Source organism: Vipera berus (assembly GCF_964194415.1).
Source record: "Vipera berus genome assembly, chromosome: 3".
Lineage (NCBI taxonomy): Eukaryota > Metazoa > Chordata > Lepidosauria > Squamata > Viperidae > Vipera > Vipera berus.
The window spans coordinates 113,220,737-113,342,632 of NC_138204.1; the positions used below are offsets into that span (position 1 = coordinate 113,220,737).

Consider the following 121,896-nt stretch of genomic DNA (forward strand, 5'->3'; position numbering starts at 1 on the left):
GATGCATCTTCATTGGCTGTCATTGAACAATTACATGAAACGATAGGGGCAACTTTTTGCTGTTTCCTCCTGATTATTTTATTATCTTGTCCTAGTACACAAATATCTGAGTGGATCAAAATCCTGCTTGCAAATTTCTCAAAATTGTTTCCACAGATCCTTCATTGCTATAATCAGGAAGTGACAAACATGCTTCCTTCTCTTGTTGTCATTTCAACTTCGACGCCATACTGTGCTAAAGCTTTTCTTGCTACAGACTCAGCTATTCCTGCTCTGAAAACCCAGAGAATCTGCTTTGGAAAATCTCAGAATGTTTTCAGGGTCTTGTCTCAGAAACCTAGCCAGCAAGTGAGAAGATGGCCAGGAATGTGTCTGAAGATGGGATCAGAGAGTTCTACTCCAGCAACAGCTTTTTAAAATGGTAATATACAACTTTACTGAACAAGCAGTTCCCATAATCAGACAGCCAGCAAAATGGGAGGTCAGCAAAGGAACAGGTAAACAGGAAGTAGAAGCAGAAGAACCAAGAGACAGGATTTAAATGCAAAAATACTTGGTACAAATCTAACTCAACCATTTCTCATTTTGCAAAAGATGTCACAGAGAGACAATTTCTTGCATCTCCAGCCAGCCAGCCTTGTGTCCCAAATATCTCCTCCAGGAAAACTAGTGGGGTTGCTACTGAAGCCAACTCAAGAACAAACAATCCTAAACTGGATTAATAAGAGACAACTGGTATTTATGAAAAAAGGAGAGATACTAATATAAAACTGAGGCTGGGGCTCTTAGCAAAGGTTGCTCAAGAAAAGTCACCATCTCCCTACAAGTTCCTCTTGACAAGTCAGAAATCCATACATTTTAATGACACCTGCTTCCATAATTATCTTTCACCCACTTCTACATTTTCCCTTTCATTTGTTCCACATTATTTCCATCTCTTCAGGCCCTTTCCCCACATTTCTCTTTTACATATTCAGTCACATATTTCTCAAGGCATGTTAGGACAACATAATCCTGTACTAGTAACTCACTTCTCCCCTTTTTCTACCAACTGACTTGAGCATTCAGAATGAAAATAAATAGGCTATTCTCATTGCCCAACAGGGAAATCTATCTATCTATCTATCTATCTATCTATCTATCTATCTATCTATCTATCTATCTATCTATCTATCTATCTATCTACATCCCACCTTCATTATATTTACAAATAACCCAGCTCACTTTCATTGAACTCATTGTCTCTCACAGCATGGTGTGAAATGTTGGAAGAAAGGTGTTCTTTCAGGACCATAATCTTCTAATAGTTTTTGCCTTCATGGTGTTAAAGATAAAGAACAACAAGACCTTATGCTTTGGGACGGTAGCTTCTTTTTCCTTAATCCTTTCCTTTGGAAAGTTTGAGATCTCTGGCTAATTGCTAGGTACAGTACATCTCTCCATTTTTGTATAGTAGATATCTTTCTATTGTTAAATACATGGATTTTTGTTTTGTTTTTTTAAAAAGTCTGTCCTGGGGAAAATAGCTACTAGGACGATCAGGTGCTTGTAGGAACTGCTCTGTTCTAAACTGGAAAAGGCTTCTTTCCACATACTAAAATCTTCAAGCCCTATACCAGAGGTAGGCAACCTCAGCTCTTTTATGACTCGTGGACTTCAACTCCCAGAATTCCTGAACCAGCACAGCTGGCTTAGGAATTCTGGGAGTTGAAGTCCACGAGTCATAAAAGAGCCGAGGTTGCCTACCCCTGCCCTATACCATGAAAGGCCATTTTGGAAACTACAGATGCTTTCTTCTCTTACTGCTTCTTCCACCCCGTTTTTCCCTACCCATGTTACTGTTTTTCTATTGTTGCATCTATTAGTTCTGATGCCTCCTCCACCTGTTTTCAAAAATGGTAGCAATTACTTTTGCAGATGAAAGGAGGAATGAGAAATCTGGCCCATGACATAAGATTCAGCAGTTAGTTCATGCCTCAGATATGAATAATTTATGCTCACAATTTCAAGCAAGCCAAAAACCTCTCCTCCTGTACTGCTTAGCCTCTTTTTTAAAAAAAATGAAACACACAAAACCATGTGGTTTAAATTATTGTTACTGGTCCTGTACTCTTTATTGTACATTCAATTAGGAATGAGCTGAACTGAAAGATGAAAATGCTCCAAGCTTATTATTCCTCCTCGTTTTGATCTTACCCATTTCTACATTTAATGACTGGATATATTTAGGATGCCCATAAACCAAAGACAGCAGGATGCTGAACAGTTAATATTTTTGACAGAATTGGCTTGCCATCTTCTGCACATCTACTAAAGATGCAGGAAGTCATCTTTATTTGCACATGTGCTTGGGTTGCTTCAAGCCTTTCCAGTAATACAATGTTTGCTTATATTTAAAGTGATGGGACCACATGTATCAACCCAAGAACAATGGTTCCTGTCATCCTTCACCAGAACAGAGGTGGCAAACCTATGGCACGTGTGCCAGAGGCGGCACTCAGAGCCCTCTCTGTGGGCACACGCACCGTCGCCCCAGCCCCGCCTCTCCCTGCAGCCCCCCCAGAGGAGAGTCACTCCCGGGTGCGAACCACGCGGAGCAGTGCAGCCAAGGACATGGCAGCCGGGCAGCGGGGACAAGACTCCACCCTCATGACCCGTCACGTTCAGTTGATGCTACAGGGTGCAGGTGGAGGGCGTGGCTGCCACAGTGCTGTTGGGCCATCTGGGCAATTTGCTGCAGTGGGCCGTGGAGGCAGTGGGTGGCCCTGCAGGTGGGCAGGGCTGGTTTTTGGGCACTCGGTCTCTAAAAGGTTCGCCATCACTGATATAGACCATCAGGATCCAGCAGTAGTGTGACAAATGGCTGGTTCCAGAGACAGTAATATTACTGCCTGCAGATTACTGGGACTTTTCTAAGGCTTCTGGATTCTGTAGACTTAGCTTGATCCAGGAAAGTTCTTCTTTGCACAACCAGAATCTCACAAGAAATATTTGTTTTTAACTATTACTTTCCTCTCAGTTATAGATTCTTTTTTCACTTGACGTATTTAGAAATTTAGAAAAGTAAAAAAGAAAGGTAAAGTTAATTATATACATCTGCATGCAGCCATTCTGGAATACACTCTGTTAATGCCTAATATTAGTTACACTTTTCCATATTTTCATCAGAAAATGTTTATACTGTACATATACACATTATTTACAACTGATTATTTTGTTCTTGAATTGCCAAATTGAAATTGTATAAATGCTGCAATTCAATCAAAAGTGCTATTCGTGTGTGATTCCTCTTTAAAAGTTCTGCATTCTCCAGAACCTACAGCACCCAACTACCTTGGTGGATTTCATTATTAGAAAACAACAAAAAAGGTGAATTTATTTATTAATAAAGGGTCCCTCTCCAATATTTTTCCACCTTCTCCTCTCTCTGCTTCTCTCTCAACAACCTTTAATGCCATTCAAAAGAAGCCTTGAGATAGCAGATGAAGACCTGAAATTGTCTCTCCAGGAGAGCAATCTTTAGTTGTGGTTTAACTTAAGTTTCCTTTCATTCTGTTCTGAATTCTAGGTGCTATACAATCCATTAAAAGAATACATTTTTGTTTTGTTTTTTTTTAAAAAGCCTTGATTCTAACAATCTATGGAGATTCTTGACCATCCAAGTCATGATTGTCCCAAAAGTGATTTTTCAAAAGGCAACTGGACTTCCTTTGTTTTACCTTGAAGACATTTCGCTTCTTATCCAAGAAGCTTATTAAGTTAGGAAGAACTGAGGAAGCTTCTTGGATAAGAAGCTAAACATATTCAAGGAAAAACAAGGGACGTCCAGTTGCCTTTTGAAAAAGCACCGTTGGGACTTGATTCTAACAGACTAAATATCTGAATGTACGAAGTAATTTTACCAAGATTCTAAGGATATGCATTGCAGGACTGGGATGTCATTATGTTGACACAAATAGTAAATCTCAATTTTGAGGGACCTGGACAGATTGGTGAAAAGAATATCTCATTAGCTTTAGAACAAAAAAAAATCACAAAAAAACTAATGGTCCAAACTTTACCAGGTTTACTCTGTCTGACAAAGGAACATACTGTAATTGAAAACTTAAAATTTTCAATATTAGGTTTGGGCAGATTTTTATCCATCATTTTGCCCATTATTTTTTCATTCAGCATCTGCTAGAAATATTCTTGTTCAATTTTAATATCATTTAGATTTTCTTTATTTAAAATGCCTCTCTTCAGAAAAAAACAAAATACTATTGCACATGTGATCTGTTATGCAAAGGAATCCTCCTTTAGCATTCAGATCCCAAGTTGTGGGTGCAAATATGCATATACATCTGGATATATCAATCAAATTGCAAACAACAATTCTCTGTGCGAACTGAAATTCCCAAGTTTTATGCAAGGTCAGTGCTGTATATAAGGCACTGTAGTAGTCAGAAATATGGGCTGAAGAACTTTATGGAGGCTAAATATTTCCATGAAAAGTTTTCCACTTCAAACAAATTTGGCAATTTCAGAGTTGTGTAATATTTCCTATTCAGGTGAATATTCTAAAAATTGAGCATTTAAACCACTGTTGTTTAATAATTTTCTAGCATTCTGGTATTTTTTCTGTACATCAGGTATTATAGTTCTCGGTAAATCTGGAGACAATGTTCAAACCCCATATGATAGATTAGTTTTAAATGTTTGTTCTCATCAACGTAGCCCAAATGGTTTTGTAGATGAGGACACTGAGTTTAACGTGCTAATCTGAACCATAGTTATTAGCACAGGAAGATCTTCCAATTGAAACTTTTTCGGAAAGTAGATATCTACAGTAGTAGTATTGCCAGCATATGCTCAGAGCATATGAATCATCATGGCAGATTATCCTGTCCATAAGTGGTAAAACCTGGCAGCCTCTCTAAAGCTGTTGAAAAGTCATGAGAGACTTTACTTTTCCAAAAACCCCTTAAGGTGAATGTAACACCCTCTGAAACAGGAGAAATGCTGGCAAGCAAGCTATTCACATTTCATCCATCTTAAAAAGACCTGTTCTGTCCAATCCTTATTCAATCCAATACCCCAGCTAATTTCCATTTCAAAACGCAGTTTCCTCACCTTTCAGATGGCAAGAAAAAATAGAGCCACATGTCATCAGACTATTAATGGCACTTAACTTAAATCACCAAATACATTTCTCCTTGTCTCATTCATCAAGCGGCTATACTGCCTTCTCACTCTGGTAAGGCTGGACCTCATCCAGGGAATACAGCCAAAGGAGGCTATCCAGAAAGTGTTGGGGGAGCAGAAAAAATTAAAAGGCCAATTAGTATCTGGGCTGACATGACTACATACAGAGTTTCCAGAACAATTACTATATATACCCTTCCTTCCTTCCTTCCTTCCTTCCTTTCCTTCCTTCCTTCCTTCCTTCCTCCCTCCCTCCCTCCCTTCTTCCCTCCTTCCCCTAATCAAGAAATAGATATCCTGGCATACATATTGTATACATTTCTCATAATTTTACATATTTTATATATTTGCAAATATATGAATTTCCTGCAAGTAAATTTCCCTAATATAAAAATGCATGCTTTATTTTATTCCCAAAATTTCACCATAAAGTCATGAAATGCACAAAGGTCAATAGATAATTGCATCACAATTCAATCTGTAAAATGCAAATTATGTAAACTCCAGTCGAAGTTTCCCCCTTCCCTATTGTCTGATAGAGAATAGGGAAGGGGGAAACTGTGACTCTAGTTTATATAATTTGCATAATTTGCAGGGGGTCTACATAGCTCAGCACCCTTCCTACCACCAGAAAGGTGAATGGCAAATTTCTGTCCCAACCTTTTTCTCAGCATGCTAGCTTCTATTTCTAGGAATTATTTGCTTCTAAGAAACAGTTTTCCATTATGTAACCTTTTAGCTGCTGGCATGAATCATATGTATGCAATTTTTCCACACATAACCTAACTACTGAATCTTGAGATCTGAGGATTTTAAACACCTGAATTGTTCCCATTTCACCACAACATGTGCCATTCATTTGTCAGTGTTATCTCAAATCAGCAGGATTGTTGCCTTCAAATATTTTTTTATTCCTAACAACTGATGGCAGTTTATTTACCCTTTAGCCAATTGTGTGTGATCTTATAAATAAAACATAGTTACTTATGATCCACTGGACTAATAGGATATAATCATTAATATTTTAATTACTTAGTTTAAAATTTGGTGGTTCCTAGTTATCAATAAAACATATCGTAGATATGTACAAATTGACTAATAATATGTTCTTGAATTCTGCTCCATACCAACCCTATGCTGACTACTTTTTTGTTTTTTGCATTCATCTTTGTTCCTTAATTGAAAATGGGGATATTTTATCTGGTTCTATTTCTCTGGATTATAACTGATGTTCACATTGTAATTTCTTAAGTATTATACATAGAGGCTCTTTTAGAATTCTACAATTAACTCATCTGATCTTTAAAACAAGAGCTTTTTTTAAAATTCTCTACATCTATCTTGGCAAAAAATAACTTCTTGTATCATTTTAATATTCTTGTCCCAATTGAACATAACTGTTCTTGAAGTCAATCCGGATATTGAGTATTTCAATCTTCACTTCAACTCTAACAGAATATCAACCTCAGCAAATACAAATATAATTATTTGACTTGTCTCAGTACCTGCTGAGAGCCGTAATTCTTTCTGGGGCTGATACTTTCCTTAAACTAAACTGTTCTCTTGAGTTACATGTTATTCCTGATCATATCATTTTAAAATATCATCAGAGAACTTTTCATTTTTCATTCACATGTGAAAGTTTTTGAATTCTTCTCTTTTTCATAAATTCTAGCTATGGAATCTCAACCAACTTTTTAAATTCTCTGAAAATCCAACTTACACAACTAAATAGACTCAATTCTGATAACTTGCCATTATAAATACTAAGATGACAATGTCTCTATTCCTCAAGATTCTTTGTAATTCCACTTAATCAGTGTATTCACCTTTTAATCAAAATTCTCCTCCTTACAGCTTCAGAAAATTGAGGTTGTCAAGAAAGCAAAATGAAGCAAAAATTATAATGAATGCTGCAGTAGATGTCAGAATTATTGGAATCCTTCATTGCCAGCAAGATTTCTTTCTATTAAGGTTTTGTCACTTGTTTCAAAAAACTTTTATTGTGTCTTCCAGAAATACAGTGTTAATTTCATATTCCCAATCTTCTACCGGATTTCTATTTTCACTTTCATGATTTTCATGCATAATGCATGGCCTGGGTCCGGGGTATTTGAGGGAACACCTGCTGCCGGCATCAAATGCCCTTCGCCCAGTGCGCTCCCACAGGGAGGGTCTGCTCAGGGTCCCGCCGGTAAGAGATTGCCGGCGGGTGATACCCAGGGATAGGGCCTTCTCAGTGGGAGCGCCTGCCCTCTGGAACCAGCTGCCGGTGGAGCTGAGGACTGCCCCCGACCTCCGATCATTCCGCCGGGGCCTGAAGACCTGGCTCTTTGAGCTCTGGGGCCCAGGCTGAGGAGAAATTTATTTTAACTGGGGTTTTTAATAGTACAGGGTAATATGGTTTAATCTTTTTTAAATTGGTTTTTAACTTTTGTATGGTTGATTTTTAACTCCCTGTAAACCGCCCTGAGTCCTCAGGGAAAGGGCGGTATATAAATGCAATAAAATAAATAAATAAATAAATAAATAACATACAGTATTTGTGTGCATCACAGATATGCATAATCTGTAGCCAAGGAACCTATGTGACCTTCTGGGAGCAGTCCTCTTAACCGCTTCAAAAGCTGTTAAGTAATTGCACTGGTGTAATTAATTTCATGAAACTTAATATGATTTAAAGGTATTTAAATACTATTAAATTTAGCTTCTGACCATGTTCTACATACTGCTGTTTTGGAATATGCCTCTATAAGCACGTGACCCAAAGGCTTGATGTAGTCTTCAGTCTGAAAAAACAGCACATCATTTTATAATTTTAATAGCAGGAATTGATGTTTGCTATTTGTTTAATGGCCCCTGCTTTGTGGATTTCGTTATTAGAGAATTATACTCTGGGTCATATGTTGATTTAGCATTTTTAGCTGTTTGTGTGTCTTTTTTAGTTTTGGGCACTGCCCAAATCTACTGAAAGTGGATGGCCAGTAAAATTACATAAATCAATCAATAAAATTACAAGCCATATCACAGCAAATTTCAATAATCTTTATTCTCACTACACTAGGATTTCAACTTCTATTATTTGTCTCCTATATTCTATACAATAAATCTCATGAATGAAGCACATCCCGATTTTACTGCTACATTTATCTGCAAATGCTTGGGCTCTATTTCCATTGTTTTTGCTTATTTGTCTTTAATGTGGTGAGCCAAATAAATTAATACATATTTAGAAGCATCAAATAGTACAATCTACATGACGTATAGAGAGCCACTTTGGTGTAGTGATTAAATCGTCAGGCTAGAAACCAGGAGACAATGAGTTCTGCCTTAAGACTCAAAGCCAGCTGGGTAACTTGGACCAATCCCACTCTCTCAGTCCTAGGAAATAAGCAATACCAAACCACTTTAAAAAAAAAATCTTGCCAAGAAAACTGCAGGACTTGTCCAGGCAGTCCACCAGGAGCCAAAAACTGATTCAGAGGCACCAAAAAAGAAAAATACATATGCATAATGCATCAAACCCCAACTGGGGAACCTTATGAATTCAAAGCATCCCTGTTGTCCGTAATTTCTAGGAAAACTGTAACATTCACAGTTTATAATAAAGTAAACAAACACTTTGCAACCCAATTCATCTTGCTGGACAGTACTGCATTTTGCTTCAAATGACTAACTACTTCATTACCTAATGTAATCTAATGATAAAAATTAATAAATTTCTCTTTACTTTTGCTTTAACTCTTTTCTTTCTGTCTGGTCAGCTAGAGGCAAAAGGAAGTAACAGCAAGATAAATCACTGTTCCTTTATCCCATAATCTGATATCTAGAGCACGTAGCAGTTTGATTCAATTATTCCACCTTGCAATTGGGTCTAAAAGCAGAATTTTTTTTCATAATTCCTTCCTTCCCATATCTAGCTTTATGTATCATCCAGCTTGATGAAAAAATCTGGGGTACCATAATCTATTTATTTATTTTTTAAAAAGTTCCATGGTACCCTTCAAAACAGAATTCTGCCAGAATGGCTTACAACATACTGAAATTGCAATCTCACTTTTTAAATTAGAATGATTCTTTTACACTAGACTAAACGATACAAGCATAAAAAGGGCAGAAATGACTTTCAATTCTTTATACCAATTATTTAAAATGACATGGCATTATATTAAAAAAGTGCATAAGGACAACAATATCTTGACTGGTGCCAGAAAGATAATAAAATCAGGTCTGGCATGCCTCATTGCGAAAGCCAACACAAACCACCACTGACAAGACTTACTTGGGTGCAGTCACTCATCACACATTAGTGGGGGGGGGGAAGGGGATGTTAAAACAAACATTTCAGCAGGAACATACTGGAGGAGGCTTTCTGTAACATACTCCTAAGCAATTACATTTTCCTCATACTGTAGGTTCAAAAGCCAGTTCTTTGTTTTACACTGTTTTTAATCTGTTCCAATACAACAGGAGCAAAGAATCTTTTTTAGGCCACAAAGCTGCCTGCTGATCACTTAGGAGATTCACATGCACATGTACATACATCTTACTGACTCTTCCCATATTCCTGCTCCCACACACTTCATCTGTTCTATCGAAGTTGCTGACATAGTCGGAATGCTGCTACTGTACTTAAATAGAGGACCGTCCAGGAACTGAAACTCTATGACCACTCACAGCCTCACTCAGCAAGGACTCCACAATCAACTACTGAGTTGTTCTTTCAACAACTGTCACTACCTGTTAGCAGATGTGTGATCACAGCGGCAATTCAGGCAGGGTAATAAAGTACAGCAATGAAACGGAGGTGGTATCATGATCTTGGCAACAGTAGGAGGTGGTTTGTCACTGATATTTTTCCAGCTTCCAGTTTAGCCTAAATCCTTGGATGGGCAGCCCATTATTATACAAATCCAACAGAAGCCTCCTAGGTATTTCCCATCATAAACTGTTTTCACAATTCCAAAACAAAAATGAATTGACAGAGATATTTTTTTAAGAGAACCAGCTTTTACTGGGGCAAGGCAGTAATAATCTAGCAGCCTGTGTCTCTGTCTCTGTCTCTCTCTCTGAATTCACTGAGTTTCCTTCTGAATAATACATGCAAAGTAGCTTTAAATAGCAAAAGCTGTTGTTGCAGAGTATACAGGACAGTCTGTTACAAAATAAAGTATAGAAGGGAACAGATGGATTCCTGAATAGCCAGGTTTGTGTCTCTTAACATGTTAAATAGGTTTAACATAACTCTAAATAGAAAATGTATGTTATGTAACTGTATAATACAGAATATAACTGTTCAGCACATCAGCATTTATTACCTCAGTAGTGCAAATCAAGAAATGGGGAGAAGAGATAATTACTGGCGAAAATCAATCCAAATATCTATCATTATAGCTATTAGGCAAGGCGCTTGCTTGCTTTTTTTTTAAAATCGTGATTGTGACCAATCTATGGTGCTGACAAGCCAACTTGCAAGGGCACAGTGGGATTCTAGGCTGGAAATTAACTTCTCTGGCTCTCGGCTGCTTGCAGATGTCCCTTCTCCCTCTCACAGATACAATATTTGAAACTTCAAGCCCAGTAACGCAACGCCCAAAGGCAACGACCCGATTGAAAACCCTTTCGGGGCTATTCGATCCCACGGCAGGAGATTCGACCACGCGTCACGGGTCACGTGTACCTAGTTTGTGCCCAGTTCTGCCTTCAAGCTCCTTACGAACCTCCGTTCTCTTTCGGTCCTTATAAATTATGAACGGATGCCAAGATGGGCCCCACGTTCTCCCCCTCGGGCCTAGCCTAGCCAGACCTACTTCCACAACTTTACCTGCGACAATCGCCGGATTGCTCTGCCCGCCCTCGGGTTTCACCCAAGCCTCGATGGTGAATTCGGCCCGGGGCAGCTCGACGAGGGCTCCCGGCCGCAACCGCAGTTGCTCGTCTCTGCCGGAGAAGTAAAGCGCGGCCACGGAATCCGGCGCCCAACCCGCCGCTGGGGCAGAAGGGCCGGCTTTTGCGCTTTGGCGTAGCGGGAAAATGTTGCTCTCTTCCCACGTGTCTTCCACGCTGCTCCCGTCGGAACTGGGAGCGCGGCGGAGCCTCGAGGGCGCCGGTCTGCGCCCCGACGCCGAGGCTGCCGCTCCCACGACGGGACGCGGGTAGCTGGCATAAGGGTGCCGAGGGAGAGTCGCGGCTCTGGCTTTGCTAACCCAGCAGGGCTCCCCGTCCTGGGATGCCGCAGGCCGGCTTTCGCTCTGCTTTCCCCAGGAGAAGTGGGGGCCTTTCAAGGCCAGCAGGCACACGACCGCCGCCAGGAGCGACGAGGCAGGTGGACCGGCCATCCTCCGACCCGCAGCTTTCTTACGGCGCTCTCCTGCTCGAGGCCCTTTCCGAACCTGACTTGATGATCCCCTTCGCGGGATGGGTGCTTTGCTCCGGAGCGCGCTCCTGGGCTTAGGTTGTCTTTTGCCTCTGATCTCTCTGCTCGGCGCGCCGAGGAAAGATTGGGAGCATCATTTCGGCCAGCAACGCCCTTCCCAGAAGGCTCCGTGAGGACGAGTGGCCGCCCGCGGCATCGTTAGAGCATCCTCGGAGCCTCTTTGTTCGCCCCCTCCCCGATCCTTCGCGCTTTCTCTCGCGCTCTCTTTCTTTCCCTCTTTCGGGCTCTCAGGTGCGAGTCTTCCTGCTCTTCTCCAAAAAGCTGCGCTCCGGAGGTCAGAGGCAGGTTAGTGCCAACGATCTGCCGGTTCCGTGCTGTGGGTATCCCCCATTTCTTTTCAGGTGATGTGCAGCTAGAGATCCGGTTAGATTACTGAATAAGAGAAACAAAAGGTAGCCGGAAGATAGTTGGATCGCAGGAGCCTCCCTACCTCCTTGAAAAGATTGATGCTGCTGGCTGCTGTTGACCAGCCTCATAAATTCTGTCTTGTTACTCCACCTCTCTGCCCCTTCTATCCTGGCTCCCACCTTCCAGTCTATGGCTCCTCCCCACTGCTTTGGGAGTTGCTTGCAATTTCTTTGACAGCTTTGGTCCTCACTAAGGACTATATTGGTGGGGGAAGGTTGAAGCCCAAGTCGCTTCTATCTGCAGTGATCGACAGGGCTTGTTTCCAGGAGGGAGTACCTAAAGGGGCCACCACCGAGTGAAATTGGAACTTATTTCTGACTGTTAGGCTCAGTATTCTTATTTTTAAAGTACACAACAAGGCAGGCAGCCCTGCTTCCATCTCATATCAGTGACTCCAGCACTGCACAATTACTTATAGCCCAATGCACCTTTACTTCAGCACAAGGCTCCTTCAACTCAATGGTACTCAACTTCCAGTAAAACATGTGCTGGATACAACTGCACACAGAAAGATTGGTGTTTTAACTTACAGAGAATTATCTTCAGCCTCTAGATTTTAGGGTTACGTCGACTTAAGAATTGCTGGAGATCTTTGTCCTCAATACATTTGCACAGAAGCAAATCTTGCAAAAAGAAAAGGCAAAAACATGTTGATGGTACTTGATCTTCCAATAAAATCCAGACACTAAGTCTTTGGGTCGCCTGGGACAATTCAAACAGTCCAAAGTAATGCTCTGGACATGCTGCTTGATCCCTATGCTTGTTTACTCTGAAGTAAGTCCCATTGAGTTCAGTGGAATGTATTCATTTCAACACAATATTGAAGCTTTAACCAGAAGATACTTTTTAAGAAAAATGCACTTAGAACTAGGGCATTTTAGGATTCATTTTATGTAAGTCAGTAGTGCTAAGATCCAATTAACAGTTTAATTCAAAATTATTAAATTCAATCAAAGCCTTGTGATTGGCTCCAAAGAGATGCCAAAACTCCCTAAGCAGGCTAGGAAAAATCTCCAGTGCTTTGAATTACAGCTGATATGCTGAGGATCTTTTGGAATAAGAGAATTAGTTAATACCAAACATTTACTGGAGATGAGCAATCAGATTATTGCCTTCCAAAATATGGGGTGGAGTGATGAAGCTTCCATCTCCTCTAGACTGGTGCAGATGCCAGACGGTGAAAGCAGCCTAGTGAGGTCAGGTGGAGTTAGACAGCACATTGAATCTGGTGGTGGCAGAGAGAAAGACATGCACACAAAACGTGACTAGAAAGAAACGCACAGGCTGCTTTTGATGTGCAATACACACAACTCATTAGCACACCCACACAATTATGACAATATCAAAAAGAATTTGAGTGGCATCATCCTTTGGCCAGCCAGCTAGTTTATCTATTTGCATCTCCCCTCTATCTGCTAACCCGGGAAAAGATAATCCATCTGGCCAAAAAATAAAATCAGATGCAGATCTCCAAAACTGGGTATTCTTGCAGATTTTTGAACAGGCAATATGGTAAAGCCTTCATCAAACTCCAGGATTGTGTGTTTGTGAACTGTTTTGTGGGATTTGGAATTTCTGGATTGCTATTTGGAATTAGCTACATCACATTTATTTGCCTTTCTTTTTAGAGCAGAAGTAACATTTTTCCTGTGTAGGTGTAAGAGTTGCAGATGATCTGCAAATTAATGTTTATAGATGCACCTGTTTCTTCTTTATAGCAGATAATGTCCAAAGTACTATTGACCTCATGAATTGTCACATTAAAGATTTTGGTTCTTCTTAAATAATAGCAAAACTCAGGAATTTCAACTTAAGATATTGTGGCTGGAATTTTACTGTAAGAATAAAAAGAGCTACCACTGAAATGAAAAATACCAGTAGCAAAGTGTATAAAGGGACTAGAATATCTGGGCCACAGAAGACAGGAGTGAAAAGAAAAAAAGGACAAAGATCTATAAATCATAAAAGAACCTTCTACTCTCTCCCAGAAGTCTCTCATGTGCTCAGGACTTCAATATCAGCACAAGCTATGTTCTAAATAACAACACTAGTTCTTGTCATTTGTCCTCTCCATTTAAAAACCAAAAAAACCCAATCAGGTTTTATAAATAAGAGCTCACCTCTTGTAGAATTCATTCATACTGATTGTTCAAATAGCAGCTTCACTTAGAACTCCCTCCAATCATCGGTTGAAAACTGCTATAAACACTTAGTATTCTTTTTTTAAAAAAATCCCACCCTTCTCCGAAGACTCAGGGCGGCTTACAATCTAAAGCACAAATCAATGTGCTTCGCAATAGCCTTCATTCTATGTATATGCCTGCTTATTAGGGCTTTTACCCCCCCCCAAGCAGCAATTATTACAAAGTCAGCTTATTGCCCCCAACAATCTGGGTCCTCATTTTACCTACCTGGGAAGGATGGAAGGCTGAGTCAACCTTGAGCCTGGTGGGATGCGAACCTGCACTAATTGCAGGCAGCTGGTGTTACTTAAGGAGGCATTAGCCCACTGCTCCACCAAGGCTCTATGCCACATGCATGCTTTCTGCACTGCTCATTTCACCCAAACCAGACAGTTTTCCTGCCTTTTCCTCGTCTTCTTTCTCTCTTTGCTCAGGGGCCTAGGATTTCCTTCCTGCAACAACTGTGGTAACCTCACCTTCTTGGCTTTGTACCATCTGATATTCTCTGCCTTTAAATTCAGGAAGGAATGAAGGAAAGTCTGGAACCCAGACATGCTTTCTGGGCAATTCCACGATGTCAGATTTACAAAGCCAAAAAGGAAAATGTTCCTCTCTCTAGCTTCTCACCCCTAGTCTAAGGTTTGGGGGCAATCCTTCCCTCTGCCTTTTGAATTTAGTTTAAAGCAAAACTTCTGTTTGACATGTGGAAGAAAGTAACCTCTACGTGTTAGAACCTTCTGCCAAAGCTGGCCAAAGCAATATGAAAAAACAAACAAAGAAAAGGTAGGGGGGTCAAGAGTACTTAAAGCATACGCTGCCCCCTAGCTCTCCTATGCAGTACTTACCATGCAGCAGTCACTGCCCTCAGAGGAGACACACACACACATACTTCGTAAGTGTTTAAAACCCACCGGCAGTGCCATAGGAGGAGGAAAAAACCACTTGTGCCAAAAATAACTCATTTAAGGAAGGGGTGGGGGGAAACTTCAGAAAATTGTCTTTTTTTTAAAAAAAAAGTTCATGTCCTGATTTTACACAAGTAGGGGTCTTTAAAGGCTAGCCTGAACTGTTTTGAAATCTCATGGTTGAATTACCCCCCTCTCTCTCTCTCTCTCTCTCTCTCTCTCTCTCTCTCTCTTGCTTTTTCTTTTCCTGTATTCAGCTCTTTTTCTTCTCTGCAAAGCACTATCTGTGGCAATCAGGCAAAAGCAAGGTTGCCAGCAAAAAGCTGGGAGTGGGAGGCCCCTTCTAGGGTACAGGCTTTCAATTCTGGGGGAAGAAGGGAAAAGGAAGGAAGGAAGGAAGAAAGAAAGAGCGAAACAAAAACACTTGGATGGAATGGATTTAAGGAAGTTCGGCGAGAGCTGTCTCTTTTTGTCCCTTGAAAAAAATTGGGGGGGGGGTGACCTAAGACAGAGAAGAGGGGATGACAAAAATGGCTGGAAAACTTTAGTGGATGGAATTGAGAAGGCAGGAGTGGAATTTCATTTAGTGCAGGTATAAACTTATAAAGAAAGTGCACTGGAAGGAATGGCTGCGTGTAAACCGGGAGCAAGAGGGAAAATAACTGCTCTTCTCTCTGCTGCGGGGCAAACAAGGACAAAGAGGGCTTCAGAAAGGGAAGGATTTGAATCTGGGGCAGAGGAGGATCTGTCTACCAGCTAATGAGATGAAGGGTGAACACCCCAACAGATACACCTATTCCAGAATGATGTTGCCAAGATAAGAATGTGATTTCTCCCCCCCCTTAGAAACAGCTGTTCCTGTCCTCTTTCAAATCAAGAAATCTAAATCATACATATGTGTGCTTATTTAGAAATAATTTCTGCTAAAATAGATAAAACTTAAATACGAGAAAATTTGGCTGAATATAATTTTTTTTTTTAAAAAAAAAAGATGTTAGGTGGAGTACAGTTAAACAATCTAGTAGTTGATCAGCCATCCTTTGGAGTTGTGCTCACTTTGGTTGCAGGGTAGAATAGAATATTCTTTTATTTGTCACTGAATGTACACTAATCGGCATACATTAAAATGAAATTTCGTTGCATATAGCTCTTAAAGGGTCACCACCTCCAATATACACTACATAAATATGACAAAAAATTGCATTATACGCACATATTGACATATATTTACATATATAAAATAATATTCCTATGTATTTTCTATTTCTACAGATAATGTTTTAAAGGCAGAAGTAATTTCTTGAGAAATATCAACTGTTTTCATGAGTGGCACTAAAATAAGCACTTTTTCTGTTCTTATGAGAGGATTTCTATTGTGTAGTGGGTCCGACGCAAGGGAGAGACACCAGCCGGTGTGTGAGTTCAGTTCTTTATTGGAAGGGGGAAGTGAACTGGGGAATGAGGGCTACCTGGCCTCCTTATATACCTGGCCAGGTAAGCTAACAGCCAATGGGGTTGGCCCTAGGTTTCCCGCCGAAACTGTCCAGGCCAACACCCCCTGGTGGCTGTTGCTATGCAGGTGCCTGCATACATAACAATTTCCACATGTGAGGTTTAATTGACATTTTTTTTACTTATTGTCCACACAATATAAATTCATAGCCTAAATTGGCAGGCATGTCTTTTTTACTTAATGCAAGACAGAGAAGCCAATAGAATTCAAATACATGCTTTCAAATATTATATTGGTCAAACTTATTTGTTTTATGTTCTGCAAAGCCTCCACAACATTCAAAAGTCAGCCATTGTGGGCTTAAAGGCATTCTTATTATGATTTTTAAAAGCTGCTCCCACTTTCCAATTTTTCATAGGAAATAAAGGATTAGAAGAACTTGTTTCTAAGGGCTATTACTAAGGATCCCATGTGCTGGGGAAGGGGGGGCACTGTCCATAAATAATTTAAGAATCACAGTACATAATGAAACATTTCAGCCTTTATCTTTTGGCCTCTTCCTCCAGAATTACTAGTTTATTAACATAGTTGACCACTGCCTTCCAGCCAAGTGCATTTATTTTATGACAGAGTGAACCAGCAATAAAAAAGTATCTCCCTAACACTTCCAATCTTCTGTCGACTTTTCTTCCTACTCTTGCCTGCAACAGGCTGGTGACAGGATACTTTTTAATGGAATAATGCTGGCATATATTGTTAGAAAAAGTGTGTGTGTGGGGGGGGGGAAATCAGCATTTGGCAGAAACTCAAAATCTAGCAGACACTGAACCACCACCTGAAATTTTCTGAAAGAAGCAAATAAACATGGAGTTTTACAACATTTTTGTGAAGAATCTGCAATATCCAAATGCCAAAGGCCCTATCTATAAAGAAACAGAGGGAATTAATATTTGTCATCTATGGGGCCTAAGTTAGCAGCATAATTAGAATTCACGCTTAAGTGAGCAAGGCTAAGAATACCTTAATAGTGAGGCACCAGATGAAATTTGGACAAAAACCTTTAAAATAAAATAATACTGTACTGGCAAATTAATCCATTATTGTATTTTTATTAACAAATTTTCAAAACAATGTACACAATCTACTTCAGGTCTAGGAGTTGTAAAGCTCATTATTTTCTGCTATTTTCTACTCCCAAGGAGCAGTGTGTTTATTTTAAATTAACATTATTCAAGCTGTTTTGAAAAAATAGTAATCTTGTTGATGAAGGTGTTAAAAATAATTTGGAGATATCAAGAAAATGTTTTACTTACTGTAGCATTCAGAAAGAATCTGGTAGCGCCTTTCAAGACTAATGATTTATTGTAAGGCATAAACTTTCATGAGCTGCAACACTTCATCAGATGAATGGTTACCTTATTTGGTTATTATAGACTTAACACCTACAGTGTCATAAACTATAGCTCATAATCAAAATGAAACATTTTTCAGTTAGAATGTTATTAAGAACTAGACATCCATGCCCCTGTTGGGTCATTGTTTCAGAGATATATCCATAGCTAAACAGAAAACAGAATGACCACAGATGGACAAAAAGGCAGTGGGGGCAGAAGCAACTTCTGACTTCCTGCTGGCGTTCCCACTGAGTTTCCTTGTGAGAAGCTTGCAGGAAGCATTGGAAACCAACTTCCCACCTCCTTTCCTCCCTACCTCTCTTCTGTCCTTCCTTCCTCCCTCCCTCCCTTCCTTCCTCCCTTCCTTCCTTCCTTCCTTCCTTCCTTCCTTCCTTCCTTCCTTCCTTCCTTCCTTTCCTTCCTTCCTTCCTTCCTTCCTTCCTTCCTTCCTTCCTTCCTTCCTTCCTTTCCTTCCTTCCTTCCTTCCTTCCCTTCCTTCCTTCCTTCTTTCCTTCCTTCCTTCCTTCCTTTCCTTCCTTCCCTTCCCTTCCCTTCCTTCCTTCCTTCCTTCCTTCCTTCCTTCCTTCCTTCCTTCCTTCCTTCCTTCCTCCCTTTCTTTCCTTCCTCCCTTTCTCTCTTCCTTTCTTTCCTTCACTCTTTCCCTCCTTCCCTCCTTTCTTTTTCTCCATCCCTTCCACTCTTCCAGCCATCCTTCCTTTCTGTCCTCCCTCCCTCCTTCCCTTCATTGGTTTCCTTCCTCACTGTTTCTTCCTCCCTCCTTGCAATTCTGTCATTACCATCCTTCCCTCCCACCCATTCCTGCCGGCTTCCTCATTTACTTTGCTTATGGGAAGCTTGTAGGAAGAAAGTCAGTGAGGAACTTGCAAGTCCAAGGCTAGTCAGCAGGCAAGTGATTGCTGTCAAGTGGAAGAGGGAGCAAGGGGCTGTGTGGGGATGTGAGATGGGAATGGTATGTAGGGTATATGAGAGGTGCTGCATGGGGAGAGAAGGATGTAAGAGTTTATGCAAGAGATGTCACATGGATCAGGTAGGGCACTTGGGGGAGGCTTGGGACAAGAAGGGTGCATAGGGAGTCATGGGGATATGTGAAAGCTGCCATGTGGGTCAGGGAGAGTGCATGGGGAAGCAGCATTAATCAAGAAGAGGGAGTGGTGCTCACAAGGGAATGTGAGATCTGCCACACAGATTGGTGAGGGCCTGCAGGGAGTGGTGTGGGTTTGGGGTGCATTAATTAGCCCATTTAAGGCACGTTGGCTCAAAAACTGTTGCCCTATGATGCACTGTTAGGGGTTATAAGAAAGAAAGAGTTCTAATGGTATATAGATTTGCAAAGAACAAAATAGAATAGGCTCAAGAAGAGATGTAGATCTCTGGTGGATCACTACTTACGTATGAGTCAGCAATGAACTATAGTTGCCAAAAAAGCCAATGCAGTTCTAGCCTGCATGAACAGATCATCTGAAGTGATAGTTCCACTCTAGCCACATTTGGAATACTGCTCAGTGCTGGTCACCATGATACCAAAAATATAGTGAGTCCCTAGAAAGAATGGAAAGAAAAACAACAAAGATGATAAGGGTAGGAGGCTAAATCATATGATGCTCAATTATATGATGGAGGCTAAATCATATGATGAACAGCTAAGATTTTAGACCTACTCCAGTCTGAACCCCCTAGGGAAGAAAAACTCTAGGCTCCATTTGGGATGTTTTGCAATAAAGTCAGGCAGAATCTAAAGTTCCTGAGCAACAATACAGAAGTATTCCCTTGGTTCCTCAAATCTCCCCCCATGACTAGTCCATTTTTAGCCAATGCGACATTGCCGAGACATTTTGAGAAATGCTGAGGTGTTTAGGCTGGTGCAATTCCACACTCAGGGCAAACAGCCTTCAAGAGTTGGCATGAACTGGACTCCAAACTGCTCTGTTCTTCTTAAACTGTTGCCCCCTCCCTAATTCCCACCATAGAACCATCCAGATTTATTGCCCCTGTTTTTCCCCCTCCCTTCCCCAGTGCTTTGATGGCAGAATGCCAGCAAGGTGCCAAGCCGAAGAGGGTGGATCTGACAAGGTATGTTTAGTCCAATGAAGTGAAAACTCAGGGGAGACAAGAAGCGGTCTTCCAATACTTGAAGGGCTGCCACATGGAAGAGGTTATTTATTTTTTACATTCTCCATAGCATCTGAGGGCAGGACAAGAAGCAATGGGTGGATGTTCACTTCAACCTGGCAATAAGGAGGAATTTCCTGACAGTGAGGATGATTAGTCAATGGGACAGCTCGCCTTCAGGATTTGTAGGCGTTCCATCACTGGAGGTATTCAAGAAAAGAGTGGACAATCATTTGTCTGGGATGGTATAAGGTTTAGCTATTAAATATTCTCCTTTCCCCAGAGAAAAATATATGTGTGTTTGTTTGTTTATATTTCACTTTTATTATTTGTATAAATAACTTAAGGCAGTGAACACACACAATACTCCCTCCTCTTGTTTTCCCCACGACAACCTGGAAGGGGTTTTAGGCTGAGGAAGAGTGACTGGCCCAATATCACCCAACCAGCCTTCATGCCTAAGGCAGGACTAGATCCCACAATCTCCTGGCTTCTAGCCTGATGCCTTAACCACTAGAACAATTTTTATTCCATTCCACATCAGATTTGGCAGTCTACTGTATATGCTCACAAACTAGTAATAATTTAAAAGGTGACAACAAACAACTAAGTGCAATTAATCCATAAATCTATTGCATTTTAACAAGAACATATTAGTTAAACAAATAAATTATATGTCCAATTTAATTTTTCTGATTTCAGTGAGATCAGATATTAAACACAAGAAACGGAGCAAATTATTAAGACGCTGAACTTAAATAAAACTTCAGGTTTACATAGCATTAAAAAAAGGCATAACGTTGTGATCTGATATTGTCCCATGGTGTTCTTTCACAAAGCTGAGTATATAAAAGAATTTGTTTTAGACCACACAGTATTAGTTATTAATTCCAGGAAAATAAAAAGAACCCATAAACACTTATTGCAGATGGATGGTGCCTACAAACTCTCGATAGAATAAAAAAGTTGGAAGAGATCTTGGAGGTCTTCTAGTCCAACCCCTTGCTCAAGCATACCATTCCAGACAAGTGGCTGTCCAGACTCTAGTATGATAGACTACAGTGAAGAGGCATTTTCTCACGAAAGAGGGAGTACCGTTTCTAGGAATGGGGCTTGGCCAGGAACAACACAGTCTGGAGGTTGGAGACAGAGGAAGAGATGTAGGACAGCCACTCCTTAGAATCTTCCAGGGTATATTCATTAGAGAGAGAGTAGTAAAGGTTTACTCTGGCAAGATTCTACTTATTGGATATAAGCAAATAAAGAACTGAACTTTGACTGTCTTATGTCATTCTTGATTTGGGCCTAACACAAATTCTTGTAAATTAAAAAACATTTCAGATTTTTTCTTAACCCATACAGATCGTATAAAACAAATTATGTTTACATTACATCCAGTGTTAACTTAAATGAAAATGCAAGCATGTGGAAAGAGAGCTGATCTTGCACAGAAACACTGATTTTTCTCTGCAGTACAAAGCCATTAAGTGTGCTTTCATAAATCAATTTCAGGCATTTAGCTTCGTGCCTATACAGCAATGGTGTCAAACTGCTGGCCCGCAGGCCGTACACCTCATGAAGAAACCGTGCCCACCCCATTGCCGACAATGGCAAAAAAGCTCTGATACATCACGCAACGTCATGTGATGTCACGAGTTTGACATGTCTGCTATTACAGTATCTGAAGCTTCATTGGACATGCTTGAAACCTCTCACAGAGGATCAATATTGGCCATATGCAGTGATGGCAAACCTTTCAGACACTGTGCCCAAACTGCCACCCAAAAGCCACTTATTTATTGACAGATGATGGGTGGGCGTGGCCCACTGGCTGGGTGTGGCTGCAGTAGTCATGGCAAACTGGGTGGGCATGGCCACCGCAATGTGGCTTGTAGGAAGGGATGCCTGTGGTGGCCCGGCAGGGTTGGGGAGGATCCAGGGGGTTTCTGGAGGGTGGGGCAGTGGGCAGGAGGCTTGTCCTGGAGGGTGAGGTGAGGCAGGGGGCAGGGTGGGGGTGCCATTGCCACAGGGCAAGGCAAGGTGAGGCAGGAGCCACCTTGATACCATTGGCCCCTGCACATAGAGGCCAGCGAGCACATGGTGGCTGACGGAGTCCATCAGCAGCCACAGCCTGCTGGCCCCCTGACCGGCGCACTCTGGGGCTCCGCAGCCCAATGCAAATACTGGGCCAGCCCTCCAGCAACAGGTGGAGTAGGGGAGAGGGGAGACACGTAATGAAGAAAGGTCAGAAAAGAAATGGTTTGGGAAGCAAGGGCCTCTGGGCAGTGGTGGGTGGGGCAATCTCTCCAGCTGTGCAGTGGCAGAGGTGTTCCACCTGCCACTTCAGTGGCTGTGTGGGCAGAGCTGCAAAGAGGGCTCAGAAGTGGAGTAAAAGGGAGGAGGGTGGGTGGGTAGGTGAGGGGGGATCTGCCAAAGCAATCCTGAGGAGAAGACAAAAAGCAGCCCTGCCTCACCTGCCTCCAGCAGTTCAGAGAAGCTGCCTTTGACCTGGATGGCTGCCCGGCAGCTGAGGAGGTGATGCAGTGGGTCATGCCCAGGAAAAGGAGAGCATGCGAGGCCAGGAGTGATGGGACGGGGAGGAGGGAAACCAACCATGCCAGGAAGCATCCGGCCATGTGGGACCTTGGCAAGTTAGTGGGAGGCTGGTTGAAGAGAGGGACAGTTGTGGTTCTGCCTGCTTTATTACAGGGCAGGCTGGGCAGGAGGTGATGGCGGCGGTGATCTCTGCATCGCCAGTGTCACGACGTCCTCTGCCAGGAAACACAAGCACTCCAAAAGGAACGGGTGACCAGGTTTATTTCTTGCACAAATCAAACCGCGGTAAAGTCAGTGTTGAGGCACCTAGCCTCAACGCTCTTTTATCATGTTACCACACCCTAACCCCACCCCTTCAAAGCAAACCGGCATCCGCCCGCCTCCCCATAAATGCCCCACCCATCACCTTGCATAGCCACCACCCATCGTGTGCACTGCTGCGGTCCGCCAAGCCCCCTCTCAGGTAAGCCCCGGCCTTCCGCTCCCTCACGCGCCCCAGTCTGTGCCGGCGTTGCGGCTGTCAGCTCCCCCCCGAGTCCATCCAAGCGCCCAGTGAGAGAGGGTGGCAAAACGGGCACAGCCACACACCCCCCTACGGTTTGCTGGGGCGGGTCTGACTGTCCGTTCAGCCCCTCGTCGCCTCCGGTCCGTTCCAGCCCGGGCGCCGCCCGCAGCTCAGAGTCCTGCCGCCGAGGAGTTGAAAGGTCCTGGGCAGACGCCAGCGCCAGTCCGGTGGGCGCCCGGCGCCGTCCCTGCTGACGAGGTGAGCGTGCGTCCGCCGGCCGTGGGGAAGCGGGCGCGCCAATCAGCTGGGCACCGGCCAGCTGTGCGGCGGGGCTGCGGCGCGTTCCGCGGGGTCTGGGTGAAGCCACGCCCACCAACCGAGCGTCCGGGGCCCGATGGAGACATTGTCTGGGAGCGGGCGCGCCAATCAGCTGGGCGCCGGCCAGCTGTACGGCGGGGCTGCGGCGCGCTCCGCGGAGTCCGGACGAAGCCACGCCCACCATCCGAGCGTCCGGGGCTCGACGGAGGCGATGTCGAGGCCCGAGCGGGCGGCAGGCCGGCGGGGCTTGACAGCCAGGCGCTCTGGAAGCAAAGCTGTGGTGCCAATCCTCACACTGGTGGTGGCAGTGACAGGCTCTGGCAGCTCTGACATGTGCATACCCCTCACAGCTGCTGCTCCGCATCGTCCTGCATGTGCCCTCAGCCCCTTGCTGCCATCTCCATCTGTTGGGGTGAAGCTGGGGAAACAGGTGAGGTGGGGGATCTGCCCCTAACACAAGGCAAAAGGGGATCAGACCCATGCACCCACTTCCTGGTATCCTGCTGCAGCCTCTCACACCGCCCCACTGGTGCTGTGGCCGATTTCAGCAACACTACTGCATCATGGCTGCGGCAGGATACCAGGAAGCAGGGTGCATGGGTCCAATCCCCCTTCCCCCACTGGCTTCACCTCGTGGCAGTAGCATGGGCAGCTCTCTCCCCCCCCACCCAGGCCATTTCCCTGGCTCCATTAGCAACAGCAACTCCCTCAGCGAGCTCCGGCTCAGTCGCCTTCACCAAAATATGGAGGTCCCGTACAGCCGCCATCACCCCACATGCTCCGCTACCACCAAAGGAGGGCAAGACTGGAAACAGCAAAAGTGACTGGCTGTGTAGAGCGCCACTCGAGGGAGCAACAGCTTCCTCAATGAGTGCCCCACCAGTACGGCTAGTGGGGGCTCCAATCTGAAGAAACAGCTTGGCCTCTTCCACTTTCAAGGGGCTTTGGCTCAGTTGCCTTCACCAAAATACGGAGGCCCCATACAGCCGCCATCGTCCCACAGGCCTCACTACTGCTGAAAGAGGGTGAGACTGGAAACAGGAAAAATAAAGGCGGAAGCTACTCTGGCAAACTGTGCTGGGGTGACGGTGTGCATGCCCAGAGAGAGGGTTCTGCATGCCGCCTCTGGCACACGTGTCATAGGTTCGCCACCGATGTGCTAAAAAATGCCCTTGCATCCACTTCATGTTCTAGAGATTTAGTAGAAGATATTGAAAATTCATTGAAAAATATGTGCCAAGTTCCCAAAAAGCAGAAACACAAAAAAAAACACTATGGATCTGCTATTTTGTCTAAAGAGCTGTGTTCAACCTGTATTGTTTTAACTTCCTTGGGCATATAAAATTGCTATTGATTCCTTTGCCATCTCAGGTGTTCCCATACTTTTCTCCAGTTTTTTTCCTAATCAGCATTATCCATTATCATCACAAGATTTTAAGATATTCCAAGAGAAGCAATAAAATATCGAGATAAAGCTAAAAAGTAAAGGAGGTGTTACCTGGCCTTTGATATATGGTGGTCTCAGAAGCTGTAGGTGTGGGATGGTCAGTCTAGTATGTATAACAATGGTTAGGTTAGGAAACCTGTCTATTGTTGCAATGAAGACATCAGTTCAAAAACTGGGAAATCTTTATGTGAAGTTTTGCATTCTCCCATTGCTTCTAGGCAATAGAACCAACAATGAGAAAGGCTAGGAACTGTAAAACATCAGCATTTTGAAAATCCAGTATTGGGAGCCACATTCAGTCTTCCTTGATGCAGAGATGAAACTTCAGATTTGGTAAGAGTTAATTCTCTCCCCTTCCCTCAAATCTTGTTCTAAGGCATCAGGACCTTATCTTATTTCATTTTGGCTCTTTTATGGAAAAGAGAAAGTTTCCATGGCATGTCTGAAGAAATGTTGGAAAGCTTTATAGCCAGTTCCTTATTAGTGCATTAAGCACTTGGAACTCCTCCAGTCCCATTGGTAATATACAGGGCTTTTTTTCTCATAGAACGCTCAGAACGGAGTTCCAGCACCTTTTTTGGATGGAACCTTGTAGGGAGGGCAAGGTGGGTTATATGACATGTGTGAGTTCCGGCACCTTTTTATTTTACAAAAAAAGCACTGGTAATATATATATATATATATTTGGGGCAATGGGGAAAGGATAAAGAGGCAAACAAACGAAAAGTATGCAGAAAGATGGCACAGTTGGCAAGGGAGGATTGCCTAGGTCCTAGGAGAATGAGAGACAGAGGGGGGGGGAGAGAGAGAGGGGGAGGGAGGGAGGGAGGGAGGGAGGGAGAGAAGGGGCAAAGTGGTTGTCCTGAATGTCTTAGCTATTCTATGCATGGAAAGTGGACTACTTAGCCTGGAGTTATGCAACCTCATTGTGTGATGGATTAACATGTAAATAGATCCTTCTTCACAATGAAAATGTATCTTTTTCAATGGCCAGGGAAAGGGGGGGCAGTTTTTACAGAGGCAATGGCAGAAAAACTCAGAGCTATGTTACATGCTTCGAAAGGAACAATTCTTTCTCTAATCTTCAGAGTTCTACTGAAATAATTGTTTAGTTAGTAGCGGAAGGGGTACCTTCTGGGGCAGCTCAGAGGGTCTGTTCTAGCTGCTGTAATAGTATTCCCTTTCTTAAACTTCTTCTGAACCTCAGACTAAATTGTTTTGAATATCCTTGGTTCTCTATTAAATATAGATTTTCCACTTTCATTAATGCAGTGATTTACTTTGTTGCTGTATCTATATGCCTTTATCAAAGGCTTATTTTCTGGTTTTCTCCTTTATCTTCCTTTAGATATGCATATCTGAAAATTAATGGTTGCTTTATAATACATAATTTGTTACCATTGACATATAAAAGGGGCAGAATGTTGCATATTTTGACTGCTGCCTTGTCCTTTTTTACCATGCTTTATAGACATCTTTCGGAAACTTGCAGCTTTGGGTCTTCATGTGTGTTGCAATAATACTCAAACGTGGCAGTCCCCAACCTCAGACAATACCCCAGCCTCCTGCTTCCTCTCTACAGAGAAACTGTGTATCAGGCCATGCAGCATGAAACACAATCAGGTGGACAGTGAACAGAAGTATTTCTAGGACCCAGGAACTTCATACGAAAAAGTGCTATGATCATAAGAGTCTTCAGGATGCAGCACAATTAATCAAAGATATCTTAATACTGTATATTGTACAGAGCAGCATGTTATCCTGAGCATATTGGTGAGAGAGGATACTGCATTTCTTACTTTACAAATCAAGGAAATGCACATGAGCATGCTTCCAGACTAGTGACTCCTAGTCAGCTAGCAACTTTTTCAGTTAATCCAATAGTTTTCCCTTTCCTTGAAAAAAGGAAGTGAATGCACAGACATTGTGCAAATGGAAAATGTCATCGGCTGTTCCTCTTAATAACATTCTGTTCAGATTGCAAGTTAACAACAGGCACTAAAAGGATAACCCAGAAGTTATCCAGTGGTGTCAGGGGACAGCCCACAATGTCTTGTGCTGTGCTCACCACCCTCTGTAATGCCTTCCTGTCCGCGGCTGTCAGACCAGCATACCAAACCACAATACCATACGAGAGGACGCTCTCTATAGTAGACCGGTAAAAGAGGGTCATAAGCCGTTGTTCTTCTGCAAGACCCTGAGAAAGTGAAGCCTCTGTTGGGCCTTTCTGGCCACCTGGGTTGTATTAACTTTCCAGGTAAGATCTTCGCAGAGGTAGACTCCCAGAAATTTAAAGGAGGAAACTCTCTCTACACAGTCCTCCCCGATGTAAAGTGGGGCAGGTTCCTCCTTTTCCACCGGAAGTCTAGCACCATCACTTTCGTCTTGTCGATGTTCGGGTGCAAGTTGTTGTTACAACACCATATGGATAATTTTTGTACCTCCGTCCTGTATGCTGTCTCATTCCCACCTGTAAGAAGACCCACCACAGTCGTATCATCTGTGAACTTAATTATCACAGTAGATGGGTCAGATGATACACAGTCACATGTGTACAAAGAGTACAGGTAGGGGCTAAGCACACAGCCCAGTGGCGAGCCGGTGCAAAGCTTCAGGGGGGTGGACAAAGCAGACCTGACCTTCATTGTTTGTAACCGGTCCCTCAGAAAGTCTTGAATCCAATCACAGAGATTATGAGCTTGGCAGGTAGCGAGAAAGGTGGGACATGTCAGCTCACCATCGGGTCATTCCTTCGTTGTCGCTGTTGAAAGAGGGTAGAACGGGGGTGGGTCCAGTCTGAGTTCTGGCATCCTCCCGTGTGGGGGATGTGACCTGGGCAACAGGTTCCTGCATCATCCGGTTGGACTTCTCTCCTGTTAGCCGCTGTGCAGGTTTCTTTCTCACTACTGGTCCTGGTCTGTTCTGCTTTTGGGGGAAGGGGATGACCCTGCTGTCCACTTTGGAAACACTTAATTGCCAGGCCTACAGGTGGCCTGGGTCTTTCAGCCATCACAGTAGCTGGAGATTTCCGTGGGGGTGATTGCCATTCGGGTTGTTCTGACCTCGGCTCAGCTTCAGGTAGGAGAGGCTTCTTATAGCGGGCGAGCTGAACATCTAATTTCACCACTGCCTGGTACCATTCATGCAGCTGGTCAGGCACAGCTCGGTAGACACATGCCTGAGAAAGGTGGTTGTCTAACCCTTCTCTAAAAAGATGAATTATGGATTGCTCAGGCCATCTCTCTATCCGACCGGCCATCTTTTGAAACTCCCACACGTACTCCAGGGTAGGCTGGCCAGCTTGTTTGATCTTGTGTTTTTGTTCTTCCGCTTTGAGGGCAATGGATGGGTCCTCAAATGTTTCCCTCAGCCCTAGGAGGAAAAGGTGGGGGACCTCAAAGTCAGGGGCTTGCTCGTTATATGAATTGTTCAACCATTCAAATGCTTCTCCCTCTAGGCTGGACGCAATCATATCAACCATAGCAACTGGATCCGGGTAGAGATGGGCCCAGCGATTCAAGTGAGAGCATACTTGGTTGAGGAAGAATATTATTTTCTCTGGGTCCCCATCAAAGGTTGCTCTGAAGGGTGGGCTCATCATTGGTTGCTGGGGGCCCCATTGCTGCTGGCCCCACCCTGGTTGTTGGTTCAATGGTTGCTGGGGCCCCCACTTGTCCTGCTGTATGTTCAGGGGTTGCACGTTCAGGCCCTGCTGTTGCCACCCTTGGTGTTGTTATCCTCCCACCAGCTTCTGATCTCCAGGCTTCTGCACCATCACCGGCTATTGCAAGGCCTCTATTAGCTGTGGCAAGCTCAGAGGTTGTTGGCCTTTCACTTGTGGGGGTTCCCCAACCTCCCATTGCTGCAGAGGCCCTAGGCTGGGGTCCTCTGTCTCTGTGGGTCTGGAGGACCTGGCAGGGGACTCCTGGGGCTGGCAGGCTGTCTGGTCTACAGACAGGACTTTCCACTCACCCAAATTCTCAGTGGCAGATGGTCTGGCAGCTCTCCACCATTCTGCTTTTGGGGCCTCTGGCAGTGCAGTCTCAAGGCCTCTGTAGTCTCCACTGGAGTGGTTCCAGTCTGATGACCCGATAGGCTCAATTAGCTGCTGAGGATTGGAGATCTGCCCAAACTCATCTTCCCACAGCAAGCTGTCTATTACTCCCTCTTCAGAAATTTTGCCAGGCTTTCTCTTTCCATTGTCAGATTCTTCCCTGAATCTTTGTCAGCTTATCTCCCTGACTGGACACAGCAGCGGGGGCTCAGGACCCCACAGGATGTTTGAAAGAAAGTAGATTCTGGCATGATGTCATGGTTCTGATTAAAAAACACATCAAAGAGTACTGCATAATTATTTATTCTAAAAAGTCTATAATGAACAGAAATGGAGCATCAGCAGTCATGGATGGATGCCAGAATCTGAATTCTCCTTCCCTTGACACACCACCTCATACAGAATTACCCTCCCTTATTTACACGTCACGAGTCACATTTACCAATTAATTTAGCATACGAAGTTTCACTTCCCTTCTGAAGCAGCTATCCCTTATCTTGTCAAAACATCCTGTAGCATTTCACCGGGGCTTTTGTGATTCAAAACCAAACAGTTAAAGAAAAGGCTGCCTCTTATATTGTGAGTGCAAAAACATGTCAATGTTTGCAGCATTGACATGATGCTTTGTAACTGAATAGGTTACAGCATTTAGAACAGCATTTCTCAGCCTTGGCTGTTTTAAGATGTGTGAACTTCAACTCCCAGAGTTTGGGGAGTTGAAGTCTACACATCTTTAAATTGTCAAGGTTGAGAAACACTGCTCTGTTGCAACCAATTTATGATGGTGCAAGCTCTCTTAGGCCATCTTCTCCAGCAACAATTCTGCAGTATATCTCCAGCCCAAATTATTGGAAACCAAGAAACAAACAATGATTTACAAATACAGGTACTCTTTAAATTAAGGAACAGCATATTTCTGAGCACATGCCAAGTGCTGTTGAAGAATCTGTTTTTAGCACCAGAAATGATTCTTTTGTACACCAGAACCCAGAACCCAATGGATTTGTACATATCCCAGAGATTCATCAATAGATCTTAAGCTGTCTTTTCTCCATGATTCTGTAGAATTTAGCTTTACAGGTAAATATGAATAGTTTCAGTAAGAAAGCAAGAAATAAAACTGCTAAGTAGTTAAATTTCTCTGTTTTATGCTCCTTTGATCCTAAGTTTAAAAATGTTTGACTTCCAATTTCTTTAAAAGTACTCATGCAATTATCATTATTAACTATTTGTTAGGAGCTCTTAGACTTCTCCCTCTCATCCATCTAAGTGTGTAGTGAAACTATTAGATACAAACTTTTTTTTCTTCTTCAGTGGGCCTCCCACTGCTCTTTTCCCATGCCATGCTTTCCCATCCAACTCTGTCCAGAATTACCTTGATGGGCAAACAAAATAAATTTTAGAAATAATAATAACTAATTATCATCCTTGCATCACTGGTTCTGAGGTACATGAAGCCCAGCATATTGAAAGTAATCCAGGATCTCACCACCACCAAGTTTATAGGCTCTACTTGAAAGATGCATAGAAATGGAGTAACTTGGAAGATAGGGGAACTTGACAGACCACTTCAAAGATACACTAGCTGTTTAAAGCCACATGCAGAATTGATTTCCAGCTCTCTAGAGTAATGGCAGAAGGCTCATGGCACAATCCATGAAACAAAATATGGGAAGCAGAAATGGGAATCATTCAGTTGTTAAAGCTTATACAACCACAGAATTTGAATATTCTTGAAGGGCTTTGTTGGGCTATGCTGTCCTCTCCCCTTGGCATGAGACACGGAGGTCTGACTCCCATTACAAAGGCTGAATTCTGGAATTGCTACTAGAGCTATATTTTCTCTTGGATTAGTTGTATTACTTTTTTGCAATTTGGACTATATATTTTTACCAATAACTGTTTTACAAATTCCCGGGACGTTGTTCAGTTTTAGTGTAAATTTATATTTGAATAATGGTATTCTTCTTGGCATTGTGAGCTAGTTAGGGCATGAACTGGAAAACAGCAAAACTGAGCAAACAAAATGCATTATTTAAGGAACTTTTGACATTTTAGGTGGAGACTCATTTGTTTAAACAGACTTTCACACTTGGCATGAATGGAAGCTAGAGTAGAAGACCATTGATCATGACTAGAATAGTCTTGCTAGATAATCCTGGAAATGATGCAGTAACTTTCCTCCCATCCAAAATAGAAACTTCAATGTGTATTTAAAGTGCAATCACTATTACAGTATTCACATCTATTCATGCTAGTGGCAGAAGATTATAAGAGCCCTGCCCCTGTGGTTATGAATGGAAGACATCTGCTTTGGAAAGTGAAGTGGAAATTCTACTCCATCTTTCTTGAACGGGTGTGAAAAACTGAAATACTATCTTCTTGTGAACTTGTGAATAAGTTTCTAAAAAAGGGAAAAAAACATTTGCTTCTCTTTCTTAAGGGGAATGGATTGGGTTAGTTTTAGAAGAAAGACTATCTGAAATTTTGACTTCGCTGTTGAAATGTTTTAGAAAAGGCAGGAAAACACAGGTTTGTGATGAATGGATAGCAATAGCAATTAATCAGAACTTCTTGAATGTTGTGATTGCTATATATTATTGTGATAATTTAGGTCAAAAGAATAATAAATTCAATACTGAAAGCTATTTGATTTATCTATTACAGAGAATAGCAACAAATCTGCTTTCCAAAGAATAGTCACCTAATAAGAAACTGCAACTAATTTCTTGCTATGAGCTGACAGTGCTTGTAACTGGTACCAACCCAAAATTTATAATTGCATTATGAACTGCAAATTCTTTGCACTGCATTGATATTTTTAAAGACAGAAATGTAAAATTTTAAAATAAATACTTATCAATTTCTATGTTTCCCACCAAGTGCATTGTGCCATTCTCAATATATCACTCTAGCCCATTTGATGTATCTTCCCATACAATGCCTGTCATGGATTGCCCTGTTTGACTGTAGCCATAGATACAGTCAATTGCCCTGATTGACTGTAACCATATATTTCATAACCCCGTAAACCCTAAAATACTCTGGCACTTAGGTAAGCCTAGACACCACCTGATTCAATGAGATTCCAGAATTCCTCTTCAGGTATTAGCCATCCATCTTCTGCTGCATGACTAAATATCAGTATTTTAGTCTGAGCACCTGAAAATCACCAGTCTTTATACCACGATCTTTCCTTGTGAATCAACCACTTGTGTAGCTTAGCCTTGATGGGAAATTGTACATTTATTTTGAACTTAACTGAGCTGCTGCCAAGTGAGATTTCTCATAAGAACAGAGTATATTGTGTTGCAACAAAAATATGAGAGACTATTTCACCTTCAAGGTGAGTGTCTAAAATGTCTAAAGAGGGTCTGAGCTGTGCTGTGATCCAGGAATTAGCTAGGCATTGCTTTCCAGCTACTCACCAAGTTTTCTCTTCTGTCTAGCTGGATATCTAAGAGAAAGTCACCGCAGTTGCAAGCATAAAAAAGTATGAAGCAAGTATGAGAAGAGGACATGAGGGAAGGATGGCTCTGAAACCACCCTTTGACTTTTCGACCCATTGTCAAAAAGACTATTTTGTGAGAGAGGCCTGGGCTACGAAAGTACCTATTCCTTGACTAAGGGCTTTCTGGGAATCTTCAGCTGGTATTTTTCCTGAACAGCAAATGCATTTGAAATTAAAATGAGCTAAAATTAGCATCAATCTCCACCAAAACTCTGCCTTTGACTTAATCAGGACAGGCACCTATCTAAAATGTAAAGTATGGGGTGGGTCTAGTGGGTCTACTGATCAGATATATAATGACCCCATGGAGGATGCAGCTGCCGGAGATTTGAAGGGAACAAGCTTTCTGAGCCAAAAGGGTTCTTGGAGCAGGGAAGGAGCTTATATGAAATACTGAAATATTCATAGGGTACTAAAACAAGTAGAGTGGCTGGCTGGCTGGCTAGCTTCTCTCTTATAGGTATGTCAATATGACTGGAGACAGTCTTAATCCAATATTAAGCCTTGGTGGAGCAGTGGGCTAATGCCTCCTTAAGTAACACCAGCTGTCTGCAATTAGTGCAGGTTCGCATCCCACCAGGCTCAAGGTTGACTCAGCCTTCCATCCTTCCGAGGTAGGTAAAATGAGGACCCAGATTGTTGGGGGCAATTAAGCTGACTTTGTAATAATGCCGCTTGGGGTGTGTGTGAAAGCCCTAATAAGCAGGCATATACATAGAATGAAGGCTACTGCTAAGCTTGTAAGCCGCTCTGAGTCTTCGGAGAAGGGCGGGATATAAATGGAATTAAAATAAAAATAAAAAATAAAAATATTCAGAGAGCAGCACTCCCTGCTGTCACTTTAGGTTCAAGGTTCTTTATGAAATTCTGCATCTGTCCTTTCCCCCTCTCCCTCCATTAGCCAAAGCAGGTACCAAGAGTCTGTTGGGACTGGAGCTGAGGGAGAAAGAGGCAGAGGGGAGAAGAGTTGGAGGAGTTGGGGTGAATTGTATTCATGCTGCTGATGGCTGGAGTCCTGATAGTGGGGGAGATTTTTTTTTTTAACTTTAATCAAGTAGGCCAACTAATGAATTCTGTTCTCAAAATATTATGCCCATGATTTGGAAAGATTCTTTCCATTCTGCATTTTTATTCCTTGAAACATGGGATGTTTTTTTTGCATTTTGTATCTTGCTGTAAATCTTTTCTTTAATGGAAGTAAATCACTCCTCTCAAAATCTGTGTCTGTGGAGAAATGAAATAAGAATTTAGATCTGTTTATGTGTCTTTCTATAGTTTCATTTTGTACATACAGTCTTTTCACGTTATTGTATAACTCTATCATTTCGTGTATGCACATTTGTGTGGAATTTTACTGCGGCTTAACTGGCAGTGATTTCAGTGCTTATAAAATGTATGCCTTTAGCTATGTCATTGACTGAAGGAGATATGGTGTCCGGTTTGGTACAGCAACTAAACAGGACAGGTAAGGACTCCAACAGAGTCCTCTGCAGAAAAAATAATTGTAACCAGCCTGCCTTCCATTGAAGACCTGTATATTGTGTGAGTCAGAAAGAGGGCTATGAAAATATCTACAGACCCCTCACATCCTAGACATAAATTGTTTTAACTCCTCCCCTCAGGATGTCGCTATAGGGCAGACATGTCAAACTCGTGACATCACATGATGTCGTTTGATGTATCGGAGTTTTTCCCCATTGCCGGCAATGGGCTGGGTGCAGTTTCATCATGACGCATCCGGCCCATGGGCCTGCAGTTTGACACCCCTGCTATAGGGTATTGCATGCCAAAGCAGCTAGACACAGAAACAGTTTTTTCCCCTCATGCCATCACTCTGCTAAACACCTAATCCTCACAGTATCTACAGATACAGACTCACCATTTTATCCCCAGAGGTTGAGGAGTGTTAAGATTGTTAAAAAGGTATTATGCAATGCTTCCCATCTCTTGATGGGATGGGAGTATATTTGGGGTCTGATTGCTGGCTGTAGCATGAATTGAAACTGTATTCAGGAAGGAAATGGATAAAACAGCCTTATTGCTTTAGGAACAGAAATGGTCTAGAAATTAATACAATAACTTTCTCATCATAACTGTAGTTTAAGAACAGAGTTTTTCTCAGCAAACACAGGATACTATGGAAATTACAATGTTAGCTTGATAATGCATTAATGATCTGGATGTAAATAGGAATAAAGGATTGTTTTGGATGTATTTGATTTTCTTAGATTTTAATGGGACTAATATGTGGCGTTGATAACAATTGAAGATACTCCATGTATTAAAAAGAAGAAAAAAAAGAAACCCACCTATCTTTGGTACTAACAAACTACTCAATGTTGCTTGAATGGTATCCAGTTACTTGAATTACAGTATGGGGATATGTCAGGACCCACTTCAGCTAATCATCCAAGAAAGCAAAACTCTAAAACAGGCAATGTCTCAAAAGGAACTTTTATTAGGGATTAGTGATAGCACGGAATGTACGGCGAGATGTGAAGAAAAGCCTGTGTGAATGATATAATTAAAGCAACCAATATTCCCCCTCTCACCAAAGTCATAATGTCTGTTTGAACTCCAGCCAATCTAGCTTGATGACCAGCTGATTGGTACGGTAGGCGCACATCTCAAGGTCTTCTCCAGCTTCTCCAATAGAAGACAAAAGAGAATAGGTGAGGGGTTTTGGGGTCTGGCATCTGGCCCCCCTAAAAAATGGGAAATGCACCTGAAAGACAAAAGAGGGTTACTTTTGTATTAAAATTTTGTATTAAAATTTGTATTAAAATTTTGTATTAAAATTAAAATAATTAAAATTATTTACAGGATTACTTCTTTAGGAACTAAACTTTTAGAATCTAAAACAGCTAATTCAGAAAAGCCAACAGGAAAGAACCTCACATTTTTCATCTGCTTCTGTCTTTTGGAAGGTAAAATTAGATAACAAAATAATCTATTTCTTATGTTAACATATCTGCAATGAAATCAAATGCCCTGTGAAATCACATGCCCTGTGAACCGCCCTGAGTCCCTTTGGGAGAAGGGCGGTATAGAAATCTCAATAAATTAAATTAAATTAATTAAAGGTAAAAGGAAAGAAATGAGAAACATTTTTCTCAATGTAATATGTCTAATTTAGCTGATTCTAGAAAAAAAATAGTATCTTTTGTACACTCTTGAAAACTATTTTGAATCTAAACAATTCTTAAGAATGAAACATTCTTAATTTGGACTTTACTTTTACTGTTTGGACTGTTGTGTGTTTTGAAAAATAGATTATTTAGATAGAATCTAGTTATGTTGCACTTCAGTCTTTAAATAATTAACCTAGTATATACATAACAATATATGATGTTTTCCCTGGTGAGCTTAACATCAATAACAACATTTATTAAAAAGGCTAAAATAATTTCTGGGGGTATTATCTGTATAGTAAAATTTTGGACAAGCAGTGATCATGTTACATATATGCATAAGCGTAGTCAGTAGCATATGCCTTTTTAAAAATATCAAACATGCAAAGAAACAAAAATAAGTCCAAAATATCTGTATTACATCCAGAAATGCCAACTTTGCAACCATTATTTCTCATCCATAACTATGGCACCCTAAGGATACCTGCATACATGCAAATGTTTCTCTGGGATCAGTAATGCAACAGGGATTGCTTTTTCCTTCCAGTAATATATACCTAAAACCAGTTTATTACATTTGGCAATTGTACTAAAAAAATTGTCATTCATTTAATTTGAAATCAAGTGAAAAATTGATTTAAATAATTTTATTAAAACAAATTAATGGCAATTCTTTTATAAAAAGTTGCCTCAAACAAAATGAGTTTGACATGCCTGCTCTAGATAGTTGAATGCTCCAAAATAAATTCTAGACCAGGCCTGTACGTGCAGCCTACCAAGCACCCTTGGACAGAGCACAGACTTTTTTTTTTAAAGTAATAAAATCACCACCACTGCCCTGAAAGTCATGTTGCCTAGTGCCTCCATGGCTTACCATGACCACAAGCTCCAACACTGTAGATCAGACATGTCAAACACAAGGCCCGGGGGCCGGATCCGGCCCGCAAAGTGGTTCCATGCGGCCCGTGAAGCCATCCTGGAAACAGTGAGGGAACGGCCCCCGCTGCCTTGGCCCTGGCCCAGAGACCCCCCCTTCTGCCAGAGACCCCCAGATCTGTCCCACTCCTGCCCAGGCCCCCATAGGTACCCTTGATGCGAACGATGTAGAGCTGGCCACGCCCACCCAGTAGGCCATACGCACTCTAGCCACGCCCACCCAGTAGGCCACGCCCACGCTGGCCACACCCACCCAGCCCCCTGAGGGCAACCGCAATGCTGATGCGGCCCTCAATGAAATTGAGTTTGACACCCTTGCTGTAGATGCTCCTCTAGTCACCAAATCATTGATTAGCCCACCAGCACTCCTTTGCAGACCGCAAAGATTTTTAATTTATCAGTGTGGGCATTTCCTTTCTACAAGATAATAATAATAATAATAATAATAATAATAATTATTATTATTATTATTATTATTATTATTATTATTATTATTATTATTATTATTATTATTATTATTATGGGTCAGACATGGCAAGGGGTGATGGGGATTGAGGGTTTGCGTGTGTGGAAGGGTCTTAGAAGCACGGGTGGTGGGAATGGGATGGACGGGGAAGCGCGAGGAGGGGATTTAGGGACCAGGCCAGGGGTTGCCTGGCAGACTCATCTAACGGTTGCTGCCATTATGTGCAGCGCGGAGCAGGCATTCAGGGAAGAGATGGGTGGGGTCTTTGTTAGATTGTGGGTGGATGTGGGCTTGTGTTGGCGGGGTGGGGCCGGGGTGTGTTCGGTTGTTAAAGGAGCGTTGGAGCAGGGTGCTGCCAACGCTGACTTTGATCCGGTTTAGTCTTTCTGTTTGGTTGCTTGCAAGAAGAATAAACAACGTCACTCATACCTTGGATGTGTTTGTGGTTCGTCAAGGACGCAGCGTGACAGAAACATCCTAATGGGCATTAAAAGCCGTTTTCCATTCATCTCCCTTTCTAATCCTTATGCAGTAGTAGGCTTCCCTCAGGTCTAGTTTTCAAAAGATTTTCCCTTTTGATAGGTGTTCTAACATGTCCTTCATTAAAGATAGGAAGTACATGTTCTCCACACACAAAGCGTTGGGACTTTGTAGTCTACGCAGACATGAAGAGATCCAACTTTCTTCTCTCTAAACAGGACTCGGGCAGCTACTCAAGGTTTAGCTGGTTTAATAAAACCTTTGTAAAATTTTCCTTATAAACTTTTCCAGTTCATTCAGTTCTCTAGGAGCCATTGAGTACATTTTCGGTTTTATTAGCTTTGCTCCTGAGATGATTTCAATAGCACAGTCTGTGGGGCAGTGAGGGGGGAGTTCATCTGCCTTCTGCTCACTGAACGCCTCAGCTAAATCTCGATATTCCATTGGAAGGATTTGCAGCTCTGACTCATTAAGGGCAAAGGCAAATTCATGATGTAATCCACATCTCCAACCAGTTTCTTTAGCCGTGGGAAGGGCTTCCTCATCTGCAAACTGTCTGCCAACTGGTCCTCAAAATGGCTATGGAGTGCAGCCATAAAACAGTTGAAGTTTCTCAGCTCAGGGGCATTGCAGTTGTAAAGAGTCATCATCCAATCAGCCACCGCCCTTCCAGTGCCAAGGTGACCACATGTACCTTCTCCACATCCATGGGCAGGGTTCTCCCATAGATTTGCATGTACATGAACACCTGTGCCAGGAAATACTCCATCGAACTTTGCCCGGATTGTGATTGGCTTCACTTCTGCTGGCTGGGGAGTGTCTGGCTCTGGCGGCTTGTAGTGGGTGCCCTCAGGATTGTGCTGCACCTTGGGCTCTGGCTGCTGCTTCCTCTCGAGTCTCCAACCTCCTCTTCAGATTCCTCCTCCTCCAACTCTTCTTCGGATTCGTGGCTCCCTTTCATTTGTATTTTAAAATCATCAAGGGTTTTCTTCACATACTCCATTATAGCTTCCATAGATCCTGGTTTGGGTTCTTCTTTCTCTGCATCTTTGTCTGGGGGGGCAGGATCTGGATTCTTCTTCTTGGCTTTTTTCTTACCTCCCTCCCCGGGTTAAGGTGACTTTTGGAGCTTTCTATTCCCAGCCTGACTTCTTTCCAACTCCGAGTGACTATCTGGATTGATCTTCTTCACCAGCTGCTTCCAGGTCCCTGGAAAGGCTTTCACTGGCTTTCAAGGCTGAGGAGGTCTTTGGCCCATTGCACTGATTGGAACTCCTCCATCAAGAATTCGGTCAGAACTCCCCTGGTAGAGCAGTTTATTTCTCCAGGTTGAGTACTATGCAGATCTTGCCTTCTATCAGGACCCACTTCAACTAATCACCCAAGAAAGCAGAACTCTTGAAACAGGCATTGTCTCAAAAGGAACTTTTATTAGAGACTAGTGATAGCAGGGAATGTAAGGCAAGATCTGAAGAAAAGCCCGTGTGAGTAATATAATTAAAGCAAGCAATATGCTCCCTCCCACCAAAGTCATAATGTCTATTTGAACTCCAGCCAATCCACAGGTGGCTTGATGGCCGACTGACTGGTATGGTAAGTGCACATCTCAAGGTCTTCTCCACCTTTTGTTTCCTTGCAAATGTCTCCTAGATAAGGAGACGCATTCCATACTCAGAGGGAGGAGGCAAGACAAAGAAAGAGGAAAGCGAATGTTACCAACATATTCCCCATGCACCCCTCCCCCAACAGAATGGCAGGCCCCAAAAGAATAGAAGACAAAAGAAAATAGGCAAGGGGTTTGGGGGTTTGATAGTAGATTATATGGCCAACATCAGACAGGAAAGTTGGTCCATCCTCTTTTGCAGTCTTCTGTAAAAAATTTCCTAAGACTGAGTATCCTGGAAAAGTTGCCAGCTTCACCTCTTCAACAAATTGAGATCCAGTTTTCTATGCACAATTTTCACTTCAGGCTCTGCCATATAGACTGATTAGATTATCTGAAAAAAAGTGAGGGCTACTGTTAAATTGGTGAACAGAAGAGAGCAGAGGAAGAGAAGGACTGCTTTGGAAGAATGTGAAGCTGAACTGTAGTGTTGCACCATCCTTCTCCAAGGATAAATGCTTCCTGAAAGAAAGCATAACTTATTCTTGGTTCTACCTAGTCATATGGCTCTTACGTCACTGTACTTGAACTTCAAGCCCAAAGGAATCTTCTAGCTTAGAGAATGAACTGAGAAGACAATGTGGAAACATACAGCACGAGTTTCTCAAAGGTTGGAGTAGTCTCTAAGGGGAAGACAATAGGTCCCTATGCTGAAAGAGAGCAAGACTAGGCTAAAACATTGCTCTTAACCATGCTGTAGCTTGTTTGGTTTTGACTTAGTATGTTGTGTGTTGTAGTGTATGTAGATTAGCAAACTATGCTCCGTGAAATGGTTGAATGTCTCCACCGAGCAACAATATCCATAAATCTTCTTGTATATCATCTTCCATATGTAGTATTTTCTGAATCAATTCTTCCCTCCTATTCTTTGCCCTAGGCTATTTTCCCCAGGTATATTTCCCTGTTTTGTGGTGTATTCTACCAGGCCCCAAGACTCTAAATTTGTCTCTGAAATTTAAGAACAAGATGGGTCTACCAAATCCAGATCAGGTTATAATCCTTTTTGTTTTTTCCAGTTTCTAATTTTTTCCCCTGGCAAAAATAAAATATGAACAAAAATGTGCACCCATTTTTGTTTGCATGTTTTTTTAACATACACACAAGAATAACAAAGTTTGATGGGCCTTTTAGGCCCTAGGTCCAAGACTCTGTTCCATGCAGGAATTCAAATTAAAACATCCCAAACAGATGGATGTCCAGCCTCCAACTGAACGGATCAGTAAAGAGAAGTGCCTCACCTGTCTGGTTCCACTGTCAAAATGTCTTTCCTTGTTTAATCTTTCCCATAAAGACCATCAGTAAGCCAGGTATCTCCCATCGTATACCTGTTTGTTTGAACTTGGTTTCCTAATGAGGAACTGCCATGGTGTACTTGTCATGTCATGGTGTACTTTATGAAATGTCTAGCTAAAGTCAAGATAATTATTTCTATAACTTTCTCATACCCTATTAAGGCTGTTACCAAATTGTAAAATGAAACATATTTATTTTGGCAAGATTTGCTATTGAGAAATCCATGTTGACCGCCAGTACTTTCCATATTGTTTTCAAGTAGTTACAGATGTATCTTTTTATGATCTACTGTAGAATCTTCCTGGATGCTGAAGTCAGACTGGCCAGTCTATAGTTGCTGTAGTATTAAAATTATCTTTGTTGATGCCCATGATACATGTTTTACTACTCTTGGTCTGTTTTAAACACAGGAATTTCAGCATTGCATGGTCATTTTCCCCCACTGTTCCTGCTACATCCATTTCCTCAACTAAGCCTTCCCTATTTGTTAGCATCAAAGATAGCTGGTCCTCTGTGCCCATCTCTATCCTCTGAAGGACTGGGGGTATAGCAAAACAAGAGAGGAATTTCTTGGTCCTCAGTGAGAAATGTGCCCTCCAGTAGATGTCAGGGTAATTAAATCTCTCAACATTATGGCTTTATGCCTCTTTGAAACACCTGTAATTTGTTTTGGGAAGAATCAGTCATGCTTCCTTCTTGATTGGGTGGGCAAGAGGAGATATGACCAAGAGTATTGCTTCTTCCACTTACTTTAATCTAGATGCACTCTAGCACTACTTAGCTAATTCACTTGGATTTTTGAGTGGGAATGGTTCTTTTGAGCAGATTGTATCCTTTCATCACTATGTTCCAGCCAATGGAGTCATCCCACCAAGACTCTCTTCCATTCATTCAGGATGAGTGAAATATTACCTGGGTCCCCATGATCTAAAACATCTTTTATATGGTTCCCAATATACTTCTGTCAGATATGTGCAAGTATGTTCTGATTAATATGCGGGTTGAGAAGATGTGAAGAGGTAAGGAAAGAGGTAAATTCGTGTCTTGATGGAATGAATTCTGATTTACGAATAGAACATACTCTTCCCCTTCCCCTTTTCCCAAGGGTATTTGTAAACTTTCTTTTCTTTACAAATGAATTTGTGGTCCTATTCTTCCATTGGTATAAGATGGAAAGAGAGTTAAAACAGAATAGGTGAGGCACAGAGATAGTGCAAACAGATGTAATTTTTGCTGGAAAGGAAGCTAGAACTGATTTTGCAGAAAAAAAATCTATTCTTTCTTATTTTGATCTTTTTATTATTAAGATAATCCCTCTTTATTATGAGAAAAGAGACTAATGGCTCGTACAAAAAGAGTGATATCTAATATGTATTGTAGTTTAAAAAATATTCTAAAAGTTTAAGTGTGTATTGACCTACAAATTTTTATCTCAGTTTAGCTTTTTTCCTTTTACAAATGTTCAAAGAAAAGTTGTTTTTTAAGGACAATATTCTATTACTATCTACTGTCATCTTGAATAGAACTATATTGAGAAATGTATCACATAGTGATGAAAAAAGTAATGTAGCATCAATAAGTAGTAAGATAGTAAGATGGGGATTAATATTGAGATAGTACAGGTTTGGAACTTAAAGAAAGACTGGTTTCTATTCCTTTGCCTTCAACTACAATGAGACATATAGCTTTTTTAAAAGAAGAATTTTTGCAGAAACCTTTATCCATTATATTCTGTTTTGATAAACAACTAAATTGGCCATATGCTGTAAGAATATATGTTTGATCTGAATCTTTTAAATTTTAGTTTTTTCCTTTTGCTCTCTAACAAAAAGATGAATATCTTAATGGGCAGAGATAGAATTATACTGGCTTTCCTCTTCAGCCGGTTTAAATAATTTTGCATAAAGAATCCATTCACTATGAGTCACCACGTTCTGCCCACTGACTTTAGTAGTTCCACACCATCACTCTAAAGGGAACTTCCACTTTAAGAATAAAGTTATCTGAGTATAAGTTTAAAACTTAAGTTAATATTATCTGATATTGCAGCATAGAGTATAGGAATATACCACTTGCATCCAAAAGCCTCAGATGTGGCTCACAATATTAATTTTCTGGCTCACAAAATAATTTGATGAAATTATTACACAAATTATATTAGCAATATATACTTTGTTCATATTTAATTTAAATCAGAACCAAGTGCCTTTGTCCTGGCTCCACCCTGACTTTTTGGAAACTGGCTAGAATGCTGCACAATGGCCAAGCATAACTCTTGGCCCCAAAAGATTGCACATCTTTGGTACAGAGGGAATGTCTTCCAGTTAATCACTTTAAATCAGGCATCTGTGATGCTTTATGGAGAACTATGAGCTGTTTTGTGGGAGGGACTTGTTTTAAAAGTACTAGGAGTTTATAGGAGTCACTATGTCTGTTCAATAGATCTTTGTGGTGCCAGAAATGCCTAAGCATTTTATGAAGCAGGAACATCCTGAAACAGTTAGGTATATATATTGCCTAACTTTTGTGCACTCCCTAGAAAAATAAAATAACTTGAATCAACTTTGGAATACAAGCTCATTTCCCCTTTCTCAAAAGTAGCTCAGATGCCCTTGGAACAATGAGTATCAGGAAGGCAATCTTTAAGTGCCGTCAACTTTACTAATGGAATGTAGAAGGTACTGATTGTTTCCACTATGCCTGATGTTTTCTGGTCAAACATGAGTTGAAGGATTAAAAAACAGATCTTCTAATATTCTTAATAATTGCCAGCCCATACTGTTAAAAACAAATCACATTAGGGATACTGTAAAAAAATAAAAATCCAGCCACCTATCTCATCCATAATGAAAACATTCTGTTAGCTTTCAACATTTCCTGCTTCTATAATATTGGTGTTTTCTTACTAGTCTCTGGGACAACAATATGGTTATCCTTGGCGTCTCTCTTTTATCCAGGGGCTACATCATTGGGTAGTGGTCAGCAGCAAAAAATTTAAAGAACAGGAGGATAAGCTGTAACCAGGACTGTTATTTGAGAAAGTGTCTCAACTTGACTCTCCCTTGTTCTTTTGAACATAAAGGAAGGAGGGGGCCCTTGTTGGCCCCTGTTGCCTAAGTAATGGAGCCAGAATATTTCCAACAATGGCCAAGTATAACTCTTGGCCCCAAAAGATTGCATAAAAGATCATCTTTCTTACTCTATATATTATCTATCTATCTATCTATCTATCTATCTATCTATCTATCTATCTATCTATCTATCTATCTCTATCTATCTATCTATCTATCTATCTATCTATCTATCTATCTATCTATATCACAAGTTGTCAACATGTTAACAAAAGGTAAAATCAAGTTAAGATTCCATCTTCATTTGATTTTGGGAAGGCCATCATGGTAGGGACAGGTCTTTTTTCAGGAGAAAAAAATGTTAACAAAATAGCCTTGGAGACCTTTCTCCTTTCGCCTCCCAATTAGGGGCGGGGGAGGACAAGGTCCCTTCAGCACTTTTAGCTTCACAAAAGTGAGGTATTACAAGCAGTTTCCCCCAAAATGCCCATATTGTGAGGCTCCATTTTAGCTGGAAGGAGCAGTCCTGAATTACTGATTCTCCCCCTGCATCGCTTGCAATGGGATTTGGGAATGCACTTGGGACACAGTGGAAAGAGTCACAGGCAGTGAAGTGGTCAGATAAGAGCAGCTTAGCCTGTAAAAGAAATGTGAGCATGGCAAACATCTCAGAAGGGACTCTCCCTAATTTCTTGAGCTGTAAAGGGGGAGAAATATACTTTCAGACTTGCAATATTCCGTTAACTCCCTTTTATTCCAGGTGGAGTCAGAGCAACTGAATGGAGCTGAGTGTTTATTGGCCAGATGCCCTTCCTGATGCCTATGTGGAGTTAGCAGCAAATATTTTCTCGTTGTGTCATGATACAGAAACATCTGCCACTGCCTAGGATTGAACTCTCAACCTTTTGAATGGGAGGTGAGCATTTTGATTTCTAGGCCAGCATGCTGCTCTCTGTAAATATATAAATGAATACATAAATCATAATCACACTTAGGTAATGAAATAAGAGATCAAGAGCCAATAAAAACAAGTGAATTAATACTATATGAGCAAAACCTGGTTTGTTTTATGGCATAAGCTTTCATAGAAATATCTATGTGAGGAGTATACTCGCTGAGAATAAATTATGATTAATAAATGCAGATTGAATACCACCTATAACATATTGCTTTAATTAAAACATATTAATAATATAACAAGATAATAAATATAGACAGAATCATTTAAGTGAAAACAGTTTTATTGGACTACCAATTTTTGTGCTCCAGTAAAAACTACTGCTATAATACCTGGAAAACTGTTGAAGCAAGGGGCCTAGGAAAGAGACCCATGTAAAGTAGATCCCAGCTGGCAATATGCATATAACTAGTTCCAAATGAACTTGGTTATTATGGACCATTATTTATTTACTGTGGTAGATTGTAGTCCAAAATGTAATCCAGTTCCTCCCTAGGTGTTTTCAGAGTACTTCTTTAATGATGCAAATACTTTGCTTTGCTCTGACAAAATTTATGTCTGTAGGTGAGGAATAATAAAGGAAACTGTTTGGAAGAAACTCTGTATGTTTCTCTTGGTTTTTAGAGCCTAACACTTTACTATATACGAGTTATCTAGGGATACCCTTCATATGTATATACAAAGAATAGGAGCTATCGCACTACTGTACTAGTTCATATCAAAGTTATTTAAGTGTATAACCTAAAATGGGTATTTCTAAATATATTCTATTCCTGAACCAGCCTAACCTCTAACAAAATCAACAGCAGTAATTCTTAAAGCATCACAAGATTGTCTTATGTTCCCATTTATTCTTGGAATCACCTTGTTGCCTGGAGACATGACAATGATAATTGACCAACTAAATTCAAACATACTGTAAAACTCTTAGAAAATCAGGATATGTGGATTATGTTTAGCTATCTGGCATGCTTATAATAATTGATTTGGTATGATCTCAGGACACAAGTCTAGAAAATCTGGCATATTAAGAGAATGAGAAGAGCTTCTTTGAAGTTCAGTCTTTCCACGGGTAAACAGGATAAATTTGCATGAAATGGATATAAAGCTCAGTATTCCCAGATTGTTGGAAAGAGATACATTGTGAGCTTAATGCTGTGCTATGTGTTGTGATGCATCATTGGAAGAATATAAAGCCAAGACTTCTGGGGAAGAAATGGTGAACTGAAGATGGCTCTGATTTTAATAGACAACTGTGGTGGAATGAAGAGCTGGAGAGTAGACCAGCTCTTCGTAATTCTTCTCTGGACAAGGAGAAAACCTGAGGTTTTTCACAAGCTATCCATATCATTGCTCTTCATGAGGAAACAATATGACACCTGTCTCTAGTAGGTTTAAAGCTCTGGGAGACAAGAAAAAGTCATCTTTTTGCTCAAACCATGGTGAGTACCTTCCAAAAAACTTTGGGTTCATATTTCTAATTACTTTTGGAAATTACTTGTTAACTGCTTTTCAGCTAAAAGGAACTTTTGGATTGACATGTTTTACAGTACCGTGAATTTCCTTCAATTCCAAAAATAGTTTTAAATACAAATTTAATGACATAAAAATATTTTGGAATAAACAGCAAAATGATGACTAGAATTTTGATTTTGGAAAGTTACGAATGGACTAAAGGCTAGTTAGATTTGAAATAAGTTTTTAAATTAATTATAAATCATTGGAAGGGTCTAGGACAGAGGTAGGCAACCTCGGCTCTTTTATGACTCATGGACTTCAACTCCCAGAATTCCTGAGTCAGCATAGCTATGCTGACTCAGGAATTCTGGGAGTTGAAGTCCATGAGTCATAAGAGAGCCGAGGTTGCCTACCCCTGGTCTAGGACAACTCAATGTGGCCAGCTCGCCATCACCAAGTTGTCTCTGCTAACTCACTACCACCAAGTCATCGCAGGACAATCTGACATGGACAATTCACCACGGGGACAACTGACCATGGCAGCTGGTAGAAGAACTGGCTAGGTGGGTGGGTGGGTGGCCAGAGTGCAAAGCGGCACTTGGCCAGGTGCTTTCCAGGTGGGAGAGAGAGCCAGGCAAGTGACCAGGTGGGCAGAGTGCAGAGCAGCAGAAGCAGCAGTAGCTGGGGTCTTCCCATTTTCACACACCCACCCTACTGCTGTCACCACACTGAACTCTGGGCTGTTCATAATTTGGGTTGTTTGGTGATGACGACAGTGTTTGAGCCATTCATGGGCAGTAGTGGTGGATGGGGTGGGCAGTGGGTAGGCAGGGGAGGCTGGGTGCATCCCATTTTCACACCCTGTGCTACTGCCACTGCTGCAGGCTGTTCAGCAGCGATGGTGTTGGAGCCATTTGGGGGGGCAGCAGTGGGTGAGGCAGGGATGGTAACAGTGCAAGGGTGTGAAAATGGGACTCACCCAACATCTGCCAGGTCTCTGCTATCTGCCCCACCCTCCGCTGCTGCCCCTGAATGGCCTGAACACCACCGCTGCCAAACAGCCCAAATTCCAAATGGTGTGGAGCTCAGTGTGGCAGCAGTGGTGGCAGCAGGATAATGGGAAAATGGAAAACCCCCGGCCCCCACTGCCCTGTGCTCTGCCTACCAGCTTGCTTGCCAGCCCACCTACCTGGGCAGCCAGCCTTCCCTCTGGCTGGCTGTGGTGAGTTGTCCCTGTGATGAATTGGCTGTGAAGAGTTGTCCAACAGTGAATTGGCACAGGTGACTTGCCCACACCGAACTGGCCACACCAAGTTGTCCATTTCCTCATGGGAAAATGCTTTTGTTTTGAAAAATGATAGGATGAGGCTTAAGTATATATTAGCTTATCTTAAAATTTATATTTTTTTAAGAAAAGGAAGACTATAGAACAAAGAAGAGAATTTTGATGAAGTTGGGTGACCTAAACAGTCACCCAAGAGCATTTTGTGGGTTCAGCATAGACTAATTTGAGGATTGCAAGAATTTTCAGTAAGTAGCAAAGGAATAAAAACAAGATGAGAATTAAACACAGCAGTTGAGTGGTGAGTGGACGAATATATTTGAGCAGTAGAGTTGTAGAGATCCTTTGACATGTTGAGTGAAGCACCTTCTGGAACTTTGGTGAACAACCACAAAGAAGCAACAACTTTTCCAAGGTTCTTCACAGCTACTTTAAGGCCCTTCCAGGAGACCATGAAGTGATACATGAGGATTAGCAAAACACTAATGGAAAACACCTTTAGTGTAGAACTGCCACTGGACTGAGACAGACTTCTTTTTTTAAAGTTTGCAAGAGCCATTAGAATTGAACAACATAAATCTGCCAGATAAATAAGAAAGAATTTAGCCAGCAGGTCATGTTATACCCCAGCATGGCAACATAAGAAGGCTGGCTTGGATGAAGGAGTCTCATTTTTATATCAGCTTATAGGGAGAAACTGGTATGGAATTAGACAGATTTTGGATAACCACAGATGATGTAATTGCATAATCATCCTTTAAGCAGTGAATTGTGCCAGAGAAATTGCATTTATTAAGAGCAGTACATGATGTGCTATAAACTAGACAACTAGGATTTAAGAAAACATGTAGCAGGTTGACAACTTTTTATCAGATGAGAATATCTTTTATGTTTTATTACATTTATTAAAATACATAATATTCCAATTTTATTTAAACTAGTTGCATATTCAATAAACATAATTGCCACAGTAACAATTCTGATCATGCTCCAGATTTTTTTAATCCACTGTTTTTAGTTTTCCATGGTGATCAGGCCTTTAATTATTATGCAGCACTTGGAATATAAAATTAAACTTTAGAAGAAATACAGAATTATTTTCAAACATAAATGGAATTTTGTACTATGTGGGACACCATGCAAGGTGCCATTAGAAGGCATACTATATCAAGAAGGAAGAATTAAAAGCAAAATGGGATGAAATGCAAAAGCTGGAAATGCTGACATTTTTATCACTTTCTTTTATTGGTAACATAGTTTGGAGATCGTTCTTCAAACTTATTAACTCCTAAGATCAGAAAAAGAATAAAAATTTTATTAACAGCATAACCGAGAAAAATTAGGTCCCATTAACCAAGCAAAAGATATATCGAATGTAATTATAGAAAATTTATTTCTCTGGTTATACATCTACTAGTTCTGAGGATAATGGGATCATAAACTTACAAAAGTAATGAATGAATATAAAGATTATCTTAGTGAAGTTATAAGTGGAGATAAAATATGCAGCATTATAATATTTTCAAATTATTAAATCCTGCATATTCAGATGGACTAGAAATATATGTACAGCAGCATCAAATAAAGTAGTCTGCTTTTTTCTATGCTATATGTTTTCAACTTGGAAGGGTTAGGAAAAAATATAATATTGATGACAAACAATATTTTCATTTATTGTATATTGTCTCCTTGAAGCAAAAATCAAAGATGTAATAGAGTACCTTACTAAAATAATCAACCCCATGGATTACTACCCCATTCTTCTCCTACACATGGGGACAGTGACACAATAATGAATTTGAAAAAAATAACAAGAGATAGCTAGGGAAAAAAGTTAAAGAATTAGGAGCACAAGTGGTGTTTTCATCTATACTTCCAACAAAAGGCCAAAAAAAGAGGAGGTAGAGTTGCATTATAGATAAAAGATCACTATATCTTTACAGAAATACACAAAACCAAGGATAAAAACCTCCTAGAGTCCATGTGGGTCAATATAAAAGGGGAAAAAATGAGATTACTATAGGCATATACTACAGGCCACCTAACCAAGCAGAAGAAATAGATGAACTCTTTGCTAATCAATTAACAAAAGCATGTGGGAATCACACCATAGTAGTAATAGAGACTTTAACTATCCTGATATCAACTGGGAGACAAACTCTGCAGCAAGTGGCAGATCAAACAGATTCCTCACCAACTTAGATGGCAATTTAGCATCCAAAAGGTAGAAAAGGGAACTAGAGAGAAAGCTACTGTATAATGGACATAATTCTTACTAATCAAGAAGAAGTGATAGAGGGAGTTGAACTTTGGGTGAGAGTGGCCACATCATATTGGAATTCAATATAATGCAAGCACAAGCAATAGAATATACTCTAACCAGTGTCCTAAACTTTAAAAGAGCTGATCTTAACAAACTCAAAGAGAGCCTAAAGGGGAAAACAACTCAAGAAGTATGGGAAACACTGAAAAATATGGTCAAAAAAGCTCAGTCCAACACAATACCACTGAAAAATAAAAACAAGAATTCCAAGAAGAAATCAACATAGTTACACAAAGATCTCTCTGATAAACTGAAAGACCGAAATAGTAAGTTCCAAAAAATGGAAAGAAGAATCTTCAATCTTCATGGAAAAAGAAAATATAGTCCAACCTACCAAAAACCTAACTGTAAAAGCCAGACTTGAAATAAAAATTAAAATAAGCAAGAAAATGCTAAAAGAATATCTGTCTGACCTTGATGAATACCAATCACCAGGACCTGACGGATTACATCCCAGAGTTTTGAAGGAGCTGGCAGATGTTATCTCAGAACCATTGTACCACATCTTTAGAATATCCTGGAGCACCAGAGAACTACCAGAGGATTGAAAACAGCTGATGTGGTTCTCATCTTCAAAAAAGAAACAAAAAAACAGACCCAGGAAACTACAGACCAATCAGCCTAACATCAATACCTGGAAGATATTGGAAGAAATAATCAAAAAAGAGATCTGTAAATATCTAGAAACAAAGTTATAAGTAAAAGCTAGCATGGGTTTGTTAAAAACAGATCATGCCAAACCAATCTTATTTTATTCTTTGACAATGTGACTAAATTAGTAGACCAGTGAAATGCTGTGGACATAGTATACATGGGCTTCAGCAAAGCTTTTGAACAAAGTAGACCACAACCTACGGTACTTCTTGGTAAGCTAGAAAAATGTGGGATAGCAAGACAGATTTGTAACTGGCTGACAAACTGTACTCAGTGAATAGTCCTTAATGGTACTACATCTACATGGAGGGGAGTGAGCAGTGGTGTATCACAAGGTTCTATCTTAGGCCCAGTGCTCTTCAATATCTTCATAAATGAGTTAGATGAGGGAACAGAAAGGGAACTCATCAAATTTGCAGATGACACTAAGCTGGCAAGAATAGCCCACACCCCAGAAGACAAACTCAGGATCCAAAAAGTTCTTGACAGACTTGAACAATGGGACCTAGCCAACAAAATGAAATGGAATGTGGAGAAAAGCAAGGTTTTACACCTGGACAGGAAAAAGCAAAGGTACAAGTACAGATTAGATGAAACCTGGCTCAAAAACAGTAACTGTGAGGGGGATCTTGGAGTCCTAGTGGACGATCACTTAAATATGAGTCAGCAGTGTGCGGCAGCAGCCAGAAAAGCTAATACAATCCTTTGTTGTATAAACAGAGGCTTAGAATAAAAAAGACATGAAGTATTGGTATCACATTATAAATCCTTAGTAAGACCACAGTTGGAATACTGCATCCAGTTTTGGTCACCACATTCCAAAAAAAGATGTAGAGACCTTGGGAAAAGTGCAAAGGGCAACTACAATGATTAAAGGACTGGAGACTAAAACATATGAAGAACGGTTACAGGAATTGGGTATGGCCAGTCTAGAGAAAAGAAGGACTAGGGGTGGACATGATAGCAGTATTCCAGTATTTGAGGGGATGCCGCAAAGAAGAGGTGGACAACTTGTTTTCCACAGCATCAGAAGGCAAGACAAGAAACAATGAATGGAAATTAATCAAGGAGAGAAGCAACTTTGAACTAAAGAGAAAGTTCCTAACAGTGAGGAGAATTAACCAGGGGAATAGCTTGCCTTCAGACGTTGTGGGTGCTTCATCACTGGAGGTTTATAAAAAAAGACCAGACAGCCACCTATCAAAAAATGTATAGGATCTCCCGCTTGAGCAGGGGATTGGATTACTAGAAGACCACTAAGGTCCTTTCCAGCTCTATTCGGATTGAAAAACCCTGACAATCTTTTGCTGACATACTCACTTTTATTGAAAATGCTAATAGAAATATAACCCAATTTGAAGTTTGCATTGTATTAATTAAAATTAGTTACTAATAGATTTAGAAGTTACAATGGATGGACTCCTTGCTGCATTAATCACTTGCTGTATGTAAAGATAATTTCAGGAAGTTTCATACCTGTCTATCTGAATTTCTGTAAGTAAGAATAATTACTAAGCTCAGTTTAATTTTAAGCAAAATTAAAACTGAATTAGAGTCAGGGTAACGACTTTCAGTTTAATTCATTGATGGAATATTTCCAAATGAGGATTCTTCCTTTGTTTTCACTTTGTTTCACCCTATCTTATTGCACTGCTTATTTTTTGGTTTGTGTTTTGCACCAAATTTGATCTTCTTTATGTACAGCTATAAATATCTACAATATAAAGAAAAGCATGGTTGAGTTTATCCATATATAACATTTGAAATGTTATTGTGATTTCCTTCAAATTAAGACAACTGGATCGGGGGTTGGGAACACCTGAACTAGTGAACACAATCTTTAGATTCTGAGGTCTTCCATCTTCTTTTTATTCCTTTTTTAAACACCAAAGCTGATATATTCAGTAAAAAGGACAGAAAAGTGAGGATGTTACAGAACATCCACTCAGAGGCTTCAGCTGGTGCAGAATGCAGCCGCACAAGTTGTGATGGGAGTCTCCCAATACTCCCGTGTAACACCTCTTCTCCGCGAGCTGCATTGGCTTCCAGCTGCCCTCTGGGTGAGATTCAAGATTCGTTCGTTTCGCCGGGACCTAAAAACCTGGCTTTTTGAGTTAGCTGGCCTGGACTGAGGGGTTTTAAGGTTTTTTAAATTCTAATTTTAAATTTTGGGGCTATTGATTTAATTCTATTTTAATTTTTTATATTGTGTTGTTTTAATTTTGCCCTGTAAACTGCCCTGAGTCCTTCGGGAAAAGGGCGGTATATAAATTGAACTAAATAAATAATAAACTTGAAACTAAATTATTGATGGAAACCTGATGTTAATGAATATATTTTATAAAAGGACATCCACAAGTTTCAGCTACAGTAAAACTGAGATGAGCTGTTTAATTCCTTCACAAAACATTACATCTCACCATGTATAACTATTAACAATATTTGAAGGATCATGTGGATCATCTTCCTTTAAAATCAGAAGACTCACTTCAGTATTATATATAACACAAAGGCATTAACAAATTTTCCTGAAAGTCTTGAAAACAGTACTATCCTTCTGGACTAATTGGAAGGGATTAGGGTGGGTGGCACCATAATTCTGCCGATTCTTCTTCCTTTGCAACCAATCTGGGCAATGTTGATTGGGAATCAGCTGTACTTGGTCCCTACAGCATGGGGTGCCACAGGGTTTGGTCTTTCCTCTGCTCCTTTTAAACATCTGTATGAAGGTATTGGGTCAGGTCTTTGTGGCCATGGGGTGAGGTATGCTGATGATACCCAACAATATATTTCTACCCCTGGTAGAAACTGTACAGGTCTTCAAGAAGGGTCTGAAAATGGCTTTGCATCTGTACCATGGGTATGGAGCCTGAAGAGTCCACACATTGTGCTATTCTAAGAGCTTACTCTAATTTTTAACCCTCAGGATATAAATAAGATTTCCAAATAACATTAGCAAACAGATTTACTGTCCTGAAACTGCTGGATGGTGTAGACATGGAAGAAAAGCAGTTCTCTGAAGCTATTTATATACAGTATTTCCCAAAAGTGTGTCCTGACAATACATCACCAAACATAAGTATGGATTTTAGATGAGTTTTTAGACTTTGGACACCAAAAAAATAAGCCAAACCTACTGACGATGTGTGATACAAACAATTCAGTTGCCTGCGTGAAGTTTGCCATTAAGGCAGAGCGTGAGGCATGCTGGAATGCTGTGGCCCTGGAACTGGAAAAGACTGTAAAAAAACATGAATAGAACCTCAACTTCAAATGTGGAGAGAATTTTTCCAACAATTATGCCACCATGAAGAGCCACAGGGACCACCAGCAGGTCCATTGCATTGGTGCACCAGAAAATTAAGCTTCAGTTGCTAAGCCTAGAAGACATAAAGTCTAAGGGACTTGGAAATGGTGGAGATCATGTCAACAATCAACTGCAGTCACTGCATTCACTCATTTGGGAGAAAGATTTTATAATCCCTAATTTGTAAAATGGCAACAGCTACAATGCAAAGCTACTGGGCCATAAGCCCTTAACCTATCATTCAAAATATTTTTATGGGAATCATCCAAGTATGTTTCCAAAAACATCAAGAACAGACAAGCTGGTTTCTGCCCAAACTGAGGATGCTAAAATCAGATCTTCACCATCAGACAACTCATGGAAGACCAATGAACAATCACTGAATTCCATCAACTTTCAATAGTGTATATTTGTTAACGGAACACACTGAAAACTGATCAATGTGGTCACCAAATCATATGCCATTGTGCATGTGCTTACTTCCAGCACCTATGCCTCAGTTCCCAGTTTGAAATCATGTTCTGCAAGGTTATGTGATCTCATCCCTACTGTCAATGTCATACAATAATCAATGCTATAATAAGGAAGGTTTTTGACAGAAAGCAAGGAGTATAGAATGAGGAAACCCACTAGACAACCAATTCCAAGCTTGCTGACCACAGTGTAATATTTGCAGACAGTGGCACAGATGCAGTGGTGGGATTCAAACAAACCGGTTCTCTGTGTGGATGCTGCTTCCAGAAGTCCATTCTGGGCCTGGGCAACAAAATATTAGCTACCGGTTCTGCCAAACTGGTGCAAACTGGCTGAATCCCACCATTATACAGATGTCACAAACATCTCCTGTATGGATTGTTCACTGGATAGCAGTAAAGAAATTGAAGATGAACTGCAAAAAAAAAAAAACCCCAGAATGAATGATGTAAAATAAACAACTCTTAATCTAAGAACATGGAAAACCATTACAAAAAATATCCATAGTCCAGTATCACTCACAGTAACATACTGATTCTGGGGTCAGACATATCAAAGAAGAAGAAAGCCCATTTCATCATCCAAACAAGTCTCTGATATAATCTAGATGCAGAAAAAACTAACTTGAGGTAATTCAATAACCTTTGTAAGATTTGTACATCTTCATGTGTACATCTACATCAGGTAAACATGCATCACTGTACTGCTTAAGTATTCATTTTTACAAGTGTTGTAAAGTTTATGGTGCTGCTGAAACAATACAATATGGTTTACCTAGGTTCCTGCAGACTAGCTGCCCAAATTGCAAGTATTTTGTTTTTAAGGAATTTCAGTGTAATCACTGAAGTTAAGCATTTGTAAATCACATTTATTTTAATGAAGACATTAAATCATGTCTTCATTTAACTGTCCTAATGAAATTAATCACTCAGAAATGGATTCTATATTTTTCATTACATTTGTATATTGTGCATTCTCTCCCAATATAGGAATGTAATTTTTCTTATTATTCTTCTAATTTTAATCCTGGTATGATCTCACCTCCTTTTCAAATGGCTTGGAAATTAGAGCCTCTTCTTCTTTGAGTTAAGTATGCCCTCTTGTGGTCAGAAACAATATTGTTGAAATAAACATTTTTGCAATAGCATTTCTACTCCTTAAATGTTAGTCCAAAAACCTCTCCATTGTTCTTAAATATTTAAATACTGATAGATAACAAAACTGTTCTAGTAGAGTTCCTTGGTATCAGCTGGCATCAAATCAAATAAAGTCAAATCTTGTATGGTTTGTAGTTTGTCCCTTAAGCAATGATTATTGTTTCTATATTATTTGATGTATTATTGTTTCATTGTATGGTAGTATTTTATATTACTCCCTATATTACATTTTATTTCTGTATTTCCAATTCCTTGCATATTGCCTAGAGGAGATGACAAAGAGATGAGCACCCTTGCTCATTCCATATAAACCACATCTTACAGAAGAGATAAGACTAATTCATTTCTTCAAACATAACAAGAATTGGAATTGTGAGTATGAGTCTCATCTGTTTTGGATTATTTCAGAGACTTTTATTCTTTTTTTTGTGCAACTGGAATATTGCAAGGAAAAAGGAGAGCTTTCGAGATCAACTTTACTTCCAGGAATGGCTTTAAGCAAGAGATGTCCCCCATAGCCTTTCAACGAGCCCAAAAATCATAGCATCAAATCAGTACTTTCTTTGGAAGTGCCATTCACCCATTGAAGAAAAAGGAGTAGGATAAACTGGGGTGACAGAAGCATTCAAAAAGGTCAGAATTGTGGCAGGCAAAACCTCCTATGTTAAAAGGCACAGTTAAGCATTTATATCATATTCATAAATGGATGTTTCAAACATTATTCCATGGATTCTGCCATCTCCCAAAGAGAAGGGAATGGATGTGTATTGAACCGGTATTAGGCATTTCAAAGGAAAAGAGAAGCCTTTTGAACTGGGGAAACAAAAGGGGGGGCTAGCAGCTGGCTTGTGTCACGGAAGAGAGCAATAAACATAAAAGGTCCTAAGTTCCTTTTCCCATGAGAGGGATGATACGAGGTAAAGGATGGGGGACTGACCAAATGGGGCTAAGAGGGGTTAAACCGGGAACTCTTTATAAGGGTTTAGTTCGTGGAACAATATTAAGTCCTGTCTTGTATTCCTACAACCAAGCATGTCATAGTAAAGATTCTTTTTGGACTAGATTTGGCTCCAAGAGTTTTGTCTTCCTAAGATGTGGTTTGGGGTGGGTCCTGACAGCTGCGTTTTAATTGGCTGCACATCCCACAGCAATCATTTGTTCAACAGAAAAGACCATTGTGGTAATCATTCACGAAGGTATACAGTATGCAACATATTCATACATGCCTCAAACCATTCCCCAAACAGGACACAAAGGAGAGACACAGAGACAACCTATTGTTGCCAGAGTGAATCAACAAATACCTTCCATTCTTCACTTAGAAACCCTTGGATTCCTTACTATCCCTTATCAGTTTTTACGAAGAGAAAAATAAGGTGACCTTTAGCTCCTGTGCATTTCATGCTGCCTTCCTTTGTGCTGTGATGCACATGCTGGACTTTTGGTACCTTCCTGGAAATTTCTTATCGACATTATGGGGACAAAATTAATTCTCCCACTGTAGCAATTCCTATACTAAAAATTCAGAATTTGAACAGAAAAACCACCTTCCTTATCTGAAGAGAACAATGGGTCAAAAATGGAGAAATATATTTTAAAAATGCTGCCTATTGAACTGTGTTAGTAGGAAAAGGAGGCAAGAGACTAGTCCTTATTTCTAACCTGCTTCTAACCTTCCCCTTAAAAATCCAATCCTGTCAGTGTAAATGTTTAAGGTTTAATGATGCTTTTGAATGCCAGGTCAGTATGTGGTAAGGTCTTCCTTATACATGACTTAATTGTAGATGAGGTGATCTGGTATGAATAACCAAGATCTGAGTGAAAGTTCACCTTTTGGAGATTGTGGATGAGGTGATCTGGTGTGGATATAACTGTTTGCTGTGAAATGTGCAGCCATGTCTTCAGAACATGGGTAGGTAGGATGGTAGCAATCATTTGGGTGTCCTTGGGGCTTTCAGAGGCTTTCACAGGTAACTGAATGTGGGCTTATCTGACTGAAGCTGGGGTTCTAAAGAGCAGCTGTACCTTTATACTAAGGGTGTCAAACTGCAGGCCTGTTCCCACCCATTGGTGAGGAGAGAGGGAAGGGAATTTTTACCTCATCCTCTAATTTTGGACTTTAAAAGCTTAAGACGGTGTCGGTGACATCTTGTGGCAAATTAGGGTATTACAATTTGTTATTGCCTAAAAGTGACTTGGCTTGAAGCCCAGACTTCAGATAAAATTTGACAATTACCACCTTTGAAAAACCCAACTGTAAAGAAGGGACTTCTGGGCAGCTTATCTGGCCTGCTTGAACTATGAATGTAAACTTTTACTGACTTTCAGGGCTAAACTTGGGGAATTCCTTTCCTATTTCCCTGCATGAGAAGCATATGTTATTACGAGATGATGGAACACCTTGGATTATAAACATTTACTTGATAAACAATTTCTACTATAAAGACCACCTATAAAATGTGAAATAGATGTCCCATATGTAGCTAAAAAGACAAAAAAAATATTTTTAACGTTTGATTCTTCAACTTAACATACTATCAAGAGAATATGGATGAAGATCAGGAAAAAAAAATCATTTCAATGTTGAAATCAATATATGAAACCATCCATTCAGCTTGTGACAAAATAAGAAGCAACACAAAGGAATAAGGTGCTAGCTTAAATATACAAACCCAGATGTTGACTATGAAGAAAGAACTAACAATGCAGAAAACAAAAGGAAAATTGGAACAACTAAACACTCAGAGGACCCAATTGACCAACAGACCCAGCCATATGAAAAATCAAAAAAGGGAGTGACAACACTGAAAATGGAACAGACTTTTTACAAATTAAGAAATCAGAATAAATTTGAGGGAAAGGAAGAAGAACAGACTGAATGGAAGATAAACCTATCAGGACAATTTTGGGAAATTGGAGTAATAGGAAGGCGATTTAATGAATACCAATGGGCTTGTTGTTTCAAAAAAACTTCAACCAAATGGTCTTTCTTATTCCAAATTATATATATATATATATATATATATATATATATATATATATATATATATATATATATATATATATATATATATATATATATATATATATATATATATATATATATATATATATATATATAAGAGAGAGAGAACTATTTGATGATTCAAAGGCACTGACATGGAAGGTTAGCTGGCAAAGAAAGAAAGCCAGAGTAAGGCTGAAGAAAATAGTGGCTTTGATTTATTAGAACGGATATTATATTATTAATTAGATGGTTGTTTAATAGAAAATAGATATTTTTTAGAAAATAGAGTAACATTATAAGTGAATAAGTTCTGTAACTAGACTATTAGACTTTGTATGAAAAGGGAAAAAGAGAGAAGTTGAGATAAGGGAAAGCTTTAGTTACCTAAACAAAAAATATTTGGAAATCATAAATAATAGTGTTTTTTCCCCCTTTTTCTTGAACATTGATGGGAAATTAAAGTTTGTGTATAGACTAAAAAGTATTTATAAATCTAACAAGAATGTTTTTACTTAGTTGAAAATAAGAATTTTGTTTGCCCAGTATGAGATAACAGATATTACTGGAAAGAGAGAGGGAGTATTTGAGCTTTCAATATTAGACCTAAACTAAAAGTTTATGTATATTACTGAACTATTGGTTCAGTAGACCAGGGCTTTTCAACTGGACTTTGCTTGTCAAAAAGTTGCAAAAGGTAATCACGTGACTCTGGGACACTGACCGTCATAAGTATGATTCAGTTGCCAAGCATCCGAATGTAAATCACATGACCCTGGAGATGCTGCAACAGTCATAAGTGTGAAAAATAGTCATGTCACTTTTTTCAGTGCCATCGTAACTTCGAACAGTCACTAAGCAAAATGTTGTAAGTCGAGGACTACCTGTAATTTATAATTTTCCCCCTCTTTTTTTGGTCACATTTTTGACACCTTTCTGGGCGACTGGTGGTACTCGGAGAGTGTCTTATCCTAAAAGTGGTAACAATGTGTGAAAAGGCTGAAAAGCCCTGACCTAGACAACACATATAATGGTTTGTTTTTTTTATTGAAAAGTTTTAACATACAGTTTATCTTTAACAATCCCCCCTCTCCCTCCCTTTTCCCTCCCCCCTACCTCTCCCCCCTCCCCCCCTCCCCCCCGACTTCCCAGAGCTAAATACAAGGTATATATAAAAAAAACAATCGTAAACAACCATATACTAACAACCATAAACTCTAAAATCCATCACTCTCTAACTTATATAGGATAAGACAAACCTTAGTAATATTAAATATATATAGAGAAGCTAAAAAAGAAAAAAAAGAAAGAAGACTTATTCAAATGCTACATGAAACTTCTTAACCCTATACTTGTTCTGGATATACTCAATCCATTTTCTCCATTCCATAATATAACGTTCTTGCGAGTGATCCTTCAAGTAAGCCGAAATCTTCGCCATCTCTGCCAGGTCGGAAACCTTTAAAGTCCATTCTTCTATGGTCGGCAGTTCCTCTTTCTTCCAATACTGACCTATCAAAAGTCTTGCTGCCGTAATTAAATTTAACATCAACTTAGTGTCCACAACCGTAGCATCCGTGATTATTCCCAACAAGAAGAGTTGCGGACAAAACTTTATCCTTTGCTTAAAAATCTTCTGCATATTCCACCAAATTTTTATCCAAAAAACCTTGATCTTTTTACAAGTCCACCATACATGAAAATATGTTGCATCTTCATCACCACATCTCCAGCATTTTGGCTGATAATTCGGATACATACTTGCAAGCTTTTTAGGATCTAGATGCCATCTATAAAACATTTTATAAAAGTTCTCTCTTAAATTTGAGCTTGTGTAAATTTTACGTTCCTCACCCAAATCTTTTCCCACATGTCCATTGTGATAACTTCCTGGATGTTTTGGGCCCATTTTATCATACAGTCCTTAACAAGTTCTGTTTCTGAATCAATCTCTATCAATGCAAGATATATCCGTTTAATATGTGCTGGTCCCTGATTTCTAATTTGCTTTATCAGATTTTCATCAGTTATTGTGAAACCATTTTTCTGATCTTCTTTCCACCTGGCCCGTAGCTGAGTATATTGAAACCAATTTTGAACAATCTTCTCGTCTCGCAAGAGACTATATGGCTTCAAACACCAAACATTTCTTTCCAAGCTTAGAATCTCCTTGTACGTAGTCACATCATGTTTGAAACCAGCATGTATATTTTCTATTGCGTGTTTTGGAATTGCCCACAATGGTATCTTGCAATCTAGCTTATGTCTGTACTTCTTCCAAACTCTCAGCAATGCCTGTCTTAAAATATGCACTCTAAACACATTATCTACCTTCTTATCATACAACAAATATGCATGCCAGCCAAACAGCAAGTCGTGGCCCTCAAGATTTAATAATCTCTCTTGTGTCAAATTAATCCAATCACTTATACCTGCTAACGCAGCAGCTTCATAATATAATTTAAGATTAGGCATTTTAAGACCACCTCTTTCACGAGTATCCTGCATAATCTTAAGTTTAACTCGTGGCCTTTTCCCTGCCCAAACAAATTTGTTGATACCTCTCTGCCATTCCTCCAAATTAGAATCTTTCTTAAGAACCGGTATCATTTGAAATAAAAATAAAAATTTAGGCAGGACATTCATTTTTACTGCTGCGATTCGCCCCAACAAAGACAATTGCAGTTTTTCCCAACTCTCCATTTCTTTTTGGATTTTTCCCCATAATTTTTCATAGTTATTTTTATATAATTTTGTATTAGAGGGCGACAAAAACACCCCCAAATATTTAACCCTTTTGACAAAACACATATAATGGTTTTGACTTATTGGAGGGGGTACTGTGTTACTAATTAGATGGTTTAATATGGTGGAAAGTAATAACTTTTAGAAAATGGAGCAAGACGATAATGAAATAGATAAGATGTGTAACTAGAATATTAGACTTTGCTATGAAAAGGGAAAAAGGGAGAAGTTGAGATAAGAGAAACTTTGGTCACCTAAATATAAAGTACTTGGAAATTATAAATAATATTGTTAATTTGAATATTGATAGAAAATGAAAGCCTGGAAAAAAAGCAATAACAGGACATGGATTGTATACAAGGATTGAGTGCAAACGCAATTAAGATATGTATAAGCTAAAATTATTGATAATTGTAACAAAGATATTTTTATTTAGTTGACAATAATAAGAACTGTACTAGGCCAATATGAGATAGCAGATATTAATGGAAAAAGAGAGGAAATATTTGATGTTGTAATATGAGATTTATACTAAAGAGTTATCTACACTATTGAACTATTGACCAACCCAGTCATCATGTTCCTTTTTAAATATTCAATTGTAAAATGAGAAAAATCAATAAAATGTTATAAAAAGAGAGAGAGGAGAGAGGAGGATAAAGTGGGGGCTTTGAAGTCCAAAGATGGGTGGAAAAAATGATGGCAGTCCAATCTCTGATCTTTTCTCCCTTTAGCTCCTAATGTCCAGCTGAAAACCTTCCATCTTTTGATTCTGCCTTCTGAAGCACCATAGAAAAAGTCAATTGTTTCTCAGGTTCTTCTGGAGACAGTTATACCCTTTTCCCTTAAACTTTTCTTTATGAGACTAATCAGTCACTTTGTCAACATGTCCTCATGCTAGAGTTAAAAGGCATCTCTACAGAGAAGGGAGGAAGGGAGAAGGACCCTCCCTCAGTCACCTTGCTCATAGCTGAACTGTTCCAATAATTGAGAGAGTCACGTAGGCCTGTTCCACCCTTGACATGGGTCAGTTGCCACTTGAGAACATTAAATCCTTTAGGACAGAAACATTATTTATTTCCTTATCTTTTTATATTACTTTAAATGTTCAACAATTGTCCTAAAGGATCATTCAAATCAGAGCAGAGGTCCCCAATCTTTTGAGCACCAAGGAGCAGTTCCATGGAGAGAGGTTTTTCTGTGGACCGGAGGGGCCCTGGTTTCATGTACTGCCTGCATCCCACAGATGTGGCTTTGCTTGTTTGCATGGCCTGTTTTCTGGCATCCCAGAGCCCGATCGCAGTCCACAAACTGGGGGTTGGGGGACCCCTGGATTAGAGGAACTGGAGGATAAATGCAATTAAAAAATTGTGTGCTATTCTAAACATTGTTTCTCAAGACCTACATTCCAGTTTTTGAAAATAAAAATATTTATGCTATTCTGCTTTTTCACCTATTACTTTATATTCTAGCTGCCATCACTGATTTTGCAATGGAAGGCAATTTGCTGAGAAAATTAAGAGAAAACATGAAATGTCTTAAAAAAATGTAAGAGAAAATATTTGTTCATAGGCTATCACAGTAAATGCTATTGTCACACAAGTATGATGGGACATATAGAAATTTAAGAGCAGCAGACTCTCTGTTGCATTTTGGGCAGCCATATAAATTGGATGATTGAGTCAGTGAACTTGCAGAGCTACCTTAAGTCACTGAAAATACTGATTTCACATATTTAATAAGCCAAGTTGCTAATAGAGATTTTATGTGACTTTAGCAGGAATATTGTTTGTTTTCTCTGAACTTTTCAGTTAAAATGAAAGGGCTGTTTGGGGATAATAGTAGAAGGACTATCTGCCCCATTCCTATCCCAAAGGTCTTTTTCGAAAGGTAACTGGAGTTTCTCCCCCCCACACACACTTGGAAGTTGTTTAGATTCTCATCCAAGAAGCTTCTCTGACTGAAGAATCGTCTTGGATGAGACGTGAAATGTTTTCCAGAAGAAGAAAAAGAGGAAGTCCAGTTGCCTCTTGAAAAAACACCTTGGGGATAACCATGGCCTGGATGACTGCGAATCTCCATAGACATGTCCCATGCCTACTAATCCCAGACTGTACCCCCTTAATTCATTCTTTATTTCAGGAACTTCACGTATTTAAAGAGAACATTTAAAAAGCAAAGTGGTAGACCAGCTTTAGATATTCCCTTTAAGATTTTTGATCCACTCTTGCAGAGAAAGAAAATTAATATTAAATTGACTGAGATGACTAAAATGCCACAAAACAATTAGCAGGCTGTTCATTTCTCCAACCCATCAGGCTCTAAAAGGTATGAAAAGGGAAAATACAAATTATGTCAGCAGAGACTGCAACTACACTTTACATTAAATGCTGGTATCAGTACAGACAGAGGAATATCAAAAGCTTCTTTTATTCAGTAGTGTGAATTTCGAGACAAGGGTGCAAAGTTTAGATGCCAGTTGGCATCCAAGATTTAAAGAAGAAGAAACTATGTTTAAGAAAAATTAGCGTTTTTAATCACTGTGAATTTGTCTTTTTAAAAGAGGGTATTTTGTCATTGCAGGAAAAAAGTTATAGACTTCCTCTTCTGTCATCTGCCAGAGAAGCACAGAGACACGCTGAGGTATATAATCCATAGTTATAGTCAGTATACAAGGAGTATACAGTATACTACTTCTGGTTAGGTGATCTTTATTTCCTTGAGAAATAAACTGAAGTCTATTCGTAAGCTGCTAAAATGGAAAGTACATCATTTTTTAAAAAACATGCATGGCCTCTTCCCCAATATTTTTACGAGACATTGCTAAAATGATTCAAGGAGGGGCTGGGTTTCAGGACCCCTTTTTCTTCCCCCAAAGTTCTTGCTTTGTTGAGGGTCTTCCTTTGTCTTTTCAGGGGACCTTCTTTCCTTTTGTTTCCTTAACAACTCCTTTCCTTCTTACCTCCCTCCATGAAGGGAAGTTTGGGATGAGATTCTTGACTGCACTTTCTGCTTTCATTCATGCTTCATCTTTAGTTATGGCCGATTCAGCCTGGTATCATAGGAGCCGTATCAAAATAACCCCCCAGATTTTATAGCTATGCAGTTCACATTTCAAGTTCATCTTAGAATACATTTATGGGGAAAATGTAGATAAATTCAAAATAAATGTTTTTTCACAACTGGTAATGCATGTGCAGTATATTTTATATGGTATGCAGTATATTTTATATGTTTGCCTTATATTTCTGTTACTTATATGAGATTCATACACATCTACTCAATACAAACTAAATTTCTTAACTTTATTTGTAATTTTTAATAAAGAATGGAAATTATCACAGTTCATGCTAATTCTTTGTTGGTTTCTTCTTTGCCACATTAGTTAGTTTCTTTGGCCAGATACAATACCAATAACAGCGACATAAAATTTAGATGGTTCACATTTTGTGTCAGATACTGTGTTTTACATTTCCTAAACAAATTAACTAAAGCTAGATCTTTCTTTTTCTACTCCAGCATGAATACGGTAATATTTATTTCCTCTATTGAATATCGAAAGCAATAAATTGGGAGTTGGACGTGTGGTGCAGATACTGACATGCATGGATTTTAATATGCACAAATATGCTTGTTTACACTCCAGACTCTTCTCCTAAAGAGGAAGGTTAAACTAATATCCTCTTTACACTGATATCACAGAGAATTTATGGAAAATTTATGGAAAACAAATTCATGTAATTCTTCTCCTTGTATATCCTTAATGAAATTTTCTTTTTTTTTAATTAAAGAGTTTTACAAAAACAAAATTTTACAATATATCCCCAAATCCCCACCACCCCAAACCCGCCCACTTCCCCCCCCCCCACTTCCCAGAGCTAAATACAGGATTATACAGGATTATATGTGCACAATTTAAATCTATAATTTGTTTTACTAAATTTTGATCTGTAATTGTGATGCCAACCTTTTGATCTGACTTCCACCTAACTTTCAATTGGGTATATTGAAACCAAGAGTAACTTATGTTTTCTTGTCTTAACTCCTCTAATGATTTAAGTTGTCAATCATTCCCTTGCAATCTAAGTAGTTCCTTATAAGAAACCATATCCATACTCACTCCCATAGATACGCCCTCTATTGCGTGTCCAGGAATTCCCCAAATCGGTATTTTATAATTTAACTTATAATAATACTTTTTCCAGACACGCAATAAAGCACTTCTAAGAATATGGGATTTAAAAGCCCTGTCCACCTTCTTATCGTAAAGCAAATATGCATACCATCCATATACCAAATCCCATCCCTCAAGATGAAGTATTCTCTTATTAGTTAAATTAAGCCAATCACTAACCCACGTCAAGGCAACCGCATCATAATACAATTTCAAATTTGGCGCCTTGAGTCCCCCTCTTTCCCTGGCATCTTGTAAAATCTTAAATTTAACTCTTGGTTATTTCCCCGCCCAAATAAATTTATTAATACCCTTCTGCCATTGATCAATGTTGGCATCCTTTTTCAATATAGGTATCATTTGAAACAAAAAGAGAAACTTTGGTAGAACATTCATTTTAACAACTGCAATTCTTCCCAGTAATGATAATTGTAATTTTTTCCAATTATTTAAGTCCCTTTGTACCTTCAACCATAGTGTTTCATAATTATTCTTATACAATTTTACATTAGAGGCTGCAATATATACTCCTAAATATTTAACCTTTTTCACTATTTCAAAACCTGTTAATTTAGATAACATATCCCTTTCACTCATAGATAAGTTCTTAGATAATATCTTAGTCTTATTACTATTCACCTTGAACCCAGAAACCTTACCATACTGAGTTATAATTTCCATCAAATCTATAACCGACTGTAACGGTTGGGATACTGTCACAATTTATGGAAAATTTATGGAAAACAAATTCATGTAATTCTTCTCCTTGTATATCCTTAATGATTCACAATTTATGTTTTTTATTCTTCACAGAACTGTCAGGTTTCCAGGCATCCTGAAAACATTAAGATGCATGTGGGCGATGAGGAACCAGCAGGCCACGATTTAAGTTTCAAGATACGTTCCCATCAGGTAAGCAATCTAGCATCTGAGGAATCTTTTGAGTGTGCATTACCGAGAAATATTTCATGTCGTAATAAGAGGTGAAGAAGCCCAGGGTGAGTGGGAGGAAAGCGTGGGGAAGTGAGTGGACTGATATAGAAATATTTTCCTGACTTTTAATGTATTTTGGCTTTTCCAGATTCTTCAGACAAAAACTCAACGACTAGAAATGGATCTGAAGGGATAAAGGGAGCAGAATTATATGTAAGTTTTGGCACAGTTGAAAATGCCTTTTTGTGGTGCACAAACATTTTAGATATCCTCTCCAGAATAACTTCTGAAAAGTATTTAGTAACAATTTGCTGTTTATTATCTTCACGGATTATCAGCCATCAAGCCAGTGTTGACTCTTAATGCTCACCTAGTTTATCTTGTGGTTACTTATTATGAGATAATCACAGCTTAATCCTACCAAGTTCACACTTTAAACACAACTTTCATAATTTTTACATTGACAATGGGATTGGCCATTGTATCAAACAAACAAACAAATAAATAAATGTATACATATATACATACATCAGCAGTGGAATTTCAGAGAGTTTAGCATTTCTTACAATACAGTTTGATTGTCGAGGAGCAAGAACGCTGCATTCAGTGAAATTATAACTGTAAAGAATTTACTCAAGAGTAAAGGTAAAGGTTTCCTGTTAGTCATGTCTGACTCTAGGGCACAGTGTTCATCTCGTTACTTGGCTGTGGGAGCCAGCATTGTCCAAAGACAATTTCCATATTCATGTGGCCAACATGGCTATACAACAAAGGTACATGGAATGCTGTTGCCTTCCCACTGAAGTGGTACCTATTAATCTACTTGCATTTGCATGTTTTTGAACTGCTGGGTGGGAAGGAGCTGGGGCAAGTAATGGAGCTCAGAGCTCACCCCATTATAAGCGCTGACGTCCTCGAGCATATTAAAGAGGAACGAAACACTAGAAGGCAGAATATGGTGGGAATTGTTCATTTCTCAGAAATGAAAATAATTGGAGGGACATTTGTGCTAGCTGCAGACTGGTGTAAACTGAATTAAGCCAATTCTGGATTACTGAATGGAGTGAAAGCAGCATGGGGAAGGGCAGTGCTTTGAATGTTGAAGAGCGTTTTGGTAAATTTGACAACTTTCTCCTCACAACAGAAGGGAAATGATGAAAATTATATTCTAGTAAAACTTGGAAAATAAGCTAGGAATAGCAACAGTTGAATTTGTTTTTTAAACAGATCCTCTCGTAATGACTGCCAATTGTATTAATACTTTTCTTATCTCATGCTCCCTCATAAACAAGATACTGCCTTAATCACTGAGGAAGAAATCTGTTGGATGTTTTGACAGGTAATCATTTGTGAGAAATGAGAACTTTCCCCTTATCCTACATCCATAACTTTAATTTGCTTCTAAAAATCATTTTGAATTGATTTATGCCTTTTGTGGAATATGTAAGAAAAATAAAAATAAATGGTTAGGTAGTACCATTTTGTGACATTGCATGAGATAAATAAAATTTGCAATAGTGATGAGAGCTTCATATGAAAAACAAACTCAACTATTGCTATTTCTAGCTCTTTTTCCCCAAAGCTTGATTAGAACAAAGGTCTATGAATAGCTGAGGTGGGTCGCAAGATGGTATTGTTGGTGGAGATGTTCCAGGGGCATGGAAGATAAGCATTGGTTGGAAGCCAGCGGGTTCGCCCACCGCCCCAGTCCAAGCTGCAAGCCTCCAGGCCATACCAGGTTTGAGCTCCCTAGGGCCACAGCAGCGGCCGGCCATCGTCCACACTGCCCAGGCCGCGCTACCAGCGCACCACAAACAAACGGCTCCAGAACCATGGCCACGACCGTTCTACAGGCCGCTATCATCCAGGATTGCCATCCCAAGGGGGGGGGTCTCCGCGGCATAGAAGCAGCACCCACCATCATGCGGCTGATCACCAAGCTGCCATAATCTCCCGGACGCTCCTGCTGTTGCGAGGGGGGGCAAAGCCGCCCAAAGCCCCAGATCCAAGGTGCCACAGCTGCAGTTCCAAGGCCACTGCATCCGCGGCTGATCACAAGGCCGCCATTGTCTCCTCGCTGCTTCTGCCGTTCGGGGGGGGGCACTGTGCTAAAAAGCGGCGCCCACCAGCTGCTCCCTGCTCCAACCTCCAAGCAAGGCACTAAGCCGCAGGTTGCAGACCTGTGGGTTAAAGCATTATTTCCTTTGTATGTACGTACAAACCCCAAAACCCATGGAGGTATTTTTATTTTTTATATTTTCAACTGAAGAAAAAGGTTGATAATTCAAGTAAAAAACCTAAGCGGCCTAATTTCTCTGTTTTTCATAATTTACAGAATGGACATTTCAAAACTCTTGATGGAAAAAGAGGAGCTTGAATTAAAGAATCAGGAGCTCATAAACAAAAATCTCCAACTGACCAAAGAAAAAGAGAAACTCTGCACAGCATATGAAGAAAAGTTGAGGAAGTAAGAAATGTTTAGACAGCAAAGCTGACTTTCTCTTCCAGAATTTAATGTTAAATTCTCCTTAGCTCCTTCCTCTGGTTGTACTTTACACAACATTCTGGGATGAATTATGTTGCCTGGAAAAATGTTAGGGAAAAGCAAAAATGACTCTTTTTAACTTGTTCCAAATGTTCTGGCTCTCCAAGCACGTCTAGTGCCTTTTTCTGACCTCAGCAAGGCCGTGTTTCTTTAAAGATTTTCATTTTCAGAGACTTTGTGTTTTATTAAAGCAATAGCAAGAGAAGAGATCACTGGGTCCCAGATTCTCTTCACAGGGAATCTTCATGGCCCTATTACCTATGTTTAGGAATCCTTGGTTTTATCTCCTACATACTAGTGTGCTTTTCAATCACGCCAGGTCCCGGCTTCCACTTTGTTCTTTATTTCAACCCTCACAAATTCAATCTCATCCATCATTCTGTACACATCAGAAACTTTGATTTTGGAAATTGTTTTGTATTGGCTTGTGCCTGTTCTAGTATGTAAAAGAAAAAAGAAAAAATGTCTTTAAGATCTGAAGATTCCTTGGTGATAATAATGGATTGTCAAATGCTAAGTACTGAAAGGACAACCATTAACTTGTACTAATCAAACTCTTAAATATAGCGATCTTAACTTTAATGCTGAAGGAGATAATGAAACCACTTTAGAGTATAATGGAGGTAGAGTCTGCATAGATTTACTGCTTCATCACTTTTACTGAGCATTTCCAAAGTACCCAGTAAATAATTGCAGCATTTGTTCCTGTAAGAAGAGCTTGGTAGCTGTTTTAATACAAATAGCAAAAAGTACATTAATTAAAATTATAGAATTTGTATTGCAAACAAAAAATCAGTTATTTTAATTAGTTTTAATTTTAAGCAAGTTTTATGACTCAAATAAAAAAACACCCTAAGGGGGCTAATTTTCCTCTGTTCTTGATATTTTACAGAAAAAATAGTTCAGATGAGTCTGTACAACTAGACAAATTCCAACAAGAGAATCAGAGTCTCAACTGCAAGTATCTGAAATCCACTGAAGAAAAAAAAATGTCCTAAGAAGAATTAATGACCTTAATGATGAACTTTATAGGTAAGAAATATTTACATAGCAATCCTGACTTTTTTTTATCAAATTCAAATTTATTTGTTGGAGCCCTGAGCCCAGATATAATGGATAAAAGAAATATTCCATTCTTTTATATCTATGTATTAGTGAATAAGAGAAGAGCAACAGATATAATGTAATATAAAAATAAGAACGTAATTACGCTTTAAGGAATAAAGGAAAAAATCAAGTGGTCTAATTTCCCTCTGCTCCTGATATTTTACAGAAAAAATAGTTCAGATGAGTCTGTACAACTAGACAAACTTCGACGAGAGTATCAGAGTCTCAACTGCAAGTATCTGAAATCCACTGAAGAAAAAAATGATCTCCTAAGAGAAAATAATGACCTTAATGATGAACTTTATAGGTAAGAAATACTTACATAGCAATCCTGACGTTTTCTTTCAAATTCAAATTTATTTGTTGGAGCCCTGAGCCCAGATATAATGGATAAAAGAAATATTCCATTCTTTTATATCTATGTATTAGTGAATAAGAGAAGAGCAACAGATATAATGGAATATAAAAATAATTAAGAACGTAGTTACCGTTCAAGAAATAAAGGAAAAAATCACGTGGGCTAATTTCTCTCTGGTCCTTGTAACTTACAGAAAGATAACATTGATTTCGAAACTGTTATCAGAAAATGAAGAGCTCCGAATGAAGACTGAGATGCTCGTGTTCAAAAATATTGAACTATCTGATGAGAAAGAGATGCTCTCCAGAGTGTATGAGGAAAAACTGTGCAGGTGAGGAATTTGTTAGATAGCCACCATGAATTCCTGTTCCAGAATTTCATAATAAATTCTCCTTAACTTAGAAATCTTGGAAAGACCTTAAATTCCCCTTAGGGGGGAAAATGAATTAGGGTTCATTACACCTTTACATATACACAGTGCTTTTTTTGTAAAAGAAAAAGGTGCCGGAACTCACACGTCATACAACCCAGCTTGCCTATCCTACAAGGTTCCATCCAAAAAAGGTGCCAAATCTAAGAGTTAGTCTCATGGAAGTGAATGGGAAGGTATCTATAGGAGAGATCTTTCAACCCCCAACCCCACACTGCCCAACAATATTTATATACTTTCACAGTGCTTTTTTTTAAAAAAAAAAGGTGCCGGAACTCTCATCTTGGCGGGCACAGGAGGCGGGGGAGGGGGTGCTGCTGCAGTCACAGGTGCAAAGTGTGTTGGCGGCGGGCTCCCCTCCCTGGGGCTGGAGCCTGCACAGCTGGTGCTGTGGGAGCAGCAGAGCCCACTCTATATGGCGGGGCTGCGCAATGCGGGCAGCAGAGGCGGTACGGGCCAGGCGATGTTTTAATCTTATGATTTTAAAAATATATTTTTTCTATTGTAAGTTTCTCCAAACCTCGCCATGTGGATTGCATACAAATATTATATCATTGGTAAATAAAGGTAGAACATATGTTGAATATACATCAAATGATAATATGCTTCCCTGTACACCGCCCCGAGTCCTTCGGGAGAAGGGCGGTATATAAATCCAATAAAATAAATAAAATAAATAAATAAAGTCAATTCTTGCTCAATGACAGACCAAGGAGTTAACTCAGAAAGGCAAGAGGAAAATCTAGAAGAGGTCTGTGCAGCTCTTCAACATCTTCATCAACATCTTCATCTTCATTTGGATGAGGGGATAGATGGGGAACAACACCAAGCTGGCAGGAATAGCTAATACTCCAGAAGATAGGTTTAAGATACAGGAGGATCTGGACTCGAACACTGGGCACTATCTAACTATCTATCTCCTCCCCCTCACACCCCCCAAGGTTTCAGGAGGACCCGGGCAAATAGCCACTGTGAGAGAGTGGCCTAATCTTATCATATGCTACCTCCCTAGAGGTGAGAGCTCTAGGTGGTATGCCTCATCCTGGTCATGTGATTCAACCTGCTCCCCGGTTCTGACCGTCGTGAGAGGACGGGGGTTGATCTGTTCCAGGGTACACCCAGCTCAAGTGGCAGTTGAGCTTGGTTAGCAAACAGGACACCTCCTGCTGATTTAAGACCCTCCCGATCAATCTAGGGACTGCCTTTTTTGCCAAACTTACTTACTTTAATATCAATGACTCGTCTCAGCTACTCCAGCACAGCCTTATACGCCCTCAGGGGTGCCCCCCCTTCCTGGATGCGACCTGCCTCACTTTCCACTCTGCCTCTTGATGAAGGGCCCAATTGTTGGGACCCTGAGAGATGGCTGGGCAGGGATAGGGGCCTCCGTTACAAACCTAATAAGAGGCTCCTGGTTAATTTTTAGTTAATTTTTTTATAGGGTTAGGGAGGGGGGAGGGTTTTCATGGTTGGATGGAAAGGGGGGAATTCCACCAACTATTATTCAGACCAGATCTGGGATTGATCACATGGAGGGGGAGCTAAGGCTGGTTGCCTCCGGGGCTCCAGAACAGGTCGTGGGATTACCTATTCCCACATTAGGGAATGGCATCAGGTGTAAAGACAGAGGACCCTATCGACATCTGGGATTGCGTCCCCGCTATCTCCAAGCGGTGAAGCGCTCCAACCCTCTGGTTTCTTCCCAAGACTCCGGGAGCAAGAATAAGCAGCCACCTGAGCTCCGGTTGGTGTACTTGAATGCCAGGTCCATAATCAATAAGGCTCCTCTCATTTGCGATCTGATTGAAAGTGAGCATACGGACCTGGCTTGCATTACGGAGACCTGGTTGGGCCCAGAGGGTGGTGTCCCTCTGGTCGATCTCTGCCCACCAGATTTCCGAGTGCTTCACCGACCTGGGGCTCAGGGTAGGGGCGGGGGAGTGGCAGTAGTTATGAGAAAGACTCTTTGTCCTCAGGAGTCCACCATTGTCCAAATAGCCGGATGTGAATTCCTCCTCCTGAGATGTGGCCCTAGGTCGCAGCTAGGCTTACTGCTGGTATACATTCCGCCTAGTCGCACAGCAACGGCCCTGCCTGAGCTTCTCGATATCCTCTCGGGGCTGGTGGTTGAATTCCCCAAGTTTTCAATCTACCATCCCTGGGAGGATCATCTGAGTTAGCCCGAGAGTTCATGGCTTCCATGACGGCCATGCACCTGATACAAGTAATTCGGGGCCCGACTCATGTGGGGGGCCACACACTTGATTTGGTTTTTCTATCTAGATGGTGGTTACATGATCTTGGTGGGGGTTCCCCAATTATTATACCCCTGTCATGGACCGATCATCATCTCCTGAGGCTGGTCTTCTACTATGCCACCCCCCGTTGTGGAGTTGTGGAACCATCAAGATGGTTCCGTCCCAGGTGCTTAATGGACCCTGAGAAGTTCCAGGCAGCACTGGGGTCTCCACCTGCCTCCTTTGCTCACAGCTCGGTTGATGCCTTAGTGGAAGCCTGGGAAAAGGCTGCCATGGATGCACTTAACCTAGTTGTTCCCTTGCGGCCCCTGACCCGATGCAGATCCCAGTTCGCTCCATGGTATTCCATGGAGCTCCGGGAGATGAAGCGTCGGAGACGGGGCCTAGAGAGCTGTTGGAGATCCACCCGATCTGAATCCGACCGATCACGACTAAGATCCTTTACTAGATCTTATCTCGTAGCAATGAGGATGGCGAGGTCTAATTACTTCGCTACACTCATTGCGTCCACAGATAACCGCCCGGCTGCCTTGTTTAGGGTAACTCGCTCCCTCCTTAATCAAGAGGTGAAGGAGGATCCCTTACAGGGTCGTGCCGAGGAGTTTTGCCAACATCTGTCGGACAAAATCACTCGGATTCGGACCGGCTTGGACTCCGACTGGGCAGAGTCTGACGATCAGGACATGGGTGGTCTTGTCGATGTTATATGGGACGAGTTCGACCCTGTGACCCCAAAGGAAGTGGACAGAATTATGAGGAAGCTGAGCTCCACCACTTGTTTATTAGATCCGTGCCCTTCTTGGCTGGTTTATTCAGCTCGAGAGGGAACACGAAGCTGGCTCCAGGCGGTGATATCTGCCTCCTTGAGTGAGGGTTGTTTCCCCTCCGTCTTGAAAGAAGCGGTGGTGAGACCCCTCCTCAAGAAACCTACCTTAGACCCAACTATATTAAACAACTTTCGTCCGGTCTCCAACCTTTGCTTTCTTGCTAAGATTGTTGAGAGTGTGGTGGCGCATCAGCTCCCTTCGGTTCTGGAGGAAACTGACTATCTGGACCTGTACCAATCGGGTTTCAGGCCCGGACACAGCACAGAGACGGCATTGGTCGCACTGATAAATGATCTCTGGAGAGCTCGGGACAGAGGCTGTTCCTCTGTCCTAGTCCTTCTAGATCTCTCAGCGGCTTTTGATACCATCGACCATGGTATCTTGCTGCAGCGTCTCAGGGGATTGGGAGTGGGAGGCACGGTTCTTCAGTGGTTCTCCTCCTATCTCATGGGACGTTCGCAGTCGGTATTAATGGGGGCAGAGGTCGAGCTCGAGGCCTCTCACTTGTGGAGTCCCTCAAGGATCGGTCCTCTCACCTCTCCTGTTCAACATCTACATGAAACTGCTAGGTGAGATCATTCGTGGTTTTGGAGTCGGGTATCACCAGTGTGCTGATGATACCCAGCTTTTTATTTTGACCCCAAACCACCTCAGTGATGCCTTCGATGTGATGTCCCGTTGCCTGGAAGCAGTTCGGGTCTGGATGGGGAGGAACAGGCTTCAACTCAACCCTGGCAAGACTGAGTGGCTGTACGTACCGGCATCTCGGGATATTCAGAACATTCCATCTCTTTCTATAGGGGGTGAGTTATTACCCCCTGTAGATAGGGCTCGCAACTTGGGAGTCTTCCTAGATTCACAGCTTTCCTTGGAAGACCAAATAATAGCTGTGACTAGAGGAGCTTTTGCCCAGGTTCGCCTGGTGCGGGATGCCCTGCGTATGGTCACTCATGCACTCGTGACCTCTCGTTTAGACTACTGCAATGCTCTCTACATGGGGCTGCCCTTGAGGACCACTCGGAGGCTCCAACTGGTACAGAATGCAGCCGCGAGAGTTGTGTTGGGAGTCTCCCGATACTCCCATGTTACACCTCTACTCCGTGAGCTGCATTGGCTCCCAGTTGTCCTCCGGGTAAGATTCAAGGTGCTGGTAATGGTTTTCAAAGCCCTACATGGCATGGGTCCGGAGTACTTTAAGAATCACCTGCTGCCAGCGTCAACTTCCCTCCGCCCAGTGCGCTCCCACAGAGAGGGCCTCCTAAGGGTTCCGCCGTTCGGAGAATGCCATCTGGTGGCTCCCAGGGGGAGGGCGTTCTCTGTGGGCGCGCCTGACCTATGGAACCGTTTACCAGTTGAGCTCCGGATGGCTCTCGACCTTCACTCCTTCCGACGCGACCTAAAAACCTATCTGTTTGAGCAATCCGGTCTGTTCTGACGGGTTCTGTTGTAATTATTGTTTTAAGGTAACTTATCTTCTGCATTTGGGCATTAGGGTTTAATTTGTTTACAATATCTGTATTTGTGCATTTTGATATTTATGTCACTGTTCACCGCCCTGAGTCCTTAGGGAGAAGGGCGGTATACAAATCAAATAAATAAATAAATAAATAAAATGAAATTCAATTGTGAAAAAGTAAGGTTCTACATTTAGACAAGAAAAATCAAATGCACAGGTATAATATAGGTGGTACCTTGCTCAATAGTAGTAACTGTGAGAGAGATCTCGGAGTCCTAGTGGACAATCACTTATATATGAGCCAGCAGTGTACTGCAGCTGCCAAAAAAGCCAACACAGTGCTAGGCTGCATTAACAGGGATAGAATCAAGATCACGTGAAGTACTAATACCACTTTACAATGCCTTGGTAAGGCCACACCTGGAATATTGCATCCAGTTTTGGTCACCACGATGTAAAAAAGGTGTCGAGACTCTAGAAAGAGTACAGAGAAGAGCAACAAAGATAATTGGGGGACTGGAGGCTAAAACATATAGGGAACGGTTGCTGGAATTGGGTATGTGTAGTTTAATGATGAGAAGGATGAAGGGTGACATGATAGCAGTGTTCCAATATCTCAGGGGCTGCCACAAAGAAGAAGGAGTCAAGCTATTCTCCAAAGCACCTGAAAGCAGGACAAGAAGCAACGGATGGAAATTAGTCAAGGAGAGAAGCAACCTAGAACTAAGGAGAAATTTCCTGACAGTTAGAACAATTAACCAGTGGAACAACCAGCCTCCAGAAGTGGTGAATGCTCCAACACTGGAAGTTTTTAAGAAGAGACTGGCCAGCCATTTGTCTGAACTTGCATAGGGTTTCCTGCCTTAGCAGGGGGTTGGACTAGATGACCTCCAAGGTCCCTTCCAAATTATTATTATTATTATTATTATTATTATTATTATTATTATTATTATTATTATTATTATTATTATTATTATTATTATTATTATTATTATTATCTTGTAGAAAGGAAAGGCCCGCACTGATAAATTAAAAATCTTTGCGGTCTGCAAAGGAATGCTGGTGGGCTAATCAATGATTTGGTGACTAGAGGAGCATCTACAGTGTTGGAGCTTGTGGTCATGGTAAGCCATGGAGGCACTAGGCAACATGACTTTCAGGGCAGTGGTGGTGATTTTATTACTTTAAAAAAAAAGTCTGTGCTCTGTCCAAGGGTGCTTGGTAGGCTGCAAATACAGGCCTGGTCTAGAATTTATTTTGGAGCATTCAACTATCTAGAGCAGGCATATCAAACTCATTTTGTTTGAGGCAACTTTTTATAAAAGAATTGCCATTAATTTGTTTTAATAAAATAATTTAAATCAATTTTTCACTTGATTTCAAATTTTTTAGTAAAATTGCCAAATGCGATAAACTAGTTTTAGGTATATGTTACTGGAAGGAAAAAGCAATCCCTGTTGCGTTACTGATCCCAGAGAAACATTTGCATGTATGCAGGTATCGTTAGGGTGCCATAGTTATGGATGAGAAATATTGGTTGCAAAGTTGGCATTTCTGGATGTAATACAGATATTTTGGACTTATTTTTGTTTCTTTGCATGTTTGATATTTTTAAAAAGGCATATGCTACGGACTACGCTTATGCACATATGTAACATGATCACTGCTTGTCCAAAATTTTACTATACAGATAATATCCCCAGAAATTATTTTAGCCTTTTTAATAAATGTTGTTATTGATGTTAAGCTCACCAGGGAAAACATCATATATTGTTATGTATATAGTAGGTTAATTATTTAAAGACTGAAGTGCAACATAACTAGATTCTAAATAATCTATTTTTCAAAACACACAACAGTCCAAACAGTAAAACTAAAGTCCAAATTAAGAATATTTCATTCTTAAGCATTGTTTAGATTCAAAATAGTTTTCAAGAGTGTACAAAAGATACTATTTTTTCTAGAATCAGCTAAATTAGACATATTACATTGACAAAAATATTTCTCATTTCTTTCCTGTTACCTTTGATTTCATTGCAGATATGTTAACATAAGAAATAGATTATTTTGTTATCTAATTTTACCTTCCAAAAGACAGAAGCAGATGAAAAATGTGAGGTTCTTTCCTGTTGGCTTTTCTGAATTAGCTGTTTTAGATTCCAAAAGTTTAGTTCCTAAAGAAGTAATCCTGTAAATAATGTTAACTCCTCCTCTAGTGCAGGCTAGCAATCTTGGCTCTTTTTTATGACTCAAGGACTTCAACTCCCAGAATTCCTGAGCCAGCATGGCTCAGCTTGGAAACCTCTCCCTTTCCCCTCAGCATGGCTGGCTCAGGATTTCTGGGAGTTGAAGTCCATGAGTCATTAAAAAAAGAGCCAAGATTGCTAGCCCTGCAATAGGCTTAGGAAAACCAATAAGGGAGCTGGGTTGTTGTTTTTTTTTGTGTGTTTTTTTTTAAAAAAAGGTGCCCCAAAGCAGTTCTGAGCGTTCTATGAGGAAAAAAAGCCCTATACTTTCATAGTGAGAGTTTCCTGATATCAAATCAGTTCCCATTATTTTTAACTAAGAATGCTTTGTTGTTGGTCCAGATTCAAATCCAGGAGCTGGGGCAAATAATGGAGCTCAGAGCTCACCCCATTATAAGTGCTGAAGTCCTCGAGCATATTAAGGAGGATATGGTGGCAATTGTTCATTTCTCACAAATGAAAATAATTGGAGGGACATTTGTGCTAGCTACAGACTGGTGTAAACTGAATTAAGCCAATTCTGGATTAATGAAGCGGAATGAAAGCAGCATGGGGAAGGGTAGTGCTTTGAATGTTGAAGAGCCTTTTGGTAAATTTGACAACTTTCTCCTCACAACACAAGGGAACTGATCAAAATTATATTCTAGTAAAACTTGGAAAATAAGCTAGGAATAGCAACAGTTGAATTTGTTTTTTAAACAGATCCTCTCGTAATGACTGCCAATTGTATTAATACTTTTCTTATCTCATGCTCCCTCATAAACAAGATACTGCCTTAATCACTGAGGAAGAAATCTGTTGGATGTTTTGACAGTTAGGCATTTGTGAGAAATGAGAACTTTCCCCTTCTCCTACATCCATAACTTTATTTTGCTTCTAGAAATCATTTTGAATTGATTTATGCCTTTCGTGGAATGTATACGAAAAATAAAAAGAAATGGTTAAAGCATTATTTCCTTTATATGTACGTACAACCCCCAGACCCATGAAGGTATTTTTTACTTTTTATATTTTTAACTGAAGAAAAAGGTTGATAATTCAAGTAAAAAACCTAAGTGGCCTAATTTCTCTGTTTTTCATAATTTACAGAATGGACATTTCAAAACTCTTGAGGGAAAAAGAGGAGCTTGAATTAAAGAATCAGGAGCTCATAAACAAAAATCTCCAATTGACCAAAGAAAAAGAGCAACTCTGCGCAGAGTATGAAGAAAAGCTGAGGTGAGAAATGTTTAGATAGCAAAGATGACTTTCTCTTCCAGAATTTCATATTAAATTCTAGTGCCTTTTTCTGACCTCAGCGAGGCCTCATTTCTTTAAAGATTTTTACTTTCAGAGACTTTGTGTTTTATTAAAGCAATAGCAAGAGAAGAGATCACTGGGTCCCAGATGGGTATTAAACATCACGAATCTGTTCACAGGGAATCTTCGTGGCCCAATCACCTATGTTTAGGAATCCTTGGTTTTTATCTCCCACCTACTAGTGTGCTTTCCAATCATGCCAGATCCCAGCTTCCACTTTGTTATTTATTTCAACCATTAACTTGTACTAATCAAACTCTTAAATACAGCAATCTTAACTTTAATGCTGAAGGACCTAATCAAATCCCTTTAGAGTATAAAGGAGGTAGAGTCTGCATAGATTCACTGCTTCATCACTTTTACTGAGCATTTCCAAAGTATCCAGCACAGTGCCCCCCCGAATGGCAGAAGCAGCGAGGAGACAATGGCGGCCTTGTGATCAGCCGCGGATGCAGTGGCCTTGGAACTGCAGCTGTGGCACCTTGGATCTGGGGCTTTGGGAGGCTTTGCCCACCCTCGCAACAGCAGGAGCGTCCGGGAGATTATGGCAGTTTGGTGATCAGCCGCATGATGGTGGGTGCTGCTTCTATGCCGCGGAGACCCCCCCCCTTGGGATGGCAATCCTGGATGATAGCGGCCTGTAGAACGGTCGTGGCCATGGTTCTGGAGCCGTTTGTTTGTGGTGCACTGGTAGCGCGGCCTGGGCAGTGTGGACGATGGCCGGCCGCTGCTGTGGCCTTAGGGAGCTCAAACCTGGTATGGCCTGGAGGCTTGCAGCTTGGACTGGGGCGGTGGGCGAACCCGCTGGCTTCCAACCAATGCTTATCTTCCATGCCCCTGGAACATCTCCACCAACGATACCATCTTGCGACCCACCTCGGTCACCTTGGCTGGTTATTTGGGCATGGTCATATGCCCCTGCTCCTGTGACTTCCCCATTAATAGTCCGGAAGAACCCGGGAACTGACCGTGTTGAGAGGGCGGTTTTGGATTGGCCATCAACCACCCCACTGATGTGAGAGATCAGTTGGGGTAGGTTTATCCCGGTGGTTCGTACTCTGTCTACCCCAGGTTGGATGCCTCAGCTGTAATGAGAGGGCAGTTGTGGTTTTTTCGCCTGGTTACCGGCTCGGGTGAACAAAGTAAGCACTTTTACCACACATTGAATCCAAACCTTTACAAATTATTTTGAATTGTTTGAGTCTGTGTAAAAGAGGAAAATGTTCTTTGAATGAAAAGACTCTTCATGGGAAATATTCACAGCCAGTTATAAAGATCATTCTAGATAGTTTAGCAGATCCATTGTTATATCCCCTACATCAGAGATCACCAACCTTTCTTGGTTGGCAGACCAGAAGAAAGGGAAGGGGAAGCATTTTTGCCCCATGAGGTGTGGCGTTGGCTCATCTTTTACATAGCGTGGCAGCATGGTGTTCCATTTTTACATCCTGGGGTGTGGCAGTCTCTTTTTGTACCCCATGGCATGGTAGTGGCCTGTTTTTACACCTTGTGGGGCAGTAGTATTCCGTTTCTGCACCCCGCAGCATGGCAGCAGCCCATTTTTGTGATCTGTGGTGTGGCAGCAGCCTGTTTTTCTACCCCGAGGCACAGAAGCAGCCCGTTCTTGCGCCCTGAGCCAAAGCAGTGCCCATTTTTGCACCATGTACTGCGGTGTCCTGTTTTTGCACCCCATGGCTGTAGCGCTAGCACAAGTGAGTAGGTGTATGTGCATTGGCCAGCCTGTCCTGTGGCCCGATGGCCAGCAGTCCATGGTCCACTACCAGGCCAGGGTCCACAGGTTGGGGACCCCTGCCCTAGGTAGTAGGATTTACATTTTAAAAACAATATTAGTGTTGATATTTCTTGTTTTAACATGATACTGCCTGCATCCCACAGATGTGGCTTTGCTTGTTTGCATGGCTTGGTTTCTGGCATACCGCAGCCCGGTGCCAGTCCATGAACCGGGGATTGGGGGACCCCTGGATTAGAGGAACAGGAGGATAAATGCAATTTAAAAAAATGTTCTAAACATTGTTTCTCAAGACCTACATTCCAGTTTTTGAACATAAAAATATGCTATTCTGCTTTTTCACCTATTACTTTATCTTCTAGCTGCCATCACTTATTTTACAATGGAAGGCAATTTGCTGAGAAAATTAAGACAAAACATGAAACGTCTTAAAAAAGAGGTAAGAGAAAACATTTGTTCATAGGCTATCACAGTAAATCCTATTGTCACACAAGTACCGCAGCCCGGTGCCAGTCCATGAACCGGGGATTGGGGGACCCCTGGATTAGAGGAACTGGAGGATAAATGCAATTTAAAAATTGTGTGCTGTTCTAAACATTGTTTCTCAAGACCTGCATTCCAGTTTTTGAAAATAAAAATATTTATGCTATTCTGCTTTTTCACCTTTTACTTTATCTTCTAGCTGCCATCACTGATTTTGCGATGGAAGGCAATTTGCTGAAAAAATTAAGAGAAAACATGAAACGTCTTAAAAAAGAGGTAAGAGAAAACATTTGTTCATAGGCTATCACAGTAAATCCTATTGTCACACAAGTATGATGGGATATAAAGAAATTTGAGAGCAGCAGACTCACTGTTTCATTTTGGGCAGCCATATAAATTGGATGAATGAGTCAGTGAACTTGCAGAGCTACTTTAAGTCACTGAAAATACTGATTTAACATACTTAATAAGCCAAGTTGCTAATGGAGATTTTATATGACTTTAGCAGGAATACTGTTTGTTTTCTCTGAACTTTTCAGTTAAAATGAAAGGGCTGTTTGGGGATAATAGTAGAAGGACTATATGCCCCATTCCTATCCGAAAGGTCTTTCTCAAAAGGTAACTGGAGTTTCTCCCCCCCCCCCGGAGGTTATTTAGATTCTCATCCAAGAAGCTTCTCTGACTGAAAAAGCGTCTTGGATGAGAAGTGAAATGTTTTCCAGAAGGAGAAAAAAAGGAAGTCCAGTTTTTTTATTCTTCACAGAACTGCCAGGTTTCCAGGCATCCTGAAAACAATAAGATGGATGAGGGCAATGAGGAATCAGCAGGCCACGATTTAAGTTTCAAGATACGTTCCCATCAGGTAAGCAATCTAGCATCTGAGGAATCTTTTGAGTGTGCATTACCAAGAAATATTTCATGTCATAATAAGAGGTGAAGAAGCCCAGGGTGAGTGGGAGGAAAGTGTGTGGAAGTGAGTGGGCTGATATAGAAATATATTCCTGACTTTTAATGTATTTTGGCTTTTCCACATTCTTCAGACAAAAACTCAACGACTAGAAGTGGATCTGAAGAGAGCAAGGGAGGAGCATTATATGTAAGTTTTGGCATAGTTGAAAATGCCTTTATGTAGTGCACAAACATTTTAGATATCCTCTCCAGAATAACTTCTGAAAAGTATTTAGTAACAATTTGCTGTTGCCTTCCCACTGAAGTGGTACCTATTAATCTACTTGCATTTGCATGTTTTTGAACTGCTGGGTGGGCAGGAGCTGGGGCAAATAATGGAGCTTAGAGCTCACCCCATTATAAGTGCAGAAGTCCTCAAGCATATTAAGGAGGTTATGGTGGCAATTGTTCATTTCTCACAAATGAAAATAATTGGAGGGACATTTGTGCTAGCTGCAAACTGGTGTAAACTGAATTAAGCCAATTCTGGATTAATGAAGCGGAATGAAAGCAGCATGGGGAAGGACACTGCTTTGAATGTTGAAGAGCGTTTTGGTAAATTTGACAACTTTCTCCTCACAACAGAAGGGAAATGATGAAAATTATATTCTAGTAAAACTTGGAAAATAAGCTAGGAATAGCAACAGTTGAATTTGTTTTTTAAACAGATCCTCTCGTAATGACTGCCAATTGTATTAATACTTTTCTTATCTCACACTCCCTCATAAACAAGATACTGCCTTAATCACTGAGGAAGAAATCTGTTGGATGTTTTGACAGTTAGGCATTTGTGAGAAATGAGAACTTTCCCCTTCTCCTACATCCATAACTTTATTTTGCTTCTAGAAATCATTTTGAATTGATTTATGCCTTTCGTGGAATGTATACGAAAAATAAAAACAAATGGTTAAAGCATTATTTCCTTTATATGTACGTACAACCCCCAGACCCATGAAGGTATTTTTTACTTTTTATATTTTTAACTGAAGAAAAAGGTTGATAATTCAAGTAAAAAACCTAAGTGGGTTAATTTCTCTGTTTTTCATAATTTACAGAAAGACAATGGAAATTTCAAAACTCTTGATGGAAAAAGAGGAGCTTGAATTAAAAAATCAGGAGCTCATAAACAAAAATCTCCAATTGACCAAAGAAAAAGAGGAACTCTGCGCAGAATATGAAGAAAGGTTGAGGAAGTAAGAAATGTTTAGACAGCAAAGCTGACTTTCTCTTCCAGAATTTCATATTAAATTCTCCTTAGCTCCTTCCTCTGGTCGTACTTTACACAACATTCTGGGCTGAATTATGTTGCCTGGAAAAATGTTAGGGAAAAGCAAAAATGACTCTTTTTAAAGCATTATCTAGTGCAACCCGCGGCTCCGGAGCCGCATGCAGCTCTTTGAGCTGTCTCCTGCGGCTCCCAGTCGCCTGGTGCGCGCGCACCTCTCCGAACGGGTGGAGGTGCGCGCGCAGGTCTCCAAACCTTCAAGGCGGCGCTCGGGCCAGAGAAGTGGGAACTGGAGGGGCCACGATTTCCCCTCCAGAGGAAGAAGGCGCTGGATGCGGCCAGCCCCGCGGGGAAGGGGGAGCGGCGGCGGGGGGGATGGAAAAGTCGCAGAAACGGCAGGAGAGATGCTGACTGGTGGCGGCCTCGGAGGAGGCGGAGGGGGGGAGGGAGGGAAGGGTGACCGGGCGGGGGAGGGGGGGGTGAGCCAGAAGGAAAAGGGAAACTCATCCTGCAGAGCAGTTGCGAAAAGAGGGAGGAGATAAGCCAGCTCGCACGGTCCGGCTTCGTCCTCTGGCCCGGCCCAAACACCGCCTCTCTCGCCCCCTGCGCCGGGGCCAGGCTGGGCACGCGAGGCGTTGTTCCCCTCCCGCAGGGCAGCCGCGGAGCAGACAAAGAAGGGAGGGACGTGCTCCCTCCTTCTGCCCCCCTCCTGAAAAGCGGGCAGGGGGTGGGCTTCCTGGCCGGGCTTCTTTGGAATGCTGGCGCCTGAACAAAGGGCGGGAGCCGCCCAAGGTGGGCTGCAGCAACTCGCTTCTCTGCCCCCCCTCCAGGCAAGCGGGGCTTCGTCCCCCGCCTCTCCGGACCTGCCCGCGGCGCTCCGACCCTCCCACTTTTAAAAGCCGCTGTTCTTAGGACAAAAGCCCCCGTCAACCCCTCCCCCCTGCGCGCGCCGGCCTGGCCCCGTTTGACGAACGTGGCAGGTCTCCGGACGGGACGGCGCGCACCTCTCCAAAGGGGAGACCCGTCGCCGTGCAGGTGCCTCCCATTTTGCGCATGCGCAAAATGTTTTTTGCGCATGCACGTGAGTGGACGCACACGCGCGCACTTTTTGCGGCTCCCACTTTTTTGTTTGTGTGACAGAACCGGTTCTGAGTGGCTCTTTTCCTTTTTCCGGTTGCCGACCCCTGATCTAGTGCCTTTTTCTGACCTCAGCAAGGCCTTGTTTCTTTAAAGATTTTCACTTTCAGAGACTTTGTTTTTTATTAAAGCAATAGCAAGAGAACAGATCACTGGGTCCCAGATGGGTATTAAACATCACGAATCTGTTCACAGGGAATCTTCGTGGCCCAATCACCTATGTTTAGGAATCCTTGGTTTTATCTCCCACCTACTAGTGTGCTTTCCAATCATGCCAGATCCCAGCTTCCACTTTGTTCTTTATTTCAACCCTCACAAATTCAATCTCATCCATCATTCTGTACACATCAGAAACTTTGCTTCTTGAAATTGTTTTGAATTGGCTTGTGCCTGTTCTAGTATGTAAGAAAAAAAAGAAAAAAATATCTTTAAGATCTGAAGATTCCTTGGTGATAATAATGGATTGTGAAATGCTAAATACTGAAAGGACAACCATTAACTTGTACTAATCAAACTCTTAAATATAGCAATCTTAACTTTAATGCTGAAGGACCTAATCAAATCCCTTTAGAGTATAAAGGAGGTAGAGTCTGCATAGATTTACTGCTTCATCACTTTTACTGAGCATTTCCAAAGTATCCAGTAAATAATTGCAGCATTTGTTCCTGTAAGAAGAGCTTGCTAGCTGTTGTAATACAAATAGCAAAAACTACATTAATTAAAATTAAAGAATTTGTATTGCAAACAAAATATCAGTTATTTTATTTAGTTTCAATTTTAAACTGGTTTTATGAGTCAAATTAAAAAAAACACTTAAGGGGGCTAATTTCCCTCTGCTCTTGATATTTTCCTGAAAAAAATAGTTCAGATGAGTCTGTACAACTAGAGAACCTACAACAAGAGAATCAGAGTCTCAACTGCAAGGTTCTGAAATCCACTGAAGAAAAAAAAGAACTCCTAAGAGAAATTAATGACCTTAGTGATGAACTTTATAGGTAAGAAATATTTACATAGCAATCCTGATATTTTCTTTCAAATTCAAATTTGTTTGTTGGAGCCCTGAGCACAGATATAATGGATAAAAGAAATATTCTGTTCCTTTATATCTACGTATTAGTGAATAAGAGAAGAGCAACAGGTATAATGGAATCTAAAAATAATTAAGAATTTAGTTACGCTTAATAATTCAAGGAAAAAATCAAGAGGCCTAATTTCTCTCTGGTCATACAGAAAAATAACATCGAAACTGTTATCAGAAAATGAAGAGCTCCAAATGAAGGCTGAGATGCTCAGGATCAAAAATCTTGAACTATCTGATGAGAAAGAGATGCTCTGCAGAGCGTATGAGGAAAAATTGTGCAGGTGAGGAATTTGTTAGATATCCACCATGAATTCCTGTTCCAGAATTTAATATTAAATTCTCACCAAGTATTTACTATTTTGGTTTTCCAGAACTTCTTCGGCCTTTTTGGACTGAGTGACATACTGTTTTCCTAATGAACTATGGTATTACGACATGAGCTTCATAACCAATTAAAGGAAAATAAATAAATGTTATTCATTTATAAAGAATAAATAAATGTTATTCTTTTATAAATTGTATAAAATGTAACATGGGAGACCATGGCGGCCCGAAGATCGGCCACGGCTGCGACCTTAGTGCCTTGCTTGGAGGTTGGAGCAGGGAGCAGCTGGTGGGCGCCACTTTTTAGCACAGTGCCCCCCCCGAATGGCAGAAGCAGCGAGGAGACAATGGCGGCCTTGTGATCAGCCGCGGATGCAGTGGCCTTGGAACTGCAGCTGTGGCACCTTGGATCTGGGGCTTTGGGAGGCTTTGCCCCCCCTCGCAACAGCAGGAGCGTCCGGGAGATTATGGCAGCTTGGTGATCAGCCGCATGATGGTTGGTGCTGCTTCTATGCCGCGGAGACCCCCCCCTTGGGATGGCAATCCTGGATGATAGCGGCCTGTAGAACGGTTGTGGCCATGGTTCTGGAGCCGTTTGTTTGTGGGCAGTGTGGACGATGGCCGGCCGCTGCTGTGGCCTTAGGGAGCTCAAACCTGGTATGGCCTGGAGGCTTGCAGCTTGGACTGGGGCGGTGGGCGAACCCGCTGGCTGCCAACCAATGCTTATCTTCCATGCCCCTGGAACATCTCCACCAACGATACCATCTTGCGACCCACCTCGGTCACCTTGGCTGGTTATTTGGGCATGGTCATATGCCCCTGCTCCTGTGACTTCCCCATTAATAGTCCGGAAGAACCCAGGAACTGACCGTGTTGAGAGGGCGGTTTTGGATTGGCCATCAACCACCCCACTGATGTGAGAGATCAGTTGGGGTAGGTTTATCCCGGTGGTTCGTACTCTGTCTACCCCAGGTTGGATGCCTCAGCTGTAATGAGAGGGCAGTTGTGGTTTTTTCGCCTGGTTACCGGCTCGGGTGAACAAAGTAAGCACTTTTACCACACATTGAATCCAAACCTTTACAAATTATTTTGAATTGTTTGAGTCTGTGTAAAAGAGGAAAATGTTCTTTGAATGAAAAGACTCTTCATGGGAAATATTCACAGCCAGTTATAAAGATCATTCTAGATAGTTTAGCAGATCCATTGTTATATCCCCTACATCAGAGATCACCAACCTTTCTTGGTTGGCAGACCAGAAGAAAGGGAAGGGGAAGCATTTTTGCACCATGAGGTGTGGCGTTGGCTCATCTTTTACATAGCGTGGCAGCATGGTGTCCGATTTTTACATCCTGGGGTGTGGCAGTCTCTTTTTGTACCCCATGGCATGGTAGTGGCCTGTTTTTACACCTTGTGGGGCAGTACCATTCCGTTTCTGCACCCCGCAGCATGGCAGCAGCCCATTTTTGTGATCTGTGGTGTGGCAGCAGCCTGTTTTTCTACCCCGAGGCACAGTAGCAGCCCGTTCTTGCGCCCTGAGCCAAAGCAGTGCCCATTTTTGCACCATGTACTGCGGTGTCCTGTTTTTGCACCCCATGGCTGTAGCGCTAGCACAAGTGAGTAGGTGTATGTGCATTGGCCAGCCTGTCCTGTGGCCCGATGGCCAGCAGTCCATGGTCCACTACCAGGCCAGGGTCCACAGGTTGGGGACCCCTGCCCTAGGTAGTAGGATTTACATTTTAAAAACAATATTAGTGTTGATATTTCTTGTTTTAACATGATACTGCCTGCATCCCACAGATGTGGCTTTGCTTGTTTGCATGGCTTGGTTTCTGGCATACCGCAGCCCGGTGCCAGTCCATGAACCGGGGATTGGGGGACCCCTGGATTAGAGGAACAGGAGGATAAATGCAATTTAAAAAAATGTTCTAAACATTGTTTCTCAAGACCTACATTCCAGTTTTTGAACATAAAAATATGCTATTCTGCTTTTTCACCTATTACTTTATCTTCTAGCTGCCATCACTTATTTTACAATGGAAGGCAATTTGCTGAGAAAATTAAGACAAAACATGAAACGTCTTAAAAAAGAGGTAAGAGAAAACATTTGTTCATAGGCTATCACAGTAAATCCTATTGTCACACAAGTACCGCAGCCCGGTGCCAGTCCATGAACCGGGGATTGGGGGACCCCTGGATTAGAGGAACTGGAGGATAAATGCAATTTAAAAATTGTGTGCTGTTCTAAACATTGTTTCTCAAGACCTGCATTCCAGTTTTTGAAAATAAAAATATTTATGCTATTCTGCTTTTTCACCTTTTACTTTATCTTCTAGCTGCCATCACTGATTTTGCGATGGAAGGCAATTTGCTGAAAAAATTAAGAGAAAACATGAAACGTCTTAAAAAAGAGGTAAGAGAAAACATTTGTTCATAGGCTATCACAGTAAATCCTATTGTCACACAAGTATGATAGGATATAAAGAAATTTGAGAGCAGCAGACTCACTGTTTCATTTTGGGCAGCCATATAAATTGGATGAATGAGTCAGTGAACTTGCAGAGCTACTTTAAGTCACTGAAAATACTGATTTAACATACTTAATAAGCCAAGTTGCTAATGGAGATTTTATATGACTTTAGCAGGAATACTGTTTGTTTTCTCTGAACTTTTCAGTTAAAATGAAAGGGCTGTTTGGGGATAATAGTAGAAGGACTATATGCCCCATTCCTATCCGAAAGGTCTTTCTCAAAAGGTAACTGGAGTTTCTCCCCCCCCCCCCCCGGAGGTTATTTAGATTCTCATCCAAGAAGCTTCTCTGACTGAAAAAGCGTCTTGGATGAGAAGTGAAATGTTTTCCAGAAGGAGAAAAAAAGGAAGTCCAGTTTTTTTATTCTTCACAGAACTGCCAGGTTTCCAGGCATCCTGAAAACAATAAGATGGATGAGGGCAATGAGGAATCAGCAGGCCACGATTTAAGTTTCAAGATACGTTCCCATCAGGTAAGCAATCTAGCATCTGAGGAATCTTTTGAGTGTGCATTACCAAGAAATATTTCATGTCATAATAAGAGGTGAAGAAGCCCAGGGTGAGTGGGAGGAAAGTGTGTGGAAGTGAGTGGGCTGATATAGAAATATATTCCTGACTTTTAATGTATTTTGGCTTTTCCACATTCTTCAGACAAAAACTCAACGACTAGAAGTGGATCTGAAGAGAGCAAGGGAGGAGCATTATATGTAAGTTTTGGCATAGTTGAAAATGCCTTTATGTAGTGCACAAACATTTTAGATATCCTCTCCAGAATAACTTCTGAAAAGTATTTAGTAACAATTTGCTGTTGCCTTCCCACTGAAGTGGTACCTATTAATCTACTTGCATTTGCATGTTTTTGAACTGCTGGGTGGGCAGGAGCTGGGGCAAATAATGGAGCTTAGAGCTCACCCCATTATAAGTGCAGAAGTCCTCAAGCATATTAAGGAGGATATGGTGGCAATTGTTCATTTCTCACAAATGAAAATAATTGGAGGGACATTTGTGCTAGCTGCAGACTGGTGTAAACTGAATTAAGCCAATTCTGGATTAATGAAGCGGAATGAAAGCAGCATGGGGAAGGACACTGCTTTGAATGTTGAAGAGCGTTTTGGTAAATTTGACAACTTTCTCCTCACAACAGAAGGGAAATGATGAAAATTATATTCTAGTAAAACTTGGAAAATAAGCTAGGAATAGCAACAGTTGAATTTGTTTTTTAAACAGATCCTCTCGTAATGACTGCCAATTGTATTAATACTTTTCTTATCTCACACTCCCTCATAAACAAGATACTGCCTTAATCACTGAGGAAGAAATCTGTTGGATGTTTTGACAGTTAGGCATTTGTGAGAAATGAGAACTTTCCCCTTCTCCTACATCCATAACTTTATTTTGCTTCTAGAAATCATTTTGAATTGATTTATGCCTTTCGTGGAATGTATACGAAAAATAAAAACAAATGGTTAAAGCATTATTTCCTTTATATGTACGTACAACCCCCAGACCCATGAAGGTATTTTTTACTTTTTATATTTTTAACTGAAGAAAAAGGTTGATAATTCAAGTAAAAAACCTAAGTGGGTTAATTTCTCTGTTTTTCATAATTTACAGAAAGACAATGGAAATTTCAAAACTCTTGATGGAAAAAGAGGAGCTTGAATTAAAAAATCAGGAGCTCATAAACAAAAATCTCCAATTGACCAAAGAAAAAGAGGAACTCTGCGCAGAATATGAAGAAAGGTTGAGGAAGTAAGAAATGTTTAGACAGCAAAGCTGACTTTCTCTTCCAGAATTTCATATTAAATTCTCCTTAGCTCCTTCCTCTGGTCGTACTTTACACAACATTCTGGGCTGAATTATGTTGCCTGGAAAAATGTTAGGGAAAAGCAAAAATGACTCTTTTTAAAGCATTATCTAGTGCAACCCGCGGCTCCGGAGCCGCATGCAGCTCTTTGAGCTGTCTCCTGCGGCTCCCAGTCGCCTGGTGCGCGCGCACCTCTCCGAACGGGTGGAGGTGCGCGCGCAGGTCTCCAAACCTTCAAGGCGGCGCTCGGGCCAGAGAAGTGGGAACTGGAGGGGCCACGATTTCCCCTCCAGAGGAAGAAGGCGCTGGATGCGGCCAGCCCCGCGGGGAAGGGGGAGCGGCGGCGGGGGGGATGGAAAAGTCGCAGAAACGGCAGGAGAGATGCTGACTGGTGGCGGCCTCGGAGGAGGCGGAGGGGGGGAGGGAGGGAAGGGTGACCGGGCGGGGGAGGGGGGGGTGAGCCAGAAGGAAAAGGGAAACTCATCCTGCAGAGCAGTTGCGAAAAGAGGGAGGAGATAAGCCAGCTCGCACGGTCCGGCTTCGTCCTCTGGCCCGGCCCAAACACCGCCTCTCTCGCCCCCTGCGCCGGGGCCAGGCTGGGCACGCGAGGCGTTGTTCCCCTCCCGCAGGGCAGCCGCGGAGCAGACAAAGAAGGGAGGGACGTGCTCCCTCCTTCTGCCCCCCTCCTGAAAAGCGGGCAGGGGGTGGGCTTCCTGGCCGGGCTTCTTTGGAATGCTGGCGCCTGAACAAAGGGCGGGAGCCGCCCAAGGTGGGCTGCAGCAACTCGCTTCTCTGCCCCCCCTCCAGGCAAGCGGGGCTTCGTCCCCCGCCTCTCCGGACCTGCCCGCGGCGCTCCGACCCTCCCACTTTTAAAAGCCGCTGTTCTTAGGACAAAAGCCCCCGTCAACCCCTCCCCCCTGCGCGCGCCGGCCTGGCCCCGTTTGACGAACGTGGCAGGTCTCCGGACGGGACGGCGCGCACCTCTCCAAAGGGGAGACCCGTCGCCGTGCAGGTGCCTCCCATTTTGCGCATGCGCAAAATGTTTTTTGCGCATGCACGTGAGTGGACGCACACGCGCGCACTTTTTGCGGCTCCCACTTTTTTGTTTGTGTGACAGAACCGGTTCTGAGTGGCTCTTTTCCTTTTTCCGGTTGCCGACCCCTGATCTAGTGCCTTTTTCTGACCTCAGCAAGGCCTTGTTTCTTTAAAGATTTTCACTTTCAGAGACTTTGTTTTTTATTAAAGCAATAGCAAGAGAACAGATCACTGGGTCCCAGATGGGTATTAAACATCACGAATCTGTTCACAGGGAATCTTCGTGGCCCAATCACCTATGTTTAGGAATCCTTGGTTTTATCTCCCACCTACTAGTGTGCTTTCCAATCATGCCAGATCCCAGCTTCCACTTTGTTCTTTATTTCAACCCTCACAAATTCAATCTCATCCATCATTCTGTACACATCAGAAACTTTGCTTCTTGAAATTGTTTTGAATTGGCTTGTGCCTGTTCTAGTATGTAAGAAAAAAAAGAAAAAAATATCTTTAAGATCTGAAGATTCCTTGGTGATAATAATGGATTGTGAAATGCTAAATACTGAAAGGACAACCATTAACTTGTACTAATCAAACTCTTAAATATAGCAATCTTAACTTTAATGCTGAAGGACCTAATCAAATCCCTTTAGAGTATAAAGGAGGTAGAGTCTGCATAGATTTACTGCTTCATCACTTTTACTGAGCATTTCCAAAGTATCCAGTAAATAATTGCAGCATTTGTTCCTGTAAGAAGAGCTTGCTAGCTGTTGTAATACAAATAGCAAAAACTACATTAATTAAAATTAAAGAATTTGTATTGCAAACAAAATATCAGTTATTTTATTTAGTTTCAATTTTAAACTGGTTTTATGAGTCAAATTAAAAAAAACACTTAAGGGGGCTAATTTCCCTCTGCTCTTGATATTTTCCTGAAAAAAATAGTTCAGATGAGTCTGTACAACTAGAGAACCTACAACAAGAGAATCAGAGTCTCAACTGCAAGGTTCTGAAATCCACTGAAGAAAAAAAAGAACTCCTAAGAGAAATTAATGACCTTAGTGATGAACTTTATAGGTAAGAAATATTTACATAGCAATCCTGATATTTTCTTTCAAATTCAAATTTGTTTGTTGGAGCCCTGAGCACAGATATAATGGATAAAAGAAATATTCTGTTCCTTTATATCTACGTATTAGTGAATAAGAGAAGAGCAACAGGTATAATGGAATCTAAAAATAATTAAGAATTTAGTTACGCTTAATAATTCAAGGAAAAAATCAAGAGGCCTAATTTCTCTCTGGTCATACAGAAAAATAACATCGAAACTGTTATCAGAAAATGAAGAGCTCCAAATGAAGGCTGAGATGCTCAGGATCAAAAATCTTGAACTATCTGATGAGAAAGAGATGCTCTGCAGAGCGTATGAGGAAAAATTGTGCAGGTGAGGAATTTGTTAGATATCCACCATGAATTCCTGTTCCAGAATTTAATATTAAATTCTCACCAAGTATTTACTATTTTGGTTTTCCAGAACTTCTTCGGCCTTTTTGGACTGAGTGACATACTGTTTTCCTAATGAACTATGGTATTACGACATGAGCTTCATAACCAATTAAAGGAAAATAAATAAATGTTATTCATTTATAAAGAATAAATAAATGTTATTCTTTTATAAATTGTATAAAATGTAACATGGGAGACCATGGCGGCCCGAAGATCGGCCACGGCTGCGACCTTAGTGCCTTGCTTGGAGGTTGGAGCAGGGAGCAGCTGGTGGGCGCCACTTTTTAGCACAGTGCCCCCCCCGAATGGCAGAAGCAGCGAGGAGACAATGGCGGCCTTGTGATCAGCCGCGGATGCAGTGGCCTTGGAACTGCAGCTGTGGCACCTTGGATCTGGGGCTTTGGGAGGCTTTGCCCCCCCTCGCAACAGCAGGAGCGTCCGGGAGATTATGGCAGCTTGGTGATCAGCCGCATGATGGTTGGTGCTGCTTCTATGCCGCGGAGACCCCCCCCTTGGGATGGCAATCCTGGATGATAGCGGCCTGTAGAACGGTTGTGGCCATGGTTCTGGAGCCGTTTGTTTGTGGGCAGTGTGGACGATGGCCGGCCGCTGCTGTGGCCTTAGGGAGCTCAAACCTGGTATGGCCTGGAGGCTTGCAGCTTGGACTGGGGCGGTGGGCGAACCCGCTGGCTGCCAACCAATGCTTATCTTCCATGCCCCTGGAACATCTCCACCAACGATACCATCTTGCGACCCACCTCGGTCACCTTGGCTGGTTATTTGGGCATGGTCATATGCCCCTGCTCCTGTGACTTCCCCATTAATAGTCCGGAAGAACCCAGGAACTGACCGTGTTGAGAGGGCGGTTTTGGATTGGCCATCAACCACCCCACTGATGTGAGAGATCAGTTGGGGTAGGTTTATCCCAGTGGTTCGTACTCTGTCTACCCCAGGTTGGATGCCTCAGCTGTAATGAGAGGGCAGTTGTGGTTTTTTCGCCTGGTTACCGGCTCGGGTGAACAAAGTAAGCACTTTTACCACACATTGAATCCAAACCTTTACAAATTATTTTGAATTGTTTGAGTCTGTGTAAAAGAGGAAAATGTTCTTTGAATGAAAAGACTCTTCATGGGAAATATTCACAGCCAGTTATAAAGATCATTCTAGATAGTTTAGCAGATCCATTGTTATATCCCCTACATCAGAGATCACCAACCTTTCTTGGTTGGCAGACCAGAAGAAAGGGAAGGGGAAGCATTTTTGCACCATGAGGTGTGGCGTTGGCTCATCTTTTACATAGCGTGGCAGCATGGTGTCCGATTTTTACATCCTGGGGTGTGGCAGTCTCTTTTTGTACCCCATGGCATGGTAGTGGCCTGTTTTTACACCTTGTGGGGCAGTACCATTCCGTTTCTGCACCCCGCAGCATGGCAGCAGCCCATTTTTGTGATCTGTGGTGTGGCAGCAGCCTGTTTTTCTACCCCGAGGCACAGTAGCAGCCCGTTCTTGCGCCCTGAGCCAAAGCAGTGCCCATTTTTGCACCATGTACTGCGGTGTCCTGTTTTTGCACCCCATGGCTGTAGCGCTAGCACAAGTGAGTAGGTGTATGTGCATTGGCCAGCCTGTCCTGTGGCCCGATGGCCAGCAGTCCATGGTCCACTACCAGGCCAGGGTCCACAGGTTGGGGACCCCTGCCCTAGGTAGTAGGATTTACATTTTAAAAACAATATTAGTGTTGATATTTCTTGTTTTAACATGATACTGCCTGCATCCCACAGATGTGGCTTTGCTTGTTTGCATGGCTTGGTTTCTGGCATACCGCAGCCCGGTGCCAGTCCATGAACCGGGGATTGGGGGACCCCTGGATTAGAGGAACAGGAGGATAAATGCAATTTAAAAAAATGTTCTAAACATTGTTTCTCAAGACCTACATTCCAGTTTTTGAACATAAAAATATGCTATTCTGCTTTTTCACCTATTACTTTATCTTCTAGCTGCCATCACTTATTTTACAATGGAAGGCAATTTGCTGAGAAAATTAAGACAAAACATGAAACGTCTTAAAAAAGAGGTAAGAGAAAACATTTGTTCATAGGCTATCACAGTAAATCCTATTGTCACACAAGTACCGCAGCCCGGTGCCAGTCCATGAACCGGGGATTGGGGGACCCCTGGATTAGAGGAACTGGAGGATAAATGCAATTTAAAAATTGTGTGCTGTTCTAAACATTGTTTCTCAAGACCTGCATTCCAGTTTTTGAAAATAAAAATATTTATGCTATTCTGCTTTTTCACCTTTTACTTTATCTTCTAGCTGCCATCACTGATTTTGCGATGGAAGGCAATTTGCTGAAAAAATTAAGAGAAAACATGAAACGTCTTAAAAAAGAGGTAAGAGAAAACATTTGTTCATAGGCTATCACAGTAAATCCTATTGTCACACAAGTATGATAGGATATAAAGAAATTTGAGAGCAGCAGACTCACTGTTTCATTTTGGGCAGCCATATAAATTGGATGAATGAGTCAGTGAACTTGCAGAGCTACTTTAAGTCACTGAAAATACTGATTTAACATACTTAATAAGCCAAGTTGCTAATGGAGATTTTATATGACTTTAGCAGGAATACTGTTTGTTTTCTCTGAACTTTTCAGTTAAAATGAAAGGGCTGTTTGGGGATAATAGTAGAAGGACTATATGCCCCATTCCTATCCGAAAGGTCTTTCTCAAAAGGTAACTGGAGTTTCTCCCCCCCCCCCGGAGGTTATTTAGATTCTCATCCAAGAAGCTTCTCTGACTGAAAAAGCGTCTTGGATGAGAAGTGAAATGTTTTCCAGAAGGAGAAAAAAAGGAAGTCCAGTTTTTTTATTCTTCACAGAACTGCCAGGTTTCCAGGCATCCTGAAAACAATAAGATGGATGAGGGCAATGAGGAATCAGCAGGCCACGATTTAAGTTTCAAGATACGTTCCCATCAGGTAAGCAATCTAGCATCTGAGGAATCTTTTGAGTGTGCATTACCAAGAAATATTTCATGTCATAATAAGAGGTGAAGAAGCCCAGGGTGAGTGGGAGGAAAGTGTGTGGAAGTGAGTGGGCTGATATAGAAATATATTCCTGACTTTTAATGTATTTTGGCTTTTCCACATTCTTCAGACAAAAACTCAACGACTAGAAGTGGATCTGAAGAGAGCAAGGGAGGAGCATTATATGTAAGTTTTGGCATAGTTGAAAATGCCTTTATGTAGTGCACAAACATTTTAGATATCCTCTCCAGAATAACTTCTGAAAAGTATTTAGTAACAATTTGCTGTTGCCTTCCCACTGAAGTGGTACCTATTAATCTACTTGCATTTGCATGTTTTTGAACTGCTGGGTGGGCAGGAGCTGGGGCAAATAATGGAGCTTAGAGCTCACCCCATTATAAGTGCAGAAGTCCTCAAGCATATTAAGGAGGATATGGTGGCAATTGTTCATTTCTCACAAATGAAAATAATTGGAGGGACATTTGTGCTAGCTGCAGACTGGTGTAAACTGAATTAAGCCAATTCTGGATTAATGAAGCGGAATGAAAGCAGCATGGGGAAGGACACTGCTTTGAATGTTGAAGAGCGTTTTGGTAAATTTGACAACTTTCTCCTCACAACAGAAGGGAAATGATGAAAATTATATTCTAGTAAAACTTGGAAAATAAGCTAGGAATAGCAACAGTTGAATTTGTTTTTTAAACAGATCCTCTCGTAATGACTGCCAATTGTATTAATACTTTTCTTATCTCACACTCCCTCATAAACAAGATACTGCCTTAATCACTGAGGAAGAAATCTGTTGGATGTTTTGACAGTTAGGCATTTGTGAGAAATGAGAACTTTCCCCTTCTCCTACATCCATAACTTTATTTTGCTTCTAGAAATCATTTTGAATTGATTTATGCCTTTCGTGGAATGTATACGAAAAATAAAAACAAATGGTTAAAGCATTATTTCCTTTATATGTACGTACAACCCCCAGACCCATGAAGGTATTTTTTACTTTTTATATTTTTAACTGAAGAAAAAGGTTGATAATTCAAGTAAAAAACCTAAGTGGGTTAATTTCTCTGTTTTTCATAATTTACAGAAAGACAATGGAAATTTCAAAACTCTTGATGGAAAAAGAGGAGCTTGAATTAAAAAATCAGGAGCTCATAAACCAAAATCTCCAATTGACCAAAGAAAAAGAGGAACTCTGCGCAGAATATGAAGAAAGGTTGAGGAAGTAAGAAATGTTTAGACAGCAAAGCTGACTTTCTCTTCCAGAATTTCATATTAAATTCTCCTTAGCTCCTTCCTCTGGTCGTACTTTACACAACATTCTGGGCTGAATTATGTTGCCTGGAAAAATGTTAGGGAAAAGCAAAAATGACTCTTTTTAAAGCATTATCTAGTGCAACCCGCGGCTCCGGAGCCGCATGCAGCTCTTTGAGCTGTCTCCTGCGGCTCCCAGTCGCCTGGTGCGCGCGCACCTCTCCGAACGGGTGGAGGTGCGCGCGCAGGTCTCGAAACCTTCAAGGCGGCGCTCGGGCCAGAGAAGTGGGAACTGGAGGGGCCACGATTTCCCCTCCAGAGGAAGAAGGCGCTGGATGCGGCCGGCCCCGCGGGGAAGGGGGAGCGGCGGCGGGGGGGATGGAAAAGTCGCAGAAACGGCAGGAGAGATGCTGACTGGTGGCGGCCTCGGAGGAGGCGGAGGGGGGGAGGGAGGGAAGGGTGACCGGGCGGGGGAGGGGGGGGTGAGCCAGAAGGAAAAGGGAAACTCATCCTGCAGAGCAGTTGCGAAAAGAGGGAGGAGATAAGCCAGCTCGCACGGTCCGGCTTCGTCCTCTGGCCCAGCCCAAACACCGCCTCTCTCGCCCCCTGCGCCGGGGCCAGGCTGGGCATGCGAGGCGTTGTTCCCCTCCCGCAGGGCAGCCGCAGAGCAGACAAAGAAGGGAGGGACGTGCTCCCTCCTTCTGCCCCCCTCCTGAAAAGCGGGCAGGGGGTGGGCTTCCTGGCCGGGCTTCTTTGGAATGCTGGCGCCTGAACAAAGGGCGGGAGCCGCCCAAGGTGGGCTGCAGCAACTCGCTTCTCTGCCCCCCCTCCAGGCAAGCGGGGCTTCGTCCCCCGCCTCTCCGGACCTGCCCGCGGCGCTCCGACCCTCCCACTTTTAAAAGCCGCTGTTCTTAGGACAAAAGCCCCCGTCAACCCCTCCCCCTGCGCGCGCCGGCCTGGCCCCGTTTGACGAACGTGGCAGGTCTCCGGACGGGACGGCGCGCACCTCTCCAAAGGGGAGACCCGTTGCCGTGCAGGTGCCTCCCATTTTGCGCATGCACAAAATGTTTTTGCGCATGCGCGTGAGTGGACGCACTAGCAAGTGAAAGCAATAGCAAGAGAAGAGATCACTGGGTCCCAGATGGGTATTAAACATCACGAATCTGTTCACAGGGAATCTTCGTGGCCCAATCACCTATGTTTAGGAATCCTTGGTTTTATCTCCCACCTACTAGTGTGCTTTCCAATCATGCCAGATCCCAGCTTCCACTTTGTTCTTTATTTCAACCCTCACAAATTCAATCTCATCCATCATTCTGTACACATCAGAAACTTTGCTTCTTGAAATTGTTTTGAATTGGCTTGTGCCTGTTCTAGTATGTAAGAAAAAAAAGAAAAAAAATATCTTTAAGATCTGAAGATTCCTTGGTGATAATAATGGATTGTGAAATGCTAAATACTGAAAGGACAACCATTAACTTGTACTAATCAAACTCTTAAATATAGCAATCTTAACTTTAATGCTGAAGGACCTAATCAAATCCCTTTAGAGTATAAAGGAGGTAGAGTCTGCATAGATTTACTGCTTCATCACTTTTACTGAGCATTTCCAAAGTATCCAGTAAATAATTGCAGCATTTGTTCCTGTAAGAAGAGCTTGCTAGCTGTTGTAATACAAATAGCAAAAACTACATTAATTAAAATTAAAGAATTTGTATTGCAAACAAAATATCAGTTATTTTTATTTAGTTTCAATTTTAAACTGGTTTTATGAGTCAAATTAAAAAAAAACACCTAAGGGGGCTAATTTCCCTCTGCTCTTGATATTTTCCTGAAAAAAATAGTTCAGATGAGTCTGTACAACTAGAGAACCTACAACAAGAGAATCAGAGTCTCAACTGCAAGGTTCTGAAATCCACTGAAGAAAAAAAAAGAACTCCTAAGAGAAATTAATGACCTTAGTGATGAACTTTATAGGTAAGAAATATTTACATAGCAATCCTGATATTTTCTTTCAAATTCAAATTTGTTTGTTGGAGCCCTGAGCCCAGATATAATGGATAAAAGAAATATTCTGTTCCTTTATATCTATGTATTAGTGAATAAGAGAAGAGCAACAGGTATAATGGAATCTAAAAATAATTAAGAATTTAGTTACGCTTAATAATTCAAGGAAAAAATCAAGAGGCCTAATTTCTCTCTGGTTGTCAAAACATACAGAAAAATAACAGTGATATCGAAACTGTTATCAGAAAATGAAGAGCTCCGAATGAGGCATTCCAGGTAAACAAGGGGGGGTTGCTCCTCATTTGTATCCCATCGCTTCCCTGCCAGTCATCGTGGAAGTAAATAATAGAGCCAGCCTCTCTCTTTGTCAGGACATTGATTGTTTTAGCTGGGCTACTATTTAATTCTTTTTAATTTTTGTATTCTGTATTTTTATATATGCCCTGTTCACCGCCCTGAGTCCTTCGGGAGAAGGGCGGTATACAAATATAATAAAATGAAATGAAATAAAAGAAATAAAAGAAATATTCCATTCTTTTATATCTATGTATTAGTGAATAAGAGAAGAGCAACAGGTATAATGGAATCTAAAAATAATTAAGAATGTAGTTACGCTTAATAATTCAAGGAAAAAATCAAGAGGCCTAATTTCTCTCTGGTCATACAGAAAAATAACATCAAAACTGTTATCAGAAAATGAAGAGCTCCAAATGAAGGCTGAGATGCTCAGGATCAAAAATCTTGAACTATCTGATGAGAAAGAGATGCTCTGCAGAGCGTATGAGGAAAAATTGTGCAGGTGAGGAATTTGTTAGATATCCACCATGAATTCCTGTTCCAGAATTTAATATTAAATTCTCACCAAGTATTTACTATTTTGGTTTTCCAGAACTTCTTCGGCCTTTTTGGACTGAGTGACATACTGTTTTCCTAATGAACTATGGTATTACGACATGAGCTTCATAACCAATTAAAGGAAAATAAATAAATCTTATTCTTTTATAAATTGTATAAAATGTAACATGGGAGACCATGGCGGCCCGAAGATCGGCCACGGCTGCGACCTTAGTGCCTTGCTTGGAGGTTGGAGCAGGGAGCAGCTGGTGGGCGCCGCTTTTTAGCACAGTGCCCCCCCGAACGGCAGAAGCAGCGAGGAGACAATGGCGGCCTTGTGATCAGCCACTGATGCAGTGGCCTTGGAACTGCAGCTGTGGCACCTTGGATCTGGGGCTTTGGGCGGCTTTGCCCCCCCTCGCAACAGCAGGAGCGTCCGGGAGATTATGGCAGCTTGGTGATCAGCCACATGATGGTGGGTGCTGCTTCTATGCCGTGGAGACCCCCCCTTGGGATGGCAATCCTGGATGATAGCGGCCTGTAGAACGGTCGTGGCCATGGTTCTGGAGCCGTTTGTTTGTGGTGCACTGGTAGCGCGGCCTGGGCAGTGTGGACGATGGCCGGCCGCTGCTGTGGCCTTAGGGAGCTCAAACTTGGTATGGCCTGGAGGCTTGCAGCTTGGACTGGTGCGGTGGGCGAACCCGCTGGCTGCCAACCAATGCTTATCTTCCATGCCCCTGGAACATCTCCACCAACGATACCATCTTGCGACTCACCTCGGTCACCTTGGCTGGTTATTTGGGCATGGTCATATGCCCCTGCTCCTGTGACTTCCCCATTAATAGTCCGGAAGAACCCAGGAACTGACCGTGTTGAGAGGGCGGTTTTGGATTGGCCATCAACCACCCCACTGATGTGAGAGATCAGTTGGGGTAGGTGTATCCCGGTGGTTCGTACTCTGTCTACCCCAGGTTGGATGCCTCAGCTGTAGTGAGAGGGCAGTTGTGGTTTTTTCGCCTGGTTACCGGCTCGGGTGAGAGCTGAGATGGATTGGTGGACTTGAGACATTTCCCAGACTTAACATCATCTTAATATCAGCTTTTAATACCATCTTGACCATCTATCTGCCTACAGCTGCCCTATGTGGACATTATTATTATATGGCTCGTTTGCGCTACTCCAGTGTGGACCTGTATGCCCTCAGGAGTGCCCCCCCTCCTGGGTGCGATCTGCTGCCCTTTCCATCATCTCCCTTAAGGACGGGCCCAATTGCTGGGACCCCGAGAGGTGGTTGGGCATAGATAGGTGCCTCTGGTGGAAATATATTAAGAGGCCCCTGGTATGATTTTTAGCTGGTTGTTTTAAGGGGTTAGGGAGGGAGGGGAATGGTAGAGTTGGGTGGGAATTGGGGGGTGCCCCACCAACCGGATGTCAGTCGAGGCCTGAGACGGTTCCCGGCGAGATGGGGTTGGGGGCCTCTGGTTTTCCCAGCACTGGGGTGGGGTCTCAAATCCCCACAACGATTGGGAATGGCAGCAGGCGGTCACACGGAGGGCCACATCAACACCTGGGATCACGCCCCCGCTGTCTTCAAGCGGTGGCGTGCTCCAACCCTCCGGCTAGTATCCGTTTATCCGGGGGTGAGAGGGATCAGGCCCCTGAGCTCAGGCTGGTGTACTTTAATGCCAGATCTGTTGTGAACAAGGCTCCCCTCGTCCGCAATCTGATCGAGGAATGCGTGGACCTGGCATGCATTACGGAAACCAGGTTGGGCTCAGAGGGAGGTGTCCCTCTGACTGAGCTTTGCCCTCTAGGTTTCCATGTGCTACACTGGCCGTGGGCTCAGGGCAGGGGCGGTGGGTTGGCGGTGGTTATATGGGAGACCTTATGTCCGCAGGAGGCCACTGTCGTACAGATGGTCGGGAGTGAGTCACTCCTCCTGAGGTGTGGCCCTGGGGTTCAGTAGGGCTTGTTGCTAACATACCCGGCACCCAACTGTGTGGTAATGGCCCTGCCCGAGCTTCTCGACGCCCTCTCAGGGTTGGCAGTTGAGTTTCCCAGACTTATAGTTCTGGGCGACTTTAACCTGCCTTCTCTGGGAGGGTCATCAGAGTTAGCTTGGGAGTTCATGGCCTCCATGACTGCCATGGACCTGACCCAAGTAATTCAGGGTCCAAGTAATTCAGAGTGCCTTATTCTAAAAGTGGTACAATGGGTGAAAAGGTTGAAAAGCCCTGACCTAGACAACATATATAATGGTTTTGACTTATTGGAGGGCATACTGTATTAATAATTAGATGGTTTAATATGGTGGAAAGTAATAACTTTTAGAAAACAGAGCAAGACTATAATCAAATAGATGTGTAACTAGAATATTAGACTTTGCTATGAAAAGGGAAAAAGGGAGAAGTTGAGATAAGAGAAACTTTGGTCACCTAAATATAAAATATTTGGAAATTATAAATAATAATGTTAATTTGAATATTGATAGGAAATTAAAGCCTGGAAAAAAGCAATAACAGGACATGGATTGTATACAAGGATTGAGTGCAAACGCAATTAAGATATGTATAAGCTAAAATTATTGATAATTGTAACACAATGTTTTTATTTAGTTGACAATAATAAGAACTGTACTAGGCCAATATGAGATAGCAGATATTAATTGCTTTTTAAATATTCAATTGTAAAATGAGAAAATCAATAAAATGTTATAAAAAGGGAGAGAGAAGGATAAAGTGGGGGCTTTGAAGTCCAAAGATGGGAGGAAAAAATGATGGCTGATCTTTTCTCCCTTCACTGAAGAATGGTCTCCTAATGTCCAGCTGAAAACCTTCCATCTTTTGATTCTGCCTTCTGAAGCACCAGAGAACAAGTCAATTTTTTCTCAAATTTTTTTCTCAATTTTATCTCTTCTGGAGACAGTTATTCCCTTTTCCCTTAAACTTCTCTTTATGAGACTAATCAGTCAGTTTGTCAACATGTCCTCATGCTAGAGTTAAAAGGCATCCCCACAGAGAAGGGAGGAAGAGAGAAGGACCCTCCCTCAGTCACCTTGCTCATAGCTGAACTGTTCCAATAATTGAGAGAGTCACGTAGGCCTGTTCCACCCTTGACATGGGTTAGTTGCCACTTGAGAACATTAACCTGTGTTGTGTTACTGGCATACATGTGTCCCAAGGATTTTTCCATAGGCCAGGGCTAGGGAACCTTGGTTCTTTTATGAATCGTGGACTAGCTCAGGAATTTTGGGAGTTTAAAATCCACGAGTCATAAAAGAGCCAAGGTTGGCTACCCCTGCCATAGGCCAAATAAGATGGTAAAGTTGGATGGTAATTCACCAGGGGGATGAGACAAAGCAGACACATGCTAAAGGTAAAATGGTAAAGGTTCCCCTGCACATGTGTGCTAGTCATTTCCAATTCTAGAGGCCAGTGCTCATCTCTGTTTCAAAGCCGAAGAGCCAGCACTTATCCGAGGACGACTCCGTGGTCATGTGGCCGGCATGACTAGATGCCAAAGACACACAGAACACTGTTACTTTCCCACTGTAGTGGTCCCTATTTTTCTACTTGCATTTTTACGTGCTTTCGAACTGCTAGGTTGGCAGAAAGACACATGCTAGAAACTGAGAAATGCTCAAAGTTTTTAGAATCATTTGTGAGTGGTCCAGCCTCAATCTGCTACCAAAAGGGGTGACTTACCCAGCAATTTCAGTAGATGGACACTTGTTGAAATAGTGTACGTAGCTTCAAAATAATCATTGTTGCTGAAAGGACCCCACCCACTGAGATGGTCTCATGACTTGTAATAGTTCGACATTTGGTATAATGGACATAATAGAAGTATCCCTAAAGTCGAACTTGATAAACAGCCAAGCATTTTGAGGTGTCCTAGCTGTTCTGAAATTAGTGAGAAAGGAAAACAAAATAAATGGTATCGTAACCCAAGCTCCAGTACCACATCATAGTGGACAGCCATTGATTGATCTGAACACTAGGAGGGATTGCAGGCCATATGTAGGAATGCTATGATCTGCTACAAACTGGAGGTACCTCCAGAACACAAAATGGCCAGGGATTCCAAAATATGCTTCCCTGGTATCTGCCATGACACTGAAACATCTAGGTTTTTTTATGGAGGACATGTTTGGGCTTGGTTTGCCAGAACGTGTCCTCAATTTAGACATTCAGCTAAATCTAAACTGTTCTAGGTTAGATTTCTTGACAGGACCTTTTGCTGCCATATGCCGCTTGTCCCCATAGCACAAGGAAAGTCCCTGTCTCCATCTCTGTGTCTTCTCTGCCTCTGTCAATGGAGGCCCTGCACTCCCAATCTGCAAGGGCTCCTTGGGGGAGGTTTTTTTCAATTTTGTACATGGGCTGAGATATTGCAGGCATGAACACAGGTTTCTGACTTCAGGCTGTGACCTTTCGTTATTATAAGTGCCCATCTGTCTCCAAGCACAGCTGAATTAGTGAATTGTGCCCAGACCTCAGTTTCTGCTAACTCTTCCAGAATTTCTGCCAACCGTTCCTGAAACTAGCTGTTCAGGGGAAGTTCATTCTGCAAAGTGTGTTTTCCAAAGATAAGCATGCAAAAGAGTAATCTAAAGTTGGCCCAGGGCTTAAGAGCAGAGTCAGAGTTGTCAGCAGGTCCAAAGGTCTAAGGTTTGAGAGTGAAATTCATACCCAGGGATCACATCTGAGCTAAACCCCGTTTCTTGCTAAGAAAAGAGAGGGAACTATATAGACTGTCATTCCTCAGAATGTTTCTGCAGCCAACTGCCATTATTTGAATCCTTACTCTGTTACTAGGCAACTAAGCTAATGGAACCTTCCTTCTGCAATCCTTTCTGCTTTCAAGGGCCATGACAGGTCAACACTTCAGTAGCCAAAATAAACAGCCAAAGGAACAAAGGACAACTGAATCTTGCCTCCTTCTGGATATCACATGGTCTAGTTACATCAGCATTTATCCTAATTTGAACCTTCTGAGATATATACATTGACCGAATTCCTTGAATAAAATTGTTGTCAAAGTCCATAATTTCCAGAATCTTAAACAAAAAAGACCAATTCCAATCATTAAAAGCTTTCTCTGCAAAACATGCCTTGTTTTTCTTTATGTTGTGAATATCCTATAACATTCAATACAGTTCTCATATTGTCTTTGTTTAAGAAAACAACAGAGTTGGAAGAGACATTGGAGATCTTTAAGTCCAACTCCCCCCGCCTGCTCAAGCAAGAGACCCTGTATCATCCAGGATAACTGGCTGTCCAATCTCTTCTTAAAAACCTCCATTGAGGGAGCAGCCACAATGTCTGAAGGCAAGCTGTTCTTCTGATTAATTGATCTGGAATTTCAGAATCAGGCTGAATTTGAATTCCCTATCAAATTAAAAATCACTGGAACCCTTTTGGGGCTGGGAGTTTCAGACAAAAAGCAGATTAAATCACCACATATACAGGAAATGATGGAATTTTAGGGTAAAGGTTTACCATTCATTTTTGGTATTGGAAATACAGTATGATGTGCCTAGTTTGGTGGCATGAAGGTACCCCTTATCCCCCTTCATATACTAAGGTGCTCAGCTTCAAAATAATCATTGTTGCTGAAAGGACCCCACCCACTGAGATGGTCTCATGACTTGTAATAGTTCGACATTTGGTATAATGGACATAATAGAAGTATCCCTAAAGTCGAACTTGATAAACAGCCAAGCATTTTGAGGTGTCCTAGCTGTTCTGAAATTAGTGAGAAAGGAAAACAAAATAAATGGTATCGTAACCCAAGCTCCAGTACCACATCATAGTGGACAGCCATTGATTGATCTGAACACTAGGAGGGATTGCAGGCCATATGTAGGAATGCTATGATCTGCTACAAACTGGAGGTACCTCCAGAACACAAAATGGCCAGGGATTCCAAAATATGCTTCCCTGGTATCTGCCATGACACTGAAACATCTAGGTTTTTTTATGGAGGACATGTTTGGGCTTGGTTTGCCAGAACGTGTCCTCAATTTAGACATTCAGCTAAATCTAAACTGTTCTAGGTTAGATTTCTTGACAGGACCTTTTGCTGCCATATGCCGCTTGTCCCCATAGCACAAGGAAAGTCCCTGTCTCCATCTCTGTGTCTTCTCTGCCTCTGTCAATGGAGGCCCTGCACTCCCAATCTGCAAGGGCTCCTTGGGGGAGGTTTTTTTCAATTTTGTACATGGGCTGAGATATTGCAGGCATGAACACAGGTTTCTGACTTCAGGCTGTGACCTTTCGTTATTATAAGTGCCCATCTGTCTCCAAGCACAGCTGAATTAGTGAATTGTGCCCAGACCTCAGTTTCTGCTAACTCTTCCAGAATTTCTGCCAACCGTTCCTGAAACTAGCTGTTCAGGGGAAGTTCATTCTGCAAAGTGTGTTTTCCAAAGATAAGCATGCAAAAGAGTAATCTAAAGTTGGCCCAGGGCTTAAGAGCAGAGTCAGAATTGTCAGCAGGTCCAAAGGTCTAAGGTTTGAGAGTGAAATTCATACCCAGGGATCACATCTGAGCTAAACCCCGTTTCTTGCTAAGAAAAGAGAGGGAACTATATAGACTGTCATTCCTCAGAATGTTTCTGCAGCCAACTGCCATTATTTGAATCCTTACTCTCTTACTAGGCAACTAAGCTAATGGAACCTTCCTTCTGCAATCCTTTCTGCTTTCAAGGGCCATGACAGGTCAACACTTCAGTAGCCAAAATAAACAGCCAAAGGAACAAAGGACAACTGAATCTTGCCTCCTTCTGGATATCACATGGTCTAGTTACATCAGCATTTATCCTAATTTGAACCTTCTGAGATATATACCTTGACTGAATTCCTTGAATAAAATTGTTGTCAAAGTCCATAATTTCCAGAATCTTAAACAAAAAAGACCAATTCCAATCATTAAAAGCTTTCTCTGCAAAACATGCCTTGTTTTTCTTTATGTTGTGAATATCCTATAACATTCAATACAGTTCTCATATTGTCTTTGTTTAAGAAAACAACAGAGTTGGAAGAGACATTGGAGATCTTTAAGTCCAACCCACCCCACCACTCGAGCAAGAGACCCTGTATCATCCAGGATAACTGGCTGTCCAATCTCTTCTTAAAAACCTCCATTGAGGGAGCAGCCACAATGTCTGAAGGCAAGCTGTTCTTCTGATTAATTGATCTGGAATTTCAGAATCAGGCTGAATTTGAATTCCCTATCAAATTAAAAATCACTGGAACCCTTTTGGGGCTGGGAGTTTCAGACAAAAAGCAGATTAAATCACCACATATACAGGAAATGATGGAATTTTAGGGTAAAGGTTTACCATTCATTTTTGGTATTGGAAATATGATGTGCCTAGTTTGGTGGCATGAAGGTACCCCTTATCCCCCTTCATATACTAAGGTGCTCAGTTCATGGGGCCATATAAGGGTGCCATATAAGGGTGCCCCTCTAGCATCTATCCACAGCTAGGTAAAGGATTATGACATAGTAGAACACATCATGATACATTGATTGTGATGACATTGGACTTCCTGCATATATATGTGTGTGTGTATCTAGCATTTCAACCCTTGTGGTGAGGAGCTGAAGTGCTGAAGTGTGGAGGAGCTGAGGTGCGGAGGTGCGGAGGTGCTGAGGAGCTGAGGTGTTGAACAGTTGAATTGCTGAGGAGCTGAGTGTTGAACAGCTGAAGTGCTCAGGTGCCGAAGTGCTAGGGTGCTGAAGTGTTGAGGTACTGAAGTGCTGAGGTACTAAGGTACTGAGGTGCTGAGGTGGTGAAGTGCTGAGGACCTGAACAGCTGAAGTGCTGAGGTACTGAAGTGCTGAGGTGCTGTGGAGCTAAGGTGCTCAGGTGGGGAGGTGCTGAGGAGCTGAGGTGTTGAACAGTTGAATGGCTGAGGAGCTGAGTATTGAACAGCTGAAGTGCTCAGGTGCCGAAGTGCTAAGGTGCTGAAGTGTTGAGGTACTGAAGTGCTGAGGTACTAAGGTACTGAGGTGCTGAGGTGCTGTGGAGCTGAGGTGCGGAGGTGCTGAGGAGCTGAGGTGTTGAACAGTTGAAGTGCTGAGTGTTAAATAACGGAAGTGCTCAGGTGCCGAAGTGCTAAGGTGCTGAAGTGCTGAGGTACTAAGGTATGAAATTTTGCTTTCAGTATTTAGTTTTTACATCAAAATTGGGTGACAGACACCTTGATGGATGTTTGTAAAATTCTGTTGCCAATCCCCATCTTAAAGGGAGATAAATTATAGAATGAATATTGAATACTAAGGACCTCAGGTACTGTATTCACGACGTCTGTTCTGATCAGGTTTTGGAGAAAAAGAGCTGCAAATAGCAATAGTTGAGGGTTTTTTTTCAGATGAAACTCTAATCACTATTGCAAATTTTATTGATCTCATGCAATTTCACAAAATGCTACTACCTAAACTGTGAGAAAGCAACTTGTTGGGCTATCTTTACAGATTGGCATTTGGGAACAAAGTAAGAACTTTTACCACACATTGAATCCAAAAGTTTATCTCTACAAATTATTTTGAATTGTTTGTGTCTGTGTAAAAGAGAAAAATGTTCTTTGAATGAAAAGACTCTTCATGGAAAATATTCATGGCCAGTTATAAAGATCATTCTAGATAGTTCAGTGAGGGATGTGGTGGCTCAGTGGGTTAGGCTGCTGAGCTTGTCAATCAGATGGTCGGCAGTTTGGCGGGTTGAATCCTGAGTGCTGCGTAGCAGAGTGAGCGCCTGTTACTCATCCCAGCTTCTGCCAACCTAGCAGTTCGAAAGCACGTAAAAATACAAGTAGAAAAATAGGGACCACTACAGTGGGAAGGTAACAGCATTCCGTGCACCTTTGGCGTCTAGTCATGCTGGCCACATGACCACAGAGACGTCCTCGGACAAGCGCTGGCTCTTCGGCTTTGAAACGGAGATGAGCACTGGCCCCTAAAATCAGAAACGACTAGTACGCATGTGCGGGGAAACCTTTACCTTTAGATAGTTCAGCAGATTCATTGTTGTATCCCCTAGATCAGAGGTCACCAACAGTCTATTTTTGTACCCCATGGCACGGCAGTGGCCTATTTTTGCACCCTGTGGGGTGGCGACATTCCATTTTTGCACACCGCAGCAAGGTAGCAGCCCACTGTTGTGATCTGTGGTGCGGCAGCAGCCCGTTCTTGCACTCCAAGGCACAGTAGCTGCCCATTTTTGCATCTTGTGGTGCAGTGTCCTGTTTTTGCGCCCCATGGCTGCAGCGCTAGCACAAGTGAATGGAGGTGTGTGCACTGGCCAGCCTGTCCTGTGGCCTGATGGCCAGCAGTCCATGGCCCACTAACAGGCCAGGGCCCACAGGTTGGGGACCCCTGCCCTAGATACTAGGATTTACATTTTAAAAACAATATTAGTGTTGATATTTCTTGTTTTAACATATTAATGTTTTATTTGGTTTAGCCACCTAGTGTTGCCTCTTAGTAAGATGGGCCAGATATATGTTAAATAAATAGGAAAGCTGAATTCAGTGGGGTTTAGGTATGCTTTTGTTGCAAAGGAAAATGTAGGTTGAAGCTTCTAGAAACAATTTAATAGGTGGAATTCACCTAGGGAAACAAGAATATATCCCACATGTTGAATTGACTCGCACATCTGCCTTCATGAAAAAAATCATAAATTCCCCCTGTAACTTACAGGAAATTGAAAAGTAGCTGGGGACTAGTGGGATGTTATCAATTGGAATACAAATGCCAAATATTTGTTGTTGTTAGTTGCCAAGTCGTGTCTGACCCATTGTAACCCCATGGACAACGTTCCTCCAGGCCTTCCTGTCCTGTACCATCTTCAGAAGTCCATTTAAGCGTGAGCTTAAATGAGCCAAATATTTAGTGGAAACAAAAAAGGAAAGTGAAAACTCTTGGAGAGGGATGGGCAACCAGTTGCTATCCAGGAAGACTGGACTGGTTGTTATTAGGGGAGGCAATGGGAGTTACCCTTTGAAGCACTTAAGAGCCTGACTACCTAAGAGAATGCCTTTCAGCAGATGTTGAACTCTGCAGGAGAAGCCCAGAAGTTGTGCTGCTTTTTGAGACTGATCTATAAGGCAGATGGAAGATGGCCTTTTCCTCCATCATTCCCAGAGTTTAAAAGGCTCTCTTGGAGCAGTTGCCTTTTCCTACAACTCTGTTTTTATAAAATACACAAAGTAAAAACACTTATTTTTTAGTATGGTCTTTAGGGGCCAATGATTTTATAGTTTGGATTTTAATTTACCAATCACATTTTTCATCCTTGTGACTCTAAATCCTTTAGGACAGAAACATTATTTATTTCCTTATCTTTTTATGTTACTTTAAATGTTCAACCATTGTCCTAAAGGATCATTCAAATCAGAGCAGTGGTCTCCAATCTTTTGAGCACCAGGGACCAGTTCCGTGGAGAGAGGTTTTTCTGTGGAGCGGAGGAGCCCTGGTTTCATGTACTGCCTGCATCCCACAGATGTGGCTTTCCTTGTTTGCATGGCCTGGTTTCTGGCATGCCGCAGCCTGATGCTGGTCCACGAACCGTGGGTTGGGGGACCCGTGGATTAGAGGAACTGGAGGATAAATGCAATTTAAAAATTGTGTGCTGTTCTAAACATTGTTTCTCAAGACCTGCATTCCAGTTTTTGAAAATAAAAATATTTATGCTATTCTGCTTTTTCACCTTTTACTTTATCTTCTAGCTGCCGTCACTGATTTTGCGATGGAAAGCAATTTGCTGAAAAAATTAAGAGAAAACATGAAACGTCTTAAAAAAGATGTAAGAGAAAACATTTGTTCATAGGCTATCACAGTAAATCCTATTGTCACACAAGTATGATGGGACATATAGAAATTTAAGAGCAGCAGACTCACTGTTGCATTTTGGGCAGCCATATAAATTGGATGATTGAGTCAGTGAACTTGCAGAGCTACCTTAAGTCACTGAAAATACTGATTTCACATATTTAATAAGCCAAGTTGCTAATGGAGATTTTATATGACTTTAGCAGGAATACTGTTTGTTTTCTCTGAACTTTTCAGTTAAAATGAAAGGGCTGCTTGGGGATAATAGTAGAAGGACTATCTGCCCCATTCCTATCCGAAAGGTCTTTCTCAAAAGGTAACTGGAGTTTCTCCCCCCCACACTTGGAAGTTGTTTAGATTCTCATCCAAGAAGCTTCTCTGACTGAAAAAGCGTCTTGGATGAGACGTGAAATGTTTTCCAGAAGAAGAAAAAGAGGAAGTCCAGTTGCCTCTTGAAAAAACACCTTGGGGATAACCATGGCCTGGATGACTGCGAATCTCCATAGACATGTCCCATGCCTACTAATCCCAGACTGTACCCCCTTAATTCATTCTTTATTTCAGGAACTTCACGTATTTAAAGAGAACATTTAAAAAGCAAAGTGGTAGATCAGCTTTAGATATTCCCTTTAAGATTTTTGATCCACTCTTGCAGAGAAAGAAAATTAATATTAAATTGACTGAGATGACTAAAATGCCACAAAACAATTAGCAGGCTGTTCATTTCTCCAACCCATCAGGCTCTAAAAGGTATGAAAAGGGAAAATACAAATTATGTCAGCAGAGACTGCAACTACACTTTACATTAAATGCTGGTATCAGTACAGACAGAGGAATATCAAAAGCTTCTTTTATTCAGTAGTGTGAATTTCGAGACAAGGGTGCAAAGTTTAGATGCCAGTTGGTATCTAAGATTTAAAGATGAAGAAACTATGTTTAACATCAATCCAAGTCATAAAAAGCTGTTAGAAAAATTAGCGTTTTTAATCACTGTCTTTTGTCTTTTTAAAAGAGGGTATTTTGTCATTGCAGGAAAAAAGTGATAGACTTCCTCTTCTGTCATCTGCCAGAGAAGCACAGAGACACGCTGAGGTATATAATCCATAGTTATAGTCAGTATACAAGGAGTATACAGTATACTACTTCTGGTTAGGTGATCTTTATTTCCTTGAGAAATAAACTGAAGTCTATTCTTAAGCTGCTAAAATGGAAAGTACATCAATTTTTAAAAAAAATGATGGCCCCTTCCCCAATATTTTTGCAAGACATTGCTAAGATGCTTCAAGGAGGGGCTGGGTTTCAGGACCCCTTTTTCTTCCCCCAAAGTTCTTACTTTGTTGAGGGTCTTCCTTTGTCTGTTCAGGGGACCTTCTTTTGTTTTGTTTCTTTAACAACTCCTTTCCTTCTTACCTCCCTCCATGAAGGGAAGTTTGGGATGAGATTCCCGACTTCACTTTCTGCTTTCATTCATGCTTCATCTTTAGTTATGGCTGATTCAGCCTGGTGTCACAGGAGCCGTATCAAAATAATCCCCCAGATTTTATAGCTATACAGTTCAGATTTTAAGCTCACCTTAAAATAAATTTATGGGAAAAATGTAGATAAATTCAGAATAAATGTTTTTTTCACAACTGGTAATGCATGTGCAGTATATTTTATATATTATGCAGTATATTTTATATGTTTGCCTTATATTTCTGTTACTTATATGAGATTCATACACATCTACTCAATGCAAACTAAATTTCTTAACTTTATTTGTAATTTTTAATAAAGAATGGAAATTATCAGAGTTCATGCTAATTCTTGGTTGGTTTCTTCTTTGCCACATTAGCTAGTTTCTTTGGCCACATACAATACCAATAACAGTGACATAAAATTTAGATGGTTCGTATTTTGTGTCAGATACTGTGTTTTACATTTCCTAAACAAATTAACTAAAGCTAGATATTTCTTTTTCTACTCCAGCATAAATAATATTTATTTCCTCTATTGAATAACGAAAGCAGTAAATTGGGAGTTGGACATGTGTGTGCAGATACTGACATGTATGGATTTTAATATGCAGAAATATGCTTGTCTACACTCCAGACTCTTCTCTTAAAGAGGAAGATTAAACTAATATCCTCTTTACACTGATATCATAGAGAATTTATGGAAAACCTATGGAAAACAAATTCATGTAATTCTTCTCCTTGTATATCCTTAAGGAAATTTTCTTAATGAAGGAAAATTTATCAAGCAAACATCTGATTCACAATTTATTTTATGTTTTTTATTCTTCACAGAACTTGCAGGTTTCCAGGCATCCTGAAAACATTAAGATGCATGTGGGCCACAAGGAACCAGCAGGCCACGATTTAAATTTCAAGATGCGTTCCCATCAGGTACGCAATCTAGCATCTGAGGAATCTTTTGAGTGTGCATTACCGAGAAATATTTCATGTCATAATAAGAGGAGAAGAAGCCCAGGGTGAGTGGGAGGAAAGTGTGTGGAAGTGAGTGGGCTGTTGTAGAAATATATCCCTGACTTTTAATGTATTTTGGCTTTTCCAGATTCTTCAGACAAAAACACAAAGACTAGAAGTGGATCTGAAGAGAGCAAGGGAACAGAGTTTTATGTAAGTTTTGGCACAGTTGAAAATGTCTTTATGTGGTACAAAGACATTTTAGATATCCTCTCCAGAATAACTTCTGAAAAGTATTTAGTAACAATTTGCTGTTTATTATCTTCATGGATTATCAGCCATCAAGTCAGTGTTGACTCTTAATGCTCACCTAGTTTATCTTGTAGTTACTTATTATGAGATAATCACAGCTTAATCCTACCACGTTCACACTTTAAACACAACTTTCATAATTTTTACATTGACAATGGGATTGGCCATTGTATCAAATAAATAAATAAATAAATAAATAAATGTATACATACATACATACATCAGCAGTGGAATTTCAGAGAGTTTGGCATTTCTTGCAATACAGTCTGATTATCGAGTAGGAAGAACACCGCATTCAGTGAAATTATAACTGTAAAGATTTTACTTCAGAGTAAAGGTAAAGGTTTCCTGTTAGTCATGTCTGACTCTAGGGCACAGTGTTCATCTCGTTTCTTGGCCGAGGGAGCCAGCATTGTCCAAAGACAATTTCCATATTCATGTGGCCAACATGGCTATACATCAAAGGTACATGGAATGCTGTTGCCTTCCCACTGAAGTGGTACCTATTAATCTACTTGCATTTCCACGTTTTTGAACTGCTGGGTGGGCAGGAGCTGGGGCAAATAATGGAGCTCAGAGCTCACCCCATTATAAGTGCTGAAGTCCTCGAGCATATTAAGGAGGATATGGTGGCAATTGTTCATTTCTCACAAATGAAAATAATTGGAGGGACATTTGTGCTAGCTACAGACTGGTGTAAACTGTGAATTAAGCCAATTCTGGATTAATGAAGCGGAATGAAAGCAGCATGGGGAAGGACACTGCTTTGAATGTTGAAGAGCGTTTTGGTAAATTTGACAACTTTCTCCTCACAACAGAAGGGAAATGATGAAAATTGTATTCTAGTAAAACTTGGAAAATAAGCTAGGAATAGCAACAGTTGAATTTGTTTTTTAAACAGATCCTCTCATAATGACTGCCAATTGTATTAATACTTTTCTTATCTCACGCTCCCTCATAAACAAGATACTGCCTTAATCACTGAGGAAGAAATCTGTTGGATGTTTTGACAGTTAGGCATTTGTGAGAAATGAGAACTTTCCCCTTATCCTACATCCATAACTTTAATTTGCTTCTAAAAATCATTTTGAATTGATTTATGCCTTTCGTGGAATGTATACGAAAAATAAAAACAAATGGTTAAAGCATTATTTCCTTTATATGTACGTACAACCCCCAGGTATTTTTTACTTTTTATATTTTTAACTGAAGAAAAAGGTTGATAATTCAAGTAAAAAACCTAAGCGGGTTAATTTCTCTGTTTTTCATAATTTACAGAAAGACAATGGAAATTTCAAAGTTGTTGATGGAAAAGGAGGAGCTTCAATTAAAAAATCAGGAGCTCATAAACAAAAATCTCCAACTGACGAAAGAAAAAGAGGAACTCTGTGCAGAATATGAAGAAAAGTTGAGGAAGTAAGAAATGTTTAGACAGCAAAGCTGACTTTCTCTTCCAGAATTTCATATTAAATTCTCCTTAGCTCCTTCCTCTGGTCGTACTTTACACAACATTCTGGGATGAATTATGTTGCCTGGAAAAATGTTAGGGAAAAGCAAAAATGACTCTTTTTAACTTGTTCCAAATGTTCTGGCTGTCCAAGCATTATCTAGTGCCTTTTTCTGACCTCAGCAAGGCCTTGTTACTTTAAAGATTTTCACTTTTAGAGACTTTGTGTTTTATTAAAGCAATAGCAAGAGAAGAGATCACTGGGTCCCAGATGGGTATTAAACATCACGAATCTGTTCACAGGGAATCTTTGTGGCCCAATCACCTATGTTTAGGAATCCTTGGTTTTATCTCCCACCTACTAGTGTGCTTTCCAATCACGCCAGGTACAGGCTTCCACTTTGTTCTTTATTTCAACCCTCAGAAATTCAATCTCATCCATCATTCTGTACACATCAGAAACTTCGCTTCTGGAATTTTTTTATTGAAAAGTTTTGCAATATATTTTTGAATACAATAAACCCCCTCCTCCCCCTCTCCTCCCCTCCCCCCTCCCCGACTTCCCAGAGCTGAATACAGGGTATAATAATAGAAACAAGCATAATCTAAAATATGCGAACAACAATAATAAAACATTAAATTCTATCACACTTTAACTCTCCATAGTCAAAATATTAATAAAATAACTACTAATTATACATCATAAAAATCCGCTACTTATTCAAATGCTAAATGATACTTTTTAGTCCCATATTTATTCTGAATATATTCAATCCATCTTCTCCATTCCACAATGTATCTCTGTTGCGATTGATCTTTCAAATATGCTGAAATCTTTGCCATTTCCGCCAAGTTAGAAACTTTCAAAGTCCACTCTTCTATAGTCGGCAGTGCTTCCTTCTTCCAATATTGTGCTACTAAAAGTCTCGCTGCCGTAATTAAATTCAACATCAACTTTGTATCTATAACAGTAGTATCTGTAATAATATCCAATAAAAACAATTGCAGAGAAAACTTTATCCTTTTCTTAAATATCTTTTCCATATTCCACCAAATTTTAATCCAAAAAGCTTTAACCTTTTTACAAGTCCACCATATATGAAAATACGTTGCATCCTCACAGCCACACCTCCAACATTTGGGCTGGCAGTTCGGATACATACTTGCTAATTTTTTAGGGTCTAAGTGCCACCTATAAAACATTTTATAAAAATTCTCTCTTAAATTTTGGGCCTGTGTAAATTTTACATTTCTAACCCAGATCTTTTCCCAAGTGTCCATTGTGATAACTTCTTGAAAATTCTGGGCCCACTCTTCTGGAAATTGTTTTGAATTGGCTTGTGCCTGTTCTAGTAGGTAAGAGAAAAAAGAAAAAAAATGTCTTCAAGATCTGAAGATTCCTTGGTGATAATAATGGATTGTCAAATGCTAGATACTGAAAGGACAACCATTAACTTGTACTAATCAAACTCCTAAATATAGCAATCTTAACTTTAATGCTGAAGGAGCTAATCAAACCCCTTTAGAATATAACGGAGGTAGATTTACTGCTTCATCACTTTTACTGAGCATTTCCAAAGTACCCAGTAAATAATTGCAGCATTTGTTCCTGTAAGAAGAGCTTGGTAGCTGTTTTAATACAAATAGCAAAAACTACATTAATTAAAATTATAAAAATTGTATTGTAAACAAAATATCAGTTATTTCAATTAGTTTTAATTTTAAACAAGTTTTATGACTCAAATAAAAAACCCTAAGTGGGCTAATTTCCCTCTGCTCTTGATATTTTACAGAAAAAGTAGGTCAGATGACTCTGTACAATTAGAGAACCTCCGACAAGAGTATCAGAGTGTCAACCGCAAGTGTGTGAAATACAGTGAAGAAAGAAAAGATCTCCTAAGAGAAATTAATGACCTTAGCGATGAACTTTATAGGTAAGAAATACGTATTTACATAGCAATCCTGACGTTTTCTTTAAAATTCAGATTTATTTGTTGGAGCCCGGAGCCCAGATATAATGGATAAAAGAAATATTCCATTCTTTTATATCTATGTATTAGTGAATAAGAGAAGAGCAACAGATATAATGGAATGTAAAAATAATTAAGAATGTAGTTACGCTTAATAATTCAAGGAAAAAATCACGTGGGCTAATTTCTCTCTGGTCCTTGTAACTTACAGAAAGACAACATTGATTTCAAAAATGTCATCAGAAAATGAAGAGCTTCGAATGAAGGCTGAGATGCTCGTGTTCAAAAATATTGAAATAACCGATGAGAAAGAGATGCTCTGCAGAGCGTATGAGGAAAAACTGTGCAGGTGAGGAATTTGTTAGATAGCCACCATGAATTCCTGTTCCAGAATTTCATAATAATTTCTCTTTAACTTAGAAATCTTGGAAAGACCTTAAATTCCCCTTAACTTAGGGGGGGAGGAACGAATTAGGATTCATTACACTTTTACATATACAAATCTAAGAGTTAGTCAGGAAGGTATCTATAGGAGAGATCTTTCAACCCCCAACCCCCCGCTACCCAACAATATTTATATACTACAGTGAGTTTCCTGATAAATCAGGAAATCATCAGTTATAAATCAGTTCCAATTATTTTTAACTAAGAATGCTTTGTTGTTGGTGCACATTCACATCTAACCTTCTGATTTTTCTAGAGAGAAGCAACTGAGGAAGGGCTGCTGCGTGTCATCAATGGACAACCCCCAGATGGTATCACCTAATAGCAGCGAATACAAAAGTGGCTCTGTGAGTGCCTGCCAAACAAGTGCAGTCATTCGAGAAGACGACTCAGAAGCTCTTCAAAAAATGAAGCCTCAAATGGTGGGATATCAACTAAAGGAGCAATGGCTTAAAGCTTCAGTAGACAGCCTCAAAATCAAAAAATCCAAAGAAGCCAGGCAAAATGTACTGACATGGCTTCAGCAAACTCTGGAAAAGCTGAAAGAAGATTCTGCTAAACTGTCAGGAGAGACCTTGGCAGAATGGCTAAAAGCATCCCTGATCAACCTTCAAGAGGGATGTGCTGAGTCATCCGCGGAGGATGTGAATGGCTGGTTGGAAGTATCCATAAATCACCTTCAAGAGGAAGGACCAGAAACATGTGATTTAGATGTGAAAGAATGGATTGAAGCATCTATTACAGCCATTCAACATCTACAAAAGTTCGAGTCTCGAGGAAAACTAAGAAAGAAGAAAAGTAGAGGAAAAGAGGAAGGAGAGTGATTTGGATAGGATCTGCTTCCTCTGAAAGAAAGGATGGATGGATGGCTTCAAATATCTTTAGCAAGTTTGAGAAAGCATAGTTTTATTGCACCCAGAAGATATGCAAGCATGGCTACAAACATTTCTGAAAAAAAAAACTCAGATGAGCATCCCTGGAGGAATGGCTCTAGGAATCCATAGAAGAATCCCAGCAATATGTGGATGAATAGCTTGAGATAGCCTTAAAGAAGGGCCTGAAACATCCCATCCCATCCCATGTTGGTGTACACCTTTCTCTCATTTCTGCTGCTCCTCATGTTACTAACATCAAAATGACCAAATGAACAAACTGGAAATATGTCACCAAGTCTTTACAATTTTGGTTTTCCAGAACCTCTTGGGCTTTTTTGGACCGAGTGACAAACTGTTTTCCTAATGGACTATGGCATTACAACATGAGCTTCATAACCAATGAACACTTGTCATCAACAATTTTTACATTGCAAAGGGCCTTTCATCTGTTGTATATATAATTTTATTTTTGTGTGCAAAAAGGATTCTAAATTAATTGAGTCATGTCCTGCTGTGAAGTCTGATAGCTTGAGTTGAAGAGCCTATAAAATCTCAAATGACTCCAGTTGTTTTGTTCAAGTATGCTAATGTTCTAAGGTAAATATTATTCATACTATATAATATCCAGATGAGCACCTCAGTGGCATATTGTAGTTCTATGAGGTGTGGTGGGCTTCATAATTTGTTGACTGAAGAAATCACCATACCATATGTATATATGCAACTGCCATTATTTTTCAAGCTACATTACTTGAACACATGGCACACATCACAAATCAGATTCCTCTGCAATGCACTATTCCTTTGCATCTCAGGGGCTACCACAAAGAAGAGGGAGTCAAACTATTCTCCAAAGCACCTGAAAGCAGGACAAGAAGCAACGGATGGAAACTAGTCAAGGAGAGAAGCAACCTAGAACTAAGGAGAAACTTCCTGACAGTTAGAACAATTAACCAGTGGAACAACCTGCCTCCAGAGGCGGTGAATGCTCCAACACTGGAGGTTTTTAAGAAGAGACTGGACAGCCATTTGCCTGAAATGGTATAGGGTTTCCTGCCTGACCAGGGGGTTGGACTAGATGACCTCCAAGGTACCTTCCAACTTTATATTATTATTATTATTATTATTATTATTATTATTATTATTATTATTATTATTATTATTATTATTATCATTGTTATTATTATTATTATTATTATTATTATTATTATTATTATTATTATTATTATTATTACCGTAGAACATTTAGAAATGCAATTACGTTCTTATGCTTCCAAAGCGTTCTTCCTTATCTTCCTGTTACATTGATAACCATAAAAATACTCAAGGTCTCTTTGGATAAGATAGAATAAGATAGAAAACTTTATCCTTTTCTTAAATATCTTTTGCATATTCCACCAAACTTTAATCCAAAAAGCTTTAACCTTTTTACAAGTACACCATATATGAAAATACGTTGCATCCTCACAGCCACACCTCCAACATTTGGGCTGGCAGTTGGGATACATACTTGCTAATTTTTTAGGGTCTAAGTGCCACTTATAAAACATTTTATAAACATTCTCTCTTAAATTTTGGGCCTGTGTAAATTTTACATTTTTAACCCAGATCTTTTCTCAAGTGTCCATTGTGCTAACTTCTTGAAAATTCTGGGCCCACTCTTCTGGAAATTGTTTTGAATTGGCTTGTGCCTGTTCTAGTAGGTAAGAGAAAAAAGAAAAAAAAATGTCTTTAAGATCTGAAGATTCCTTGGTGATAATAATGGATTGTCAAATGCTAGATACTGAAAGGACAACCATTAACTTGTACTAATCAAACTCCTAAATATAGCAATCTTAACTTTAATGCTGAAGGAGCTAATCAAACCCCTTTAGAATATAACGGAGGTAGATTTACTGCTTCATCACTTTTACTGAGCATTTCCAAAGTACCCAGTAAATAATTGCAGCATTTGTTCCTGTAAGAAGAGCTTGGTAGCTGTTTTAATACAAATAGCAAAAACTACATTAATTAAAATTATAAAAATTGTATTGTAAACAAAATATCAGTTATTTCAATTAGTTTTAATTTTAAACAAGTTTTATGACTCAAATAAAAAACCCTAAGTGGGCTAATTTCCCTCTGCTCTTGATATTTTACAGAAAAAGTAGTTCAGATGAGTCTGTACAACTAGAGAACCTCCGACAAGAGTATCAGAGTGTCAACCGCAAGTGTGTGAAATACAGGGAAGAAAAAAAAGATCTCCTAAGAGAAATTAATGACCTTAACGATGAACTTTATAGGTAAGAAATACGTATTTACATAGCAATCCTGACGTTTTCTTTCAAATTCAGATTTATTTGTTGGAGCCCTGAGCCCAGATATAATGGATAAAAAAAATATTCCATTCTTTTATATCTATGTATTAGTGAATAAGAGAAGAGCAACAGATATAATGGAATGTAAAAATAATTAAGAATGTAGTTACGCTTAATAATTCAAGGAAAAAATCACGTGGGCTAATTTCTCTCTGGTCCTTGTAACTTACAGAAAGATAACATTGATTTCGAAAATGTTATCAGAAAATGAAGAGCTCCGAATGAAGGCTGAGATGCTCGTGTTCAAAAATATTGAATTAACTGATGAGAAAGAGATGCTCTGCAGAGCGTATGAGGAAAAACTGTGCAGGTGAGGAATTTGTTAGATAGCCACCAAGAATTCCTGTTCCAGAATTTCATAATAATTTCTCCTTAACTTAGAAATCTTGGAAAGACCTTAAATTCTCCTTAACTTAGGGGGGGGGGGAAACGAATTAGGATTCATTACACTTTTACATATACAAATCTAAGAGTTAGTCGGGAAGGTATCTATAGGAGAGATCTTTCAACCCCCAACCCCCCGCTGCCCAACAATATTTATATACTACAGTGAGTTTCCTGATAAATCAGGAAATCATCAGTTACAAATCAGTTCCAATTATTTTTAACTAAGAATGCTTTGTTGTTGGTGCACATTCACATCTAACCTTCTGATTTTTCTAGAGAGAAGCAACTGAGGAAGGGCTGCTGCATGTCATCGATGGACAACCCCCAGATGGTATCACCTAATAGTAGCTAATACAAAAGTGGCTCTGTGAGTGCCTGCCAAACAAGTGCAGTCATTAGGGAAGACGACTCAGAAGCTCTTCAAAAAATGAAGCCTCAAATGGTGGGATATCAACTAAAGGAGCAATGGCTTAAAGCTTCAGTAGACAGCCTCAAAATCAAAAAGTCCAAAGAAGCCAGGCAAAATGTACTGACATGGCTTCAGCAAACTCTGGAAAAGCTGAAAGAAGATTCTGCTAAACTGTCAGGAGAGACCTTGGCAGAATGGCTAAAAGCATCCCTGATCAACCTTCAAGAGGGATGTGCTGAGTCATCCGCGGAGGATGTGAATGGCTGGTTGGAAGTATCCATAAATCACCTTCAAGAGGAAGGACCAGAAACATGTGATTTAGATGTGAAAGAATGGATTGAAGCATCTATTACAGCCATTCAACATCTACAAAAGTTCGAGTCTCGAGGAAAACTAAGAAAGAAGAAAAGTAGAGGAAAAGAGGAAGGAGAGTGATTTGGATAGGATCTGCTTCCTCTGAAAGAAAGGATGGATGGATGGCTTCAAATATCTTTAGCAAGTTTGAGAAAGCATAGTTTTATTGCACCCAGAAGATATGCAAGCATGGCTACAAACATTTCTGAAAAAAAAAAACTCAGATGAGCATCCCTGGAGGAATGGCTCTAGGAATCCATAGAAGAATCCCAGCAATATGTGAATGAATAGCTTGAGATAGCCTTAAAGAAGGGCCTGAAACATCCCATCCCATCCCATCTTGGTGTACACCTTTCTCTCATTTCTGCTGCTCCTCATGTTACTAACATCAAAATGACCAAATGAACAAACTGGAAATATGTCACCAAGTCTTTACAATTTTGGTTTTCCAGAACCTCTTGGGCTTTTTTGGACCGAGTGACATACTGTTTTCCTAATGGACTATGGCATTACAACATGAGCTTCATAACCAATGAACACTTGTCATCAACAATTTTTACATTGCAAAGGGCCTTTCATCTGTTGTATATATAATTTTATTTTTGTGTGCAAAAAGGATTCTAAATTAAT

The 121,896-nt window shown here is 41.0% G+C and overlaps 2 protein-coding genes across 2 annotated transcripts in view; one reads left to right on the plus strand and one right to left on the minus strand.

Annotated features, from left to right (window-relative positions):
- The window catches only part of PAPPA2 (pappalysin 2), a gene marked incomplete at both ends in the record, with an annotated part of 161,357 nt that extends 149,835 nt beyond the window's left edge, over positions 1-11,522 (minus strand). The window contains one exon of the mRNA XM_081325236.1: positions 11,009-11,522. Coding sequence (XP_081181362.1) covers positions 11,009-11,522 — 514 coding nt within the window. The remainder of the gene's footprint in view (positions 1-11,008) is intronic.
- Positions 11,523-65,937: 54,415 nt separating this feature from the next.
- Positions 65,938-116,954, plus strand: LOC308666413 (uncharacterized protein). Its single transcript, XM_081325242.1, has 7 exons — positions 65,938-65,972; positions 66,142-66,206; positions 112,601-112,690; positions 112,860-112,924; positions 114,302-114,439; positions 116,264-116,404; positions 116,652-116,954. Exons 3-7 carry the CDS (start codon positions 112,628-112,630, stop codon positions 116,791-116,793), a joined length of 549 nt encoding a protein of 182 aa, XP_081181368.1. The 5' UTR covers positions 65,938-65,972; positions 66,142-66,206; positions 112,601-112,627; the 3' UTR covers positions 116,794-116,954.
- The last annotated feature ends 4,942 nt before the right edge of the window (positions 116,955-121,896 follow it).

Excerpts from the sequence above, each read along its gene's own strand:
- LOC308666413 (XM_081325242.1), top strand. The coding sequence starts at position 112,628 with ATGCATGTGGGCCACAAGGAACCAGCAGGCCACGATTTAAATTTCAAG. Across the intron at positions 114,440-116,263 it reads TATGAAGAAAAGTTGAGGAA|AAAAAGTAGGTCAGATGACT; the intron begins GTAAGAAATGTT and ends GATATTTTACAG. Across the intron at positions 116,405-116,651 it reads CTTAGCGATGAACTTTATAG|AAAGACAACATTGATTTCAA; the intron begins GTAAGAAATACG and ends TGTAACTTACAG.